At 32.2% G+C, this 122020-nt stretch overlaps 11 protein-coding genes across 24 annotated transcripts; 7 read left to right on the top strand and 4 right to left on the bottom strand.

Annotated features, from left to right (window-relative positions):
* Positions 1–540: 540 nt before the first annotated feature.
* LOC123706967 (parafibromin) lies at positions 541–9408 on the bottom strand. The gene is made up of 12 exons (XM_045656654.1): positions 9073–9408; positions 8891–8996; positions 8703–8822; positions 8491–8630; positions 8185–8410; positions 7865–8036; positions 7394–7525; positions 6439–6613; positions 5969–6086; positions 5527–5668; positions 4486–4627; positions 541–2767 (listed from the first exon to the last, which is right to left on the bottom strand). The coding sequence occupies exons 1-12, from the start codon at positions 9201–9203 to the stop codon at positions 2731–2733; spliced, it is 1641 nt and encodes a 546-aa protein (XP_045512610.1). The 5' UTR covers positions 9204–9408; the 3' UTR covers positions 541–2730.
* Positions 9409–11897: 2489 nt separating this feature from the next.
* Positions 11898–47025, top strand: LOC123707800 (guanine nucleotide-releasing factor 2). Of its 8 annotated transcripts, XM_045658144.1 has the most exons (29): positions 18626–18826; positions 19328–20115; positions 21639–21804; positions 24435–24540; positions 25049–25157; positions 25314–25628; positions 26029–26170; positions 27614–27694; positions 28106–28233; positions 28594–28681; positions 29479–29586; positions 30475–30579; positions 32282–32392; positions 32717–32814; positions 33986–34009; positions 35064–35187; positions 36002–36106; positions 36621–36720; positions 37187–37285; positions 37674–37775; positions 38264–38456; positions 38851–38862; positions 39388–39547; positions 39796–39934; positions 40457–40711; positions 41239–41492; positions 41646–41777; positions 42182–42363; positions 43377–47025. In XM_045658144.1, exons 2-28 carry the CDS (start codon positions 19467–19469, stop codon positions 42354–42356), a joined length of 4080 nt encoding a protein of 1359 aa, XP_045514100.1. In that variant the 5' UTR covers positions 18626–18826; positions 19328–19466; the 3' UTR covers positions 42357–42363; positions 43377–47025. The 8 variants fall into 8 exon arrangements, with proteins under 8 accessions (XP_045514104.1, XP_045514100.1, XP_045514099.1 ...); XM_045658148.1 differs by lacking the exons at positions 18626–18826; positions 19328–20115 and adding an exon at positions 11898–12036; XM_045658143.1 differs by lacking the exon at positions 18626–18826 and having other exon boundaries at positions 19011–20115.
* A 494-nt stretch (positions 47026–47519) lies between these two features.
* On the top strand, positions 47520–50697 carry LOC123707761 (seminal metalloprotease 1-like). The gene is made up of 6 exons (XM_045658099.1): positions 47520–47587; positions 47823–47981; positions 48264–48370; positions 49820–50027; positions 50230–50366; positions 50599–50697. The coding sequence occupies exons 1-6, from the start codon at positions 47521–47523 to the stop codon at positions 50695–50697; spliced, it is 777 nt and encodes a 258-aa protein (XP_045514055.1). The 5' UTR covers position 47520.
* Positions 50698–51435: 738 nt separating this feature from the next.
* LOC123707669 (seminal metalloprotease 1-like) lies at positions 51436–57635 on the top strand. Of its 2 annotated transcripts, XM_045657940.1 has the most exons (7): positions 51436–51771; positions 52002–52217; positions 52550–52659; positions 52828–53035; positions 56127–56263; positions 56558–56738; positions 56815–57028. In XM_045657940.1, exons 1-7 carry the CDS (start codon positions 51642–51644, stop codon positions 56877–56879), a joined length of 1047 nt encoding a protein of 348 aa, XP_045513896.1. In that variant the 5' UTR covers positions 51436–51641; the 3' UTR covers positions 56880–57028. The 2 variants fall into 2 exon arrangements, with proteins under 2 accessions (XP_045513896.1, XP_045513895.1); XM_045657939.1 differs by having other exon boundaries at positions 56558–57635.
* A 422-nt stretch (positions 57636–58057) lies between these two features.
* LOC123707100 (E3 ubiquitin-protein ligase LRSAM1-like) lies at positions 58058–62278 on the top strand. Its single transcript, XM_045656893.1, has one exon. It carries the CDS (start codon positions 58415–58417, stop codon positions 60509–60511), a length of 2097 nt encoding a protein of 698 aa, XP_045512849.1. The 5' UTR covers positions 58058–58414; the 3' UTR covers positions 60512–62278.
* A 476-nt stretch (positions 62279–62754) lies between these two features.
* Positions 62755–69823, top strand: LOC123706873 (U4/U6.U5 tri-snRNP-associated protein 2). Of its 4 annotated transcripts, none has more exons than XR_006753444.1 (13): positions 62755–62836; positions 63107–63281; positions 63499–63653; positions 63931–64045; positions 64265–64440; positions 64547–64772; positions 65052–65175; positions 65357–65516; positions 65878–66068; positions 67809–67961; positions 68603–68717; positions 69162–69276; positions 69721–69823. XR_006753444.1 is itself a non-coding variant. In XM_045656445.1 (10 exons), the coding sequence occupies exons 1-10, from the start codon at positions 63221–63223 to the stop codon at positions 68697–68699; spliced, it is 1458 nt and encodes a 485-aa protein (XP_045512401.1). In that variant the 5' UTR covers positions 62988–63220; the 3' UTR covers positions 68700–68727. The 4 variants fall into 4 exon arrangements, 1 of the variants encoding a protein (XP_045512401.1); XR_006753445.1 differs by lacking the exon at positions 62755–62836 and adding an exon at positions 62903–62980; XR_006753443.1 differs by lacking the exon at positions 62755–62836 and having other exon boundaries at positions 62988–63281.
* Positions 69824–69831: 8 nt separating this feature from the next.
* On the bottom strand, positions 69832–71938 carry LOC123706875 (thioredoxin-like protein 1). Its single transcript, XM_045656446.1, has 6 exons — positions 71746–71938; positions 71509–71665; positions 71301–71411; positions 71046–71195; positions 70771–70904; positions 69832–70513 (listed from the first exon to the last, which is right to left on the bottom strand). Exons 1-6 carry the CDS (start codon positions 71841–71843, stop codon positions 70303–70305), a joined length of 861 nt encoding a protein of 286 aa, XP_045512402.1. The 5' UTR covers positions 71844–71938; the 3' UTR covers positions 69832–70302.
* A 1259-nt stretch (positions 71939–73197) lies between these two features.
* On the top strand, positions 73198–78440 carry LOC123707157. 2 transcript variants are annotated; one of them, XR_006753462.1, is made up of 7 exons: positions 73198–73534; positions 73821–73970; positions 74561–74734; positions 75436–75556; positions 77315–77481; positions 77823–78150; positions 78258–78440. XR_006753462.1 is itself a non-coding variant. In XM_045656987.1 (6 exons), the coding sequence occupies exons 1-6, from the start codon at positions 73309–73311 to the stop codon at positions 78086–78088; spliced, it is 1104 nt and encodes a 367-aa protein (XP_045512943.1). In that variant the 5' UTR covers positions 73198–73308; the 3' UTR covers positions 78089–78440. The 2 variants fall into 2 exon arrangements, 1 of the variants encoding a protein (XP_045512943.1); XM_045656987.1 differs by having other exon boundaries at positions 77823–78440.
* Positions 78441–92314: 13874 nt separating this feature from the next.
* On the bottom strand, positions 92315–93556 carry LOC123707760 (lipase 3-like). The gene has a single exon (XM_045658098.1). It carries the CDS (start codon positions 93554–93556, stop codon positions 92315–92317), a length of 1242 nt encoding a protein of 413 aa, XP_045514054.1.
* An 11769-nt stretch (positions 93557–105325) lies between these two features.
* On the top strand, positions 105326–113587 carry LOC123707284 (protein obstructor-E). 2 transcript variants are annotated; one of them, XM_045657192.1, is made up of 6 exons: positions 105327–105443; positions 110090–110299; positions 110885–111073; positions 111165–111375; positions 112062–112901; positions 113117–113587. In XM_045657192.1, the coding sequence occupies exons 1-5, from the start codon at positions 105398–105400 to the stop codon at positions 112192–112194; spliced, it is 789 nt and encodes a 262-aa protein (XP_045513148.1). In that variant the 5' UTR covers positions 105327–105397; the 3' UTR covers positions 112195–112901; positions 113117–113587. The 2 variants fall into 2 exon arrangements, with proteins under 2 accessions (XP_045513149.1, XP_045513148.1); XM_045657193.1 differs by lacking the exon at positions 112062–112901 and having other exon boundaries at positions 105326–105443.
* Positions 113588–113830: 243 nt separating this feature from the next.
* Positions 113831–118203, bottom strand: LOC123707759. Its single transcript, XM_045658097.1, has 6 exons — positions 118104–118203; positions 117195–117322; positions 116262–116571; positions 115314–115444; positions 114648–114804; positions 113831–114356 (listed from the first exon to the last, which is right to left on the bottom strand). The coding sequence occupies exons 1-6, from the start codon at positions 118201–118203 to the stop codon at positions 114271–114273; spliced, it is 912 nt and encodes a 303-aa protein (XP_045514053.1). The 3' UTR covers positions 113831–114270.
* Between the last annotated feature and the right edge of the window lie 3817 nt (positions 118204–122020).

The raw sequence follows: 122020 nt of genomic DNA, 5'->3' as shown, positions 1-122020 counted from the left end.
TTTAATGTGTGAAGTAGGTAGGAGATTAAAATTTCGCTACATTGCGTTAATAGTTGCCAATCATTGCCAATCAATTTGCATCAAATGTGGCTTACAAATCTGCTAGTTTTGCATAGCAAAGTATAAAACTATGAAATATTTTCGAAGGGCACATTCAAGTACACACCTAACGATGTGATATTGTTATGGGTAAAACGGAATGGTTTTATTTTGTGTACAGAAATATCATTATATACTTCTATACCTAAAAAATCAGATTTATTTATTGTTATGTAATATACTGTCATTTGATTAAATGAAATTTTAAAATAAAGACATTTAAAAATAGCATCGCGCATTTTATTTAACCCTAAACATATTCATTTTTATCATCTAGTAAATTCTTAAAAGATTATTCAACAAGGGTCTGAGACAGTCTATGGTTAGTATAAGGCATAGTTAAACACAGGTCCAATTCACATTTTGGAATGTGGGGTCGTGTCCCATAACATGTTTTGATTTCCTAATAAAGGTTAAAGGGTTTAATTCAAACACAAAACATAATTTCAACAATTTATTGTTTTCATTTGACAAAGATCACAGATCTTTTGAGTATTCATACCATTTAATAAGCGACCATCAGCAAGTATATTTCGGTACACTTCAATTTATCATATCGAATTGAGATTGAGAGTAATTCATGCAATTTAAACTTGTTGGGACGACTTATTAACGTTGGCACGTCTATTAAAAGAATGTCGTAAAGGCAGTCGGGATACGAGGTCATGACTGTTGCTAGGCAACGCAAATTAACTAACGCAACTCGGCATACCGCCAACTACTTATACAAGTAAATTATATTGGACGACGAATAAGATATATTCGTTAATTTTACGCTTATTATGAATCAAGGAAAAAAAGATGACTTACACAATACAGAGCTAGGATAAAACATATTCGTTAGGAACACAAAACTAAAATTAAACTTACAATATTTTGCGGTATATCTTTAATAGACCACGGTTAGAGTGCGCGATCACTCTCAAAGTAAATCTTAGACTACATATTTTTTATTGATACCTAACATTATCAGTGTAATTGCACAAACATAAAACGGTTAAAAGCAGCTATTTCAATTGCTGATTCGCAGAAACACAATATAATCTTTCGACTTGGTGAAGTAAAATGATAGAGATATGTGGTTGAAACGATTTTCTTTTAATTAATATTTATAATTGTTTCACCAATTGCGGGGCGTATGGTTTGTAACATCTTGACGTTAAGTGACTTTAACCAAACCCCCTTGTCATATCAGAATCACTTTAAAATTACACTCGACAATACTTAAATTTGTGTTACATAATTGCTGTGCGTTTTTCTTATAACCAATTGTTGTTGATTGTTGTGAGATGTTTTACTTTTATTAAAAGAAACTGTTACGTTAAAGAGTTAATGACATTTCTACGCACGTGACAATACTGGTATATTGCCATAAAACATTTTACTAAACAATAATCCAGAAGCATGTATGAATGAATCTATCCCATCTTTAGGCAAGGGCGGAACCAAAGGAGGGTCAGGACTGGTGCCTGAATAAGGCCTTGAGTTATCAAATTTTAATTGAATCATAAAAAAAAGTATTGGCGTACAAACCAGCCGTTGGATTTTATACAAAAAATTCTGATCGGAGTTATTTAGATTTTTAAGTTTATTGTGACCTGACGCGAATGCTATATCCGCACCTAGAAAATATGATCTATTCCAAATATTTAAACCTCTGTTTGAATTGAATTCTAGTGATAGCGGTGTGCGCCTATCGGAATTCATTTATCAAGGACCATGTATATACAGCGATCTCGGCGGGGTGTTCAGTCCATAGAACGCCGTGTCGTCCAGGGGAAGTTGGAAGGTACTAGACCGCGCGGAAGGTCACCTACGCTTTGCGCTGCCGTAGGTTCACTCAATGAGTGTAGCAGAATGACCTGTTTTAGGCAACTATGGCGAAACGTCGTGAAGCGCATCACATCTGCCCCTTTTAATACCGCTCTGTCAAAAGCGTACCGGATAAGAAGAAAAATAAGCGAACCATAAATAGGCTATTTGTCACTTGTTTAAAACATTCTAAATTAAGATTTGATGTGTTCACTACGTTAATGAAAACGACGCAAAACAAGATTTATAAATACGATTTATTTTACATGCACAGCCAGACCACTTACGCAGTAATCATAATGTACTAATAGTTATAATTTTGTTAACCTATATGAAAGGTATAAATAACCAGAGATTGTTTCCTTTAGCCGCGTCTTTATTCATTTATTAGTATAACACTGTCATACATAAAATATATTGTATTATTTACACTTACACTTTGGGTAGAAACTACAATCCACACTCACTAGTTTGGTCTTGTTACACTGTTCTAATCCTAGCATTTTCTTAGCTTTATTACCAATTAATAAATCGTCATGAAATAATTAAGCATGCTTAATACATACATATTGGAGATATTCTGTCTTTATTCACCTCAGTGTAAACACAATTTGAGAGAAAGAGACGAATAGTACTATACATACTCTAATTCGTTAGTACTATAGTATAAGGGTATATTATAAACTTTCAGTCGACACGAAATTTATGTTATACGTTAATGTCTGTGTTTATTAAATGGTATGAATTGACTTAGATTCGCTTGGTATAAGGTGTCCAAACTTACAAGATATATTGTCTATAGAAATAACGCTAATAAAATTAGAACCTAAGATGCGGTTTATTCTTCATCATGTGCCTGGAACAATTATTTATTTTAATACATAATATTGGTATAAATGGAACATTTTATATATAAAAATCTTCAGAGCGTGTGTAAGTAAAGGGCTTGATCGGGGGATTTTGAGGTATGTTCGAACATGGTTTAGATGTTTTTGTATAAGTTTTTGTATTAAGGACAAATGTAGAGGAAAACATCCATCGGGTCCACTAGTATAAAAATGTAAATGTATACAGTCAAAACCGTTTACGACGACATCGTTTAGAACAACATACCGGTAATATTGACCAAAATCAAAGGTCTCAGCTAAATTCTGTGTATTAGGTAATAACAACGTCATCGGCTGTTACGACCATCGGTTTTTATGTCAAATATGAGTAGTCCCTTTGATGTCGTTTTAACAGATTTTGACTGTATCTGTAGACTGTCAGCTCTTTTACATTTGATTTTTTTCCCGGGATGTCGAGTTAGCTCATTTCAATTACCTAATTCGATAAAATTTATTTTGATACGTCACTGATGACATCTTATATACTGACTCATGAGCCAAAAGTACTGATGAAAGACTACTCCTTTGTCTTTTGTTAAAATCTTTACACATTAAGAAAAACACTTTTTGAACGGATTAAAGCTATGTATTTTTATATATACAACAATTATACAATTGATACAATTTTCAAGCCGCACAAGAAGTTTCAGCAATTCCTAAGACCAATCAAAAGTAACACCCCGTTGCAAGATGCAGGTATATACAAACTGGATTACGACTGTGGCCTCTCTTAAACAGGGCAAACTAAACGCAATATGTCCAGCAGACTCAAAGAGCACATTGCAGACATAAGACATAGACGACACACAAAATCAGCAGTCTGTGAACACACACTAGATAGGCCTAATCATAACATACGCTTTGACCAACCGAAAGTACTTGGGAAAGAAAAAAGATTCTTCCCAAGATTGGTACGCGAAGCCATTGAAATAAAAAAAACACCCCAATTTCAATAGAGAAGACGGCCTAAAATTTACAAACACCTGGAATCCAATAATATACAAATTGAAACCCCAAGACAAACAATCCGCGAAAACAAAGGACACCGTGAGTCATTTTTGCAAAAACCCGTCATCTTTTAGGCGATACCAACTTCGGGGCAATAAATACAGATAAAACAACTTTCTCTGCAGCTGTGATACTTTTGACATTCAACACCTTTTGTCTGCAGTCACCGTGACCACGCACGCTGAAAAGCACGCGAAAAGTCGGAAAAAATAAAATTTAGAATTATGTAAATAGTTATAAGTTTTTAATAATAATTCATAGCTTTGATCCGTTCAAAAAGTGTTTATTTTTTCTTAATGACTTTCCTTTATTAGGCGGTACAAGTAAAAACAGTTCGACTTTAACAAGCTTATGAGAGTCCATAAATTCTAAATTCAAACTAAATTTAAACAAAGATGGCGTACGTTTAAACAAGGTATGGAAGTGATGTACAATCCTAAATTAAGGAATGAATAAAATGAGTTGTTTGCAAAGTTTAACAATAATTTTAATTCTAGATTCATTTGTCGTGGTGGTTTACCAATATGAAAAATAAACAGCAGAGAATAGACAGCTAAAAATACTAACATAGGTGTTAAGCAAAATTAAGGGGAAATAATTTCGCTACGACGCAAAGCCAAATTATGTACAAAAGAATACGTTAATGACGCCACAGATAAAAATGAGTAATAATACATACTTGTCAAGTGTTTCCCAGAAACCGAGTAGTACGGCTCGATCAAGATGCCTCTTGGTGCGGCTGAGATTAAGCACTGTGACGGCCCACCGGGCAACATTACTGTCCAATTTCATTTCATCATACTTCAGGTGAAAGGCGCATACTGAAATTCAAAAACGTATAGCTATAGGCTGAAAAGTGAAACGATAGACATGGCGTAACATTGCATTCGATCGTAATTGGTCAAACGGACATAATTTGACGCGTGTTAGACTAGAGACGCTGTTGGCCAATCAGAAGCGAACGTACTCGTTTTGTTTCTCGTTACGAGGTGCACGCACGCACGACGAGTATATTTCCAATATACATGTAGCAGATATGTTCACAGACTGTATTTAGTCAACACTTTTATAGGCAAGTAGAACAGCAAACACAACGACCGTCTTAAACTTTTTAAACGCTAATAATGAAATAATCTCTCGTGTAAATTTGCAAATTGGGAGTGTTCAGAAGAGTTGTTCGGTCTGAGCTGAGTTTCATTATCGGACGTCAAGGCAAAATACAAAATACCATCCGTATCACCTCGACGTCCGTCGTTCCACAACTGAGCGTTTTCTAAGGCAGTTTTTGCCGCGCACCACCACTATGTGGAACCAGCTGCCCACTGAAGTATTTCCGAACCAATTCGACTTAGGGTCCTTCAAGAAAAGAGCGTACCAATTCTTGAAAGGCCGGCAACGCACTTGCGAGCCTTCTGGCAATGTGAGTGTCCATGGGCGGCGGTATCGCTTCACATCAGGTGAGCCTCTTGCCCGTTTCCTGCTATTACATAAAAAATTAAAAAAAAGACGTTATACAGGTGATGCTTTTAGTGTGTTTATTATAAACAACTTTGAATTGTTTTAGATAATTGTCATATTCTAATAACATAAATCTGTAGTTTGAAGAATAAAAATTCATGAGTTGTAGGCGCTTTTTGATATGCTACATTAAATCTTTAATCTATCACTGTGAAAATACATATTCCTTTATACATGGAAGCGTAAGGTAATAAAAACTTACTATTAGCGAAAATTTGAACAGGATTTCCGTCCCACGGCCACCCCTTGAATTGCCAAGCGGGCCCTTGAACGAATACTCCAACCACACGGTCCCATTCGGCCGCTGATAATCTGCTTGGGTTATCCACTACGCGATATGGTACCTGGAAATATGATAAATAAAAACCGATATTTAGAAGAAATACGAATGTTGTAGTTTCTAGTTGTCAGTAGTACTAGTGTTCAATAAAAAGTGATAATCAGTATAACGCAAGCGCAACGCAACTTTTAAGGTTTATACAGTTTCTATATCTTCTTAACCCAACGAAAACAAACGAGGTATGTTTTAAAAAACAAAAGATAATGGATTGCTTTTTTATTATTATATCAGAAGTCTGGCATACCGCATTATTTATTGAATACCTCTTGTATAATAGAACACAATACATTAAATATATACATACTGTAATTGTAGTCGCATTGTTAGGAATATTATCTCCGGTAGGACCCTTCCGTCTTTGTAAAAGTACTTCATTTTCACGTGAAGCACCTTCCGCTTTCTTTTGCTCCACTGGTACGAATCTAAACAAATAATGTTTTTACATTCTTTAATTTCATTTCAGTACTTAATGCAGACATCATTTCTATGTATTAATTATTAAAGTCAAATATGGAACAATATTTGGTGATAGAAACATTTATTAACAACATATTCCAAATTTCTTTTATTACGATGTGTTGATATATAATTTAATAATATTTATTTATTGAATTACACTTTATTTTTCCCATACGTTATGAGGCATTTCATAACTTCTGATTCCATTCTTAAAGCATTATAATTTATATCATAGTGCTTTGTATCCTATGAACATGGATTTAAACATTTTCTAACACTACCAAAGCTTGTCGACTAATTAATCAAAATACCTACTTCAGATCTTGCAGCATATCCTTAACATTAAACATAGATATGAGAGCGGTGGCAGCGGCTGGTATGATGATGATGGGTGTCCGAGAAGGTCTCTTGCCTCCGCCGATTGGCGCACGCGCAGCCGTTACTGGAAGCAATTCTTTGCGACCAGGTGTGCTTGTTACGGGGCCGTTTTCTGCAATAATGTTTATTAATGTTATAAATACTTAATACTTACCGAAATCCTATAATAATGGAACATGAACAAAAACATTTCTGCAAATTGTTAATATATATAATAATAATCAATGGCGCCACAATCTTAGGTCTCAGATTTCTGTATCTGCTTCACGATGATTTCTTAATCTAATAGGCAAGTAGGGGATCAGCCTTCTGTGCCTGACGCACGCCGTCGACTTTTAAGGTCTAAGTCAAGTCGGTTTCCTCACGATGTTTTTCTTCACCGTTCGAACGAATGTCTAATGCGCACATAGAAAGAAAGTTCATTGGTGCACAGCCGGGAATCGAACCTACGACCTCAGCGATGAGAGTCGCACGCTGAAGCCACTAGGCCAACACGTGCGTGCGTTATTTTATTTTCAGACGTAGTTTTTTCTAAAGCTAAAATTCGTAATCTTCTTGATCCCTAGTAAAATTGTGTACCGCGGCGACGATTGCGTTATCATCTTCAAATTGATTGACCCTTTAGCGGGGGTAATCGTTCATGGAAGTTTTTCCATACTTGAACTCAGCACCTCAACGCGCAACCATAGAATATGGCGGAGCATGAACCCCTAATGTATATATATATATACATAATTGAATAATGAAAACTTTACTCAAGTGGCGAAGATCTTACAAAAAACTAATATTGATGCCAACTTTGAATAAAAAAAAGTTTAAACAAATACAAAAACCAGCTTACATCACCTCATATTAAAATACATACTTAATATAAAGCAATGTGGATACTTACGTGGCATTTGTCTCGGGTGATTTGGTGTGGGAGGGGCGCGGGCTGCCACAGGTACACTAGGCCCTTCTGTCACTGACTTCAATGTCATACCATGATATGTTCCCATAGTATCAATTTTGAAACCCTCAGTTTCTGCAAATTACAGATTTTTTAAAACCAAAATTAATGTCAAGTTCATAAAGTTAAGTTCCGATAGGTCAGACTGATATTTATAATTAAAAAAGTAAAGACAAGAATACACTCATTTCCTACCACAGGCATTTTGTGATATTATATTATATCCAGAAACATTGTCCTAATTCTCACCATATTCTTTACAAGTATGGATACTTTACTAAATATACTAAACTTTACTAAAGACTAATTCAACTTAGTATTTTGTAAATGAACCGAAAAGAGATAATTACATAGGACAATATGATTACAAAAAGTTTGCTCCTCAAGTACATAGATAGATAACTACTAAATTACCTTCTTTCTGTCTAATAAATCTTTCCTGATCATATCTGTTATATTGGGTTTGCTGAGCTGGTAAGGTATTAGGCTGTGGCATTACCACAGGCTGAGGTCTTGGAACACCTGATCTGCCCTCCTCCCGAGCCTTAATACTTCCAAGAAGAGCATTGATGCTTTTTAAAAATATCTAAAAACATGTTCTCTTTAGTAAAAAAAATACATACATTTCAAGTATTTTATTCATATTGCATGGTGAACAGATTTTATTTAATAAAAACTAAATTAGTATTTAAAACAACAAAAACTATAAATAATGTAGAGAAATGTATTCTTACTTTTCCGTTACTCTGTAATACTGTTGTCCTTGTTCTCCACTGTCTTTCCCGACTTATTATATCCTTAGTTAGATCTACATCATAATCCAATATGGCTCTTAGGTCTGAACCCACAACACCAAGGGAATCAGTATAGTCGTTACTTTTAATTGTTGTTCTCTTTTTAGCCAATCTCTTAGCTTTGATTGCTGCAATCTTCTCAACTGACATAGCTTCTGATAGAGATCTAAATAAAAATTAATTATGTATCACTTGTCAACAAAATGTTGACATACCAATACTAAATGTTGACATGATAATACATACTTGATATTATCAACTGTGACTGAAGCTTCTTTAGGTGCATCAAGACGTGCTGCAAGCTGTTCCCGCACTTTTTGAACATGAATTTCCTCAATACGAGGCTTTTTTGCTGCTGATTCACCATGTTCATGCGTTCTCTTTACCTAAATTACATAAGCAAATTGTAATTAATTTGTATTTAACATAACAGTTAGTTCACCAATTTAAAAAAATACCTGTGTTGGGATTTCTAATGGTGCACTCTTATCTATAGATGAACAAGTTGCAGTCTCTCCTTTCAAGTAAGCAAGTAGTTCTTTACGATCAGGACGACATACTGGTGGTATGTTAGCAGCCTGCCAATATAATTCAATGTCAGATTTGGAGAAGTAACACAATTTTACAATGTTGTATTTCTACTTACAGCTGCTTTTTTAATATAAATAGGATGGGTTAATGTAATATTCTTTAAGATGAAAAGCAAGCATTCTAGAGTGTAGTATTCTTTTTCCCCGCCTTCTTTGCCAGATCTAAAAAAAATACTGATGTTGATGACACTGTTAGGTAATAGGTTAGTTTTGTCAGAAGTAAATTAAAAATACTTACCCCCACATGAAGTAATTTGTCTTTACATTTTTTGGCCAGGAAAACTCGCCAAATATTATCTGATTATCCCTTTCTATAATTTCCTTTTTATTTACATTAAATTGTCGAAGTAAACTTAGTGGATCCGCCATGATTTCTTCGTCTAGGTGGCGTTTACAAACAAACCAATGCGAGCTGCAATAGTTTAAACACAACCTTCACACTAAGCTAATAAATTAACATAATCCCTAATAATCACCAAGAACTTTCACATATCTAATAAACAAACTTAAAACAGTACGAATAGTAAAACAAATTTCTAGAAAACGCAATTTACAAATTACAGTTTCCACTACTATTGTCAAATTCAAGTCTAACGTCAAAAAAGAAATTTGACTGTAGTGTTTCTATTGTTGATGTCTAAATTACCATAGGTCACGTATTTATGTAATATATATCGTAAGTACGATATTGGTGTTCTTTATACTATATACTTGATAAACAATGGTTTAAAGATTACTATGTACCATAGAAATGTAAAAGTTATACAAAACATTTTTATTAAATTATGTCAATAAATTATTTTAAAAAAAGTGCGTGCGTCAATGTACACATGTCGGAAGTAAAACTTTGTAAATTAATTATTACTAAGGTAATGTCCCCAATGTATGTCATCCATGTATTTGTACATCTATATTCACACTGTTTACACACTTTATACGTACTGATGATAATATAAATAAATAAAAAATGTGCGTTTACTGCTTATGCGACAGAATTGCCATTTAAACGTACATCAACCAATAGCGTGTATTTTTTCTCATTCCCCCTTATCTTTCTCTCCTACTTACTCCCTACTCTCGCTCCATGGCTATTTGCTTCATGTTAAGTTCGCTTTTTCTCACTCTCTCTCAATCGGTCTCAATTGCTCTCTCCCTTTCCTTCGACGCTGCACATCTTCGTGACTGACTTCGCTAATACTGATGAAACGCAATAAGCGTTTCATCCGTAAACAATTACTTTCCTTTATTTCACTAGAGAAGTTTCACTTCAAAAAGTAGAGCGTAGTTCAATAACTTTTTTTTTCACAGCAAGTGAATAAAGTAATCCCAGTCCGCATTGCAATGAATGTTACTAAGTTGCAACGTGATTGATATGCAGGCAAAACAGATTGGCCCGATTGTGAGACACAGCCCCAGCGATCACGGGTTTTAGGTCGGAACACGCTTCATCGATGACGACCTTGATGCTCCGATCGGCCAGGAAGCTGGAGATCCATAATTTCTCGTGGAGCCCACACGCTTGGCTTATGCTATATATATTTAGCTTCGAGAGACGCGCTTTATGCCATTTCCGATCTTATGCCTTTACTATATCCAAACTAACCGCTAGCGGCTCCCCCTTGGACTCAATTGCCTCTGCCCATCTATGTGTAAGGTATACAAGAAGGTCACTAGCTGATTACCACAAAGAAGTAAAAAGAAGCCGTACTCATAGTCGCTAATCAGCTGTTAGCCCTCTAGATACCTCGGGAGCTCGCCGTTAATAAATAATATTCATTATGTTGGAGAATAAGGAGGTTTTAGATATTGGGCTATAGTTGGACGGATCAGACGGATTGCCTTTTTTAAAGGATGATATGTATTGAAGCGGAGTTTGGGACAGTGACAACCGAGAACAGGTACTGGAAAAGGCATGTTAGGACCGGAACCAACTTAGGACAATGCCTTCAGGCCCGCTCGACTTATGAATGTCCAAAGAACATACAGCATTGCGGATAGCACGTTACCAGAATAAGCTTTCTCTTGGTCATCTAGTAAGTCGAGTGGGAGACGAGGCGACAGCCCAAAATGTCGTCTGCTTCGCGGTGTAAGCTAGCGAGTCATACTCCCTGTGCAGTGGCGAATCTCTCGCCAAATCTGGCAATGTGCCAGAGCACAATGTCTAAACTTTGTCAAGCGATTTCTAGTTTGAAGGAGGCTGGAGGCTGAGTTTATATGTTTTTACGTTCGCCGGCAGTATCATTATAGGATGTCGCCGCTTCTACCCAGGCTTTAAAGCATTCTCGCTTACGACGGAAGGCTGCCTTGTAAGAGCATTTAAACCAAGACTGGAGCTTGCAACCGATTGGTACCGCAGAAAACAGAATAAAGAGCTCCATGCTCCGCAAAACCACTTCGGCGACAGCGTCAGTGACGGATAAAAAGATATAGGACGCAAAGAAAGACCGAATCCCGTCCCATCAGCAGGTCAGCCAACCTGTAGTGCCAAAAACAGGTCCGTGGAAGGCGAGTGGTAGCTGACTGAGATGTTTTCTGGAAAACTCATTTCGCGCCGAGGTGACATCCATGGCCACATAGGAGTCCGGATTTAACTCCACTAGACTTTTTCCTGTGTGGATAAATGAGTAGAGTCGTCGAGTAGTAGAGTCTACAGCAATAATCCGACGATAAGGTACCAGTTGAATGCCAACATCCACGGAGAAATGGCCGCTATTCCGCGCGCCATGTGCGAACGAGTTTTCGGTAATTTTAAGTCAAGATTCGAAGAGTGTTTGCAGCGCGATGGTGCACATCTAGATCATGTTATTTTTAAAAAGTGAATTTCCCAAATGTTAACTTTAATTTAATAATAAATTTTTGTTTAAGCATTGCTTTGGTTCTTTTTTAGAATTTTTTCAAATTCGCAAAACTCCCAGGCTAACTTTAACGATAGTATTTGTTACGAAGAGTACGTTACTCTTTCTAATTTTTATCTATGGCGAAAAAATTGTTTGATAGATGACATTGACATTGATATTTGACAATCAACATTAAAAATAGGTATATTGTTTTAAAATATGGCTGCCGGTCGATTCGTAATTTAATAAAGACTGTTTAAAGTTTTATTTCAAGTGTAAAAGCCTATTTAATATATTAATATGGTAGTGAACTGACTAATAAAGAATAATGACTTCAACTCCTAAATCTGAGAAATGTGTGCAAGGTAAGAATAATCGCAGTATTTTTTTAATATTCCACTTGAGGCTAAGACTAATTTATTGGTATTCTACATTTGAACATCATAAAAATACTTTGGCTTTTGCATTTTATTACCAGACAATTCAAAGCTGCACTTATTTTTTACGTTACTGATTATAAGGCTTTCTCTTATTTATATTCGAGTTTTTTAAGTATTTAAATTACTATATGAATATACAAAATTAAATGAAGATAATCGTAGTGTAATTATAATTGTAATGCAACAGACAAATTAGTTTTCTAGTTATTTTCTATTACTTTAACGAAACGTAGTAAATTACACCTTACTATGATGGTATATCGAGTGATAAAAAAATACCGCAATAATTGAACTCATTAATATAAAGTACCAACCTCATACCAATCATAATATTACAGTAACATCCCAAAGCTATTTGAATTGTTAATTAATTTATGAATTACAAATCAAACATTTATTACAGTTTAACATTGAATGCAAAGTGCATGCAAACTATAAACACCATATAAGTATTTTTGGTGGATTAAAATTATTGAGTATTATTTAAATTATGTTTGTTACCTATGAAAATTATTTAAAGAGAAATTTTGTTCCCTATGTTAATTATCAATGCTCGGTACAGTTTGCAGTGTCTTTATAGTAGAATAGCTTAGATTTCTTTCAATTAATTTATTCAAATTCTGTCACATTATGGTCTGTTATTTTATTTAAATATATCATTACTAATGGATATTAATTTTAAATCAAAGACATGTGAACAAGTGAATGGATTTATGTGTTTAATACAAAGTAATTCTCTTAAACCACAGAAGACAGCAAACGCTGATTATTTTCTAACATTGAGTCAACTTCAAAATTGAGGCCAATTTAAGAAAATTTGTGTTTATGTGTAATTACCATTAAAAACTGTCACACCTTTAGATGAAAGATTAAGTTTTACAAAAAAAAAATATTGTAAGCCTTTAAATTTTGTGTGTCAAATTTTCATGGAATGAAACACACATTACATAGATTTTTTAAATACTATTATGAACTATTCTTACTATTTTATGCAATAAGATTTCTGAAAAATTTATACAATATTTGTTTTATAATATTACATCAAAAGTTATAATATAGAACTAAACTTAACAAAAAAACAAATGACATTTCAAAGGTTAGAAATTTATGTGAAAATACATAAAGATGTGTGAAAAACAAGAGTTTAAATTGAATAAATTACACTATTTATACACGTCGACCTAATAAAATTGCGTAGTTAAAAAAACTTCAGTATGCTCAAAATTTTGTTAAGTCATTAATCTGATTTTAATTCATTCCTACATTAATTCCCATTTCATAGTCAAATGGAATGCGAAGATCGACCCAGAGTAGCATCCGGCGAACGCGGCCTTGTTCCGTAGTTGCATGAGAGCTAGACGCCCTATCGCTAGGTCATTCGTTAGTGCTTATTTAGCATTTGCATTTAAGGTTCGCTTGAACTAAATAGTACCTAATGGATCTCTGTATTTGGTTCCAAAGCTACATTTTGAATACCTAATATCGTGGTATTACACAAGCCTCCAATTGTATAAACATTAGTAAACTCATTTAAACATACGAACGTTTATTTGCATTATTGAAACAAGGCGTACATAAGAATAAATATGTATTAAGTTAATAATTTAAAAAATATTTTAGTTTATTATCTTATTGTATTAATATTTATTTAACAAAACGAGACATATTAAAGGTATCCTCTGTTACGTGGTCCTTAACTTCGTACTTAATATACATATTTATTTTTTAACATATTTTCTATTACATACGTGTAAAACGGTTTAGTTTGTTTTAGTTTCTAGTAATTTGTGAAAGTTCTTCGTTTCCCTTGTCATTTAAATTGGCCGTAAAGTGAAAATTCAAACGAGGCATTGTCATACTCGTACAAAATGTATAATTTAAATTAACCACTGTCTAAAATTAGTCGGCGATTGACAAAACCATGAAAATAATATATGAAATCCGTTCAATAACTAAATATTAACAGCAAAGACGAAGAAAAATCGTTTACAAAATTGGCGTAGACTATTATATTATTGATAAATTAATGCTGATTATATATGTTACTCCTAATTAGAAAAGCGTAACTTTTAATAATTATACATGTATTAAAATTCTCTACACAATATTGTTTTCACTTTACATTAAGTCACACAAAAAACACATAGTTTTTTCGTTATTAATCAGATTTCTACAATATGTAGGTACTTTCGCAAAAATGCCTCTAGGTATTTAACCATTACCCGAGATTTGCAACAAGCGGTCATGAAAAGTAGTACGGCTTAAGTGCGACTATACATTATTAAAGTCCATATAATCTTCAAAAGTGCCGCCAATCGGACATCACTGTAAGATAAAACCTATTCTGTTGTCGATCGTTATCGTATCGTTGCAATAAATGTGGTTTGCAATAAACGTCATGGATCATTGATTCCGGATGCGCGTGATTGCGGTTTTAACTACATCAGAATCTACATTTTCGTTAAATTGGCTATCACCTAGCTTAGATAGCATTGCAAATAGTAGGTTTATAAACCTACTTTGCGTATGTTGCTGGCAGCCTAGTATACGATTAGGTAACAATATCTCTTATTTATATTGTATTGCTATGATAGTATAACTCTTCTAATCTGTGGCTTATTTATAATTGGAAAAAAATAAGGGAATTTGAGTTGCGATTTTTAAACTTTCATCGTTTCGGGATCACCGATTTTTCAACATAATATACTTTAGGAAGATGCCTCGTGTATCTACAAAACTACTAAGACTTTAGTAATATTTCTACAGATTGTATTGTGTGTAAAGCTCAAGTGAAAACAGTTATAATATTATAATGACTATACGTGGTTTGGCCTATCTACTGAAGCTCTATAACGGGATCTCGACAGAGACTTGTAACTTCGCCAAGTTTCCATTTCCTACATTAAGATAAATACTTCGCTCAAGTGTTAGATGAATTAAAAACTTTAGTGGTATTATTTTCCCATTAAGTAATTTTAAACTGACAGATCAAGGTGGCGTCTTGACCCTCATACGTGAATTTTAATATTGGAAGGTCACAGCTATCCGTACTTTGTTAATGGTGACTCGGTTTCTATGATTACTAAACATGTACTAAAGTTATGTGCAAAACAGTTTCTATTTTATCAAGTTTTGATTTATTTCATTAACGCCCTGCAATTAATTTGGCATCTCTTTTCAAAGGCAAAACTCTTGTTTCTCACAAATTGAAACAACAACAACAATTTTTAGAATCTCCTAACGTGGTCTGTAACGCTACACGTATATTTTATTAAATGATGGGTTCATATGGTCAACTTCATGGTTATATTGCTTTAAGCCGTTTTTGAATGCTAAGATCCGTTACGGGGAACCCATTTGCACAGCGCAAGTCATTATTTCCTCTATTACTTCAGCTATTCGCATAGTTTTGTTTGCGCAAATGTTTTTTTGAATGTCGAAAGTACGGAGCGAATCTCTATAGTTGATGTTATTACGACAGGTTTGAATGTTCCGACTTGGCAATATTTGAATTTGTCGATGTTATCGACCCTTTGAAAGTAAAAGTTGTGTTCCAATGGGCAGTCCTAATTTAACTATTGCGCTGGGCTGATATTTGAATGAATGACATTTCAGTTACATCAAGCGATTATCTAAAAATCAGTTACTTTACTATTATTTCCTCCTATATATCTTCTGGAGATTACTCCTAATTTATGTAATATTCTTTTATTTTTACATAAAAATTGTTAAAACGTAGACCTCAGGTTTAAAAACGTATCAGACATGCAGCTACATTCGGACGTATATTAGGCTAAATGTATGACATTTGAAAAACATCAAGGAACAGCCGCTCCCAACGATTTAATGTTATTACGGCTTATGCGTAACCATAAGTCGGTAATGTATAATGCATTTACGGCGTGTTCTAAGATTTTGTAACGTACATTAAATAAAAATTAGCCATGATCAATTTGTCAGTTGCGGAATAGCGACTGTCTGAAAATAACAGTATATTCCCACTGATTGGATACAGAATTTTAATTTGTTAGTTAATGTTTATGTTAATAGTTATGTTCGTTGAACAAATTGATTAGACACTACATTTACTGCTAAAATCCCTGTTTCATAGTTGCTTGTATAACCGTTTTACAAAGTTTACGGTATTGAAGGTATAAAGGCTTTTTTTTAATATAATAGAACCTCCAAATAAGTAGCTGATTATGTATAATATAGTTATTTCATTTAAAAGAATATATATAGATAGGCACCAATACCAAAAACTTTGCCTATATTATCCGTTCGGCCAAGTATTAAACCCAAATACTTTGTCCAACTGTCTAAGAACTATTGTAACCTTTATTTGTAGAGGTAAATTAAAGTAAGTATTTATATCGATTTCAAATATTTTTATAAATATTTACTGAAGTGCGATTGACCTTAGAGTAGTCTTCATATATCAAGGTTTTATCGGTCATATTAAAAAAACTTCCGTGTATTGATACGTCTCATAGTTTCTATTGTTACAAATGTGAACGTGTGGGATGAACTTTGTTATAATCTGCCATTACAACATTGTGTGTCAACGCTCTTATCATTTTCATTTTCTATGTCAAACGCATTTGTCGTCCTTGGTTTATTTTTAACCAAGCTACGGATTATTGTATATTTATTTACGACTAATAATTTTATACAAATAAATATAAATCAATGGCGCTACAACCTTTTTAGGTCTGGGCCTCAGATTTCTGTATCTGTTTCAAGATCATTTGTTAATCGAATAGGTAAGTAGATGATCAGCCTTCTGTGCCTGATGCACGCCGTTGACTTTTTTTGGGTCTAACGGTAATCCGGTTTCCTTACGATGTTTTCCTTCACCGTTCGAGCTATTGTTAAATGCGCACATAGAAAAAATCCATTGGTGCACAGCCGGGGATCGAACCTACGACCTCAGGGATGAGAGTCGCACGTTGAAGCCACTAGGCCAACACTGCTCTGCTCTGCTCTAATAATTTTATATCTTTTTGAAAATTGTTGTGCCATTCAAATCATTATTGTTGTTAATTGCTGTTTGTAGTTTAATGTCTGTCATTTATAATTAGTATATATGTATCTATTTATTTTGTTTATGATACTTTTATAACATTTTATTACCTGTGACTGTGATGTTTAAGGACACATCTCTAATTATAACTTGTTTTTATGTTTCGTTTGTGATGTGTCTGTGGTTTCCTTATTGGAAAATATATAGATAATGTATGCGTTTTATTTCGTTGCTGCAATAGGCTTCATTATTTTTTTATGCTTAAAGAAGTTCTACGCCATCATTTAAATCATATAATTATGAATATTAGCGCGCTTAAATTATTAACTGTTGTGTTCCTTGTAGTTAAATCGTTTTAAACTCATGTTAGGTACCTATAAGTAATTCAATCCCGTTAGTCTAGGTATCACGTTCAGGCTAGTTTATTGGAAAGCGAGTTGCTTGGACCGTGGCCGGTGGTCGGTTAAATCGTAAAAACCTTAAACGCTCAGCGTTCATTAATAAGTAATTTTCTAATGTATGTTATACTGTATGGTATGGTATGTGTAACTATTTGCTTAAACAATTTACCCAATTTTAGGCACGTGAGCCTTTTAAGGAGCTCCTGATTACGGTCATTAACTCATTAAATCGTACGTAGTCACATTAATTTACTAAGTGTTAGCATAATGAAGCATGTTGGTGATTTAATGAACGAGAACATCGTTAGCGATGACGACTATTTATAGTGAATATTTAAAAAATAATTGCTGAATTAGAAGATATAATCATTTAGTAATAGATAGGTGATTATAGCACTAGGCGATGGTTATAATTTCCGCAATACGACGCTGTAACAGAAGTTCATATCGTGACTTGCGCTCCTTTATTTGTTTTGTCTGTGGTACCGTTCAAATCGTTACCTACTTTTTCTAAGACAAGTCTTATAAAAGTTATGTCTGCTTATTTTTAAAATAATCATGTTGCATGCTCAATACAGTTAACAGTAATTTACAAATGCCTTCGCGTGTAACCCTGGCGCTGTTAATGGTAAAGTGACACAGATCTTTCAGCTTATTTCTAGTTCTTGTTCACTTAAATGATTGTAGATACTAATCGGATTAACTAGAAAACGAGAATGATGTAAAAGTAGTTTAATATAATTGACTTAAACCCTTTATGAAATAATCCAATTAAATATATTACGAAGGAAGGAAATTATTTAATTTCCTTCAAAGTACTGGGAATTGTCACAGAGGAAGTATACAGAAGTAAAATATTGTTTTAACTTTCGAAAGCACCGGACGATACATTGTTACGTAGCTTTAGCAGATTGGATTTTGTCTATATTTGCGAAACGACATGGGGACAGGTGTTTGTAGGTAGAACTAGCAGAGGTGCATGGAACCGGCACTTTCACTATTGATTGTGCGACAGTGGAGACTGCCCTCGCCGGCTACGAAGTCGCAGTGCAACCGCGCCTGCGCGGCTGTCCGCACCGCTTTGCTCTCGCGCAGATATCAATCGATCGATAATTCGAAACCCTGTGCCGATAGTATGCTCCGCTGGTCTTAGCCGTTCATTGCTCTGCTGAATATTGAGATCGTGTTGTGAAAAATCTTTCGTCTATTTTAAGTAGACATTTCATAAGTGATGTCTCGCGACCTTGAAGGTTTTCAGCGGTGATGTGACTGTGCCAATAATGGACTTTATGTGCTTATCTTTTAATATATGTATTTATATATAGTTAAATATAACCAATTTATATTAAATAAAATAATTATCTAAAAGAGCCGTTAAAGCCGTACTTTCTGTACATATTTTAGTATTACGCCATAGGTTTCACTTTGTAAATGTTTGTCAAGTAGATTTCCACATAAAGTTTTATATATTCGTGTCATATCTTTCGCGAATTCTCAAGTAATTGCGAGTTCTCTTGCATATTTCCTTATTTCATTTGAAACTATAAGTACAGGCGTATTATAAAAAGGAAGTTAAATTGCTACCAACATCATGTATGTAGTGACCGTTAAATTTGTGAAAAGTTTGAATATATGATAAGCAAATCCGCACATGACGCAAAGTACGACGCTCACTGTAAATAAATAATGACCTAATTGTACCTTACGTCTTAGCTATTTTCGTTACTCCTTGGTACACGACGGTCTTCAGATTTCTGAATCAGTCTTTGATCAGAAGGCTTATGCTACACAGGATTTCAAAAGATAGTGAGGGCAACTTTCGAAAAGGGCTTGCCGGTGAAGTGATTTCTAGTTGTAATTGATGAAGTGCGCAGTTACTGTGGTTTATTGCATTTGAACATCGTTATGTTCCGTGCGAAGATGACATTAGAATGAGTGCAATGTTTTGTACTAAAATGCCTCATTACGACGAGAGTTTTATTCATGATGATAATTTAAATCAAAGGCGTAATAAACGCAGTTATCGAGTATACAAAAACGGTGCAAATCCTATCATCTTAAATGAATCAAATGCTGTAAGAGCTTTTGAAGTTAAAGGCGATTTAAAGCATATAAGAAATCGAAAAAATCGCGGTAATCGTTATAAGTTTGAGAAATCTCCTATACAGGAAGGTAATTATATTCAATATAAAACACCAGATATACTAATACATTGTCCAAGCATAAGTGTCTTCGATCCAAGTAAGTTAAATGATATAAGAAATAATAATATCGTGACGTTGACGCCTTGTAAAAGCTTCGACAATTTGACATTGAAACAGACAAAAAAGGACAAATCGTTTAATGAAACTTTACGAAACGGAATAAGCTTACAAAATTTATCGCGCGATGATAGCCTGAAGCATTATACATCACCATTAGAAGAGAGATATCCTCCGAGAAAAGGTGACGTCAGAAATTCTTATTCAATTGAAGAAGCTCGTCGAAGACCTGCTCATAGAAAGTATTCAAGGGGTACAGCTGCACCTGGAGTTGGTGTTTATCGAAAAATCAACGGTGACGTTGACAGGAGTGCTAAAGGTTTGAAGTTTTCTCAATAAAAATCAATATTAATAAATAATGTATGTGAAACGTGTTATAAGGAAATATTGGCTATAATTAATTAGTAAATGGTTATTGGTTTCGTGACCAGTAAAGTATCAAATTTAGCATTCCGCCAATAGACGAAAGGTCACGCTTAGAAACTTGGCTTCGAAAAACGGAAGTAATGAAACGAATCGTTTTCTTCCTTGTAAAAGTTGCACCGTGGAAATGCACATAATAGGCTCGATGTTGTATAATAAGATGTAAGAGACGCGGGAACCAACTATTGTACCCATTGTTACAATAATGTTAAGGCCGTTAGCGAAATCATTTTGTTGCTAGTTATTGTTTATAGTAAATTAATTAAACAATACATGACCTAGTCATGTGATCCGGTAAAACTTATGTTTGTTCATTGTAACCAATTAAAATTAGGTGCTACATAATAAATTGGTAGTATCGATTTGGTGTTTTATACTAGGCAAAAAATAGGTTAAGTTTGTGCTGTGTTCTTACATCGGAGCACTTGCTCTCACTAACCAATTGAGTAAATAGATAATTGTGCTAGTAAAATAGGTAAGGTTTTATATTTGGTTGTACTTCAATATACGTCTTTTAATATGGGTTATTGCGTTATTCTGTTGTTGTCTCATTTAATCAAGGAGCATCGATGTTTATGTTGTGTGACGCACTCGAGGCCAGGAAGCGGGCATGACCTGGCGTCCGTCCGCCGCGCCGAGTCCTCAGTCCTCGGTAGCCTGTCTCCGTTTGTTGTCGTGCCCTTAAATAAACTCGCGCGTCATTAGTGATTAACTTGTGTCTGTTGTGTTCACCTAAGATGTGTATATATGAATGTACAAGGACTGTTTGGAATCCCTAAATTGTCACCAAGTATTTGACAGGTGGGTTGGGAGTGTTAAGGAAGATTTATTGTTACTGTCATAAACCTGTAATTATAACGTTACATTTTATGTTGTAAATGGACTTTAATAGAAAGTTCTTTAACTTTAGTGGGCATTTCGTTACCTAAGTGTGATTACATCATTCATTGACAACGAATACGGTGTTGGTGTGATGTGTTGACTATACTTACGTCATAGTTATTTCTTCTAAATGCCAGAGTTCTTATCTGTTATGGTGTTATTAGTTTTGCCTTATTGGTATTAGTTGCTATACCTATAGTGAGTACTTTTGTATTTGTTATAAGAACAAATATTGTATAAACATAATGCAGCTGTGCTTTGTGATTCGCTGTAGCTGTTTTTTAAATCAGCAAGCCAAGGCTATTAACCTTTATTTAACATGTTTTGGGTTTTGCATTATATGCAAATTAAGGATACAAAAATGACACCTACGGTTCTATATCCTTATAAGGAGTTTGTTGAACTAATTAATTATACTTTATTGTATGATTTGTATGCCGTACGTACGTCTATTTTAATACTTTGTATCGAATGTTTAGATGAATTCGTGTAGTGATCTAATCTGGCCGTATTACTTTGACAATAAATTTGTTGCAGAAAACGAAGCGTGTGCTGAAGGCGGTTCAGGTCATCGAGGGTCCTTGCGTGGCGCCAATAAGTTAGCACGGCGCGCGCGCTCTTTCAAGGACGACCTATTAGAGCGTATATCCAATATGCGTTCGCCCGCGCAGGCGCCGCATCCGCCACATCTCTCGAATATCAGGTCAGCTATCGCGTCCGTTGATAATGAGTACTATATAATAGGTTGAAGAGTATAGAATGTCGAAGATGCATATTTGTCTCTAAATAAATTCTATAGACCAGGATTGTAAAGGCGTTTAAGGTTTCGACTATGTAATCAGTTAAAATTAGAATTATTTTATTTGAAAAAACTAACTAGCACGCTTCGTGCTATGAAATGACGATTGGTTAGACGACATGCATGATTGAGATAAATAATTTTCTACTTGAATTTTTTACACATTGTAGATTCTGTTTTGGGCTATTTTGTAAATTTCTGTTACTTTCTAAACTTTCCGAGAAAAAGCAATCAATTCGTTATTTTTTAATAATACAGAAAGTGGACCAAACTTGTGATTTTTCACGGTCGAATGAGTTATCGTGTACATTCGCTGTTGACGTTTAAGACAAAATTAATGTTGCCAATACAATTATTTTCACACTTCTAATAAAGTCTTAGTCCAAGGGCAGGGAAGTGTAAATCATTTCCGAATTGCTTAGCTAAACTTTATTGTTATGTACATCGTAATTTGTTTAATCCAAATATCTTCGTTCTAAAACATGTTTGTGATAACAAAAATCATAAGCTCACGAGGCTTCCACACCTAATCAGAAATGGCAGTCAGCTATTTGTAATAGTAACACGTAAACAAATTACTAGTATCAATTACTCATTATCATTGTTAATAATGTTATATATTTAATTAATTTAAAATCTTAAAACAGTTCAAATTAAATTTAAAATGTTCTGCTCCATGATTTTTATGCTATTAGTCACGAAGCGTTACTCATCTATTTATATAATTTCTTATACTTTCATGCCTTTTACAGTTGTTTTTTTTATATATTTCTGTGTAAATAGCATAGGCTGCCCATACTTTGTTTTTTTCAGACTGATTCGTGAGTTGAATTACTATCAATATATAGATTACGCTGTGATAATATATTTCGGCATACTATTTATTGCGACGTCTTATCATTGTATACATAGAAATTTACAAGTCTCTTTGTCTTATCTAAATTGATATACTTGCATAAATAACTTTATCTCACTGGCAGCAACTCAAGAAAGTGTCAGTGCGTTTAGCAGTTTTATCTTGGTCACACGAAAATGATAGTCTTATATAATAGTGTAAATAATGCAATAAGTGTATAAATCGCGTATATTGTCGCGTAATGACTCACGGGCTACGCGCGTCTGTCAAATCATTAGTGAGCTGCGTGCTGTGAACATATTAAAATACGTTTGTGGTTAGTGTGAAGTGTTAAAGTTAGTGTATTTACGGTATTTGTAAATGTCGAACAGAGTGAAGTCACCCGTCGGTGACTGGATAAGTAAACGAACAAACAGACTACAACGTTTCGCGTACAATGGAAAACGGTAAATCTAAATTTTCAATTGCCTGTTTTTTTACCTACTCGATTCATTGTCCTTCGTGATAATAAAAAGATTGTAGTTTACGTTTTATTGTACGTTTTCCTTATCTAGTATATAGAACAGTAATTTCTTGCTAGTTATTAATACTATATAGTAAGGGTTATTTGACAAAGATTAGAACAATACAAGGAAGGATTTATGATAAAGGTTGCTTCAGCTATGCAACGCCTATGTCACATAAGATTCAAATTTAGTCGTTAATCAAAGCTACCTCCTTGCTTTAATTAAAACTATCTTCGCATAACCTGTGGTGTATAGATTCTCTACCACATATAGAAATACAGTCATAGAGATGATACTTTTTTCCTTTGTCCTTCTAACGGTCAGTGTGGGAATCACCCAAGGCATATTGTTTAACCGTTTTTACCGTCTCTAATTGACCAAGTTAGAATTACGTACGTTAGGCCAGAACTTTAGAAACAAATAGACGGCATAGAGCAGTTGCTTTAGCCAATGCCATGATAGAAAGAAATTCCTAATACCTCATTGACGGAAAAAAATGTAATATGCGCTGGTCTTTAAATATAAAAGAAATTATTTTATTACATTGTGCGTTGAACCGGGACTGAATATCATATATAGCTCAGCTTTGTTATTGGTGCGACGTTGGTGTGCATACAAAGTGCCTTTCGCAATACTAAGCATTCCATTGAGCGGCGCATTTGAGTGATAATTTTATGTAATAGCTACTTAATTATTTTTTTATTGAATTGCTCAATCCTTAATTATGGTTGTCGCGTACGTTAATGTTGTGAAAGTACTTAGTCACGTTCGCTAACTGTTATTTTCTTTCTGTATTTAAGTGTAATAATTTTGGTTAAATTCATGTATAGCGTCTATTTCTGAATATAAATTTGTAGCCCAATATTTGTTATGGATGCTACGTATGATGCTTACTTTGCTATACATTTTTGGTCAAGTAAGAAATTTCGTTTCACGGAGGTGATATTTCATGGGCACACTTATCCTGGTTTCTGAAGAGCTGGAGTATTTGTGTCGCTTACTGATGAAAAACTTGTTTTTCTTTTAGAATTTTTATTCTATAACGTAAACTGAATTCTATGATTGTTATAAAATTCACCTAAATTTACTCAAGCATTTCTTGACCTGTGGTCAATTACTATTTAGACCATTAAGTATCGCAAATGGGGACATTATGATAAGGTTGATTTCAGATCACATTCTCCGCTCAGTCCAAAACTTCGAAATATGGGAAAGGCGAATACGCCGCAAGACAATGAAACAACTCCCGCCAAAGAACTCGAACGGCTAGTCAAAGAGGTACGATTTTGTTATTGGTATGGATTCTGTAATGTTTTTCAGTGTATTAACTGTTATGGCATGATTTGAAGAGTTCTTAAAATTAATTTTTTTATGCCTGAGACACATGTTGTTAATGTTACACCCTCTCTCGCGAGGGGGGTGTTTTTCCCTGTTCGGGGCGTATGCCCCCTTCAGGTGGTGTGTTGGTTCGCGCCCTGCTGATACAGAGCGGTACGGGGGCGGTCATATAGCCCTTGATGAGGGCTGCGGCGCGCGGGGAGACGCGGTCTCTACCCGCTGCGCGCAGCCGATGGGGCTTGGATTAGGCATTAGTTTTAAGTGTTATATATGCAGACATGTATGTGCTCACGTGCTCGCTTAGACAGTTTGTTTAAAATTTTTTAAATGTTTTAGTTAGTTTCACAATGTAACACAGATTGTTTATTATTTATTATATGAAGAAAAATAAAAATCAAATAATTATTTTTAAATATTTGCTAACTTATAACAAGCAATTGGTCCATAGGTCAGATTCGGCTTGAAGCACTTCTCCGATGTCATCACTAAGAGGAAATTGGAAATGTTGCCGGATAACGGCACGATCGTGTTTGAATCGATCGCAAACATACATAAGGGTATGTATTCTACCGTCTTGAAGTTTACATAATTCAAGTTCATATATATATTTATATATTGTTTTTTAATTCTCATTGAGACTTCAAAAGAATTAAAACCGCAGGCGTTTAGTACTCAAAAGCTTCACACAAAAGCTATATTATAATTTTTTTTAGCAATAAAACCGTACTGCGGTAGATCGCCGTCCCTCATGAGTGCTGTGAAGCGATTATGCACAGCATTGGCCATGCTAATTCGACTATGTGATGAAGTCGCGGTCGCCAGTCTTCGATCTAACGCCGACGACTCAGAAACCGAGATTTCCACCGCAGCCTTGTCTCCGGAGAATGTTAATTCTGTGGTAAAAGGACTGAAGTTGGCGGTAGAAGAAGTGGCGAGTCTTGCGCAACAGTATATGGCAAGGCCGGCATTGTCGCCTCGTCCGGCGGTTGTTTCTCCGCGGGCATCGACCCAGAGGAATTCTTTGCCTGGTAGGTTGTATACATTGGTTTGTAATGAAGCTATTGTTTATACCTATTGTAATAGTGTTCATTTGTGAATATTTGTTTTAACGTTGAAATTATTTTTTTATCATTGGATATTTTTGTTTCTCAAACATTTTTTCTTTATCTTAAACATCAATTGTAACTTTTGTTTGATATTTTTGTCTCCTTTCTTTGTACCAATATTTAATGTGTTTTTACACTTTGACACTCTGTCTTTCTTTATCTGCGATTTTTTTCGTAGAAATCTTTTAGTCGCGATAAAATTAAATAATTCTTAATTAATTTGTAGTACAGGTACCTACCGTAAATTATTTCGGTATGAAATTTTTTAAACATACGAAAGTAGGGATATTGTAAGATGTTTTATGTATATTTTCACTTACAGATATACCGTTAACGCCCAAAGAGAGATCTCTACTCACGGGAGAGCCAGGGACGGAAAATAGCGGCGTACGCGCATCACATTCATCAGAGTCGATACTGGATGCTCCAGACACGCCCCCACCCAAACCGGCAAGGCCTAACCGGTAAATATTTAAATAAAAATATAGTAGTGTCCCAAGTATGTATTGCGTGTATGTTTAAAACTTAGTACAGCAATTTAAAATAACCTGACATAGTAATACTACTTTGCCCTGACACTTTAATACAGCTTAATAGGATGCAAATGCTACTAAATTATACTTATTTCAAAATATATACGGATAAATGAAATTGCTTGCGGTGTCAAAACATACTAGCTGTCATATTGACTATAAATAATCGTAACAAAAGGTCCTGTCCAGTAGAATACATTAATAAAACATATCTTTTTCAATTTTAAACTTTGGTATTTGGAAGCGTTGATTTTAAATTTAATGATCTATGCTCAATATTCATTATAAGAACTGATATGGTAAGTGCGGCAACGTCGCATTTGTCAATATCCGGACGAGCTTGTTATTAAAATAATTGAATGATTTTTTTAACTATGTTTTTACGGCAATTTCAATTGACTAGTTTAAAAATATATAATTAAAAATTGTAAACTAATTAGGCACTTTCGGATGACTGGGCAAAGTAATTTTAAATATTATATAATCGTTATTCGTTATGCATAGAAATTTGACCTCACTATCATAATTTATTAAATTTCGCATAACACCGGAAGTGACATTAAAAACCTTGCACCTCGTATTGCCTACTGATTTTTTATTTTAAAATAGACCAAAGCGATCGGACCTCATACTACATCTATGAAACACAACTATATACTATATACTACAGTTATCAAACACAAATTTCAGAAGGCATCTACAAATATATGAACCAAGTGACAATTTTTTATTTCTAAAAAGATGAGTAATCAAATATTAGTATCAGTATACAGTTTTCATTGGAAAATTCCATTGTCGTATTTAGTATTTTCTTTGCTTATTATTTATGTTTCCCATCGTTAAACCGGCATCGCACTTAGGGTATAACTTCGAAATGGTATACTAAATTAATGAGCATTAATTATATTTTACATAGAAATTGGATCTCGGGTAATAATTTAATAAACATTGCATAACTTCAGAGGTGTAAACTATCGCTTACGTTAGATCATGTTAATTTATATTTATATGTGCATATTGGCGTAGTAACTTCAGCGTGCGACTCTCATTTCTAAGGTCGTAGGTTCGATGCGTAGTTGTCCACCTATGGAATTATTATACTATTGCGGTGTGTGACAGGCACAAAAGTCATCACCCAATTGCTTATTAAGGTCTTAACCAAAGGCCTATGAGGGTGTAGCGGCACTGGTGTTAAATTTAAATGCATAATCGATTTAAAAAAAAAATATTTTTAAATATTGCATAGCCGACAGTGCCTTTTGACCTTATATTTCATCAAAGATATCTAATTATAAGATATCACAACACCGGAAGTAACTATAAATTATAGACCATATTGGTTTTGCGTCAGGTTTATAAGTGAAAGTTTTGCAGGAAAATCGAGTTGGCCCCACCGTTGCCGCCTAAGCGCAAGTCGGCTAACGACAACTCGCTGTTAGGAGTCTCGATTGACAGGTAATATAAAATTAACTTTTTATACAAATTATACCCTGATAAGTCTAATTATAATTCCAATGTTAGCTTTCCTCTTAAATAAGGAAAGTTACTACTAATTGATAGCCATAAGCTTCTAAGCCCGTTATAACGAATTTTGATCGTTTTTATTCAAAAAGATATTTCGATTTTTAAACTACGATAATATTTTTAACAACATTAATAGCTAATTTAGTTTGGATTGAATGTTGTGCCGTGTTTTGAAGCAACATTTAGATATCATTTTATGATATTTTACTGTGAATAAATATTAAATTATTTTACTGTAAAAAAGTAATTCGTGAACTGTACATATCTGTAATTTTTAATAGTTTATAAAAAAAAACCAGTTTCTCTACCTTTTAAGACTGAGCCTCATAATTTTTTTTGCAGTTTATCAATGCAATCACATAGTAGCGGCTCTCAAGACTCGATGTTGAACGTCTCAAATGACGAAGAGAGGAATACTCATGATTCAATGAATCATGTTTTTATAACTCAACCCAGTACAGATTTAGTCAGTACGTATTTAAACAATTAGTTATGTATAACAGTGAATTAACAACTGAAAGGAAATATTTTTTTCTGATTGGATGGTACAAAATCCTAAAGTTTTGTAAATTAATAATTAAGTAAATTTTTTTTTATTTATTTAAAAAAAATAGTTCACAACAAGAGAATGTCTTTCCCTTAATAGAGTCTGTAAGTAGTGTCACTGAACACTTTATGATAAATATATTTTTTAGTAAATTAGGTTATACTTTAATTCCTTATTAGTCTTAAGTTAGCCTAGATCGTAATGTTAAATGTAGTCTTAGTGCAGACAATGTATAATAAAAATGAACTCGATTTTTTTTGCTACATCATATAAACATTTGCAGGTATATGTAATTGTAACAATTTAAATGAAATGAGGACCTCGGTGGAGTCACACGAATCCCATATGAGTAACGCTCACTCTCATAATCGGTAAGTGATATTTTTTTAATTATTTATTTGAATGCATGAAGTCCTGTAAATCCCCAAAGGCAAAGGGGCAGGTAAATTGGTGTATTAGTGTCTTTAGAACTTTTTAGGAGAAGATAATACCAGTTTCTTCTCGATATTTTCTACGTCCGAATGTTAATATAGCGAGATACTTCCATTATTGTACAGCCGAGGTTGTAACGCACAACTGCGAGGTTCACGATTAGCAAAGCATTTGTTAATATATATGTCACCGAAATATAACGAAATGCGCAACTTTATAAATTTCCTAGGAATTTTTTTTTCGCTAATTGATAAACTTACCAAACGGTATGTGCACTCTGATTAGTTCCATAAGCCACTAACCTAACCTTACCGTTTAAAATCTTACGAATGAATATCCGTTAGTTTATAAATTTATCACGAGACGATAAATTGGCGAAAATGTGGGCGTAAAATAAAACAAGTTATCTCTCGTTTAGAATTCTACGAAATTCATAGGAAATTTATAAAATGATATTGTTATATTATGTAATAATATAAAATTATTTATTTTTATTACACTAAGCGCATTGTTAAATAATATAATTCGGTTATAAATTCATAAAATAATTAAACGAATATTTTGTTTTGTCAATAGATTCTGTATGTATTCTATATGTGTCGACACATGAGTCGGGAGTTTTTCCCGGCTAAAAGTATATAGGAACGCGACGCCATCATGGCCAAGTTACGTGCCAGGACTAATGATTATTAATTCCATACTAGTATAGAACAATTATAAAATCTTTTAATCACAGATTCTCGAACGAGTCCGGCTTTGTGTCTGTGGGCCACTCAGAGATGTCAACAGAACACAGCTTCACGTCCACCTTTTCGTCACATCACTATTCTAGTCACACGGACAGGTGATTTCTTTTTTATTAGTTGATGTTTCACGGTTCTCTATATCCCTTTGTCTCTGTTTGAATGATTTGTCTATGCGATCAAGTTGTTTGTGAAAGTCGTATTGATATGTGCTTTTTGGAAATATTTGTACGCGATATTTTTGGTGGAAAATTTTATATTTAATTATTCGACATGTTTTTAAAATATGACTTTCGTTTCACAAAGGAAATGGTCGTAATCTTTTTTAATTGTGATTTTCACTAAAATTATGGAGGTCGCTACAAACGCAATAACGGAGTAATTGTAATGCCGCTACGCCTCAAAGAACGTACTGAGTAAGCTCATTTATTTATCTATATATTTAAAAAATCTAATTTAAGTAGACTTTAATGGCGCAATTGCACAGTTTGCGTTTTTAAACTTCTAAATCATTTTGGTATTGCTCTTATTCATAAATTGAATACTAGCAATAATATATACAAGTTGGTATTTATTTAATTAAATATGCGTTGTACTCAAAATATTGAATTACCCTCTCGAACTGTTAATTTTATACATAAATGTACTTTATTCATACAAAGAAAATATCTCATTGTAATACTTATTCGGCGGAGAAAGTAATTGCACTGACTGAATTTAACTAAGTACACATTTGTCTCTTTTCGTCACAGATTAAAAACAATTGAATTTTAGGAATGTTAGGAATAGTATAAAGCTGGATTTCGTCGTGAGTAACTTCGTAATTAAATGACGTATGTAGCGGCCTCTTAAAACACTAATTATTCAGTAATTTGAGAATACGCAACAATTTCGATTAAGATTGCGCACCTAAATAAGAAATCAAAATTGTTTCCAAATTTTTTCACAGTCTTAGTTCGTCCTTCATGCTTGTTTGTTATTGTTTGCAGTACTTTTGAAAGTACAGAGTATGTGAGCGGAATGAAGTGCACAGTGCAAAATGAGACCCGCATGAATATAATCAGTATGAACAGTGTAACATCACATAATACAAAGTGAGTGTTCTGCTCTGTGTTTATTGCATGCTTTCACAGCCACAGCAAGCGTAGTATTTTTGTTCGTGTTTTTCAACAAATTTTTGTGGTGTTGGGTTTTGGTTAAGTTAATTAGTAGATAATTAATAATATTATTTAATAACATTATTGGTGTAAGACAGCTATGATATAGTTTTCCTATCCTTTAATTATTTGGTTGTATGGGCTACAATGAGCTTCAGAGTAGGCCGAGAATTCGTGCTTGCGATGTATTTAATAAAATTGTTACTTGGTAAGGACAGCAATTCGGCAGTACTATGGTGCCTTAGCCTGTGTGACTGAGGGGGGGGGGGGGGGACGTTAGGATACGACACGGTCAGCTGTAACTACATGCGTCCAGAGTTAGAACCTAACCTAGCCTTTAAAAAGGGAACAATTACATAGGACCTGACAAAAGTTCAGTTACTATTTGTTAGTGGGTATAATAATGTGTTTTTTCTTCCTTATTCATTTGTTGATTTAGTGTACTGTTAAAACAAGGTTTTTTGAATTGAAATAAAAATTTGTTTCAAAATTTTACACAATCTTGTAAAGTCATAAAGCGTTAAACACTTTTTGAAATTATGGTGAGCTCATAAAGCTAATTCACGCAAACATTAACCCGCTTAAAATATTGTATAATGTTTTGTTCCACTTCGAATATTCACGGGTGATTGTAAAATGCATCATTGTTTATAAACAGAGATTACGATGTACAAATATCTATAGAGCATTAATATGTTTTCTTCCTTAGGCATCCTTAAGAACAATTTAACCGAATTTTATGCTTAAACGCGCCTATTATTTTTAAATTTTCTGAGCTAAACAAGAGGAAATAATTATTATCAAAACCAGAATCTCCGTGTTATATGCTCCATGAACTATGCCACGGCGTAAGCCTTTGTATTATTATGTTATTACAATTATATTTCATACGTTAAAACACTGTTTCCGATGAGACGTGATCTTGGCACCGAAACCTGGTTTGAGTTGCATAAAGCCGCTGAATAATTATATGTTTTTCGTTTCTTTAATTAATTATTTTGTTTACACTTGCTATATTCTTGTAAGCAAATCCCTTTTAAACCAAAAAGTTGTATAGGAATATACTTCTGGAGTACCTACATTTTTTGTTAGTATATAAATATATATGCTATTTCCCATTTACTTTTGCTAGCATTTCGCTTAAAACAGTTGAGGTATAAATTTTATTACATAAAAACGAAAAAGAAAACGTAAACGCAATTGCCCTCAAATATTACTTTTAAATAATATAATTAAGACTGATTTACTTTTTACAAATAAGTTGATATGAAACTTGTTAGTATTTTAAAGCAATTGCTAATTATAGTGTACACAAATTGACAGCGAGAGAAATGGGTACTGTAAAACATTTATGCTGATTTACTTTATGAATTAAGAATCTTTTAAATATAGTCCCTAAAAATGTTATGTTTTTATAAAAGAAATAACATTAAATTACATAACTTCGGGTATGATTTGTAATAATAATTGTTATTACGCCTCTTTAATATTGTCCAAATCGAGTTGTGTTTACGTTGTGGTATTATAAATCTGATTTTGTATAAAGGGCTTAATCTTTTAAAGCTTTTTTAATAAGCTTTTTTTACGCAAGTAGCGTAAAGAAATATATGTTAGTAATTCGGTTTGTTGTTACGGTTAGGTTGGAGAGCATAACGTCAGACGAGGGCGAGACGCCGCCAGAGTTGCCGGTGAAGACTCGTCGTAACATTCGCGCTGATGTGCAACAACATTTCCCCAATGTTGAAATCAGGTTAGCTCATTATATCTTGCTTAGTTTTTGAAGACAAAAACATTAATATACATTCGAAATTGAAATATTTTCTTTTCTATTCTGATCAGTGTGAAGGTATTGGTAGGTTTTGAAACCGATTTGGGTACCAATTTTCAGCCCGGGAAAGTTAATACATTTTTTATGTTTGTTAAGGACATTTAATAAATGTATTAATTTAGAACCTTTTATTTATACTACAAAGAAACCTGTCGCTGTAAAAGGTCAACATGTTTTAACTTCGTCATATTAACTTTCCGACTACACATATTTACACAAAAACGAATAATAAAATGTTTATTACAGAAAAAGTCCGCCATTTTCACTACATGACGCAAGACCGCACACGTTAGCCGAACATAACCACCAGCGACCGCCACCATTACCGCTCAAGAAGAAACACAGTCAGTATTACCATATAAACATATTTTTATAAAATAGTTTAGATGTACCAAAGATATTGTGTGATGTGATATTTCTTCTGTTTCATTTTTTTAAAATGGGAAAGGACTACTGTGAGATATGTCAATGAGTACAATATTAAAAACAGCGACGCTACAACCTTTAAAGTCTGCGACTAAGATGTCTGTATTTGTTTTAAGATCATTCCTTTTTTCTAATAGACAAGTAGTTGGTTAGTCCTTCTGACACACGACGTCGATTTTTGGGGTCTTAGGCATGAAGGTTTTCTCACGATGTTTTCGTACTAGCGAGTGTTAAATGCGCACATAGGCAGAAAGTGCATTGGTGCTCAGCCGGGGATCGAAACTACAATCTCACGGAGCCGCACACTGCAGCTACTAGGCCAATTTGAATGAAAATATAACCGAATGATATTTTAATATATATTTTTATATCACAGTAAATACTTTTCAATAAAAAAGTAAATCAGTAAGTCTATTAATAAAACTCTTCTGTCTCTTTTCATAATGTGATAGAAAAAGACGCTATATTTAAAAATAATATGCTTAATTAAATCATCTATTAAGCATATACTAGGGTTTAGGAAAGGTTTAATTTTTAGTAATATTGTACATATACGCTTTTTAACGGAGAGCGGCTACTAATTACTGGTCAAATCTCTCTAACCTTATATAGCTGACCCTGCTGATATCACAATATACTACTATAGCCGTAACTTTCGATAACTGATTTCTGATTTGATATACATTGTCATAATATACGATATAAATCAGTTTTATAAAGTTATGGTAACCCTTTATTAATGGATTGTTAGGTGCCCTTGTTGTGTATGAAATACACACATTGTATCTTGTCTAAAATCTGTATTATACAGTTTATTTCTGAAAAATACAACTTAATATTCTTAATTTTTTCGCATCCTAATTGCGATATCTTGGATAACTATTTGACAGTTTGAAGAGCTTTTTTTGAGCCGTAACACATTTGAAAACCATAAACGTCAACTGTTTATTTAAGCGTTCATAAACAAAAGACGAACAGATATAAAACTTTAAGAAATAAACTGTATAGAGCTGTGGAATTTTACCGTCCAAATCCTGAATGTATTGGGGTATTAAATGGCATGTTTGTTTATGTCGGTGCGGCGAGCAGTGTTTCAAAGCGTCGCCTACAGTGGTGAGTGGATCTATGCATGCATACTTTGCTAACCATGCTACGGACCTCCGTGGACATTACTAATATCTAAAGACACTACGAAAGTCCCCCGTATCACCTCGACGTCTGTAGTTCTACAGCTGAGCGGTTAAGGCACTTTTGCTACCCATTGAAGTAGTTTCGAACTAATTCTAATTAAATTCCTTCAAGAAAGCGTGCGAGACTTCTGCCCGTTTTCCCTATTAAAAAACGAAAGGGAATAACTTTATTCTAAAGTCATTGCTTAATAGAACATTATATATCTTGCAGTAATTATGACTCTAAAAAAACTTACCTTTCTCAAAACAAAAGACAATTGAATCACGGGCCTATATTGTAATCATTTATCTGTTATTATATATAACGTAAAAATAAGTCTAGCCAGACTTAACGGCGTCTTGCGCGCCTCTTGCGCAGTATATAATGATGATGTCTGCGGCGGTCCTACAGCGGTCTAAACACTATCAGATCCACTCCATAGTACCGACTTATTGGAGATTCATGTGCTTTTAGCTTTTTCATCACATAGCTTGCTCATTGTAGTTTAAGCTTCATGTGTGTAACACGATTGCGTTTTTTTACTACGTATTGGAACCTCTATGAAATATTAAAGATGAGCGTTAAGAAGAGCAATGGTTTAAAAATTTACAAGATATATTTGTAATATTAATATAAATGCATGAAAAAGATAAAGGGTAAAGTTGTATTATCTCTCTATCTTTTACACATTAAGAAAAACACTTTTTGAACGGATTAAAGCTATGTATTATTATTAAAAATTTATAGTTATTTACATAATTCTAAATTTTAAACGTGACTACGCATGCTGAAAAGCACGCGAAACGTCGGAAATTTTTAGAATTTAAAATTTAGAATTATGTAAATAACTATAAGTTTTTAATAATAATACATAGCTTTAATCCGTTCAAAAAGTGTTTTTCTTAAGTGTAAAGTTATAGAGTTTCCAATGTAGCGCGTTACGATTGCTATAAGATGTTGTTTCTAAATGTGAATCTAATTAAAATAATTGGTTTAGTTATGGCGTATATGGAGATGTTTGGTAACTGCAGTCACACGATGAATGCCCATCCCCAGATAAATCCGGAGGCTCCACCTGATATGGCATTCAGGCATTCTATACACACATATAATTTGTCCAGGTAAGATTAACTATGGGTGTATAATAAGTAGTGGGTGGTATTTGGGGCAGACTGAAACGAACCTAGAATCTCAGTTTTTTGCGTCACAGACAGAGGGGGTTGTTACAGACTCTACTCATTCTTTAAGCATTTTTTTATTTGTTATTTAGCGATATATAAGTCGATCTGAATTTCGTAAAATAATAATTCTTAAAAATAATAATTCACATTTAATAATAAGATACATAATTGTAGGATTAATACTAGTTTAATATTGAATTAAATTTAATAAACTGTTCGAACGTTTCGCGTAATTTTACATTAAACCTAAAATGTACCTAAGCAAAATGTTACTACTAAAGACTTCCATAAATAATAAAAAAGTAGGATCAAGAAATATTAGTAACATTATATCTGCAAAATAGTTAAGATAATATTGATTATCCATAGAGACTAATGTGTTTATTAATTAGCGTCAATTAACCCAATACTTTGAAAAGATAATGTTTATTAGTTATTTTTCCTATTGGAATATTTCCTGCCCTATTATTACCGGCTAAAATAATTTTTAGTATCCCTATCCCTAATACATTTTTTTATAATAAAATTATAAGTTTAAACATTATCTCTAGTTCAGTTCATCTATTTTTGTATAGGAGAAAAATATCTCGGACCGAGCTTCTAGGTTTAATGTAACGTAAAATTTAAAAAACAATAACGTTGAATTGTACCTTTGCGATTTAGCAGTAGGTTTACAAAGCATTCTCTATATATCTGTACATTAAAGGATCTGTAAATACATAAATGATGATTCAATTATAAAAATTATTTTCAGCGCTCAACACAGCAGTACGGGCAGTCTGAGCATAGGTCACCATCAAGTTCAACGATCTTTGGCCTCATCAATAACGGTTCAGCATTTGAGTACACCGCCACTCAGGTGCGTAGTTAAACGATCCGATTATACATTGATTTACATAGTTCTAATCAATTACAATAACCAAAAGTTTAAACCAAATACAGCGATCAATATGTTTTATCCAAATATGGGAATATTTTTAAAATAATAACAAAATAATTTATTCCATGAAATAACACTAATACAAAACTAACTATATATCAAAGACCTCTTAAAGACTTAAGGCCTCCTGCAACCGACTCCATCTCTCTCTATCTTGAGCATTATTCTGACAATCTCGCCAACACATATTATATGTTAGAGATACGTTCATAGACGACTGAGTACTAACTGTACCGCTCGCTGATAATATTATTTTAATTTTGTGTTGCTATTGTTTATCATTGTCATATTTTATCTTTGTAATAAACTGTTATTATAGTTAAGATTAAGCGATACCTGAGATCTGAGATAGAGCAATATAACTATACTTTTTTGTCAACGTTAGAGAAGGACGGACATATTATTATCACTTATATTTTTTATTACTTGACAGTGGGTCTGAAGACAGCGTTAGTATGATAACATCGAATAGAACAAGTCCATTACCGATTGAGCCGCCGGCGCTACCTCCAAAGATGAACAAAAACAAACAGGTAGTTCATTTAATACAAATAAAATTCCTTCATATTCATGGCCCATTAAATTTCGAGGTTAATTATCATACATTCGATTTTGTTTGAAATCATAATTCTCAGTCACTATATGCGAATAAAGATATAAAATTTATGAAGATTTTTTTTGAAAGGTTGTTGTCATTTTTCAATTAAAATTATACGTGCGTAATTCGTGGGTTGGTATGCCTCGTCTAACGCAACGACTCCAAAATTTATAAACGTAAATCTAATTTATTAAATACAGTCTTGTACTATAATAGTATTGTAGATAACATTGACCAAGTCCTTGTTGAAATTGTCACCCTATACCTTAAAGGTATGATGACAGTCATAAGGACAATACCTATTCCGTTTATAGTACGTAACTATTATAGTTTTCGATTAATCTGCCATTTCCCGTCTTATAAATTATCCCAAAAATAATAGATTGAACTTTTTGTTACAGGTTTCGATTACCTCAAGCAACGAATTGTTACCTCCGCCATCGCCGCGACCTTCCTCACACAACAGTAGTTCTGCAGATGAATCAATGCTCAATAATGTGGTGTGTAATATTTTATTGTTAGTCATTTTTATAGATTTACTTCATCAGAATCAATTCCGAATATAAGAAAAATACTGGAAAAGTTTGGCTCAATTATCGTCATTTAATTAATGCTATTAATGATTATTTTTTCTATACAATGCAATTATATTTCGTCCGAAATAACAATATAGCATACGGCAATTAAATTATTTCAACTTTGTCAGGGTTTTTTTTAATTCTCTTAAAAATGTGGGCTGTGTTTAGGAAGTAACGTAGAATGATGTTACAATGAGCACTTCAGTTAAGTGAGTAAGCAATAAAGCCCTAAGTACCGTAATTTTTCTGTTTAGAATATAATTTTTATTAATGAAAATCTATATATTCATGTCATCTATAAACATTCCAGAGTACTGAAGAGATGTATGTGTCTTCGCCAGGCAAGTTTCCACTTGATGAGGATGAGATTGATCGACTCGCGTCGCGAGCACCTTCGCCTGTACCCTCACAGGTAATTGTCAAAACCTTAACTAAATTTCGTGTTTCATCTACAATAGCCATTTGTTTATTTTAAATAAACAAATGGCTATTGTAGATTGAAATTGTAAGGAAAATCGATGCGTCAATCAAGCTTTCAAATTGTATCATGCTTGACGAAACGTTATGCCAGTGTTTAAATAGAAACGTTGTAATCACATTTATTTATTTATTTTATTAATAGAGGGTAGTTGACAAAATTTTGGTCAAATCAAAATAAATGCTTACTTTTTAATAAATAATATGGTTCGTGGTTGAGGAACATCCGTGAATTTATTTTTATTGGACGCAGACTTTAATGATGTCTGCAACCGAACATTAAAAACTATTTTAATTTCACTAATTTCGGTTTGTTCGAAAGAATTACAAAGATATGAAATATAGTATGTAGTCCCAATCGTATACCTCATTTTAATTTAATCACTATTTCCTGATATCATTAATAATTTAACTTAATTACAGAGAAGTGAAAGCAGTACAGAGCCGACTCAAACTGAAACTGAAAAATCTGCAGTCGTACCAGATTCGGAAGATATAGTCCTTCAAACGGATGTCAGTACATGGCTCTTACTCAAAGGCCCGACGAAAGAGGGCGTTGATGTAAGGGGTGGACACCCAGATGCCCTTATAGTGCTCGCCACTAAGGCTACCAAAGGTACGTTGTTCTTTTTATTGGTCATTCGGATGAGACATGCACACTGATAGGCGTTTTTACATAACCAATCTAGTAAAGTTTGTATAGAAATTATTATAATTTTCAATTAGGACATAATTATATTAATAAATCTTGATTCAGGTTTTCTATACACAATTATATTTGTTCTACCTTACACCACGTTTTTATAATATTGTTTGTAACATTTGTGGTCGTCATTTTGAATCCAAAGTAGGTTTGGTCAGGCCAAAAATCCTATCAGTGTGTATGTAGATTAAATTCAATTATGTGTTTAATGTACTGTTTTAAATTTAAGCATGTCTTATATCATTTTCGTCCTAGGATAAGGGTTTATAATACATCATTATAACCACTTAACTTTCATGCTTTACAGAATCGGATGAGTGTAAGTCGATCATAGTATGGGCCTGAGACACGCTGGTTCACTAATTTATTATTAGCTTACTTGCTCATATTGCAAATAATCACACGCTTTTCGCTGAGTTTGATTCACCTTCCAAATATTGGGTTTAATTTGGGGCCGGGTTCTAGTTTCGTTGATCCTGGAATGTGTTATATTAAAATAAAAGGCATTTACGCACAAAACCCTTTGAATATTCTTTCAAATTTGTAAAGAATTTAATGCACCTACCACCTTAATGTCATGGCATGATATAAATATGGCCGTTAACATGCGCTAAAGCATGCTGGCATGGAGTATAATATCTTGTGATGTTTGCATTTAAACAACGTCGCAAAATTGTTTAGCTAATGAATCGGTGTGTGCCCAGAGATTTGATTGAATTTGAATTGACAAATTAAATCTATAAAGAATTTTCGCGTTTAAATTTGTATTTTGTTTTAATAACTTTGGGCTCACCGATTCGTATTAGTCGTAACCCATTAAGAGCTTTAGCTTATTGTTACGCAGACTTCGCGTACCAGGAAGCGTTCCTGGCAACGTACCGTACGTTCCTGGCACCGCACGAGCTCGTCTCGCGATTGGTGCGGCGGGCACATCACTTCAGACCGCGTCCGCACGAACTAAGATCCACACTCGGTCTGCTTACCAGAGTTATTGCTGACCTCACGTAAGTTTTAAGTACTAATTGTGTTCGCATTACATGCAGACCTACCTATCTACAGGAATTACCACGTGTGCCCACTTTTATTTATCTTTTATTATAACTTCTCAAAGCCCTGTACGAGATCGCGTTATCATTTTAAGGGAATCTAGATGATCCCGGCGTCTTTAATCTGCTATAAATATTACAATAACATCGAAAAACTTATAATGACATACAATAGAAATTGATTTGAAATTGTTATAATTTTTCAGAATGTCGGATCTGGACAGGGAATTGATGCAACAAATTATGGAATTTATATATTGGCTTGTTGAAGCTGAAGAATTGCCTATTTCTAAAGCGTTACGACAGATTCTGGTTGATAAACAAAAACAACTGCACTTCCAAAATGTAAGTATTACTTGACTTTTCAAGTTAGTTGAATATCAAACCTTATTTGTCTTTTGTACCATTTTTTTTATCCTAGTCGTCATATATGATCAAATATTCAACTTAATTAGAAAAGATATTACACAAATGCCGTACAATAATAAATGATCTACATTACGTCTGCAATTATCGTCGAATTAAAAATTTGCACTGACTTCCGGCACCACCACTTTAGTACGGCACTAGGTTTTACGACATTTATTTTTGATCATCTATACACTATAAAAAAGCCGTACATTAATAATTGGTCGTAATTATTCAATTGTACCTGAGAAATTCCATACACTCACGTACTCACCTGTACCGCTCAGAAATGACGGCATAGTGCTCAGAGTTATTTTCTGATATAGTACCAGCCTTCTAAGCGTAATTCACGTTGGTTAATTTTGCAGGTAAATTTTTTTCCATGGGCTTGTAGTCTATATAGTCCATATATATTTATTTAATATCATATTTTTTGACAAATCAACCTGTATATTTCAGACGAACAACAGATTCGAATATGATCCATGCTATGGAACAGTTTCCCTCCGACGGGACACCTTACTGGACTTTAAGGCATCTGAATTGGCCGAACAAATGACAGTACTAGACGCGGCTTTATTCGTTCGAATAACGACTGCGGAACTTCTCTCATGGCCAAGAGATCAGTCGGAAGAGAAGTCACCAAACCTTACGCGTTTCACGGAGCACTTCAATAAGATGAGTTTCTGGGCGCGATCGAGGATTTTAGAGCAGGTATGGAGATCAAAAGAGCAGACTTCAATTGAAGCTTTGAAAAATATTTTCAACTAACATTTCAGTTTGATATTTAATAGTTTTCCAGCAAATCTCAGTCATTGAAATGAAAAAAATATATATATTCCTTTAGACATTTATTTATATTTTAGTATTTCGACCACAGCTTTAAAAACCCACAGCCCTATAATGAAACATACATTAAAGGTATTAAATAGTTTTTTGGACCATGTGTTTTGAACCAACACGGTATTATTATTAGACCACGTTGCCGCCGAAGATATAATAATTGGTTAGAATATATAGGGATTCTACTATATTCTGATTCACATGTTCCGGTTTCTATTAAATTCCAGTTGTAATTTTACTACTAGACATGGAAATTGAATGAAAATAATAAAATATGCAAAATATATGTCATGGCTGAGATTTTAAACAACCGGATTTTGCATAAAATTATTAGACATTCGTCATATAAAATTTTTTGTATATTAAAAAGAATTAAATAAATTCATTAAATTTTCTAGGATGAAGCACGCGAACGCGAGAAGTACGCGAGCAAATTTCTCAAAGTTATGAAGGCATTACGTAAAATGAACAACTTTAACTCCTACTTGGCTCTCGTATCGGCGTTAGACTGCCCTCCGGTTAGAAGATTGGGGTGGGCCAGAGCTATAGAAGACACATTGACCGATCACTGTGCTTTGATTGATTCATCCATGTCCTTCCGCGCGTATAGACAGGCGCTAAACGAGACGCAGCCTCCCTGTATACCTTACATGTAAGTTGAGATTAATTTTTTCTGGTCTTTTCTGGAATGGGTTTTAGCTGGTCTGATTTGTCACCCAGTGTATATGTAGGATAGAGCCAAAACAATTATTTTTTACGCATATAATTTTGTAGGTATTTATTAACACATTACTGTAATTTTCAGAGGCCTCTTCCTGCAAGACCTAACATTTGTACATGTGGGAAATCAAGATTTATTACCCGACGGCAGCATCAACTTCACAAAACGATGGCAACAATACCACATAATGGAGAATATGAAGCGATTCCATAAAGAGTAAGTTCCTGGTATATGAAGTAGGAAAACAATTGCAAATCTAATTTTTACACAAATGACGTTTGGAAACTCGTTAAGGACTAGTAATTTGTCTGTTTTTATGATATCTCAATTACAATCACAATTACATATCTCAATTACAATACATACAAAAATTTACACATTTTCTACTGTGAGGTCATGCGTCACCCAGGCGCTGATGATATTTTGCGAAATCTTAGAGACTTAACCGTAGGTATGACTCCTGTATCCTGTATGTCCTGTAAAACGTATTTAGTTTGTAGTTTGTTGATCGTTCAAATGCACAAATCTAAAAACCCATAAATAGTAAGTGTCACGAGCATACGGAGCGAGGGCGAAATGTACGTAATTAACGATTATTAACATTTTTTTTATACTTTTAGACAATACAAAATTAAGAAGAACGATCGCATTCAGGCGATGTTCAACGAGTTCGACGATGTCCTAAGCGAAGAGACGATGTGGCAAATATCTGAAAGCATCAAACCTAGAGGCGGACGCGCTCGTAATGCTTCTGCGCCGTCGCCGCCTGCGCATGCAGCTACTGCCGCCACATAATTGTTAGGTAATGATTTTCAAGATTTTACAATGTCAAAAGTATTGTTCAAATTTTAATCTATAGTATTCATAGGTCTAAGCCATAACAGCGAAAAAAAAACAACGTAAAATGATTTATAATCTGTATCACGTTATGGAATCATGTGTGTGTATCGATGTCGATATAACGATGTAACTGTCAAATTAGATAAGACTGTTGTCAAGTATACCTTTACTTGTACCTCGGCTTCCTGTGACTACTAAAATGTTCCCAGAGATTTTCTTTCAATTTACCTTTTACTGCAATCATATAATTCACAAGCAATTGAAGAAAACTAAATAAACACTGAAGTTTTTTTTCTATTTGATGAAATATCGTATTCTTATTAAACTAGATTTACCAAAATTTCAAGTTCAACAAACCATTCAATAAGAGAAAACACAGAAACAGAAATTGCCATTTCATTTTGATACTTTTTTATTTCAAGTACAGACGGACCCGACAGACTTTGTCCCGTCTTACTATGACTATTGATTTCGAATTGGTATAATTAACTAAAAATGCTTTAGGATATACAAAATTCGTTTGATTTTCTGGCGCGTATATAAATAGTTTTGTTGGTATTCCTACATTGGAACAGGCAACATGAGAAAAACATGGAAAATTCAAGATTAATGCCACAAACAATGAGCGACTGTAATTATTTTATATGTATTGTATTAATATAATAACTTCGACCTTTAATGATCACTTAATATTATTCTTAAATTTTCTAATTTCCGTGCAATTTTCTTATTTTTTTCTTTCATAAGAACCTTCTTCTGACAATAAAAAAGACGACAAACAAAGAATTAGCGTGACCAAGGGAAATAGGGATTCATTTTTATATATATACAGATATGTGAGCCGACAATGATGAAGAAATTGTCGGAACTTATATAACAGAATTACTTTAATTAACTTATTGATTTTATTTAACTATCACATTACTAGTTCTTATTATTTTAATTGATATTAAAATTATTTTTATTACTTTACAGGTGTACTTTATAAACCCAAAGAAATTTAAGTGGACTGACTCGGGATTGCACGAGGATTTGTTATAACGGAAAGGCCTAATTTAGTATATAGTTTTGTGATTGGCGATTACGACTTTATTACACCTACTTTTCAACCCAACTATACAATTTTCTACTAGAAGTATACTATTTCTATATTGGATTATATGAAGACATTTTTTGTTATACATTAATGTACATTTTTTTTCTTGCGAAGCTAAGGTCTCTACTAAAGTGCATAGTGGATGATCATTAATCATCAAATTTTTTGTAAATTTAACATTGGATTTCGGCATGAAGTTTGGTTTTTCGCAAGTAAATTTAACACTAATAATATTGGTAATGACAAGCGATGCAATGTTCTAATGTTTAGTTTTGTTAGATTATTAATAAACACTATTTTTCGACCACTGTAAGAATGATTGACATTCTTACAGTGGTCGAACAATTTTGACTTGACACTTTCAAATCATGCCTCCAGACGTGCATTACAAAATGTAATACATCTATTACAAATTTTTAATTACGCCTAAAATAGCATTTGTTTTTTTTAAATAATCCAATATTATCCAGCAAACAAAGAAATAGTATAGTTATTTTTGTATCTTACACAGTATTTGAAATCTATCAGTATTGAAAACCCTATTTTCTTACTATCTCAACATATCAGTGACGTAAAGTGCGTTCTCAAATAGATGAGAAGTATATGCTTAACATCTTACATCGAATTAGAGGACTTTAATAGGCTTATTGCTAGACTTTAGATAAGTAGGCTTAAAATTTTAACTATCATCGAAACTTGTTTGGACTTTGGGACTGTCTGGATAACAAATATAACAACGCTTCATCGGGTTAAAACGCGTTTAAATTTTACATTTATTTTGGAGCTGGCAAGTTTCGAAAATAATCGTAAAATTGTAATTAATGATTTTTAATCTGGCAGTGAAATGTGATATTCGCGTTAATGAGATTTTTTCAGTCTGGAAGTCTGTTAACACACGTGTGTGACTTTACCACAGACCTCACAACAATATCATTGTCTTGCTTCTGTTAAAGTTGCAATATAGTTCTCATTGCTTTATATTAAGGTTGCGTTTGGTATAGCATCTTTAAAGATGTCAAAATTAAAAAAAAATATCTACAATAGTATTATTGTGATGTTTGTGTCTCGTGACTAAAATTGAACTAATTCATCGTGTTAGCTTAGAATAGTGTGAAGTTGTTTCTATTATGATAATGCTAAACGTGCCTAAGTTATGTGCATCTTACCACTATTGGTGACAGAAAAATTTAAGATTAATTTTTTTTTTCTGTGCATAAAATCTAGTTAACGAAAATAAAAGCCTATTTTTAAAGGGCGGAGGCAGAAATATGCGTTTTAACAGAACTTCTATGGAGAAATTCTTAATGATTCGCATTTAGAAAAACTATTTCGACCAAAAAATAATAATTTTTACAGTCAAATAATAGTTTTTCTGTCTCTATCGGGTAAGTAGTGTATAGTAGCTTCTCTTAAGACTCTAATAATGTTAACTTTGTGTATCGAATGTTTGTCGTCCGTCATAAAATGTGCCAAAATCAACGAAAAACTATATCTTCTCCTTGAATTTATGGGTTCTTGTTGGGCATTTCATTGTTTGAAATCAGTGTTATACGCGGTTGTCTATATACCTGTCTCTTTTTAGCACAGCGTTAACACAATGTTATAGTAAGAGACGGGTCTATTTCTGAAACGGCTTAAAGGTTTCATTTTTATGAACATGCAAGTACTTTGAAATACTTTGACATTTATAAGAGTTATTTCGCAATATAGAAATCGGATCTTTACTCGTCTTATACGCTAAATGCCTCATAATCTAGACTCTGATTTTATTATATTTTTATAGTTACTGATACTTTGCGAATTATTTCTTGCATCACATTAGCTTAAATCAATCTTATGAATATCATTCTATTCGTTATTACAATAGATAAATATTTTCGTTAGTATAATATATATTTGGAATTTCAATTTTACTATATGAATTTTTATGTATTTATTGTAATATAATTAGCGCAATGTTTTACGCGTCTTAATAAAATTTAGTTTATTTTTGATATTCAGAAATTCTATTTTTCCTATAATGTTTCCTCAAAGGAAACTGAATTTTCATAACGATACAATGTAAAAATTCTTCGTCACGTGTTGTGTCATTTTATTAAATAGCTTAGAATCGGAACTTCATAAAGATAGACAAGTAGTTCTAAAGTTTCTTGCAATTTTTCGATTATATAATACTCTGATAAAGGTTTTTCAACACGATTTTTTTAACCTTTAGGGTGCCAACCCTGACGGGCTTGCTTGGCGCTTACGGATCTGATAGTAAGAATATTTACAGCCAAGTTCATGATTTTATTCCGTCTTACTAAGCGTGTTATCTAGGACAAGTGAAAAGCCAGCCCGTCAGTAAAGACATAGCCTTAGACAGTGTCTAATATAGCAATAATTTATTCGAGCACTTCATGTGATAATCACTCGTACGAGTGTTGCTTACAACTCATTTGACGTCCTCTATACGTAGAAAAATATTATTAGACAAATATTTAATGTAAGCGTAAATAAACCCCATTTTATCGAAGTGTAGTTGTCTCAATATAGTCAATAAAGCTGTCGCATACATGTTTTTAGAGTAATTTTTACATTGCAATGTGGCACACCGCAAACGTTTTACACTGTGTTAATCAGACGATAAACACACGAATCTTAATGGTCGCTCAGAAGATGATAGCTATGAAGCTTCATATGATATAATTTATTTATAAACAATATCCATCCTTACAGACTAATTTCGTAATCGGGTCTAAACGTGGCAATCGCATCGGTCTAAGGGCAGCTTTTAGCAGCAATAAAAACGATTGCAGATCAACCCAATTACTTGAATATAACGCAACAAAGATACAATCTAAACGAAATATTTTTCAATCACTTTCAAAGTCACACGAAAAAAGGGACCATTAAGCCTAAATATCCCTACAAACCGCACAAAAACGGTGTGTCATATTACGATGAATATATAAACATTTGAATAATGAGGGCAGTAAGTAAGTATATAATCGCAGTGTTAGTGTTTTGCATGTTATGAGGCGTCTCAGCAATAATTACTAGACCAATATTTAGATCGTTTTACATCGCTTTACAAATGTTTGTCTTAATATTGTATAAATAATTTGTATGTTTTGGTAGGTTACCATTTTGTTGGGTGTTATTGTGAAGTTCAGTAATATTGGTGTTAAGAAGACTGCCTAATTTACTCAATAGTGGTAATAATTATTGCATTGCTTATTAAGCGATGAATTTTCTGTGGCAAACACGATTATTTATTTTAAATGCATGGTACATTTAAGTGAAGCGTACATCGTATGTTGTATTAGCACAGTATTATGTTATGAATGCCATAATGTATCAATGGATTATCACCGTTTATTTATTGAACGGTTTCTGTTTTTATTTTACTATTATAATTTGTACATTAGCTATCGATTTGTTTGTCGATAAATTATTAATCATTATATTTGATTTGCATGCGTGTACAGTACATTATGTGTGTCGAGATTTTTTTTATAATTATTTGTAATATAAATATAGCACGTTATTTACAATACCATAATTTGTTTTATTTTTATACCTTATTACATCTTAAAACTTAATAAAAAGAAAACTAATAAATTATTTTTTATCTCTATTTTATATCTACTTTATAACTTTTTAAATCATTTAGACGCATACAATATCAATTACATAGTTAGACATTTAAATTTAAAATACAATAAATAATTAGGTTCTTCTGTATTTTCTTACAATTTTGAAGAATGCTTAAACTACCCGAGTTCTTATTTGTGTCCTTGAGATTTTGATATGTCTACATAGTCCTTAAATGTCTATATTACCTTATCATATAATGCTAAGTGTAACGGAAGCCTTCATTTATGGTTACTTAATATTCTAGACGTAGAGTCCTGATAAGACTACATCGTCATATCTTAAACTACAGGTCGTCCGAATATTAGCAGCAGGATGCTTTTGACAGGCGTATTTATAGGAAATTTAAAGAAAAAAACCGCAGTGTCGCAAACGTTTTCAATGGACATGTTTTTATTATTTTTCGCTTTACTTGCTACGTGCAAAGCCGCCCCGCTCACAGAAGATGACAATGGTAAGACACTGCATTATTTCAGAGTTGAATATTTTCCTAATAATTTACCCTACATTCTTAAATCCACTAAACATAAGATATTTTTACGATTTTGATCACACGTTAGACTTTTATACATAATTATGCTAGAGTAACTATTTGCTAGTAATAACGCAAAAGCTAACTTGATTTTATTTAATTCCCTTTAACAAACAAAACATGCTACAAAATATTCCAATATATTTTTTTAATGCAGAAACGGAATTCGGTAACCATTTTGAAGGTGATATGGTACTCAGTGCGTCTCAAATGAGGGCAATAAACACCGCGCAAGATCAACGAAACGGCTTATTCGATGGCGCCAAGCGTTGGCCCAATCAAACAGTTATTTATTATATTGATAAAGACGATTTTGGTTTGTATATATTTTTTATAATTCGAATATATAGAATATTACAATTATAACAAGCAAATTTATAGCAATTTGTATAACACTGAGTAGCTGTGTATTCGTACATATAGGTTTTCAAAGAGTTATGAGCGTAAAAGTTTCTTTTAAGGCAAGTTAAGTTGATCGACCTTCCTAGGATGCACTAAAGTGGAGTCCTTAGAGTTGCTGCAGATTTAAAAAATCAAATCATTCATTCATGTTAACTGAAAATATGAATGTCGACAAAAACCGCTTTTATTTTCGTAGATGAAAATCAAATAAAAATGATCGAGGAGGGCATGGCCGATATAGCTAATAAGAGTTGCATAAAATTCAGACCACGTGCATCTGAAGAACATGCATTGAGAATTCAGGTATTTACCTAAATATATAATATACAATAAAGGATACGTCGTTTAATAAAATATATAATATTACTCTAGCCTTATAACCTTCCATCTAAGGCCTCACTCGTAAGAATTCTACAGTCAGTGTATACATGTCTATGTATTAATAGATTTCGGAAAACAAAAGTAATATTATTTATTTTACGATATTTGGGTGCGCACATGAAATTAATAGAGTTGCTTGATTATCAAATAGCTTGTTTTGTTGCTATAAAGCCATGAAGTTAACGTGATTCATATGAAAAACATGACTAGCGAATATTACAAATCAAAACAGGCTTTTTATTCAAAATCCTGCCAACGAAAGTAACCAAACTACTTGTGATCGTAAAGTTTTAGTTTCACTTTTTGGATATGTACAGACTTTTCTTTAATATATCGTCACTAGGTAACTGCTGGTAGTGTGAAAACAGACCAAAAATTATCGTTGATTTTCATTGTAGGTTGCAAATTAAAATAGCAAGCATATTCAGGATTCTGCACTAACGCGATTTTATAATATAATTCCTTGTAGTTAAAGATATAATGGTAAGGGGTGTCCGATTACTACTGAAACTTTATTATTAAACAATTGGTAGACAATGAATAGAATAAGTAGAGAACAAAAATTAATTTTTCAACTTTAATTCTGATGACTTTTTTACTGAATAATTCTATCAAAACCGACAAGAATAATGCTTTCATCGTATTTTAACCATAGAAGTGAAAAAAAAAATGATTTTCTGTATGTACTTAATAACTTTTTAGCGTGTTGGTTTGACGACTTTGATTAAATGATCATATAAAGCGGCGAGACTTTTTCCTAAAAATGATTGTCCCTTTTGAAAAGTCGGCAGCTTTTTATACGAATAAGTACAAAAGAAAGTAATTGCAATGATTATATGTTAAAGTAATACAGTCCTTTATGATAAGTGCTAAGTTGTTGTAAATTTAGACACCTGTAAAATACTTTTAGATTTTTTGACAGCGTTTTCATCTATAAACACGTATATTATATGCGGATATATTCAGTAGTAATTGACAATTCTTCAGACTACGTACAAAAGCAGTGTCGCTTATATGCGCAAGGCTACCTAACAATGGCTGTGCGTTGGTATGAAATGTTTACCTATACTGTAGCTTACGAGCGATGAGTTTGTACTTATAACGTTAAAGACATTTCTTTACACCAATCTCGTAGAGAAAGACGCCTTTGTAATGTGTCTGCATCAGTGGCTCTAATTATTTTTTACGAGATATTTTTTACATCATAATAACAATAACCTTAATAAGCTCAAAGAAGTAAGTTAATACAACCTCGTAAAGTTATATAGGTTACTGAGATCGTTAATGACTCGATCTTCTAACCCCATCCCATTCTCTTCTCTGTCAAATCGTGTTTACGCGCGATTTTGATATATGTTTAAATTATTTTAGGGTTCAGCAAAAGGGTGCTATTCTAATGTAGGTTTCAATACGGAAGATGACGACGATGAACCGAATCAGGTCTTGAATCTGTCTAAAAGATGCTTCAAGCACGGCACTGTGGTGCATGAAATGTTACACACACTTGGTTTCTATCACATGCAGAGTACATATGATAGGGACAATTACGTGGAAATTGTGTGGGAAAATATTAAGTCAGGTTAGTAACTACTAATTACTTTCGTCGGGTCACGAACTTATGGTACTTACATTGAAAAGTCACTTGTAAGTAGAAAGATATACGATACCATTTGGATCAAAACTTATTTTATTGTTTTTAATCTGCGAGAGTTAATAAAGAGTAATCTAAAAATGTCCTTAAATCAAGAAAAAAGTATTTTTCTAATTTTTAATTATTCCAGGACACGAGCACAATTTTGCCAAATACAACAATGACACTGTAACAGATTTCGGCGTTTCATACGACTATAATAGCGTCATGCATTATCCAGAAGTGGCATTTTCCAAGAATGGAAATAAAACTATTATCCCATTGCAGGTAAAATGATTCTCATTTTTATCAAGAGATTATTAAGAATAACCTGGCTGTGCACTCAATTTGTTAACCACTAAGCCACGGAGATGGTTATATGCAATATTCCTATAACTTAATCTAATTTGATGCACTCAACGTTATCGTCTTATTCGTGTGATATAAAATACTTTACCGTTACCTAAAGTGTCAATTTTATGCATTGCATTTTTCAAGCTTTAATCTTGTGATATTTTAGGAAAATGTACAGATCGGACAAAGGCAGGGCATGTCGGAAAGTGATATAGTGAAGCTCAATAAAATGTACTGCGATAATGATGAAGGATATGCTACGTAAATAATTAATGTAAATTTGAATATTTATGATTTTGAAAAACGTGTTTAATTTACAAAATAAAGTTCTTTGACAGCTGTAGCTGTAGTTTCAAATAAGATGCGATTGATTTCAGGACTCACTATCTTACTAGAAGATAGAAAAGGAGTTGTGTTACATTATATACCTTATTAATTACTTGGCCTATTGATTCTTTCGAAATTACAAATATCTCTTTCCTCACACAACAATACACCTTAGTTTTGCAACATTCGTTGCATTAGTGTAAGCTTACATTTTTTATACTCTTATACAAATCACTCGTTTAATTTGCCAATTTAGGGTGAAAGCGTGACCACTGCCGATAAATATTGCTACAACTTGCTCTTATTGCTCGCTAATAATGATACACTACACTAAGTGTGTTCCTTAAGTACTGACTAAATTCTAGATATCTTTTCAATCTTCAAAATATATGTAAAGCATATCAGGTAATATTATATAATGAGGTATCTCCTGGTTAACAAAACCTTAAATCTTCTAGAACTTTAGCCCCTGATTACTCATCTGTACAAGTATTATGATAAATATAGAAATTTTAATGTTGGCTATTTGTTACTGTTGTATACATACATTAAAAAATAAAACAAGATAAATAAAAATAGATTTTTATCAAGGTCGTATCTGGCGTAAGTGGTGCAAATAATTTGGCAATTAATTCTTGCATGGAGCGTATTCCGTTTCTGTGACGGCACGAGTACTGTCGCAAGTCAGTAGCGCGCTTACACCTTGTGAAATGGTTGTCTATAAAGCTATATTAATCCCAGACCCGCCTCGATGGGTTTTGTTGGCAAAAAGTTCTTCGTACTGTGCATTTTTTGCCAAATATTCACGTGTACCGTTAATATGACACAATTTAATGAAACAATCTAAAATACTTTACATCAGTTATCTAACTTTATAAGACAATGAAGTTGATATATTTTGTGAGTTTCTTGTGTTTTTTTATTGTGAAGTGTGGATCTATGTCACAAAGTGAAATAGAAGATTTTGCGAATTTCATACAGGAAACATCTCACTTGGATCAAAATCTAAAAAGTAAGTTTGTTACTTATCGTATTTAAAGATATGCACACATTTCAAAACTTTCTCTTTGTTGTAAAACCTGTCCTTATATGGTGAATATCTATTTTAAAAAATACAATCGAAATATATCGAACCTTTTTAGTTACGCATTGAATTTGTTGTAATTCATAGAATTATCTTAAAAACATTATTATTAATAATTTTATATGAAAACACAAAAACACTTAAATTATGTTTTCAAGGTAAGGATCCCGAAGCAGACTATGATGAAGATGAACCAATTGACAATGCTTGGGAAGAAAGTGGGAAATTCGAAGGAGATTTAATTTTAAACGATCGGCAGCGTCGTATGATCGTCACCAATGTTGTAGAGGGACTTGCTCGTAATGGACTAACTGATAGCACAAAACGGTGGCCAAACAATGAAGTTGTTTATTTCATACAGCGAGAACACTTTAGTAAGTATTTCTCTCTCTTTATCTTATACCAATATAGAATTACAGTTAGATTAGTAAATATTAACATACGTAGTACTTCAAGTTTCGCCTGCCAAGCCAAACCTGCTTAAATATATATATATATATGTATCTGCTGTTGTATAATTTTTTGAACTCTTAAATGAGGTAATAAAAAATGCGTTATTAACAAGCCTACTGGTAATTTTTATTAAAGTAATATACATTCGCTAATTATATACTTGCTATTAATGTAATCCATACTGTCATACTTACCTACAAATTATTTAACCTAGTTTAGTATTTATATATATATACCTTTTTTTTAATTTCAGATCTTGATCAAGTCCAAGCCATTCAAGATGGCTTAGACGACTTGGCTCGCGCTTCCTGCGTAAAATTCATTCCATTCAAAAAAGGCGATCGTGATGCGGTGGTTATACAGGTAAACAATACTATAATTTTATAGTCTGATAAATTTATGTTATTATCATATCAAAGCGTAATTTTTTTAGCAAACGAAAATATATTAAATGTTAACACGAAGATTTTCTAGTGTTTTTGAAGTAATAGTTGAATGAGTTGGTTGATTTTACCCATTGTAACTTTACAGGGTAGTAGGCGCGGGTGCTTCTCTCAAGTGGGTTACCAGGGCGGCTTCCAAGTACTTAACTTATCTGGCCGTCACCCAGTTGGGCGTGGCTGTTTCCGCCACGGAACTGTTGTTCATGAACTTCTACATACTCTCGGATTTTACCACATGCAGAGTAGTCCCGATCGAGACGACTATATCAATGTGCATTGGGAAAATATAATACAAGGTAAAAACTATTGTCATGTCACAATAGCTCTGTTCTAAGATTATACAGGTGTTATAATGGATCAAATGTAAATGTTACTTGCTTGATGCAGGTTACCGTGTCATTGACATGCTATGTATATCTAAATTAATGTGTAGAATATTAATTCGCTCCTAGTTCCTGTTTAGGTCGATTAGGCTAGGCATTTATTTACATTTTGTGTACGCGTCTATATTAATTTTTATTTTATTATTGTTCTTTAGAGATATTAATACTTAGTGTGGCCATAAATACTGTTACAAATAAAAATAAATTACATTTGACTTTAGAATCTGTCATTTTTATATTAATGTTCATTGTGTTTTCTCATTTTGGCGCTAATTCATTATAAAATATTTTGCGATATTAAAATGGATGGGGTGATAAAGGGAACCGAATCGCTGTCATTGCATTAGACAAAGTCATTTTTAAAACTCTCTATACGCTTTGTATTAGTCCAATATTTGTGTACCGGGCTATTAAAAGGTACGAGACCTCTTCTATTTGTGACAGAAAAAGATCTGGCCGTCCACGTAGTGTTCGTACGAAAAGGGTGGTCAAAGCATTAAGGGAAAGAATTCAAAGAAATCCTGTCCGAAAGCAAAAGAATTTATATCGAGAGATAAAGATAGCACCTAGAACCATGTCGCGTATATTAAAAGATCTATTAGGACTTGTAGCCTACCTAGGTAACACTGAAAATGTTTAGAAAATGGAAAACCACTCAATGTTGAAAGTTGCCATACTTTTGTTATTTTTCGAAGTCTTCGTTCTCTATACACATCGTCGCATTCGATGGAACCACTGAGAAAAGCATGGGTACTAACATGGTGTACGAAAATGCCATCCGCCGCATCTTCAGGGCTCGAATTTCGCGGTACAAGTGAACACCTCGAATGTTATCTTTAATTCTTGGGAATAAATGAAAGTCGCAGGGCGCCTGCTTAAGACTGTATGGCGGATGACTCATTATCTCGACACCTGCCATTGTCACATATTCAACAGTCCGTTTTGCGGAGTGCGCTGAAGCAATGTCGTGGTGAAAAAGGATCCTGCTTCGAGGGCGCTGCTGTCGAATTTTTTCCAAGACAACAGGCAAACAGCGATTGACATACCAGTCTGCAGTAACTGTGCTTCCATCTTCTAGCACAACTGTCGCGAAATGACCTTTCCGACCAAAGAATGAGGCAATCATATTTTTTCCTTGACTTCTTCCTTTCTTTAGTTGGGCGATCCTCAAAAGGAAACAACCACTGAGGTGATTGTCTTTTGGTGTCGGGTTCATAGCAATATATCCAGCAAATTTCCTACGAATTGGTTCGGAAATACTTCAGTGGGCTGCTGGTTCCACATACCGGTGGTGCGCGGCAAAAATTGCCTTGAAAAAAGATCAGTCGTGGAACGGCGGACGTCAAGGTGATACGAATGGAATTTTGTATTCTGCCTCGACGTCCGATGATGAAACTCAGCTGCAGGTATTAATCCGAACAACTCCTTTGAACACTCTCCATGGTAAATTCGATAGAAGATGCAGAGTGACCCCACATCTCTACGCAACGCCAAAGGATCAAGCCGCTCGGAGAGAGATTGCTCGACGATTCGAACCGCTCTTCGCTGAGCACACCAAGTCTTTTGGAGGCTAATTTAACCTTTCCCTCCAAATAACCGCGAAACTTAACGTCGTTCGATACGTCAACGCCAACTTATCTAACATTTGGCGACACCAGTCCATGCGAAGGTGTTTCTGTTCGTTGGTTAAAGTATGGGGACTCTATCTGTTACAAAGCTTTCTGACGCCTAAATGTTTGTGTAATATTTTTTGAATTCGGCTCATACCGATGCCTAGGTTTGCCCATATCTACTGATAGGTCACTCTCTTATCTTCCTCTATCATGCGTCGCACAGCACTGATGTTATCTTCGTTAGTAGTCGCTATTAAAGGACGTCCCACACGCGGATCATCATTGAGATTGCTACGTCCACGCTTGAACTCGTTAAACCAATTGTGAATAGTGGCACGAGATGGGGCTTTATTAAAAATGCTAATCGCAGCCTATAATAGATGTGTTGTTGAGTAAGCCCACAACGAAAGTCGTAATAAATCATTGACCAGAAATTTTCTCGCGTTAGGTTCATTTTCATGTGTACCAAGAGTTTTTTTAATATAATTATGGCAATAGTTTTCACTTTATGCCAGTTTCAAGTAAAATTGTATCTTTTTTTTTAAATATAATGACAATAGTTTAACAGGTTAAAATCGAAAAAAGTTAAAATGGTAAAATCCAAACAACTACTAAAGCGGTACGCAAAGGATGATCACAGAAAAATTTTGTTTACGGATGATATTTTTTTTACAATTGAGCAATATTTTAACAAACAAAATGACCGTATTTATACTCAAAGCTCTAAGAAAGCTTGCCAATTATACAGAGTGCAACGTGGGCACTATCCGTCTTCAGTGATGGTTTGGTGGGATATTAGCTATGAAGGAGCGACTGAGCCATACTTTTGTGATACCATACTTGAGAATGTAGTGAAGCCCCTTAACATCACCATGTTTAATAACAAAGAACGGTCCTTCCAGCAAGACTCGGCGCCGAGTCATAAAGCTCGGTCTACAGTCTTGGTTGTAAACGGACGTTTAAATTGTTTTATATTTATGTATTAAACTAACACGCTGTAAAAGTTAAAAAAAATATATTTGCAATAGATTTTTTTTTCTTTGTTTCAATATTTATGGCAAGACTAGGTATACTTACGCTAGAGTAGTATTCTACGTAAAATACTAAAAAACTCGTGGTTTATTTATAATGACTTATGTGTAATTGCGGTTTATTGTATATATTATTGTATATGATATTAGCTAGTCAGGCTGAGTGATCTCGGTTCGATTGAAGGGTTATAGGTTATGAAGGGTATATTGTCTTCATTTGGAATGTGCAAAAGGATTATTAAACTTCCTGGCTAATAGACTCGTAGGAAAGTAAAGTATTTTTTCATAACAGGATAGACGACAATTTCACTTGATGGTTATTTCCCGTGAGTAATATTTTTATTTTTATGTGTGTTTCAGCTGCTCGACACAATTTCCGCAAATACAACACTTTTTCCGTGTCCGATTTTGGAGTCGGCTACGACTACGAGAGTGTACTGCATTACGGTCAAAAAGCGTTTTCTGTCAATGGACAGGACACTCTAGTGCCAAAACAGGTAAAGATGATTAACAGTCTTAAAAAATACTTAGAACATTAGAGTATTCCACTGATTCTTTTGTAGTGTTAAGTTAAAAAAATTGGTAAATAAGTAATTTTTTTGATAAAATGAAAGGTAATCTCCTAGTACGGGTATGTGATTTTAATGTATTTGGCCCCGCGAACCTCGTACAACGGCATTAAAACTAAACTTCTATTCTATTCGAATAAAAACGTTAAAATTACCACACAAACCTCACTCTTATACCATATATATTTTGAAATTAAAATTTCAATCGACTTTTTATTTCAGCTGGGGGCGAGTATCGGCCAAAGAGTTGGTTTATCACAAAAAGATGTTCAAAAATTGAACAAAATGTATTGTGACGCAGACTCCGACCTGCTTTTAGACGACTCATCCAAGACACCTGTGCTTAAAAAGAAAACTAGCAAAAATAAACCCTTTCAGGGTCGTGGAATAGGGTATCATCAAGGTAAAACCGTGGTGATAAATCTAGCTGATGCACAAACATATAAATTGAATGATAATGATAAGCTTAATGATTTTAGCGGAGCGAAAAAAACCAGTATGCCTTCAATGTCTGTTCAAGGATTTGGAGTTACTCAAGAGATAAATGATTTTCCTATAACCAAAACTATGCTATATAAAATGAAAGATGAAAGTAACGATTTGCAAGGAATATTACATAGATTTTCGAATGTAGTCAATAGTAAGATAAACCCGTCAGATGCCAGAAAGTTTGACTATGAACATTCCAATGAATATAACACTCCAATGCGAGATCTTATGCAACCTAATCCATACTTAAATCAGATTCAGAAAAGTGAGTGGTACAGAGAACCTGTTGATAAACCCCAAGATGATGAAGAAATATTAGCAATAAGGAACAAAGGAAATATGTATGACCATTCAGACAGTGTCCGTTATCACACTGATGATAACGAACGAGAAATCGGATACAATAAAAACATTGCGTATCAAACTAATAATCAAGATTATTCACCAATCAAGGAAAACAGAATAAATAACTATAGTGGATTACGCACTTATAAGGAAGATGCACCATATAATCATGACCATTTATATGACGCTCCTTCTTTAATTTATCAAGAATCTGGAAAGTTTTTAAGTACAAAATCATTTTTAAACGCACCAGAATATCATAAAACTACATCAAATGAAAGTCAGCGGCAAATGCAACAATTTCAGGACATTTATTTAAATAATAGATAGTTATTTTAGAAATAATGTGCTAAGCACAATTTAAAATATTTAATATAATAATGATAGTAATTATAACACAATAATTCTGTACAAAATAACATATTTTTAACATTGTTTTTTTCTGTATTCCTTTTTTTGCTTAAATTACTCCGTGTATATCTATTAACGGGATTTGGCAACATGGTGAGAATATAGATAAAACTAACCAATGACAGATTGGCTTAACTGGTTTTATGACAAATTGATTTTATTCCCTATCATAGTGATAAATAATTAAGGTATAATTATAATATTAATAGGTTGACAAAGGTGATACTATCTCGGATGCCAACCACTTTCAACCTACGCAAAATTTAGCCATGCAAACATAAGTCTCCTTTTTAGGATTTATTTTATATTTCTTTTATTTTTTTAAGCATAAGGAGGACTAGAAAATAATGGTCTTAAATATTTTTTACTATTAACGCGATTTCTATGCTTTTTCTTATTCTAGAACACAATCTATAACCGTTACTAAGTACATACACAGCCTAAATAAAGACAATGCTCAAGTCATGTGTTTAGTGCTGGGGCTTTCTGCAGAGTAGAGCTATTTATTACGTGGAGTTGGCCCTGTCTGTCCTTCCCACGAATACAATGACACTTTACAGATTCATCTCTACTTGATCTGTGCTTTTGTGATCCATCTGTCAGTTCATTGATTTACTCTTACTCAGTACTAATTTCTATCAACGCTGTAGTGATATATTTTCATTTCTCTTTGTGAAAATAATATTTGTAAGTTAATTAAATAATTACCGCCATCCATTTTAGGATTAGAATTTAGGCAACAACTTAGTAACGTCGCTAATGAACGATGAAACTATACAATGTTAAATATTATATGACGCAGTTTGTACATTGTATCCTCTTTAATTTACTTTAATGGGTTGTGCTGCGTCGGGTGTAAACCGAACAATAATGATGTTTAATAGACACGCTCATAATTCGTCGGAATGTCGTGCAATACTGGACCGAAAGCTCTATATGGCAAAAGAATCACCGGAACCGGAGTTTGACCTATCAGGTTGCGATTTGAGAGAATTGCCTTCTGGAATATTTTCAATATGTAAGGTTTTTCGTAAAGATTACTTATATTTACAAAATAACAAGCTAAAAACATTAGAAGAAGGTGGTCAATTAGCAGATCTTCAGTTGGTCAAAACATTAAACATCAGTAAAAATAATTTCACACAAATACCTAAGAATATTAGGTTTCTTCTTAGTCTCACAGAACTATACATACAAGAAAACCAAATTACCTACTTGCCAGATGAAATAAAATGTTTGCAAACGCTCAAAATACTAGATGTCTCAAGAAACAATTTAAAAAAATTAAATCCAGTTTTGGGGCAACTACAAAGCTTACGTAAACTTATTATTATAGGTAACAAAGACTTGAATGAAATCTGTATAGAACTCTGTCTTGCTTCAAATTTATGCTCAATTGAATTGGATTATGAACAATTTCACATACCACCCCCTGAAGTTGCTATTAGGGGTACTGAAGCAATAATGAAATTTCTTTGTTTTCAAGCAAATATTACTTATACACCACCTGTGCCAGATAGTGATAATATATTTCCAGCTTATGTTGGAAATCCGTCTGTGGACCTCTTCACTAAACCCAGAATTACATGGGAAGAAGCAGAACAAGCTGTTCAGCAAAAGGAAGACCAAATATATAAAGCAAATCAAGTACAGAGAGAAAAAATGTTGTCAAATGTTTTAAAAGAACAACTTAGCTTAGATATAGAAATATCTAAAATACATGAAGGTAGAGAACTAGAAAGGCAGAAATTAATAAATACTATACAAAAGGAAGAACAAAATATTGAATGTTTAATTAATAGCTTCATAGGATATGATAAACTAAAGCCTGAAATCATTCAACAACAACTAGCACATGAGCAGTTAGAACATGACCATTTGTTAGAAATTACTAGGCAAAACTATGATAACATTAAAAGAAGTGACATATTAAAAACAATGCAACAAGTATTAGAAGAAAACTGCTCAGTAGGAAAGTATATGAAATATTATAAAGATAATTTAAATGATGTTAAAAAGAACTTGTTAATTCAAGAGACTATAGTGGATGGAAAATTGGAACAATTACTAAATGAAAAAGATCATCTTAGAGAAGGTCAAGTTCAACTACTTTTAGAGGATCAAGATGTACAGAAAGCCATGGTATCTTCATTATTGGACCAAGTTGATGCCAGAAGCTGGAGTTTAAATCAAGAGATATCTTTAGTCTCTTCACATTTAGCTAAATTAAGTGTTATTGAACAGGAAAAGAAAAAAATTAACATAGTTGATAATTATAATCAACTGCTTCAACAGCGAATACATTTAGTTACTTTACTGGATGACCTTTTTATTCAGAAAAATAAAAGGAGGAAGCAATTAATTGATACTTTGCATGAGGCAGAAAATGAATGTAATAATAAGACAGATTTTTGGTTGCAGAGCTATAAAAAGTTGTTAGATTGTGCACCTCCATCTCTACTAAGAATTGGAAAATCCTTGGATCCAGTTCTTGTAAATTATCTATTACAAGAGGGTGTCATACACTGTTTACCATTTTTGGTTAATATTTTGTTTTCTGATACATCCTTATTAAATATCACAGCCCAAGACTTAAAACTATCAGGAGTATCCTTGAAAATAGACCAAGAAAATATTATAAAGGCTATTAATAAATATGTTCTGAGTAAAAATGGAAATGAGTTTACGTCTTTGAGTACAAGTGCACCACCATTACCTTCTGAAGATTCCCAAAAAGGAGTCTTAAGTCAGGTAGAGAATAATATGTCTCCGGATGGCGAGTGTGTAATATGTATGGAATGTAAGTCTCAGGTGGTGTTTGTGCCTTGCGGTCACATGTGTTGTTGTCAAAGTTGTTCACAGAAAGATATCAGCAGTTGTCCAATGTGTAGATCAAGTATAGAAAGAATTATAAAAGTATTGATAGCATAGTTTTAAATCACTAATTTGGTTGTGAAGTTTATAACAACAAGACATGTTAAGGGTTGATAATTGCATAAAGGACCTTATATTATACAACATACAGTAAGGTTACATGATGTCATATAGTAGAATATACATTACAGTGATACTGTTATGGCTGTGAACAAGATTTAGTCACTTAGTTTTGATTTTTGGGCAAGGAGTATTCATGTACAAAACTTGCTTTAAATTCCCATTCTTTACTAAGTGTAAAAAACCATTCAAGATTATTTTATATGTATTAATAATTAGTTTACCAACAGTTCTACCTTCAAAAGGTACCTCTATAACACAGCACATTGGACTTGATCATATCCATTATTGATCATTTGTGTAAACAAACATGTAAATGAGAAATTTCTTGCCTTGTGATCTAATCTAGTAAATTAACTATATTGTTACAATACAGGTATTGTTTGGTGTGTTTACAGTCTACACATTTTGCTATATTTCTTCTCACTAAAAACAATCTTTGTCTATAGAAATATTTATAAGGACCACTTATAATATTGGAAACTGTACCTTAGTAATAGACTATTTATATTAAAATAATTTTAGGTTGAAGCTGGGGAAATTGCTTAAGAGGAATAATAAATAGAAAAAGTAATTATGAATAATTTATTGCTCTTTATTATTACAATGATGTTGATTGCAATGGAAAAATACTCAATATAATTATGATTTAATTAATTTTTCAGATTTCTATTGAAGATGTGTGTAATATGAGATATTTTTTAATATAAACCACTGTGATTTATTTATTTGAATTTTAGGTTTATTTTGTTGTTTAAATAAGAAATTCTTAAACTAACATTGTTCGCTTTATTGTATGATGGACTAGCAATAAGCAGGCAATATGTAATATTATAATATGTATTTCACACTATAGGTAACTAAAATAATTATATTTCATGACTAACAACTATCAAAACACCACACTGCCTTTGTGACGTAATCAATTATTGTATTGTATTGTTGATGTTTTGCTTTATGCACCATTAAATACACAATAAACTGTTATTACAAATAAATAGTACTACTTATTACTTTAGGATTTTAATTTTAAACAGAAATAATTATTAAATCTCAAAACATTTGTTTCCTTATTTGACATTTAATGCTTACTCAGTGCTATTACTAGTATTTAGTCTGAGCCCCAGATTTCTGTATGTTTCGTGATAATTGTTCGTAGTAATTGCTACACCCTCCCTAGCGAGGGGGGTGTTTTTCCCTGTTCGGGGCGTGTGCCCCCTTCAGGTGGTGTGGCGGTACGGGGGCGGGCATATAGCCCTTGATGGGGGCTGCGGCGCGCGGGGAGACGCGGTCTCTACCCGCTGCGCGCAGCCGATGGGGTCATATCTGGGGTGTCAATCCGGTGGTGAGCGGGCCAAGGAGTAATCTCGACTTGGCCCTGATGTCGTGATCGGTGGTGGTATCGGGCAGCTTGCGCGGCTCGCGGTCAAGCTCCGCCGGGTGAGACCTCCGGTAGATTAATCTTATGTGACCGACACACGCCGACGATTATTTCTTGATATGATCGATGTTTCTCTTCATCGTACGAGCGAGAGTTAAATGCGCATATAAACCTTTCCTTTATATAACCGGTGTTCGAACCTTCGACCTCAGGGATGAGAGTCGCACGCTCCAGCCAGGGCTAGGCCGACACTGTTTATTTTTTAAGAGAAGTTAAAATCCTCTGATTCCTGCATTATAAAAACTGTTTACCTAAGAAGATTCCAGAATCCTAAACATATTACCGGTTACTAATGTGTGGTTCTTACTCGCCGCATTATTTATACTAATAACAGATTGGCGCCAAACTGAGAAATACGGAAATTTTAAATTATCTAGCGCTCATGGGCTCATATCTAGCCAGTCGATACTCAAAATAAGATGAATATAGCAGTTTTGGAAAAAGTTCGAATCGATTCGTCAATGCATTATATTGTCTATGACGCGAGAGCTAAATATTTAACAGATATAAACGTGAATTAATTACATTATATATAAACTTGATCTTCAAGTACTTCTCAGGAATCGTATTTTTTTTTTAATTTTATGGCCTGGTAACGAGACCTTTAAGCCAAGTCTTATTTCAGGAATCGTATTTACCAATACAAAGTGTATTTAGTATTTCAACCCGCTTTTGTAATCGGAAGTTGGCAGCACTGTATTTGACATATGACATTTTTTGTTTTACTGGTCAATCTGAAGTAAATTTGTTTTATTCAATAGGGATGGGATTTTTAGAAAAACTATGTCTATTGTATTTATATTGAAGTAAATAAGAACTAGGTATTTAATATCTAAAACGCAACAATTAAGAATTAAAATAAATAAAAATACTAATTTTCGCTTCATTTAAAAGAGGACCAAACTTAATTAAGAAATATATATTTAAAAAAAATCTTAAGTTATAACCCATTGGCATTGTGGCATGTATTACCATGTCGTACATCCCTAATTTCTGAACACAATTAAATGATTTAATGTGATTGCAATTTTCAGTTATAATTTAGCTATCATACTAATTTTATCATAGTTTTCTGTTTAATAATGTTACAGATGCTTTACACGTTTTTATACGAGAACCCGTTTACATTTGGATACATTTTATAAGTTCACATAACTTGTTGTATTTTGTATTAACTAGTATAGAATCTAACCTAATAGGTGAAAATGAGTGAAGGTCCACAGAAAAAGCGCAAAAACGATGAAGAAAATTCGACAGAATTATCAGGTAAATTGAATAGAAAGTCCCGGATACCTGATTATTAGAATTGCTTTATTTTATAGAAGAATATACTTTCAAAACACAACTATAAATATTTACAAATAGCTTGGTTCTATCAGATGACTAAAGAATGTGTGTGTTCTGCATTTTGTTTTCTTTATGAAAAAAACTATTTATTAAAGAAAGGCATTAAAATGTAAATGTAAACTAATTTATGTTCCAGAACCTCCATCTAAAAACACAAAAATGCAGATTCAGTGTCCATACTTGGATACAATTAACCGGCATGTTTTGGATTTTGATTTTGAAAAGCTTTGCTCTGTCTCGCTGACAAGAATTAATGTTTATGCTTGTCTTGTTTGTGGAAAGTATTTTCAGGTAAATATTTTTGTAATGTTTATCCTTTTTTCTTTATACCACTTTAACAATATGACAATGTTCAATTCTCAATTTCTTAGAAACTAAATCATATTTAGGACTCTTAAGTCTTGGTTAAAATAGCAGCACATAAATGAAACAGCTAGATAATCTTAGGCTTATATATTTTCTTTTAACAATCAATTTATACTCTGTTGTATCTATCAGTTAGTTGACAACAAAGATTTAAAAAATAAGTCAAAGAACCCTTTTTAAATGTTTAATTGTATTTTTTCAGGGTAGAGGTACGAACACTCATGCATACACACACTCAGTTGCAGATGGGCATCATGTGTTCCTAAATTTAAATACTTTGAAATTTTATTGCTTGCCTGATAATTATGAAGTCATAGGTATGTAAATATATTATTTTGAGAAATATATTGAGATGAAGTAAAATAGTTTGTGTAAATATAATATAATTTTATCAACGTAAAAGTTTTAAATACCTAAAATATTTACATATTAAAGGGTTCTCAAGTAAACAGAAATCAGTAGTTTCTTTTTTATAATTGGAAATTCCTTAAGATATGATAAAGAAATTTTCTTTTAATAAGTTTAAACTTTTTCAGATTCATCACTTAATGACATAAAATATGTGCTCAATCCCATATTTACAATGGAGCAAATAAAACAACTTGATTATAATACTAAGATGTCTCGAGCAATTGACGGCTCTATGTCCATGCCTGGAATTGTTGGTCTTAATAATATTAAGGCCAATGATTATTGTAATGTTATATTACAGGTTTGAATATATTTAAAAATACGTTTACTTATAATATATAAACAAAGTGCCAGTTTCAAATATATCTGGTGAAAAACAAATTCTAAATTTAAAATGTTCATTTTAGTGTCTAGCTCAAGTTCGGCCATTAAGAAATTACTTTCTACGTGAGGAGAACTATGCTAATGTCAAACGGCCACCAGGAGACTCCTCATTTTTACTTGTGCAGCGATTTGGAGAGTTATTAAGAAAATTATGGAACCCCCGAGCATTCAAAGCCCATGTGTCACCTCATGAAATGTTGCAAGCTGTAGTATTATGGTCAAAGAAGCGGTTTCAGTTTATTAAACAAAGTAAGATTTTGCTATATGTATTGATTGCATAAATGGTGCATGTTTTAAAAAATGCTATTTACAGATTTAAACCAAAACCAAATTCAATTTCTAAGCTAATCTGCTACTATTTTGTTATTCCATACATATCAGATAGTGTTTGGTTAAAGTAAATAAATTTTTTAGTATCCACAGAATTCTATCATATCATATCCTGAAAGATCCTCAAAAAAGGTAGTATATTGAGTACCTTTTTGTTCACATTTCTTATTTAATAAGTATTATTATTTTTGTTTATAGGTGATCCAATTGATTTCATGTCGTGGTTTTTGAATTCATTACACATGGCGCTGAATGGTACTAAGAAACCAGACAGTTCAATTATTTATAAGTCATTTTTGGGCCACATGAGAATTTATACAAGGTATGAATTTTTTATTTTGTATTGCAAATCTTTTAGTGAATTAACAAAAAGCTCTAAAAAAATTATTGTTTTTGGGAGGTTTATTATATAGATCAGTAGAAACAATACATTATTAACTAACATTAGATTAATTATAAAATTTAAATAATTGAACATTGTGAATAGATACTTCATTTTCCAGAAAACTTCCACCACCAGATGCAGATGATGCTGCTAAGGTAGATTTAAACAGTGAAGAATATAATGAGATGATAACAGAGTCTCCTTTCCTTTATCTCACTTGTGACTTACCGCCAACGCCACTATTCACTGATGAATTTAGGGAAAATATTATACCACAGGTATAAATAGTAGTAACATTATTTTATTGTATTAGTATCACATGTATTAATCAGTAACAGCTGCTTATCTGTAATAAATTTATGCAAAATTATAGGAATAGTAAGATTTTTTTACTACATTTAATTCTGGTAAATTGTCATTTTAACCTCCAGGTCATTTACTTTCTTTGAAATATAAATTATTCCCATAGAACTCAGTGGGGCAACACTTGGCTGGCTATTAGGTCTGCTTTTTCATGCGAAGTGTGTTTTGTTTTGCTAAAAATTAACCTTGACTTTCAGGTTTTATGCACTTTTGTAAACAACAAGAAACAAATCAAGAAGAAATGTTAACAATAACTTTATTATTCTCACATTACAGGTTAACCTTTACCAACTGTTATCAAAATTCAATGGGCAAACATCGAAAGAGTACAAAACATATAAAGAAAATTTCCTGAAAAGATTTGAGATTACTCAGCTGCCACCTTACCTCATACTTTATATTAAAAGGTTTACAAAAAATACCTTTTTTGTGGAGAAAAATCCTACTGTTGTTAATTTTCCTGTCAAGTAAGTGTCATCTGATTACGTTTTATATCTTATAATATACACACAATATATATATTGTGTGTATCTATGTTACATGTCTATACATTTATATTTTATTCAAACATATAGCTTGCCCCGGGTAAGAAAGGCGTAAAAGCTACATCTATTTTATTCAGGAAAAATAAAAGACGATAATGCAATTTTTAGGTACTAGGATACTAACTACATTACATAGGTATAGAATTATACATATCAAATGAAAGCTTTTTTTCCTATTATACGATTTAAATATGTATTTAGTGTAAATAGTCAAATATTTAGTATACATATTTACTAAGATGTCTCGAGCAATTGACGGCTTAATATCCATGCCTGGAATTGTTGGTCTTAATAATATTAAGGCTAATGATTATTGAAATGTTACTTTATTAAACATGGTTATGTATTTAGTGTAAATAGTTAAAAAATAACTATATGTATATTACAGTAATTCATCTAATTAGATTTAAGAGCAACAGCGTTTACGATTGTTTCATTAAACATAATTACGGACGACACAGTAACCGCACATTACAATATCACTATTTCAGGGGATGTAACATTAGGTTAATGAATATTACTAAAGGGGCTCCTAGACGGGCCATTTTTTCGCCAAAAAGTATAGCTGCAAGAGTGTGGCCAGCATTTACGGCTAGACTATGCAATACTCGGATTTTTTTTTAGTATGGAAGGGATACATAACCAAATATTTTTTGTATGTACGATGAATGTTTAGTATGACCGGAAAGATCGCTTTGCAATCGAAAATACTGCAATGTTTGTCAGATATTAGTATTTCTGTCTCGCTTTATGGCCTAAGTGCGTCCCTTTTTCATGTTACGTGAAGTTTGCCACGATTCGTTCGAGTAGCGCTATGTTCGTTTGTGTTTGTTTCTGATTATTTTGGATATAAGTACTAGAATAGCGCAGCCACGTATGAAGACCATGCAAAGACAAAATAATGAGCCATATGCTGATTTTCAGCCATGTTTTAAAATGTTTTTTTTTTGTATTTTCGGAATATAGTCGGCACTGATGTAGCCACATATTTTATTAAAAGTGTAGTCCATGGAGAGGCCTCTTAACATTGTGCACAAAATAATTTAGGATAAAGACATCCTCGTGATTTTATAATAAAATGTTTTGCAAACATTCTGAAGAAAAATACAGTAAGTTAAATCACCCAAGTAGGTCAAAAATTAGAAAATATTAAAACAGTCGTAATAGTGCTTTACGATATTGTTTTCCGGGGAAAGCGATTTACACTAAGGATTGTAAAGTATAATAATGTTTTGTCTTGTTCATGCTAAAATGACACTGGAATCATAAATACAATAGTTAGACCCTTATAAAATTTTCATGAATAGAACCAATAGGATCTGTAAGTATAGTCTAGTTGGATGGTTGTTATACAAGTTTAATTAAAAATAAAACTTAAAAAAAAATTAAACAAAAATAAAAATTTATTCCTCATGTAAATCAGCTGTTAAAAGAACTGTTTTTTATTTTTAAAAAAATATTTAGTATTCAGTAGCAGTTTTTTACTTAAGGGTTTAATGAGAGTTTTAAAATCTCATTTAAAATTTAGACGAAATAAAGAAATGTTTTAATTTTTCTGGAGATGTTCTGGAACTTTCTTTGTTTTGTTTAATTACTGGTATTCTAAATTATAAAGAATTTGGAAACATTCAGATATTATTTATTATATCCGATTTGTTACAGAAATGTAGATTTTGGTGATATCCTGACACCAGAAGTTAAAGCAAAATACAAAGGGAAGACAACTTATGAGCTGGTAGGTAATATACTTCACGATGGTACACCAGAAAAGGGCACCTACCGAGCACATGTATTGCACAAACCAACACAACAGTGGTGAGTCTGGGAAACATCTGTAAATAGCATAACATAGGAAACAAATTTTATAATTAAACTAAAAGATTTTTTGATTAAACACAATAATGCGACGTGATCGGTCATAGTTTTTTCGAAAGTTCATTAATTAATAAACTTATTTTATAGGTACTTTAAAATATACTCTTTATTACGTTTTGCATTTTATATATGTATTTCCCAACTAATCTCAACAAGTACAGAACCAAATTTATTAGACAATATTACAGCTGATACAAGATATATATTGTAAGATAAGAGAAAATTGGCTGTATGTTTTAGTGAAATGTCCAATTAACAAACAAACAAGTTAAACAACAAATAGCAAGTTAAATTTTCCATATATTTATTCACGTACGTCATTTACACAAAATTGAATTGAAATTGGTTGGGTTTTGATGTAAGAACCCAATTTCTTTAAAATTAATTGTACTAATTTTCTGTGAAAACCACACTATGAAACTATATAGTCCGTCAAACCTGTTAACTCATGGCTAATTTTTTACATCTAAGTTTAAATTCAATTTCAGATAAAATTGTGTAAAATAAATTGAAACAATCTATACTATATGGGATCTATTAAATCATTGTGTTAATTTAATTTATTGTTTGTATTTTTCCAGGTATGAAATGCAAGATCTTCATGTTACAAGTATATTACCACAAATGATAACCTTAACTGAAGCATATATCCAAATATATGAGTTAAAAGATGACTAAAATAAAATGATATAAAAAGTTAGCAATGTTTTTATTTATTGAATATACAAATACCAGCTACCTGACTGATTACATACAGTGAAATTCTTAGATTAATACAGAAATATACAATTTTACTGTCCTTTGACACAATCAGATTCTTAGGATATTTGCAACTTTAAATACTTAAAATGCACCTTAAGTTTAGTTCATTAGTTTGCAATTACACAAAATTGAATTGAAATTCGTTGGGTTTTGATGTAAGAAACCAATTTCTTTAAAATTAATTATACTAATTTTCTGTTAGAACCACACTATGAAACTTTATAGTCCGTCAAACCTGTTAACTCATGGCCAATTTTTTACATCTGAGTTTAAATTCAATTTCAGATAAAATTGTGTAAGATAAATTGAAACAATCTATACTATATGGGATCTATTAAATCATTGTGTTAATTTAATTTATTGTTTGTATTTTTCCAGGTATGAAATGCAAGATCTTCATGTTACAAGTATATTACCACAAATGATAACCTTAACTGAAGCATATATCCAAATATATGAGTTAAAAGATGACTAAAATAAAATGATATAAAAAGTTAGCAATGTTTTTATTTATTGAATATACAAATACCAGCTACCTGACTGATTACATACAGTGAAATTCTTAGATTAATACAGAAATATACAATTTTACTGTCCTTTGACACAATCAGATTCTTAGGATATTTGCAACTTTAAATACTTAAAATGCACCTTAAGTTTAGTTCATTAGTTTGCAATTACACAAAATTGAATTGAAATTCGTTGGGTTTTGATGTAAGAAACCAATTTCTTTAAAATTAATTGTACTAATTTTCTGTGAAAACCACACTATGAAACTATATAGTCCGTCAAACCTGTTAACTCATGGCCAATTTTTTACATCTGAGTTTAAATTCAATTTCAGATAAAATTGTGTAAGATAAATTGAAACAATCTATACTATATGGGATCTATTAAATCATTGTGTTAATTTAATTTATTGTTTGTATTTTTCCAGGTATGAAATGCAAGATCTTCATGTTACAAGTATATTACCACAAATGATAACCTTAACTGAAGCATATATCCAAATATATGAGTTAAAAGACGACTAAAATAAAATGACATAAAAAGTTAGCAATGTTTTTATTTATTGAATATACAAATACCAGCTACCTGACTGATTACATACAGTGAAATTCTTAGATTAATACAGAAATATACAATTTTACTGTCCTTTGACACAATCAGATTCTTAGGATATTTGCAACTTTAAATACTTAAAATGCATCTTAAGTTTAGTTCATTAGTTTGCAATTTAATGTCGTATTTTAAAAGTCAATCCATGCTGTTGCTTGCAATGTGCAAGAAATAACAGATGTTAGAAGCCAACAACAATAACTTCACCAAACAATGGTAATAGAGAAGAGGCAATATAGGAGTGAGGAAGCATTGTTTCTATATAATTAAGTGCCACTTAAACTGGGATACTAAGAAGCAAGTACACGTTACCAGGTTAATTTCTAACATGTGATGTTATTCATAGTTGACTCCTTTTTAATGCTTTTAAAATTTAACGACATAATTGCAAAAGTCTGGGCTAGTGGCTTTCTCCCTTTTTACCAGCAACCCGTTTGAATTCTCCCATGTTTGTTGTTGATATTGGTGACCCATAAAAGGCTAAGTGATCAATTTGTGTTACTTCATCCCCGGCCTGATTGTCTTTTATGAATAACTGAATGTTTTGAACACTCTGGAACTTGACAAATTTCAAGGGTACAGGGTTACCCTCCAAGTCATTTGGTGTCATCCTAAAAGTAATATTTTTTATCAGATTTAACATTTTATTTTATTTGAAAGCGGTGTTGAAGTCTCCAAGAGAAATATAGACAGACATGTATGTATGCATTTCTATGATAATCTGTTCATGCACTAACCAATTAATTTTTCAGTTACATATTTTTTTAACTTCAAATTTGTGTTGAAATTGCAATTGAAATTTAGCATGGCAAATACTTGATATTCAAAGAAAGAAATGTTTCAAAATCTTAAATTTAACAATGCTTACTCCAACTCCTGAATTGATGCATTCCCAGAGGCCTGGTCAAAATCAAGAGTTCGTGGTTGGTTGATAAACAGTTTTATAAACTTAGGTCCTTTGTCAGCTGGTGCTTTGATCTTAAGGGAATGTAGTTTAACCAACTAAAATATGAAAATATTGCTTGTAAATTATTTCATTTAACAATCTTTAAAGCTGTTATAGACTCTATAAGGATTAATATAATGCAGATAGTATAAGTTGGTTCTTATTTTATATGTAAATAATAGTTAGCTAATTTATACCTGATTAAATGATATATTGATAATTAGCTGTTCATCACAGTCACTGGCCAAGTATCCACCTCCACTAGTTAAAGCATGGGTGAGTGGATGGTTGTCTGCTTCATTCAAACATTCACATTCACTCTTGGTTATAAAAGTCACTAAGTCCATCTGTAAGTTAAATTAGGTGGTTGAAAGGAAATTTATACAATTACATACAACTTATGAACCAGAATGAACAAGTAGATTGTTGTTTTACAATTTTGGTATACATACATGTCCAGCAACAGAATTATCCTCATCCCCAGCATCTTCTGTTCCGTAATGTTGCCTTACTTTATTTTCTAGAGTAGAAATATCTGCACCTTGAAGACGGTCAACTCTTGTCTAAAATTTTAATGATGAAGGTATAATTTTGTTACATTCTCAAAACATATTTTTCTGGCTTCATTCACCTAATTTAATACTTCATGTTAATACTCACTATATTGCGATAAAATATGAATGTCGGCATAGCAGTGACGCCCTGAGTACTGGCAGTTTCTGCACATCTATCGACATCCACTTTTAAGAAAACTGCCCTTGGGAATTTCGCAGGTAATTGCTCAAAAAAGGGAGCGATTCGCTGGCATGGTGGGCACCTTTAATGAGAAATATTAAGTTTAAACATGATTCAATACTGACGATGACTAGGAGATTTTGAAGCAAAGGTTAGATTTACCAAGTAGCTGTAAAATCTACAACAACCAGTTTAGTCCCTGCATTGGCCATTTCTGATTGAAAATGTGCTTCATTTTCTATTACTGTAGCTAAACCCATTTTAGTGAATATATCCAAAAATCATCCAAAATACCAACTTGAACCCAAAAAACAAAAGTTCACTTCGTAATTCGTATTCCGTAATTGGCTATTTTCTAATGACAATTCACTTTCAAGGATCGACAATTGACTTATGTCAATTTTTAGATAACAGGATATAGCTGGACTTGGATTCGCTATGGCTTTACTTAAAAAGAAGGCGTTCGTACGGACAACAGCTGATCCAATTACTGTAGCAAACAATAAATTAAATGCCGCCCGCGCGGCCAATAATAAAAATAGAAATTCACAGACTAGGGTAAAAAACCGCCTTCACCGGGGAAGGCGAGGACCTTTACTTCGCACTTCGCTCACTACAGTGAGCTTCCGTCCTGCCCTTCAGGCGATTGACCACCCCGCGACGGCCCAAGCCGAGGTTCGAGTGTCACAGACGCCCTTGCGCTAGCCGCGGGAAAACAAGCCATTCTGGCCGAGCTACGCTCGCCAAAACAGCCCGAGCTGAGCTGTAAAGGCCCTTAAGGCCAACAGCGAGATTCCATTCAAAAAAAAAAAAAAGGACAACAGCTATTGTTTCTATTTATTACCCGCAAACTGATGAACGCAATTTTATTATTTTTATTGCACTATAATATCACATTATTAAAAAATTGAAGTTTATTATATATATATAATAGATACTTACTAACGTTCTTGGGTACGATAATGTTAGGTATATTTGTCTGGTAGGAATAATTATGAGCTTACTGCTACTTACTTCTAATTATATATGTTTTTTTCTGGATTCTCAATTATTTGCTACAAAATTTAGTTTCACAATATATATAATTAGAATATAATACTGTAAGGAAAATATAAACTTTAACTAGAAAGTGATAGCCTGGAGCGATTTTCGTAATTTCAATTAAGGTTGGACATCGAGATAACGTTACCTACGTTTCTCCTTCAATTTAAAATAAAATTGGATAAAAGAGTAAAAACTATTGAATAATTATCAACTAGGTATACTAAAATTACCCATAATTATTTTTTCTCTAATTTCATTAGACATTAGATTTCATATGACCGCCGACGATAAGCTAAACGCGCCCAGTTATCCATTTACTTGAAACTTAATATCTGAATTTGCAGGGAATTTTTAGTGTAAAAACTAAAAAATAAGCTTAATTAAAACAATGGAGTAGAAATCGTATAAATATTCTTTAGTAACTTATTAAAATAAACGACAACACTCTGTATCTGTTTAGCTTACACCGCAAACGGCTATTTTTATTCATCTCGGAGATTTGAGAAAATTGAAAACAAATCCTGATTAATTCACGGAGTTTCATCTTCTCTACAAACCGTAGGATATATAAACATTTGACTTACGAAGAATAATTCAGTCGTCACACTTGTAGATAAAGATAAACTTTTCAGTGGTGTCCAGTGCAATAAGAAATTCGTGATTTTTTATTACTTCGTCATTATGCTAACTTGGTGTAGAGTGTACCTTCTGTTGTATTTATTTTTTTTAAATTGTGGATTTAAGAGCTGTTTGCCAAATATTAATACAAATTTAAAATTGTCAAATGTTCCAATTAGGTCAGATTTGGATACATTATTGAATGTACTTACAAAAGTGAGCAAATATTACCGTAAGAATATAAATGTAATTGATTTAAGCGCATATTTCGGAATTTTCTTGGCAAATGGTGTGTATTTCATAAATCTAAAGCATATAGGTATATATTTTATATAGGAAACTAACAGGCCGGAGGGCTATGTGATGCTAAGTGACACTGCCGCCTAGACATTGCCAGAGCCGTTGCGTTGTCGCGTTGTTTTTAAGAATTCATACGCTCTTTTTTGACGAACCACAAGTATTATTTTAGAAAGATTGAGTTCTGCGTTTCGTGTTTAATACAAATCTGATATCGTAAGTTATAATAGAACTACAAAACAATTAGTGAATAACCGAGTTACATTTTATTTTTGCAGTAAATTTAAAACATGCGTTAGACAATAGGCGGCGCCGATTAAAAGGTGAATCGCAATTACACGAAATAATTGATTTGAACGCTGATATAATAAGACATTTTCAAGTTAAAGATAGAGAAAATAATAAATTAAACAATGAGGAGAAAATGAGTAAGTAGCTTTTGATTTAAATTATAAATATATATTATAAATTATTAGTGTTTAGCAATAATAGAAAAACTTTTATTTTTTATTATTATTATTTTCGGGTCGTGAGAAAATTTGTGTTAGTGTGTATACAATTAAGACCCAATTGCCAATTTGTATCTTCATATGATACATCTTTTCACAGCTTGAAACTGGATAAAAGTTTATACTTTTAAAGTATGTATTTTTTTTCTTAACATTACAGTTAATAAACCTAGTGCAGTGAATATAAGTGCAAGTGCGGTATCTCGGACACACGAACATAGTGTCAAAACATGACAGAACACTAAGACTGTTAATGAACATTACCTTAGTTTAATTCATTAGTATTGTAGAAAATTAAGTCAACATAATATTACTTATTAGCCATAATTATTGTATAGGCTACTTTATTGCAATAAAAAGATACTATATAGTTAACATACTACCCGACCGAAAAAATAATCAAGTCATACATACATTTTTGTTATAATTAATCGATTTTGTTTAGTTTATAAAAAAATATTTTAACTGTATCATTTCTATTTTCATTAAATTAATTAATTTTATTACAGTATTAAAACTCTTTTCCAACGAGTCGGAATGGATTAAAAATATTGACAACTTTACCTCGCCTAAAATACAAGACCGCACTACTGAGGCAACTCGATATATTTTGAGCGATTTGAAGAGCTACTCAGATAAAATACAAGCGGTTGACGATGGAGTTCCGAACCCTAAAAAATCTGGTAAAAAGTTTGAATCACATTACTTTACTCCGTTGTTTACTTAAATCTGCTATATGCTTTAGATAGAGTAGATTGAGTTGGGGTTTGCGTAAAGCGACAAACAAACACGAAACCATTATAACCGTGCGTTTAATTCTTATTGAACAAACGAACGTATAATTTGTAATTTGTATCATATCACGTGTTAATGTTGCTGTTGACCACAATTAAACAGAACGCGCTGTTGTTTAGTCTTTCGTTTATTTTAAAAGAAAGAGGAAAAAGTGGATGTAATGACAAGGATACGAAAGGGAATGCTTGTTAATCCATGTAGAACGAATGAATGAGAAGCGGTTGCCTAGTATATCCTGCTTGTTAACAGTGGAGGCAACCGTGGATTATAAAATCATAGGAGAGAAAATCATAGATATAAGAACATACCTGGACCAAATTCTGGACGAGAGAAGGGAAAAGGTAAAAGTACCCATTACCGGCACGGGTCCATTTTGAATGTCAAGAAAGTGGATGAAGTAAGAGGAGCGGACCGTCGCAAGTAGAGACATGTGTTCTTTATCCTTCGGGGAAAGCCAAGATCATATAAATAGAATAATAATAAAAAAATATATTTCCCCACAGAATTCCAAATTACGTGCAAAACATAGCGATGCGATTCAGACACACAAATGTGCTATAATTTTAAAATTGGTATTTATGTTTTGCAGATAAATGCCTAGCATCGCTTGCTATTGGGCAACTAAATTCACATGATATTTGTACGATCGACAAATCTTGTTACGGGATATTAAAAAATGGTACGAACTATGGTTACGCTTTGACACATAGGTGAGTGGGTATCTTCCTTCTTTCTTTATTTCTTGATAGCCATAACATAAGTTTGACAATAGTATTCATATGAAAAATTATCAGCGTCTGTGGTGGTTCATAGTTTGATAAACAACTTTTAAAAGCAAACATGGCATTCTCTTTTTGCATTCTGTTGTAGGTTTGTGATAAACTAAGAATTTGATTTAAAGATACTTTTCGCATATTTTATCGTTTAATGCTTAGTCAAAATCCATAATAAAGGTACTTGGTATCGTTTAATATTTCATCCAGGAGATGGAATAAATTACTATTCGCGATCAATTGTATGGAAATAATATTAGCTCACGCTTTGTCACGTGACCATTTCCATAACAACTCGTTTACCGTTAATGGGTCTCGCCTGTCGAAAACAGCCACAGGAGTTGTTAAACGCGGAATAGAAACTTTGCTCATATACTTTAAACGCATTTAATTATTGTCATTAAAAATCTTCTTACTTTCATTATGATTAGTGAAGTCTTGTTTCCTTTTTTATTTGGCCTACTTCGCATTTTTTTGTAAAGTTCTGTCTAGAAGGGATTCTTTATGTGGTAGTAAATGGTAGTGATTCTTTAAGTGGTAAAACGCCTGTTGAAAACAAACAGCAATGTAGTATTTTGTGTGAGTAACATTCCATAGTTAAAATCGATTATTATCGTCAAGTTAAGAAATGGCATGTTTAAGCACATTGTATAAAGACATATAGGAGACACGAAGACGTTATCCTGATTGATTTTTTGAAGGCGTATCTTAAATCGGTTCCGTGTAGAACAAACCAAGAAGAACTCCCAAAGCTCTTTTAGTTTGCACATAAAAAAATGATTCAAGTCCTTTAATTCATTCACGGGTAGAATGCTCATCTGATGTTAAGTGATATAGACACTTACATTGCAATAATTCTTGCGAGCCGCAAGTGCGTTGCCGGCCTTTTAAGACTTGGTACGCTCTTTTCTTGAAGGACCCTAAGTCGAATTGGTTCGGAAATACTTCAGTGGGCAGCTGGTTCCACATAGTGGAGGTACGTCGAGGTGATACGGATGGTATTTTGTATTCTGCCTTGATGTCCCGTGATGAAACTCAGCTACAGGTATTAGTCCGAACAACTCCTTTAAATACTGTCAATGGTAATTGTGGTAGAAGATGCCTAGAGACCCCACATCCCTACGCAACGCCAAGGGATCAAGCCGCACTGTATAGAGCCAAATTTGCGCTGTATAGAGTTGCAAGCGGTCTCCCGGAGTGAAGTACCGCCTCGCCCTGCTGAGCACACCAAGCTTCTTAGAGGCTAATTTAGCCACCCCTTCCAATTGATCGCGAAACTAAACGTCATTCGATATGTCAATGCCCAGTATTCCTAGGCTTTATGGAGACTGTCTACAAAGAGAGGAGTAGCGACAAAGGGAGTTTCAGTCCCAGTTCAGTTAAAGTAAAATACTTTAAGGACTGAATATAGCGAAATAACATTGCTGCTTAAATAACTTTAATCACATAGTATTGTCTTTTGTTAAAATAGCTTTTACACATTAAGAAAAACACTTTTTGAACGGATTAAAGCTATATTATTATTAAAACTTATAGTCATTTACATAATTATAAATTTTAATTTTTTCCGACGTTTCGCGAACTTTTTTAGTGTGCGTGGTCACGGTGACTGACAGTCAAAAAGTGTTTTTCTTAACTTTAATCACATTAAAATTTTGAATATTTTTTTAATGAAACCTCAATTCTCCTTCTCAGACTGCTTCTCCTTCAAATGGCCCACTACAGCCTTCATTGTAGCATTTTCTCAAAATCAGAAGATCGCTACTTTTCTAACAGGTTCTGTTCAATGTTGTACGTAGAGGCTGAGTTTATTGCAATTCAGGATTTTGAAGCTGGCCTTGTTGATTTAATGTTGGAGATACGTAAGTATTGCCGTTGTTTGTCTAGTATTGAAAAGTTCAAGTATTTTCTGTAATTATTAAATCTAAAAGGTACTTGACCGATTGTTGCTGTATTTTTTTCTTAGTATTTAAAAATGAATTAAAATTTGTATAGTTGTTCTGTTTGGTATAGTTTCGTCTTGTGTATGTTTATAATAAAAATATTGAGCTGTGGAAAAATGAAATTAACTTGCGTGAAATAAGCAATGCATACGCAATGCAAGAGAACAGGCTGTTGTCAATTATTGTTTTGTTTTACATCGATAATTGTTTTGTTTTTGTACAATCGAAAAATATTGTTCAAGGTTGTTTTAATATTTTAGTGTGTCTATGCGGTCTTCACGGCCACGCGCAATTCCTAAACAGAACTTGGCTTGAGCGGATCAAACGGTTTCAAACGCCATACGGTTGCTTTGGTTTGGATGTGAAAAAGATGGAATATACTATCAGACAAGAGGCTCTCAGGTGGAAACTATACCGAACTAGGGATTATCGTACTCTAGAGGGTCTTTGTAATGAACATGTAACGTCTCTTGCTATGGCTAGTTATGCTGAGGCAGTAAGGTTTATTCTAGAGATCTACTATTAGACATATTTGACAATTGATCGAAATATGCCGTCGTTGTTACAAATACCGATAATGTGGTGTAGGTAAGTTATTTTGACATAAAGACAATATCTTAAAAACATAATCTGTCCCACAGGTTATAATGAAAGCACGCCACGATATATTTATTTCGTAATCTTACTTATTATAGATGTTAGATATGTCCACCTTACCAAAGAGGGTGTCAAGAAAATATTTTAGGAAGCGGGAAGACTTTATTTAGCTATAGTAAAAAATTATTTATTAAAATATTAAGTTGTAGTTTGTTGAATGTTTAATTTTGGTTTTCTTTTTTTTTAACTATTAATGTACTTATGTTTTCCGTTTCATATATTTCGTTTAGTAATGTAATTTGTTTTAGCTTTGTATATTGTCTAAATGTTTTCTTTTATAATGTGTATAATTGTATATGTGTAGATAAGATTATTTATAATCTTACATTGAATGAACCTTACACGTCTACTATTATAGTACATATATTATTGATAGTTTAAATTATAGAAAACGTTTTCGTAACTTGTAATAAAATTAAGGTTCTCGTGGGACCTCAAGCGTGCTGGTTGATTTTGCATTGCCTTTTAACTTTTTGTTGTTAATGGATAATTTTGAGTAATCTGATTTATAGTTACTGCTTTAAAAAACCATAAAAATCTGTTTACTTGAACTCTCAATAAATTATAGTCATAATGCTTTGACATACGTTAGATGGAGCGGATGCATTAAGTTCTCATTAAAGGTCTACTTGGTGATTGTGGAAAGTGACAACATGTCGGCCTCGATATACATAAATAAGTACAAAATCAATGTCGGCCAGAATTATTGCATCATTTCCGTGCTCTAGGGGGAGTCAAAATACTATAATTTGATACGAACATTAATTAATACAGTTTATTAAAGTTTACGTTAAAATATATTTTCGACATGTTTTAATTTAGATCAAGAATTGCTCTTTCAAGAGTCATATACAGCTGTATTGCTGGATTGAGCTGTCTTAGCATTGTAGTGCATTATCAGTGGTACAGATAAAATTTTACTTATCGATCATAATTTCTTACTTATAAACTCGTTACTACGTTGGTATAACTATTCCACCGTTATATGTTTCCGCATAATAAAGCCGAGTGTTTCGAGGAAACATCGCAGTCAGTATCCTGAGAAGGTGTCTTATAACTTTACCATTGTTATTCAGAAACTTATATACGCACATATTTAGTATAATATATTTGATTTTCTATTGTGTATGTATCACATGTATCCATTAACGCTAATGTTAGAATTTTTATTTTATTCTAACTAGATATTTCCCGTAATTAGTATTTTGTTAGTATGTAATTAAGTATAATGAATGATGTGTTTGACTCTTAAAGGATGTCCAATTTATTTTTTATTCAGTTTTCCTTTGTTCGTTTATAGGTGTAAGATATTGTGTTTTTGATTTTGTTTAGCAGATCCTTTTTTAAATAAAAAATGTTTGCGTGTCTAGTGTTCACACGTAAGAAGTGAAACTTCTTTATGACCTTATTTTTCAAGAAAATGACAACTATGTAACTTTACAGAAACTGGTTAAATAAAGTTAAATAAGATAAAGTTAACAAAAGGCTTTTATTATCATAGACATGAATACAAATAATACAATTATTTCATTTTACCTTTTTACTGCTAAGAATATTACAGAATTTCATTAATTGTAATAGAATTATTACTATCATTGTTATCGTTATTATATATTTTTGTTATTAATAGCTTCGAATCTTTTCGTATCAACTGTGGTAGGGACAATAAAAGATGGCGCGTATCCGAAAAATGTGACGCTAATTTTTTTTACAGTGCCGATAAAGAAGTTTCATTTAAATAACATTGTTAAAATTATTTGTAGGTATATGTAATAATAGTAACAATATGTAATAGTAATAAATGAATATGTAATCTGCTTGTCGCCATAGAGATGGTTTACATTAATTTATTTACAGACTATAGCCAAATTAAAATGCAGTCCAAGTCCCGTTGGGTCCTGGGTTCATTTCTTTCATTGTCAGCGTACCGTTAGTTAGTGGTACGTTCGTGCATTTTAATATTCTCATTACAAAATCCATACATCAGTGACCTCACCGCCCAATTGTTTGGAACTCTAAATTAACTTTAGTTATGAATCTTAATACACAACCTATTAATATAATTTAAATGACATTATTAGTATCTTGACCGACTTTAATAAGCCCGAGTAGGATTGCGAATAGATATAAATAGATAGATAGATAAATTCACAGTTTAAAATATTTTCGTTCAGATAAAGACTCAGATATAGTAATCTATTAATAGTAATAGTAACTAATACTAATCGACTTAAAATTTCTCGATAAAACTATTTTATAGTTATTAGATATATTTCGAAGCATGGAGTTTATACTTAGTATTTCAACTTAAGTAATTAACAAACTTTTTTAGTAAATAAAACCCTGAAGCGTTATATTACAAGTTCGTGTTACAGTTTTGCGTGTTTTCGTGCACTGACCTTTCAAAAATCGACATTAAAACAATTATTAGGAAGCCCTTTAAAAGAACATTTTATAGTTAATTATTTAATAAGAGAATATTTTAGTTTAAAATTAGTTTTTGCCATGGTTTAATTTTATTTATTTATATTATCTATACGTTACTTACATAGGCCTTGAGTTCGATTTGCCCGAAACAAAAATTGTTTCAGGTAAGGCACAGCAAGTTGACCAGTTACTTATAAGGAAAAAATATGTTTATAGAACAGAAGTATAGAGGAAATAAATGTGTTGTAGTGGCAGTGAAGCGGTGGATTAGTATTTGTAATTGGTATAAGGTAGACTTAGAAAAGCCCCATTCTATGCATAGAATAATATATATACAAAAATATAAGTAACTTACATTTATCAAATTTAAAATATATCCGAATATATCCGAATATAAACATAAACACTAGAAAATATTAGATATATAATATATATTTGCGCTCTTTTTAATGACCATGCTATTTTTACAACTAAAGGCATTAGGAAGTACTTTTTCTAAAACGACCTTGTCCATTTCCACCTATATCTTTTTTCATTAATATGTTTTTAAATGGAACGTTATTGACGTCACAGCTGCCAACAAAAGGATAGTAATAACTTTTTGCTATAGATTTTTTGTCATGTCAGACAGTTGTCTATGTGTAGACTTTTCAACGCGATACGAGTGAATTCTGGGTTAGAATCTTGTCCAGTATATGTAGGAACACGCTTTTGGAAATTCAACTTTCATTATCTATTAACCCGTAGAAGATCATGTTGAATTGGTTTCTATTTTTATTTAATAATAGCAAGAAAAATCTATATAATACTATAGCAACTCCAAATTGTATATTAATCTTAATGTTTCCTTATTACGTTTAAACGTGTTGTTTAACGACACGTTGAAGTTATTTTATAATAAAATTATAAAAACATAATTTAAAATTATTATGAACTAAGTAAACAAAAATATTGTTAACTGTGTAATCAGAAGATTTCAGGTTCGAATCCTGGTAATCTCAAGCTGGTCTTTATTAGGACTGTTATACCATATAATGGAAAATATTAATTAAAAATAAAATATTCCAAGCGCGTAATAAACTTTAGAAGACGATAATTCAGAACTTTTGAAGGTTTGTTCACTTACCCGTAAAAGCCCATATGCAAATAAGAGAGTGTTTAACATATTCCCATTTATTAACATATTATATTAGCACTATAAACCAGTCTACAAAACAATATAATAATTTAACTAAAAGTTTGTAATTTTTCTGTATATATTTTAAACGTGATAAACTCAAACTCAAAATATCTTTATTTATATACGTAAACAAGTATACTTATGAACGTCAAAAAGAAGTTAAATTAATTGTAAATTTACATTTACTACCAGTTCGCAAGTCAAGGGCGTAGAGCGAGTAAGAAGAACTGGCAAGAAACTTTCCGCCACTCTTTTTAATCGCCAATTATTGAGTCATACAAATTGTTTGTACTGGAGCAAATCAATCCCAAGGATTAGGTACATTTAAGTATTCGTCAAATTTATAAAAAGCTTTATTGATTAATTTACGTTTAACGAGGGCTTTGAATTTATTTAGTGATAATTCTCTAATTTCGAACGAATACAATTTCCATATAAGGAGTGGTTTTTCTTCTGGAGCTTGGTTGGTCGTACACTCAAATTAGTTCTATTTCGCGTATTATACTGGTGAAAGTCACCATTTGTTTTAAAACCGTTTATATTTTTTTATACATACAACAAGGCTTCAAGGATATATTGACCAGATAGTGTCATAATATTTAATTCCTAAAACTTATTACGCACCGACTCCCTCGGATAACACAACAAATAGCTAGCCTTCATATCGAGCGTTGGCGCCACAATAGGTGCCAAAGGTACCTTCGTATGCCGCTGAGGTGTGGGGCCAACGACTGCTTGACATACATCGTGGGGACGTCTAGACATTATACGACAGATCTATATCAGTTAGGGCATGAAACGTCAGGTGAAAATACTTGAAACTTGTGAAATTAAAAAATACTAAGACTTTATAAAATGTAGTTTCAAATTGTAATTTTCCGTGAATTTGTTATGAAAACAAGTGTATTTAACATCAGATCTAAGATAATGTTATATTCACTTGCTCCGGGGAACAAATTCGTATAGCACTATGTCGACTAAAATGATTTGTCATTTTTAACTTCCTTTGGGGGATGTAGTTGTAATTTTTTTTCAGAAATTTTGCAAAACTGTTTATTTAAAAAAAACAAGTTACTAATACGCGTTTACCTAATTTTACTTTCCTCAAATAGAAAACAACACCCATAAAGACAGAATTTGTTTAGATTGTAAATCTACCAAATATGTAATCATAAAAGTTAATGCGATAATTTAAAACCACTATCGAGTGGTAATAATATATATCTGTTTCATCAACGCCGTCGTAAAGTACGGTTACTGTGTCGTACGTATATTTAAACAGTGAAACAATTGTAATACGCTTTTGCTCGTCTTCAGTCTCATTAGATAATTACTGAAATATTATCAGATCTACTGCAATTTCATTCCCCACCCCCCACCCTCGCTCTTGTCAGAAAATGTAAGCAAAGCTCTCAAAAATAATAGTTCATAAACTTAGTATTTTTATGTACGAATCCTCGAGAATGCATTTTGTTTACAAGCATATACAATGTGTCGGGAATATAAGTACAAAAGTAAAAAAAATACTGTTGATGTTGTTGATTACTTAAAAAAATAAAATCAAAGACCCTCTCCCTATTAAACGGCCCCCCTAACAACAATATTTAAGTAGGAAAAATAGCTATCATTTGATACATATATTTGTATATGGTAAATATACTTAGCTATCCTAGTAATAATAGCATAACCTTTTATTTTTCCGGCTTTCTTTCTCGGGGCAAGTGATTATGCTACGAAGTCTTCTTGTTTGTCAGGTTGTCAAGAAGCAATAGAGCCTAGTATATTATAAAACATAAAAAAATATTAACCATGAATATTTAATAAATGGGGTAATAATGGTTACAAGTGTGTTCTTCACGCATGATGAATACATTAGTCACAATTCGAGGTCCACAAGGGCACAATCACTTAACTCGCAGAAAGTGTCTGTGGGTGTCCAAATGCATTGTTCTATACAACAATGGCGGTATCTATAGCGAAAGAAATCGTGAACGATAATGAACTTCAAAAATACGCAACTTCTGGTATTATTACGGGGCGATAGAGATGATATTTGCTTGCTTACTTTTGTTGATCAGTTGCAAAGTGGTGTGTAATGTATGCAGAGTTGCATCTGATTCAAGGATCATTTTGTCATCGGATGAGGCGGATACTGCATAGCGATTGCTCTAACTCGATATGGATATTATGGGTGTTATTCGCTAATCAGCAGTTATTTAACATTATTAGCAACAAATGATACTTACAATTATAGTTAAAATACTCATATATATTTTCAAAAGACAAAAAGATCAATTTTTAAATATCACCAACCCTCCATCGTGCATCCAGCAGTGTTGGCCTAGTGGTTTCAGCGTGCAACGCTCATTCCTGAGGTTGTAGGTTCGATCCCCGGCTGTTCACCAATGAATTTTCTTTCTATGTGCGTATTTAACATTAGCTCGAACGGTGAAGGAAAACATCGTGAGGAAACCGACTTGTCTTAGACCCAAAAAGTCGACGGCGTGTGTCAGGCACAGAAGGCTGATCACCTACTTGCCTATATTCGATTTACAAATGATCATGAAACATATACAAAACTCTGAGGCCCAGACCTAAAAAGGTTGTAGCGCCATTGATTTATTTTAAAATTTTCTACTAGATTACTAGAAAATTAATTAAATATAATATTTTCATATTTATTTAATATACAATTATTGATTTACCGTAAATCGGTATATAAATGATTTTAAAATGTAAAAATGTTGCCACACCACATAAATACATTAATAGAATTTAAGATCAGATTAAATAATTCCAAAGTATTATGTAATAACGTATAATAAAAAGTTCTCAACGATGCGCAAATAAAATAATTGTACATATTATTCCGTGTATACTTACTTACTTGGTACTAAATATTCTACGTAAACTTGTGCAATAAAAGTTATAAAATTTGGTGTTGAAATGAAATTGTGTAGGCGTCAGGTGAGATGGGTAACGTTAATAATAGATTGTGACCACTTCATTACTTGAAGTCATGATGCGCCTACATACCAGCGAGACCGCTTGAGACTTAGCTGGCGCAACAAAGTGGTAACACTTTTAAAACCTTATTTATTTATTCGTAATATTACAGTAACACGTATACATATTAAAAAAGAAAACGCTTAGACGATACACAAAGCCAAAACAGATTACATACATTGTTTAACAAAATATACAGAACTTAAGTCAAATAAATACATTAATAGATAAAAAAAATCTGAAATTAAACATTAACCAAACTATATCTTAATATTTATAAAAAAAAGCGATTGCTACTACTTCTAAATAAAGTAAAAGAAATTGTTAATATCTTGTCACATACGGGGAATGGATTCTTAAAGATTCTTAGAATCTATTGATAACGGAATCTTAAATAACATTTAACTTATTGCATTTGTTAAATGTAATTTTAGCAGTGCCTGCCAAAATATGGTGATAAAATAACAAAACAAATATATATTTAGTTCAGTTTCCATGCAATTTTTAATTGAGGAAAAGTACTATTGCGTACGAGTGCTCACAATTCTTCCATAAAAATTTCGATGAAAATCTGAGAATCACTGTATTATCCGTGTCACTCCAATGACGCAACGTTAAGACGCGTTACGTAAAAGGCTTTTTAGCATGCCGCTAGTGCCGAAGCACCCGGTTTTTGAATATACTGTGCCGTGAAATCGAACGTTTGACAAGATCATTGTGTACAGCGATGACGAATCGCAACCGAAGTAACCGAGTCCTGATACCGTTTATTTTGAAAACGGGATTCTATTTAATAATTTTCTTTGTTCAAGTAACGGAAGCTAATACATTTTACAAATCAGTACATCGCGACATTGCGATATAATTTAGTGCGGAACTAACTTTGCTACATGAGGTCATATTACACCAGGCAGCTTACACCGATTAAACACATATATAATATCTGAGGTCGATTTTATATATTCAAGCTAAATATATATAATACCTTAGAAGTCACTAAAAGGTAAAATGATGTATCACTTTGAAATTGGTCTAGTATTATTAAAGTTTATTTTGTAACTAATATATACTCCTATGAGGTAAATTTGGAAGTGCATGTATATGTAATTAATATATATGTCTAACCAGGGGCTTATAAACCGTTTTTTTTGGAAAATTTAGCTGAGCTGAATCATTGACAACTCTTAAGATCAAGCCACACGATTGAGTTAAAGCACAGTTGAATAAATATAATTTTTATGGTTAAAAAATAAGTAAACTATCCTAGGAATATATCGCAGGGAAAAGGAAACCTAACTATTCATTAATCTAAACTAAATTAATCACGGGTATTTGACAGGCACCATTGCAAAGGCCGTGTAGCATCTTCACAGCTGCAAGTTATATAAGTGAACGTTACGACGACACATTCGGCCCGGTGTCGGTCGCCGACCCCTGCCATTTTGGCAATAGAAGTACGAGTTTTTAGACGTTACGACTTTTCCTTCATAAAATGCGGAAATCTTGGTAAACATTTATGATCGCGGATGTATGCCATCGACTGGCGGATGCGTTGCCAATGCTAGATTTAAGTACATGTCTTCTATTATTCGATTATCTCAACTGAAGTCACAAAAATAAAAAAAATTAAGTTCCATTTCACTAAGTTATAAATATCTTTAATCTTTTATAAAAATATAACGAGATACCCGAAACCTTTATTTAGCTAATTATACTTTCTTTATGCCCGGTTTGGCTCCAAAAAGTCAGGCCGCAGTCGTAAATGCTATGAGTCCTAGATTTCTTTAAACAGAGCGAATGACGTATCAATCCTCTCGAATAAAATTACTTGGCAAAACGAGTGACGTGATGGTTCTGTAATTTTTAAATTATCGTTTTATAGTCGTCTCGTTTAAGAGCCTTATTTAACTTTCTTAATGTTTCCGTGGGTGAGATATAATCAGCACATTTATGTATTCAATAGGTACATATATTTGGCGTCTATTCAGAATCACAATAGGATGGCTCATCTTATTGCGTAAGTGCGTTTGAGATCGTGCAAGAATTTGATGTTGTTTGCAATGTATTTAATACTTCACAGATTTGAATTAGGATGGGTATCGACTAGATTACGTAATGTTGACATGAAGCTAGTATTAATTCTTTTCACTTGCCGTTATTTAAGCCTGAAACTTATTCCTTATTAAAGATACACATATACATCAACATAATTATATGTATTTTTATAGATAACTAGCGGTCCCGACAGTCGTTGTACTGTCTTAACTATGAATATTGATTTCGAATTGGTCTAATTAACGAAAATAATATTTCAGACACAAAGTGTTTGTTATTCTAATGCTTTATAATATACAACATCCTTTGTTTTTTTTCTGGCGCGTATATAAATAGTTTTGTTGGTATTCCGACACGGGAACAGGCGACATATAACTGGCTATGTGAAAAACATGGAATTTCATGATTAATGCCACAAAAAATGAGTGACTGCTTTTGAGATTTATTTATCGACATTGCAAATACTAAGTGCACTGGAAATTCTAACCGTTTAAAGTCGAATAGCATGTCGTTCTGAATCAAAGCAATCCGCGGAATCAAAACGTCTTCGCCCATATACTTAAAAAAATTCTATCGTATCAAAAGTCAGTATTACTTAATAAGGTAGTAATTTTAATTCTTAAATTGTTTTAATTATCCACGCAATTTTTTTTAAATGTTTTTATTATCATAAGATCCTTCTTGACAATAACAAGCGCAACAAAAAAAGAATAAGCAAAATCGGTCCAGCCGTTCACGCGTGATGCCGTAACCAAGGGAAATAGCTGATAGGCATTTAACATTATACATACCACACAAATTTTTTCTCAATATTGTTGATATACTAACGTATTTTTTTGACTTATTTAATGATCAAATAACTAAAATCGGGATTTTACATAATAATTCAACGGCATATATACATAATTCACTTTCACGTTTCTCTTAAATTTGAATAAAAAGCTCATAATAATTCTGAACGTATCTCTTACGTGCTCAGTACATTTACGAGATTTTGCCAAGTAGTACACAATAAAGTATTTTTTCGCACATTGGTGTATAGCATGCTGAAAAGGAAGTATATTAACGCTAATCTTTGTTAAATCAACACAACAGGCTTTGATACTAAATAAATATTTCTAGAAATAAACAAATTATTATTAGTTAATAATGTAGGACAATCTTAACACAGAAGTTTTCTCATCATTGCTACAACATTAAAACCCTTAAAAGTTGCTTTTTAGCAATACTGATTACCGGAAAATATAAAGGTCATACAAAACAGACGTTTATATATTGTAACCTATTTTATTGATTTTTTGAATATTATTTATTTGAGTCATAAAAGTCGACGAGATTTTAGACAACAAAGGATTCGAAGTGACTGTTAAACACCGTTAGACGGTCAAGTGTTATGGTGTCGATGTTGTCAGTCTGCGCACACGCCGACTTCCGTTACACTAATCTGATATAACTATGACAGTTTTACCAAAGCGACGTGCAAGTAGCCATAACAATAACCCACTTATAAAAATGGCCTACAAAACTGTTGTGTCAAAACTGACACAAGCCATGAAGGTTTGACTCACTTCTAAGAATAGGAGTTTAGAAAAGAAAAAAATTCCGTTTATAAAACAATTATCTATTCAACAAGATAATTTTTACATTATAATCAGACTACTTTCTTATTCCTGTTGTCATAGACACCAAGGACTGCGGGATTAATATCCTGTGAATACATTAAATCATCTTGACGATATAACGATAAACAATAAGCACAGAGATCCCGAGAGACTTGTAATTTAAGTACCTTCTAAGATTTCGTGTAGTAGAGTTTTTATGACCAATATAGTGAGTGTTTTTTAAATTATGATCATGCCTGTTATAAACGCAAGAAACGTTAAGACATCATAATTCTAAAATAGATGTATGTAAAGAAAATGTGTGGTACTCGCGTGAATAAAATACAGTTATAAAGTAAAAGTAATAAATTTTCCAGTGTTTAAGTGAAAGCAAATACATAAATAACCAGTGTTTATTTATGATATCTGTAATTGTTGAATAAAAAAATATATTTAACAAAATATATATCATTAAAGTACTGACATTTCCGCTTCATTTTCCTTAATCATTTGAAGGCAATAAGGTGATAAGTATCTACAAATCCGAAATCCTGGTTATTTCGCCAGGAATAGAACCCAGCAGCGAGCACGCAATAAATACCTAACCCACCAAGTCAGTATATATAATGCATAGTACCACGTAATTCGAATGCCAGTGATCATTTAAAGTAGTCTACGACTAAATGTGGAATAACATAAAAGCTTCATCTATAGAATAAATAAATAATAATGCTCATTTAGAATTTTATGGTTGTGCGATATTAAATTTAATTCAATAAGTGTTGTCATGTGCCGTTACTTAAACTTATTCTGATTGCATTAGATAAGTTCAAAATCTATGGATATTCAAATAACTTTATGTAACTTACGATCTTCCTTTAAATTTCTTCTGTACAAACATTACCTGTCCACATCGTATCCCTAACTTTCTTACTAACTACTAACTGACGTGAGACTTATCTTCCTGTTTAGTTTTGTCTTAATAAATGTGTATAACATGTATTCGACTATCTTATGTAATTTAATACATTATTTTTTTTACTCACAGTGGTTTCCTGGAAGAGATCGTTCGAAAGCGATAAGGCCGCCAGTTGATTTAATAATGTTCGATTTTTTTTATATTGTAATGTAACGAAGTGTTAATAAATATATAAAAATACCTGATAATTATTATAGGTATAAGGATATTTTTTATAAAGTTATAACAACCGAATACGTTAGTAAAACAAGTCGCGCAAACTATTGGGCTTTTTAATTAAAACTACTGGAAGGGAATCCGTGCCAACTAGGCCACGAAGGAGGAAACGTATACCTATTGCTAGTTATCTATTGAAGTTTGAAACTGAGTAACTGTATACCAGATTTGATAATTGTCAACAAAATATAAAAAAATACCATTTAATTTTCTAACAAACTGATTATTTTCGATAAAGAAATCAATCGTATATATGGAAGGATTTACGTTCAGATGATGATTAATTATAAAAATCCTCAAAACTTATGATCTAAAAACTTTCCCATGTTATAAATGCAGATTGCCTATGAAAATCTAATCACTTTCCCTGGAAAGGTTCTGGGAAGGTAATTAAATACTTTCATAGCCATGGCGTAACAAATTTTAAAATGTTCATGTTACACGCTGGCACTCACAGCCGTGTAGGATCCCTCGGTAGATACAAGCATGTTTCTTTAAATGTTTTGAATACTTTTTTTCAGTTATAACTGCTTCTAGGTTATATAAATTTGGTACTTTCAGAATGCCGAGTTCGTTACCCTAAAACATTTTATCTGAGTAATACAAACTTTATTCACATCTACCGAATTTCCCCATAATAGGATACTATAGCGGAGAACTGAGACAACAGACTAGTAGCTGTGATGTGACTTTGCGATTCTATCAATTTATAATATAAAAAATTTAATTAAATGGTAATACCATTATTAGTCACAACTGTGCCTGCAGTAGCAATTTGTTTTATTCAGGATTACGTCATGTTTTTGGAATTCACTAAGTGACAGTGTAATGTAAAGATCTAGTTACTGACTCATTTAATACGTAGATATGTAATTAATTTGTTTTGTAATTTTTGGGCTCGGAAAACTGTATTGATTGCAATAGTAGTGATTCAGTTTTAGTTCTTTAATTTTCTGTTGTTAAAATCCTATTTTAATAGAAAAAATTATGACATGCTGGAGTACCTTCATAAAATCTTTTTAAAATCTCTTAATTTGTAAAGTTTTACATCGCGCTATAAATAAATTAAATTGAGTAAATAATTATTATATTTATTTGTGGACTTTGAAAGTACCTTAAGAAAAGATGAAAAACTACGAATGAACATTTTTGGGAAGCTACTTGTGTGGACACGTTAGCCTGTCTGACCTACCTCGGACGAGCAAAAAGGCTGGGGCGGCCACAGAGCAGGCGGAAAAAATAAACCGCTTAAATATTAAAGAGTCTTTCCTCCAACTTCGATTTTGTTCCCTTTGGAGTGACTCTTGTGCCGTGGGTTTTCAAGTGCCCAGGTGCTAATAAAATATTTATTTTGGCGCCTGGTAGATAGTAACGGTGACCCCAGAGCTGGTGATTTCCTCGCTCAACGAATAAGTATCGCAATACAGCGACTAAATGCTGCCAGCGTAAAGGGTACACTGAAACAGGGAGCAAACTTTTTAAATTTGTTTTAATTTTCTTTTTATTATTTTTTAATTATTTTTATTATAACAATGTAAGTAATAATAAAAGTATAAGTATAAGTATAATATATTTGATTGTTATGATTATAATATTGTATATTGAATACAGATGAAATCCAGATCTAGAGGCATTGCGTTTAATCCCTGGATGTTTTTGCTATTAATACTTGATCGTACAGTGAAAGACAAATATCAAACGGTAAACCAAATATTTACGCCCTGAGACATCCGAAAATCTGCGCTAGTAGTAGTTATACTGGAATAATCAAAATGGTCTGAATGAGGACGCAGAAATCTGTTTGCGCTATGCCACATTTGGGGCTTTCAGACCTTCATATGTGACTGAATATTGAAATTATATACCATTATCACAACGGATCCCTGAACTCTGTAACTTCCAATAGCCTTATAGACATTAATACTGATAATGGCATTGCTAATAATATCAGGAGCCGCGGTTACAAACACGTCGGGGTAAATATAAATATTTAAAACTGACTTCTGCAAACTATGAATGCACGCCAATCGATACAGTTACTAGGAATCTGGAATACCAGTAGAATATTAAAAAGATATTTGCTAAATGGAACAATTACAATAATATAAACTAGTAAATAAATAGTCTAATTTAAATATAAACTATACAATTTTGCGTGTTTAATTAATGATCACAAATGATTGATGTTGCCATGATAGATTGCGTTGAGTCAACTATACGTCATTGATAAAAAGCACTAATAAATAGCACTCATACCAAAATATAAGGACGATAAAATAGTAGGTCTTGTATTTAATTAAACATGTCATGTGACACGTCATACAGAATGCTTTCCTATTTTTCTAGTGGAAGAAGTGTTTTATTGTGAATAATTCTCTAGGCAAATAAAGTATTACGACAAAATCATGTTTTAATAGTCTGTTTAAAACTATAGTTTTTCCGCTAGGACACTTTTAATTGTTTTTCCACCTTGAATAAGAAAAACAATAATCAAATTAGCATTTTGTTCATGATCTTTGGCGTTCTCACATAATAACTTAAGGTTAAGTATACGACATTGAGGTAGATCACATATTCACCTAAAATATCTTAAAGTTGTGTATTGTATAACCTCAATAGGATTTAATATTCTTATTTAACGTCGTACACTCTAAAGTAACTTAGTATCTTATTGAAAACATATTTGGGAGCATTTATACCCCACAAATGATTGTTGTGACTCCATGTTGGATCCGGTACAACATATTCTTCAACCATGTTCGGTAGTTTAGAACTAAGCTCGTTAACATCTTCTAAAGATGAAACCCAATCATTTGTACCGCAGATCAGAAGTATTGGCGACGTGATGAGGGTAATATTGTAATCCGGGGGACGTTCTGTTCCATATCTTTGAAAATTTCCTTCTTTGCCCTCATCATATCGTTGGAACTTCTTGGAGACAATTAGTTGTCCGAAATGTGAGAATGTTTTACTTGAAATGCCAACCAGTAAGTGCCCAAATGCGATGGACAACGTTCTTTCTGATATACTATCACGCTTATAACCCGTTGTTAGAGCTAATCCCGTTCCACATATCAGTTCTGGGGCTAATTGACAAAACTTTTCAACTAGGTGATGTAGGATTTGTTGCTTAGCAAAAATTTCTCCAAAGCCTAATTCGTCTAGAAATTTTTTGAAAATTTCGGTTTGTTGTGCTAGCATTTTGGGTATGGGGCTTTTAATATATTTCATAAAAGCTACAGGTGCCAAATTTACAGATAGCTGAATTTTTGTATTGTACTCGGGTCTTAACGAAGCCATTATAAAATAATCTGTGGTACCTTGAGAGTGGCCCACGTAGTAAACCTTAGGCTTCTCAGTTGTTTGTATAACGTAATCAATTATTGCTGGAAGATCATAGTTTCCAGTTTCATCGAAAGAAAAATTCCAGTATTCAGGATCTTTATTGGGGTCAAGTGATCTATGGTTTCTTGAATATGTGTTACCTCTACCGTTTGCAGCCCATACATCGTAGCAGTTATCAGAAAGAATATACGCTAAACCAACTTTGGGCCCTGCTAGTACCCAAGCATCCGAGCTGTCAATAAGACCGTGCATTAAAATGACAGGATACCCTTTGGTGTTATCACATTTTGAGGGTATCCGAAATACATTTAATATATAATCATCTTCAGTTGTAATTACGTGATCCTCTGTTGAATATCCGTATTTTGACGTCAGCTCAGTAAAGTTAAAGTAGACATCTTCATCATATCCAAGAGCCTTTTTTAACGGGCGGTTATCTGATAGTGAATATGTTAAAAGTTTTTTTGGACCTGAAGCACCGACCGAACATACACCAACAAACACACTGCAAAGCACACTTAATAACATTATTTCATATTTATTTCTTATTTCATTCTTATCACAGTTAAATTTAACTTGGTTGTGTTTTTGTTGTAAAGAGCTGCACAGTTTTATAATATCCAAATGACCTTAGAGTTAAGGTCTCAAGAATTAACAAAGTCCTAATAAAGTCGTGATAATCGGTAATATTTTTTTTAAATTATAACATTAGCACATTTGAAAAAACTATTTCCTACATTTCAATATGACAAAGTAGCCAAAATTATTAATTTAATCTTTGTTATTGAAATAAATTCGTTATTTAAGTAATTTAATTAGTTAATTAATTAAAAAACTCATTAGAGACATAATTAATTCACTTTAATGAAGTGTTGTATTTATTCAAACATGTTGCCCGGACTGTTTTTTTAAATATAATGCGGTGGAATCCTTTGAAAGGGCAACATTTGAAGGTTAATTAAACCTCAGCCTTTATTGGAAGCCGTTTATCAAGGTTACCAAGAAATAGATGACAACGGCTTGTAAAATTGTGGTTCTGATATTTATTAATATTATTTGAAAATGTGATACAGAAAGACTATGGAAAGACGACATTTCTTCGTTTAGTTCAGACCTCGTTTGTTAAAGGCAGGTAACTGAAATTATCGTTTCGTCGGAAACTCTAAGGCATGCAGACTAAAGCCAACAAAACATAAGCACAAATTTTCATTAATTAGAATACAATGGAATTGAGACTCCTGTAAAACGCAATATAATCTCTTATTAATTAATAAAATAAGCAAAACATTAGTCAAACTATATGTGATATAAAATATATAACATTAATTATTTGGGGAAAATTTGATTGATAAAAAATACTGTTCTTCTACGGTGTCAGTATGAATGGTATTGGGTATATTTATATATGGCTATTAATAAATATTAAGTCATATTTTATTAATTACATGGATTATTTACACCTCGTACCTCGTCTCATATTGCTTGTTTATGGCTAAGGTAAGTGAGCTATACAATTTATATTGATCTGGACCACCTTCGGGAGGCAAAGACCGCTTATCTTACATGTAGCAATATTGACACAACCGGAAGTACCTTGCATATTTCCATATATGGAATTAATAACCAGTTATTCATGCATTTATAAAACTTTTTAGCGTTTCAAGGTAATACCGTTTTAAATGAATGCTCGTCTAAAAATATTAAAGTTGTAGAAAAATGTGAATCAAGTGATTGTTTTTTAATTGTTTTTATCAAAATCAAAGTAAATCTCCTTGATAAGCTTATTATAATATAAGGTATTAAATGTACTTAGCGTAAAGTGTATGGCGCTAGCTTATTTATGATTATCATGTTTGGAAAAAGATAAACCCGTCTAAGTTGTTCTTTTTAGACTAGAGCACTTTCCTGAATATACCATTTATTTTTGTTGATTAACAATTAACCAGGCTTTGTTTTATTACCTTTTGTATTTTAAAATTATAAAAATATCGAATTAATAGTGAATAATACGCATACATATTACATTTACATTACATATTACATTATACAATATTAGGGGAGGGTAGTGCGGGTTGCGTGTGTCAACACAAGTCCCGTATTTATATTTCATTTAAAAATATTATTTCTGGAAAATAAAGTTCAAATATATGTTTAAAAGTCATATATTAACACAAAGTGATGAGTACATATATAGTTCAGAGCAAAATACCTCAAAAATTGACGTAACATAAACTGTGAACAGAACACTAATTTATAAATTTACTAACTAACTTTGTTCAAAATTACTATATGTTCTATATATATGTGATTCGGAAGTGTATTATAGTGACTTGTTATACTATTGTGTTGTGGATTTCTGTAGGTAGTGTAAACCTACATTTACGTGACTAACAGAGTATGTATTAGTTATTCGCAACAAATGTCACTAGAAATTGGCAACTATATCAAAATTTCAACGTTAAACATATATAAACAGTTAGCCGATTGCGTAAACCGTTGCCTCATCCAAATGATCACCAGTTCAAATTAATTTTTGTCTTGATCCTTTTTTTTCTTTTTCTTTATTTAATTAAATACTGATAAAATACAAAGCTAAGTATTTAGAAAAAATAAATAATAATAATAACAAATAAAATATGGAGGAAATAAAAAGTATTTTAGAGGAAATGCAAAAAGCAATCAATCAGCAAAAAACTGATATACAGGAAATGAAAGAGGATATAAAAGAAACTATCAACCGTAATATAAATGAAAAAATTAAACAGCTAGAAACCAAACATGAACTTTTAGAAGAAAAATTGGAAGTACAACAAATAAAAATTAACCAGTTTGAGAGAACCATTAGGAGGAAAAATCTCCTCTTTTTTGGAGTGGAAGAAAATGAAAAAACTTATAGCGACTTACAAAACAGAGTTCTTGACTTAATAAAGAATATTTTAAAAGTTAAATGTGATTACAACGACATTGAATGCGTTAGGAGGCTTGGTAAAAGAGCAGAAAAAATCAGACCAATAATCCTAACTAAATTAATTTACCTATCTAAATTCTACAGTTGGACTCAAAGTTGATATCCAAAAAAATAAGAAAAAATTAGATTCTACTGCATACTACATAAAGGAAGACTTCCCTCCAGATGATCTGAATAAACGAAAACAATTACAAATTGAAGTTAGCAAAGAAAGAGAACAAGGGAGATTCGCGATCCTTAAATATGACAAAATATATGATTGAACAACCAAAATCAACAATTTTTAAAACCAAGAACGGATAAAAATAAGAGAACTCCATCAGAATCTCCCGAATCGTCGAGAACCAAGCATAAAATAAATAAGACTGTTAACCAGCACGCGAAAAAGTTACAGCAAAAAAAATATTCCTAGAAAAGCAAGTACTCCACATAGCTATCCAAATGCCACCGCAACTCAATCCCATTTGTCACAAACAATACAATAACAATTACCAGCGCCCTCTCACCCTCTCCCACAACGGCCGGTCCCCGCGGGAGAGCCAGACCACAACCCTCCACTCCACTCTCTATTTATCTGCACGTACAACGCAAGATCACTTCTTTCAAATTAGAGACTTAATGAGTTTAAAGAAGCTATTTCAAAAATAAAGTATGATATCATCGGGCTTTCTGAGATTCGAAGAATGGGATTTAATATATTGGAAGACCAAGAGCATATTTTTTGTCACTACGGCTAAACTAAAGGATTATATGGCGTTGATTTTCTAATAAGGAAAAACCTAAAACCATATTTTGATAGTTTTATAGCAATTTCAGAACGAGTATGTGTCCTAAATTTAGTCTTTGTAGACGAATATATTTCAATTATCCAAGCATATTCTTACTCCTACTAGCGATGCCAATGATACAGAGATGTCGTTGTTTTACGACCAACTCCAACACGCTACTGATCAAAGCAACAAAATCGTTATTGTTATGGGAGAATTCAACGCTTGTATCGGTCAACAGCAAAAAAATGAAGAACGCATTATAGCTCAATATAATTATGGTACAAGGAATAAAAGAGGAGAAAGTATTGTTCACTTTGCCCAACAAAATAACTTCACCTTTATTAATAGTATTTTTTAAAAAGATACAAAAAAAATATGGACATGGCTTTCCTCCAAAAAGACTAAGACCCAGATAGACTACATACTGTCAAATAGAAAAAAATAATTTACTAATATTGAAGTGATATCTAATCTTAATTTAAAAAAAAATTAAAAAGAAAAATACTCAAAACAGAGAGAGATGGAGCCAATTGGAGGAGGCCTATATTCAATAAGAGGTCTTTGAAAAAAAATGGAAAATATATATACATATATATTTTATGTGTGTGTTTATTTTGTAAATTTTCAAGGAATAAATGAGGCTTAATTATTATTATTATTATTATTAATACGCATACATATCCGTTTTTCTTAATGTGTAACGTAAGTAAAGTTATTTAAGAAGTGTATTTATAGTGTCAATTATAATGCGTATAAAAGTATGCGTAAGCTGATAAAGTCATGGTATGGCGGTCGACAGCCTTACATCCCTATTCGTCTTCAACCTTTCTCTCAAGAGCGTCTAAATGTCAAATGATTGAGTAACTAGTGTTACAAAATTTTACATAGATGTAACAATACCTTTTATAGTAGAAATATAAAGAATAGAAAAGCCCATTGTGATAATTAATACATTTAGTTTTAAACAAAGCTGTAAGTTACGGTTAGTCTGTCTGAAAATAAATTGTTAGTCAAATCGTTAAAAAATTAGAATGCTGCGGTTGTACGTGCAAAATTAAATTTAAATAGTAAAATTCTTGACGTATATATTGAAAGCTGTACTGATCGTCATAAAATAAATAAATCAATGGCGCTACAACCTTTTTAGGTCTGGGCCTCAGAGTTTTGTATATGTTTCATGATCATTTGTAAATCGAATATAGGCAAGAAGGTGATCAGCCTTCTGTGCCTGACGCACGCCGTCGACTTTTTGGGTCTAAGGCAAGCCGGTTTCCTCACGATGTTTTCCTTCACAGTTCGAGCTAATGTTTAATGCGCACATTGAAAGAAAATCCATTGGTGCCGGGATCGAACCTATGACCTCAGGGATGAGAGTCGCACGCTGAAGCCACTAGGCCAACACTACTCGGGAAAGTCTGTGTCAATTTTATTAACAGATATCTATAGGCAAGTTAACAACGAGCCTCTAGTCTCTTAAGTAATGGTTAAAAATAGTTTTATAGGATATTTGGTGATATTCTGTCGTCTTTTTGACTCCAATCACTTTATTTATATTAGGGGATCGAACCTACGACTCAGGGATGAGAGTCGCACGCTGAAGCCAATACAGCTCTACTCATATAAATCACAGGGTTTAGACATATTCGGTCTTATTTTAAAATCTTATAGTCTTAAATAATTGAAGTACCTGCTAGATTTCACAGTGACCCGAGTGATTGATAGTTATTTAAAGGGTGAAAATTTTGTGTACTAAGAAATAATATTATTTTACTAATAACAGTATTGTGGGTGACAAGTATATTATAAGCCTAACAAATGTAATTCGAATGCACGACCTCTGTAATGATGATTACACGTTGAAGCCACTAGCCAACTGCTGTATCAGTTTATTATTTTATAAGTAATTATTATAACGAAAACAATATAATTTTAAGTACATTCAAAGTAGGTATAACATAAATAAATACCAATAAGATCACGTCCATTAAAATCGTGCCGTTTTATGGAAACAATGAATTTGTATTGTTTTGAACTGGATTGTATGCAAAGTATCTTACTGGGCTTTAAAATGTAAGATATCCTTTTTTATATATTTTATGAACAGTTCGAGAATGAGTGAGAAACATTTAAAAGATCGGTTGGTGATTCCAAAAAATCTCTTGAAATCGGAATATTTCATTCCGCAATCGGAATATTTCAAATAGGTATACTAAACAATAAATTCATTTAATATTTACAAAACAATTAAGTTTCAAATTTTGTTTATTTGTTTGTTGGTCATAAATGAAATCCATAACTATTGAAAGAACTATTTGAAGATTTTATATACCTTAAAATTAATTAGATGTAAGTATTATGTCGAATTTGAAGAAAAAACCGTCAGCTCCAGAAACGTACACAAACATAAACGTATTACGATTATACTGCAAGAAACATATGCACAATATATGCTAAGTAAGAGTCTAGGATGTTTTTAGGTGGCGAAAGTTAAAAAGCTTTATTTCTAGATAGTACTGTACGGCCATGACATTATCTTCTTAAATATGTATTTTAATAAAGATCTGGTGTACATGCATGTATAACCACAAAATAGTTTTAATTATAAATATATGGTTAGTTCATCAAGAACAAGCGCAGAATATAGATTTAAGGATGTATTGTGGTTGTATAGTGAATATTAAGTATGTTATCGTTTCATTAATAATTTATTTCGTTCAGTGATAGCTTCCTTTTAACATAAATTATTAATTTATTGGGTTATTAGTTACTAAACTAGCTGTACTTGGCATACGCAATACTGCGTAAATAAATTCAAAACAAGATCAATTTTTTTATTAACAAACATAATGTTTGAAACATACAAACATTATTTATTTCTAATTTTGTTAATTTTAGTTTCATCTATTCTCCAAAAAAGGTTTTTACTACACTTTATCAACATGGTTTGCGATAGATATTTATTTGCGCACTTTTTGCATTCGTAAAACTAAATGGTATTATTTCACTTACATATAAAATAATAGAACGACATTAAATGGTAACTTATCTAGTAATTGAAAGTTTCTTTAGATGTTACGTTGGTATGAATAAGATGGCTTGACATTTAAATCGTGATACAAAGTACAGACAAAGTATCGTATATTATAATACTATTAAACAACGTGGCTAGTAATCTCAATGAGGACCTTATATGTTATGCAAATCATTAAAGCCTTAGGTTAAGGCTATATCTCATCAAGCACTTATTAGGTGATTGGGCAAGGCGATCTAATTATGTAATACCTTTTTACGTAATTGTCATTAAAATCATTTTCTAGAGCACCATTTAGATATGATAAATTATATAGTTATTTATTGTATTAGTGGTGTAACGGTCAATAAAAGTTATACATTTGATCTGACACACATAAAGGTCCAACACATTTCTATCTTTCATCGCGCTAATATTACAAAGACAAAAATCACAGTACGGTAAAATATTTACTATTAAACGTATTTTGGTTGGTGGTGCGCAGGAATTTGCATTTTGCTTATTGATTTGAATATATAAATTAGATAGATTAGATATTTTTTTATTAAGATAGTAAAAACTTAAAGTACATAGATGTGGTAACTTTAGTATACACTTACTACATACATAATAAGAAATTTTAGTTAAAGTATTTTAATATGTATACTTGATTGTCACATATTTTTCGTTACATTGAAGATCATATTAATTAAATAAAACACCTAAAATATAATTGAATAGTAGCTAAGGTACATAGCAAATAGAAATTACGACACAAATCATAAAACCATTTATTATGGCATCACAGTAGTAACCAATAGATAAACATACATAACAGTGTAAATGCTCAAAAACCTGTCGCACTTCCTCACTGATTATCTCATCCGGGTCAGGAGGCCAAGCTATCAGACAGCTAATTATGTTAATGTTGTAATCAACGAAGAAACCTCATAACCGCATAACCATTGTTTTGGGTAGAATTATATTTTGTATATTATTGTCTTTTGTTAAAATAGCTTTTACACATTAAGAAAAACACTTTTTGAACGAATTAAAGCTATGTATTATTATTAAAAACTTATAGTTATTTACATAATTCTAAATTTTAAATAACTATAAGTTTTTAGCTACACATGGCTTTAATCCGTTCAAAAAGTGTTTTTCTTAATATATTTTGTATGTTTGTTAATTAATTACGATAAAATTTAAAGAAAATAAGGCGAGATACAACAATATAATTGTATTCCTAGACTTTTCCTATCCATAACCACTTAAAGACAAAACATTAATTCATAAAGTCTAAAAGCACTCTTTTAACAAAACTACTGTTTCTTTCTATCAAATTATGTTTACGCTGTGGAGATTAATAATTTTAATTATTACAACACTTAGAACCTAACAACAAAAATAAAAATCGTATAAGAGTTATTTCCCACTAAAAGTTATATGATTTATGTGTATGGATGAACAAGACACCTAATACGTGCTTTTTGCTTGCTGGTCGTCACCTCATTATAAAATTTGGATGCTGGCTGCTTTTTCTACCTATAAGTATATACTATTCGGCCGAATACAGAAGGAACATGTTTTTTTTGTAGTGATATACTAATAAAAGCGGTGAATTGAGGAGATACATAAATTTGATAAAGTACTATTTGGTTACAATCTTACGTCATTTCTCGCGCTAGCGGAAATGTTTTTCCAAACATTTAGCTAAATGTCCTCAAACCTCATCTAATATGTTTAATCCTGATATATGTTTTAGCGATTACGCTGAACAAAGTTAAAATTAAGCTGTATCAACTATATTAGTATGCCATTCGAACAACAATTAATGCAGATTAATACAATTTATTTTGCATAGCTTGTGAAAAAGCATTGAAAAGTTGAAAATACCGCTTTACAATCATAATTGCCACGAGTCATATTTTTCTGTATATATATGAAACATGGTGTGAAAACATCTGGTATTCGCAGGCTTTTGGAAACATCTCTTACGTTATAGCTCTAGGAAACGATTTCATTTAAAGATAATAATGGTGCTACTAGAATATTGCCTAGAGGTTGGAGGCTGCCTTCCGCATAACGAGAATATTTCGCGGCGCCGCATTGGAACCAAAGTTAATAGTAAACTGCACATTGTCAAAGATTAAATACTAGATATGTTTTAATGATGTCGTCATTTGTCTCTCTCCTAAACGTATAAATTTATAAAAAAAAATTACTAGAAAACACTATAAAATAGCAGCTACTATTACAGCTATTGCGATTATAGAGTTGTTTACGTTTTATACTGAAATTAAGATTGAAAGTATTGATTATGTCATATCACGCAATAAAATTATATTACGTAAAAATAATTACGTTTCGCTAGAGCATAGTTTTGAAAATCGTTTGCACATACATAAAATAAATTAATAAATAGTCGCCAATTAAAGATATGCATCCTATAAGAGCTCACAGCGGAACATTTTCATCTGTACATTATGTTCATAGTTTACTGAATATCTAATCTATGACCGTGTCGTAAAACTTGCAGACCTTCGAGACGGGCGTGGACGGTTGACGACACCACTCATTCGGACCCTGCCCCAAATACCTACTGTAATTTTATTCAACTATCTGTACCATTGATTGTACGGAATTACACTATTATTACTGTTTTTGCATAATGGCATCGATACCGTTTAATTAAATTATTTTTGCTAGTACATATACGTAGGCGTAATTTTTTACTACAAGACTACCACACCACTATTGGGATAATTTACAAATAGAATACGGTTTTTACTCGTTGAGTTGTAAGCCGGTATTAAATTGTATTTAATGCTACAAGAATGAAGCATGTACACTATGACACATACTATAATTACTTTAGAGTCTCCTTTATTCTATAAAACTATCTAAAACGAAGCTTTCAGTGCTAAAATTAAAGAATATTAAAATCATACAAAATGCATATTCATCCTTATAAAATTATAATAGCAAATTCTGCTTTAGACAGTTGATCAATATTAATAATCGTTTACGAATCCCACAACATTAAAATATATGTGAACTGTATATGAGTTATATTTATATGTGTCATATAACAAAATCATTTATTTACGCTCGCAGTTCAAGATGTGTGAACCCTTAATGCTGTATGCCTATTGGAATATTGTAATTTTGATGTTCATATTTTAAAGGCGGAATGCTTACTATGACTAGGAAAGAAAATGTTTATATTTGTATTTTCGTAACTGAGATTTAAGCAACGCAAGGAAAGTCGGCGATTCATATTGTAGTTGTTATCTTGGGTGACTTGATGGAGAATTCTAGATGTGATCAGTAATTACTAATAACATCAAATAATAGAATATACGAAATAATTACTGCAGTGCATGACAAATATGAAAAGATAATAACATCAAAAATAGTGTTTTTATAAAGTTCCACAGCGTTATTATTTTGTGAATGAACACGAAAGCAAATCAGAATTTACTTGCGTGTCGCGTCGTGTTAACTCGGATCGAGACAAAATTATCGCATTACCTGCACGTCTTAATATTTGTTTTTAATTATCTCAATATTTATGTAATGTCTTCTTAGTTTCACAAAGCTTTAACACGATACAAAAATGAATGTGTAAATTATTCGTATCAAATATTTAGTAATGGCCGTTTAAGATAATGAAATCGACCTAATAAGACTAAAAAGCTTATTTATTAATGGTTTAATTTATTCATGTTTGCCAATGGTTTACTTAGAAATTTCATCAAAATTCATTTGCATTTAAACTAAAAGGTTTGTTAAAGTATTCCGATTAAAAATGGTAGTAGCAAAGGAAAATCAACAGATTTGCAAGAAGATGTTTGTTAAGTAAACCATTTTAGCTTAAAGCGTAGACGATGTGATATCCATTGAAAGATAGAAAAGAAGAGATGTTTCAATGAAGATTAATATTATGAATCTCCGTGCGTTGTGTTGATGTTTTATAGTTTTGCAGTGTTAGATATAGCGTGACCTTTAATTTCAACTTTTACTAATTTAGATTTAAATGATCATTTTATGTAACAGAGTTGAATCGGTAAATTATGCGAGGTCTTGAACTTTGTCTAAAATGTATGTTAATTATAGGATTTCATATTCGCTTGTGACATTTGCAATTTATGAATCTTGACGTGATTTAGACTTAAATCAGATTTTGTAAATATTTTGTACACATTGTATTGTGTATTATTTATACTTAGTTGCATAAATACAGTTATTCCCGTCCCGTTGAATTATAGTTATATAAAATCTGGGTTTTCAGTGAAATGATTCAATAAATTTATAAGTTTTCTTGCATAAATATTACTTAACCAAACAAAAATTAACCACTGACTAAATTTATTCAAGTTCTAAAGTAAATATAAAATCATCATCAGCCTCCTGCCCGTTTGCCCCCTATTTAATAATAAAAAAAAAAAAAAATCACATTTTTATTTAACTTTACTCATTTTTCTTTTAAATTATTACCAATAGCTAAAATAATTGTTCCATTTACTTAAATCGTAGACGATAGATAAAATCTTGTTTTATTACGAAGAATCATGAAAAATTATAATAAAAACTTTTTCTTACTACCTTTTTTCACTACCTGTCAGACCTTCGTCGATTATTAATTATTTAAAGAGGTTGGTCATACATGGCAAACTAAGGTCAATGATTTATTCCATATCGGTCGAGTTGATTTAAGAAAATAAGTACTTCTTTTTTCCTTTTCGGAAGAAGTCATGTCTGACTTATTTATCACCTTTTGAAGGGTTGAAAATTAATTATAGGCCCCTAATTATTTATAGGTACCTGGTGCTGAAATTAAAGATAGTATTTCGTGTTCATTCATTCATTTTTGTGTTTTACTTAATTTAAATTGTTACAGGAATTACTAAATTGTTACAGTAGGCCATCTCAAACAGGAACCGCCGTTACTGTTTGAGATGGCCATATAATAATAAGACTACTAGCTAATACAATTGAGACTTGTAAAAAATAATAGCTACAAAACCAACAGAACAACACAAATTAAAATAACGACATACATTTAACCTTAGTTTGATTAGCTATATATATTTTCCTATATGTGATTAATGTTAGCAAAACCGAGGCAAATTAAATTTGATACCTAACCTTTGAATTCTTAATTGATTTTCAAATAAATTAAGGCTAAACATATAAACAATTTCGTTCTTGTTTTTTCTCTATATTAGATACTTTAACATTATTAAGTTTCATTAGTACCTAGTCTTCAAAGAAATTCGGAAATTCAACCGATCTTCGGTATTAGATCAATTTTCTTACTATAAATATTTTTGTGTCTGCACATAGGAACAAAACATCTAAATAGTTACCCAGCCTTAAATGTCAAAGACATGTAATAAATAACTACTGTACATATTCTGTCAAGAATTCGGTTCTAAAGGACGGTTCAACAATGAACGTGGTGCTGCGTCGGCGACGATGCCACTTTTCACCGTCAGAACGTCGCATGCGCAGCGAACACCTTCCCGATATAAAAGCATCAACCGCCCGTTCACCCGCTCGCAGTCTGTGCTCAAACGTTATAGTGTCTACAACCACTGTGCCAGGACTTTGTAATTATGAATACACAGTGTTTTATAGTGTTAGCGCTCGCTTTTGGCGTCGGTACGTACATATTTTAATTATTTAGGGTGTGGTTAGTGGCGAAGTGAAATAATTGTTACACTGAGTAATAATCAATCGCGCATTAATTTAGGGGCAAAATTTGTGGTATTTCCGATATTTTTTTCTTAAACAACGCTAAGACGTAAACTATTTAAAATTTTATGGGCTTTACGAATCTAGTATTGCAACGTTAGCCTCATCAAGCCGTTATACCGTTTTGAATATTTTACAAACTATTATGAGATGAGGGTACTTAAACGTAACCGGTATAAAGGAATCGAGAATGTTCGAGTCATTTTTGAAGTTAAAGGAAGTAGTAGTATGATATTTTTGCGATAATAAAACTAAAAGCGTAAAAATCTAAAAATTCTGTGAAGGTGTTTCTATAAATTTATGAATCATTTATAAGTCTTAAAAGTTAGTTGTTTGTTTCCGTTTGCACTTTAACGTGATTCGTGTTTCGTTATTTTATTAAAATAAACCATATTATCCAGCAATTTGTTAACAATCTATAATTCGTTAATTATAATTAATTTGTTAATAATCTTGATTATAAATTCTAATCAAAAGACGGCGGTTAAAACAAAAGTGCCTTTCACTTTTAATAATAATTATATAGAACCTTTGCTTTACGAATTCATAGTCGCCCCACTACCTTCGTGAAGTCGTCCTTCGATTTTGTCTTCTTTTATCGTTATGTAGGCAAAATAATGGTAATTTAATCTACTATTAATATATATTATTTAGTTATGACTTAACGATCATATCCACATTTTTGTCATTGTTCATTTTCTACTGTATGGTTGCGTTTTATTTTAACGTATTGTTGTACACGTAACAGCCAGATGAATGAGGCAATTATGGCCCACGCCCTCATTAAACTTTCTAACCTTATGCTTTACATGTTGCATAACGTGTAAATTGCCCCAGAAAAAAATTACGTGGTCCTCGATTGCATGTCATTTAGAGGAAATTTTCTAGTTACTACGACTTTATTATCATCAATTTTAAGTTTTAAAACAAAAATTATTGGTGTAAAATATGTTTGAATTATTTGCGTCTTATACGTTTATGTATATTGAAATTATATATTATACGTATATGAAATTTCTACTTTATAATAAATGCTTGTATAAAATAAAATCTTATAATTATAAATAGGCTAGCCTGAAGAGTTTCAAAGCAGTTACTTCCTTTTAAATAAGTCAGAATTTTCTCCTCTACCTGATACTCCGCTCCCGCTCCCGGCCCCGTTTATCGATTTTCTCGGGGAATACTAAAATATTCTTTAATTTTGTTTATTGCTTTAGTTTTTCTGTATCAGTACAGAATATTATTTAATCCGTGTACGCATTTTGTTGAATAAAGTCATATTATTAACATTTGTTATAACTTTAAATTATTTTTATAATAAAGTACGAAGTAGTAAAAATAAATTTTCATTGGAAATAAAAATATTTAGCTCTAATATTTTTCTAATATGTAGAAAAAGCAAAGACAGATAAAAAGTACAATAAATAAATAAGTAATCACATTGGTTTGAAATCGCGTGAAGGCATTCAATTATCCAACGTCGTGGCGCGTACGAATTTCACGAGAAGAAAATCTTGTGAAAATTATAACTGCTTCACTGCGTAGTTATCACTTTTATTAAGTATTAAAAAAACACATATTTATAAAGTAATGCTATAAAAGATATAAAAAAGTATTGTGCCAATTGTAATACTATTTTTGAGGTAAAGTACCGACTAGAATTTGATATATTAGGTTTTGGTACTAAATTTTTGACGGCCTTATAATAAAATACCCCATTTCTGGAATTGAAAACGTTAAACACATATATTTATTCTACGAAATATTAATTTACGTATGATAAAAGAGGCTTATTTTACAATTTAACTTATGTTGCTATAGTAACGCCGTCTAGATTGGCATTAGTAACGGAAACGAACCGTAATTAGCATTATTCAAAAACAATAAAACGGAAGCTTCATTTATGAGCAACTTTGCAGTCACGTCCCATGACCAGACTTAGTACTTCTTCCTGCGTATGTGGAAAACCTTCTAATTTGAAGGTTTATAGACTCAAAAAGGAATAATATATTATATATTTTCTAATTAATAAAGCTTTTGGTAACCCTGGTTTTAACCTTGGATTAATAAAATAAAATAGATAAATTTTAGTCAAATATAATTCAAACACTCTTATTTCATAAATTAGTATATGTCCGCATTCGAATTTCAATTCAAATCACAAATATAGCATTATATTATTTTTTAACTTTTTCATACATATACAGGAAAATATTAAACTGATGAAAACCTAACACGAAAGTGTGGTTTCATCCTTACAAAACGATGTTTAAGTTACACGCCGATCAGTTACATTTAAATAAAAGGTTAAATTCGTGGTACTTAAGAGACATGGCATAAATATAATTGGTGTGCTACATAATAGGTTAACAGTTTTACAGTTTATTTTAAATTTTTAATATTTTTATTATAAATTCATATAAAAGTTCCAAAAATACTTTAATCTCACTCTTACATGTATAGTTGATGAGCTCCTTTAAAAAAAGGCATAAGTGTGAATATAAAATTAACGGCAAGTTATGTATTTCGGGTTTTTAGATGTATATAAATGTTGGGTCTATTTTCTTGTATCAAGCTAGTGTTAGTGACATTATGTGATGCAGAGATTGTCTGTCCTTCACAAGACATAAATAACTCCACGGCTCTCTGTATTGTCTCATTTTTATATATATGCGTCTGATGTTACAACACGCATGCTGAGAGGACAATGAATACAATTTATTATCTTACAATGAGCCTTGCTCAAGAACTTTCCACGATAAATTATTAACGAAATAAAAATTTATTTCTTAGCATTTTATCATTTGTAAAAAGCATATGTCAAAACTACCATAAATTATTTAAATAACGTAAACGTAACGTAATAAAAAGTTATCTAACTCAATGTTAATATATTTGATATCCCTTTAAAGTTAAGTTACTTTCGTTACGAAAAATAAACTTTGTATAATTTGTATGACATAATGTGTAGTCGTTATTTAAGATTGGCTGAATTGGAAGACGTATAAAATCGAAAGTGGCACTCAGTGGGTCAGACTGTGCTTTCGTCTACATAACCCCTGTGTTTGACCTTTATCTTAAATAATATTTATGTAATGACCCATGATGTTATATCATAACGACATTCGATTTTTTATACCTACAGTGCTGTGATAAATGATCATACGTTATTTATTATGACTATGAGATATCTTGATTACTATCTCTCAATGATAACTATTAGCAATCTGTTAAACGTTATTAAACTGTTTTCACAATTTTGTTATTTGTTAAAAAGTGTTGAAACATGTAGTAACCTTACGTTTTCTATTGCATTTCGATTGATTGACTGCGTAAGAACAAATCACTATAAGAGTTTTTTTCGTTATCCATGTTGTCAAAAGCGGTTAACCTCGACTTAAATGAAAGGGTGTATCGATATGTAGATCAGTTCAAAATATGAATTATTAATGACAATTCATGTGTTCGCAGAAACGTTTTGTAAAATAAGTCATTAATTAGGACATAAATAGTGTAAATTAATGTCGATAATCGTGAATACATTTTATAGTATCAGAAAATTATATGAAACGATTTTCTCTGAATTATATGAATAAAACTTTCCACGCAGTCCGGCTGAGAAAGTTGACCACTCTCCAAGTAAACACTAGATTTAGTGTTATAGAATAACTGGACATTTCGTTACCCGTTGCGGATAAATTCGAAGATGAGAATATTGCAAAACCAGGATGCTGTCCGACTGGTTGGAAAATGTCAACCGGTGCGGTACATGACATAACCCAATGACGTGGAAGTATGCGTACGAAAGACCGACATTTTTACGAAATAACCTATTGACATTATCGTTTTATGATCGTCTTGTATTTCAATAAGGGATGTCACAATATTATTTAACTTGACCAAGTTATTATATGTTATATACGTATATGTTAGGCACGAAAGGGTTATCACTAACTGGCCTATTAAGAAAAAAATATATGATTGCAAGTCTGAGTAGTTGTAGACCCTGGTGTTTTTTTGAGGATTAGTGGTTATCGCAGTCGTACCTAATTAGATAAATATCATACACCGTAATATATTATATAATAATCTTAAAATACCTAGACTATGTTATTTTAGTTTAGTTTAAACGTATATAATATTTTATGCCTTGTGGATTCGGTTAAATTAATTGAGCATATATGCCGTTTATAAAAGCTTTGTTGATAAGAGAGATTTAGAAACGTGTTCCTAGTTATTGCTAAACAAGTTTCTTGCATTCCGTGGAGAAAGAGCCCTGCCCGTGTATTGCAAAATCTGTTGCGTGTTACCGCTTGACAAACCCTGTAGGCCGTAGGGTGATGAAATTATAACCTTATATTTTGCATATTTAAAAGCAATAAATATTTGAAATTATGGTTATAACTAGTGTCGAAATTTTATGTTTTGACTCATATAATGCATAACTTTTAAAAGTGATCTCAATTTATTTTTGACCTCAATTTGGAACACATTATATCCCCGACATATTATCATAAATTAAAAAAAAAACTTATGGCTATTTTATATTTCAGCGGTCGCCCAAGAATCCTTCAAATGCCCAGATGACTTCGGCTTCTACCCTCACCACAACTCATGTGACAAATACTGGAAATGTGACAATGGTGTTGCTGAGCTCAAGACCTGTGGAAACGGACTCGCCTTCGACAACACAGACTCCAAATACTTGACCGAAAACTGTGACTACCTACACAACGTTGACTGTGGAGACAGAACACAACTAGGTAAACTAATTAAATTTGTGGAAAGTATGCTGTTCATGCTTTAAAGCTCTATCAGGTTGTCTTTGTAGGTTTCACTCTACGGATGTCTTTAATTCCTTATCATGTTTCTAAGGTGCCAATATAAATGTAATATTTGCTATAATAGCATAAAATATTTGTTAAAATTTTAGAATACTAAGACATCGATCATGACAAAAGGTCAGATATGAATATTTATGACATTTTTTGATCATTAAAGAAGGAAGTAAACGCAAACATATGCGAATTTAACGTCATATATTTAAATATGTAGAGGTTTTGTGGTCAAGGTTGAAGGATCTCGGGCCTCTCTCTTGAGCAGGATGTTGTCGAAGGTCATCTAGCTGTTTGGTTTCATGTTTATTGCCACAAATTCTTGAGACATTCCTATTTATTGGAGAGTAAAAATAATTTCCTTAGGGTATGTATGTTCTATGCAGGACAATTGGTGATGTTGGTAACGCATATATCTAACAACCTGGAGATCCTGGACTAGATTAATAATTGACTTCAGTCCTATGGCACCTTGGAACTTTGCATACAATATATATTAAATATTTTTCACAGAACCTCCAATCTCTACTCCTCACTGCGCAAGACTGTACGGTATCTTCGCTGACGAGGCCAAATGTGACGTTTTCTGGAACTGCTGGAATGGAGAGGCATCTCGCTACCAGTGCAGCCCTGGACTCGCTTACGACAGAGAAGCTCGCGTGTGTATGTGGGCTGACCAGGTTCCAGAATGCAGAAACGAAGGTATATAATAGCTTTCATACGTAATAAATCTATAATACCTACCATTATGTATTTAGAAGTACTAAAATTAATTACAACAATAATTCTACAGAGGTAGCAAACGGTTTCTCTTGCGCCAACCCTGGTGAAGTTGCCAATGCTGGATCATTCAGTCGCCACGCCCACCCCGAAGATTGCCGTAAATACTACATCTGTCTCGAAGGTGTTGCCCGTGAATACGGGTGCCCAATTGGAACCGTCTTCAAGATCGGAGACTCAGACGGTACAGGCAACTGTGAAGACCCAGAAGACGTTCCCGGATGGTAAGATATTTATATTTATAATTTAATGCCTTCAAGTTCAAGCAAAACCACTTAGACAGTGTCACTTGAACTTCTGATTTTAATTAATAACATTCTTCTCGTAACAAATGTCTTATCCTGTGACTAACCCGCACTATAAAACATGACGTCAGTTAGCAACGGCTAGAAGCTCGCTCAACTAAATACTAGCATTTGTTAAATATTTAGGTCTAATTATCATGACTAAAGTCCAACGGATCGTCTATGACTGACACATTGTCTCCTCAATGTTCTTCTAAAAGTATTACTTTATCACCTAGATAATAGTTACCGTTAAATTAGTTAAGTTAACAGTTTCTTTGACTCAGTGAATGTAATGAGATATAAGGAATGTTAACTGTAAATATAAAATTGTATATCTTATTATGACATAAATCGTTCATGTTGTAAAAACGGTATAAAATGTAGCTATGATTTAGAAAAGCGAGCGTATACTATTATGTTTAATATTATCATAGTTGATTCAAGGCAGTTCACTCGATATCTAATGTTTGAGCGAGCTCTTGTTACACAATTTTCAATTCTCAGTCAACTAGTGAGTAAAAGTTGCTAGGTATTATAACAGCCTTTTACGTCTACGAGAGAACGCATAGAGTTAAGAATGTCTAGAGTAGACTTCAGGGAGTAAGGTTCGCGTCCATTTTCAGCGAAGACTACTACGGTGATTTGGACCTGAAGTCTATCCGCAAGAGTGAGCTCCTCGCCGGCCTCAAGAGCGACGGCCAGTCCCGCCCAGACCAGCCCAAGCACCTCAAACCCCGTCCACAAAAAGAGAACTAAACTGAACTAAACCCACTCTATACAGTCTAATACTCACGTAAAATAAGTTCGTTCACATCGCGAGTGATCTGTATTCACATTGAATGAATTAAATCGCCTTTTTATTTAAATTGCTCGCGGTGATGTAGTTAATACGAGTTTCGAATTGTTATGTAAGTGAGTGATACTAAATTGTTTTGTATTCATGTCCAGTTGCCAAATACTCGATGTAACAAACAGTTCAGATAGGACCTAGAAAATCATTCCGTTTAGAAATATTTATTATACTGTTACTATGTTATTTGATAGATCGGTTCTTCCTGTGTATATATCGGAATAAAATTAGTCTACAGATTATATAATGTTTTGCATTTATGGTATTAGGTTTCGAAAGAACATTCAATAAATTCAATTGACCGTTGTAAATATATTAACTGAAACGTTACGACTGAGTGTTGTTGTTTGATAGACACTGTACTACTTAAGTTTTATTTTTAGTGATAAAATAAACAAAATATATAAAAATCAAGAATGTTGTTTTTAGTTCTGACGTTGCACTTGCACTTTTCTCGTAACCACCTTTCACAAAACACTATTTCAATTGCATTTACTTTCTAATAACCTTTTAATAACTTCTCTTACAGTCTATCTGTTTCTTAATCTGTAAACAAACTTATGTTACAACTAGCTGGTTCCTTTCTACGGATTGCTGACCTCGTTGTTATCAGGTGAGTTATATTTATATTTAGCGGTTTCGAGATATTTGTAAAACTCAATTAATTTTTTGTAAGAATCTAATGCTTTTGAATAGATTTTTTTATTTATGTTATTTTTTAGGCGCCGCCAAAGCAGAGATTTTATATAATAATCAAAAATTATATAAATATGGATATTGTAAGCATATTTGATTGTTAAACTCACTTGTTGCATTTAATTTTCACAGTGAGGATTACTACGGTGATGTAGACCTCAAAGCGTTGAAGAAGCTGGGATTCTGAATGTCAAGGAGCGACTCGAAGCACAGACTGAAGTTCAATCTTTTTGATTTAATTTAATTTCGCCTCTTCAGAATACGCAAACAAGAGCGAATTAATCTAGCTATGTATTTACATAATACATTTATAAATTAAGTAATTTTATGTTTGAATTGTCATAAAATGGAAATCAAGGTTAAGTTTCAAATGTGTAAAAATATTGAATTCTATCTGTCTGAAGAGGCGCACAAGAATAAAGGCAACATGTCTCCAAAAAGCAGAGATTTTTTGACAGTAAACGTTATTTTAATTATTGCCAAAAAAACTCTTTGACATAGTACCAACTGGTACTGTGTTGAAACAAATTTAGTCATACTTAGTAATAAGTTTAGTGTTAAATTTTGATTATATTTTGTAAATAAATATACTAATCCATATTATTTTTCCTTTTACTTATCCCAGTCATACATGCTCTTTTGTGGCGTATTCTTTTCCCGCTAATACAAGTTAATATAACAATAACGGTCACTCCCGTCACAAAAACTTTTCTTTAAAGGGTATACGACGATCGATCGGACGGACGATCTTAAAATGGGCTATTAAAAAATAAGATTATAGGATAAGTTATTTTATTAATACGAATAGCTCATTATAATCATTAAATCTTAATAATATATACGTTTCAATGCATGTGATGGTGAAATGGATAGTTAATGACTAACTTTAACATTAAAATGCTTAGCTCTAAATTCAAAGATCTTAGTTTTATGGATCTAAAGTTTTGCACTTTACATCATTATGCAAAGAAGATTTAAAACTATTTTTTAGATAAATAGATTTTTTATATTATAATTACCTGATATTCTGATCTTCTAGTGAGATAAATCGTATAAAGCCGATCGATATTATTTCTTATTTGAATTTTAATTATTATTTTTTAATAATTTTGGATAACAATATTTAAGAATTCCCTCATTGATTAAAATCAAACGGAAGATAAAATAGCATTTGCATTTTCTGCATACTAGGTCTGTTACTAAAAGAGAAAGATCCAGGTTACACATATAAGGTGTGATATGTACTTCCTAGTAAATAAGACCTAGTAAGGCGATATCATTACTATCTAGTAACCGGTATGTATGTGAGCTAGCTGACCTAGTTGCTTGATAGCGTCCTGTCGAGACGTCGCCACTTGAATAGATTTCCAGCCTGAAAATATTAAAACTGAGTCCGGGACATGGGTTGATTTTGCGCGGTGGAGGTATCGCACTTATAATTTTCTATTTATGTACGATAGCGACTAACTTATTTGTAAAGCATCATCTAATGATGATGGCAATCTATGTTCAGTTAATGCAAATGCAAACTGCTGAAGGGCATATTTATTCAAAAAAGTTACAAAAACGAAATGAAAAGTAGCTTAAATGTCAACTCTGCCGTTGGTTCCTTAATTTCTGATACACTTCCTAAATTTATGAACTCAAGTATTAAATAGCTTACTTTGACTATTCAACATAGGCTTATCCGGTGTGGATGTTGAACTACTTGGGTCATTTGATGCAGTAGTCGAAACCTCTATAGGTTGAGGAGCTGGAGTGGTGATACTTAGTGTCATATTGCAGTGCACGTTAGCTGGATAGTCACATACCCCTAATTCCTTAAAAAATATTAATATAATTATTAAATATTGTTTTAAATAACTAGACATAAAAAAATTTTAGATGGAGTATAAATAAATAAGCTTTCTACACATAAAATATCCCTAATCAAAATAAGTACTTCTAGGATTAAAGGTACAAATAATCTTTAAACAATGACAAAGTTTTATCGTTATTTTGTAATATGGTATTATTACGACCATATGGTTTTACTATTTTTGGAAAAAAGTTAAACTACTTCATAGCGTACGTACGTACCTTAAAATGAAAATAATAATTATAGCCTAAATCTTATACTAATTTAACATCAATATTCAACACGAAGCAACAGAACTTTTTCAAGTTAAGATAAACGCAAATTCTTTAACAATACATCGATAAAATATTGCAACTGAAATGAATATTTGATATACCCAGAAAGAAAACCTTCGAACAAAAATGTACTTATTTTTTCTTGAACGCGCAGGTTGTTTATCTTAAGTACCAGGATAAAGTTAATGTTAATTACCTCATTATAAGCTAGATCCTCTGGGCACTGAAACTTCATAGGTAGTTTATGGACACATATGAAGAACTCCTTACAGTTATCACTATTCTTAAAAGCCTCAAACTCTTTATTGCAAAGCGGCTTCGGTTCTTCTAGAAAAGACAAATAGTAACATCGTATATAATGGGGTTTATCAATTTATCTCCTGTATTGCAATATTTAAAAAAAAATGTATTTCAATTAAAAACAGTTTACTGGAATATCCTAAACATGTGAATGTGTGTGTTGCGAATTTAATGAGGTTCATTTAATTGAAATAAAGACGCGAAGCAAAGAAACGAACTGATAAGGGATTACTTTCTCATCACGTCACTTGTGCAGATGTTCGAGTAGGAATTTAGTAAGATTTTCTCAACGATAGACATTTTAAACGACCTACGTCATAGCCTTGCAAGGCACCTTATATGAACCGCAATAAATATGCTGCTTTTAATAAAATAACCATAAAACGTAAATGGCAGTAATGACTACAGTATCAATGACCCGAGCTTTTTACCATATACTTGAATGCTTAGGTCAGGATGTGTTTTTAGTTTTTTAGTAGTAGTCATGGCTTTCTGAGCCAGAAAATCCTAAAGAAAACTGCTGCGTATTTATTGAATTTAGAATTCAATGCCGGGAAAGTAATATATTTGGGAGGGAAGAAGTTGTGCTGGTCCTCGGACCTAAAGAATCCTTGACTAATCGAACCACTGGTCGAGCTGAATATGATCATCGTTCTGTTTTGTAGATTTCATTTGATTTTAATATCTAGAAGGCGACGCAAATATTAAAATCAAATGAGTTTACCGTATATTTGATGAGTTTATTAGTCTCGAAAATTGAAGTGATATGTGGTTCTGAACTTAACCGAAACGCATCTAGCAATGGAAAATTTTAAAACTCTTTTTTTCTGATATAAATTGTTACCTTTAACATATCGTTGGTTGCAATTTACATTATATGGATAGTCACAATATCCTTCATTTGAAAATAATAGGCCCGCTGGACACTCCTGTTCCCAGGCCCAGCCGTCCCAGCAGTTGAGAAAGTTGCTGCAGAGGTTTGGAGATGGTATCTGCGTTCGTCTTCCGGAGCAGAGACGGCTCGCTTCTACTACTGGCTTTCGGGTTGGCAATACTATAAGCTGATTGTGGTATAATGGGTCCATGTAGAGTTGCTTTAATACTGCGTCTGACACTGGTATAGTATATAATATAGATGATCCAAAAGTGTTAGGCTATAAAATAAAGTTTACCAATAGAATTCTATATAAATATTAATAAAAATAATATATGTACACTTATTATATTTTAGATGTTTATTTTAATTGGCTCATAAAAAATCTAACCTTTAAAAATATGTTCAGTGATCCTAAAGCGGCTTCCAATTAAAAAATGGTATCTTTTCTAAAGCATAGACATAGTTATTCTGCGTGATCCACAACCATTTATTATCATATATTCACGCATTAATAATATTTTTTAAATAAATTATTTATGCTTTATAATAACATTATATAGTTTTGGAAAATATTTACGTAATCCTCATTTATAATAACCGATCTCTTCTAAATTTGTATTACCAACAAAGCTTATTTATTTATGAACACTTCGTTATGAAACGGAGGACAACTGGCGGCCTTATCGCTTTCGAGCGATCTCTTCCAGGCAACCGATGATTTACAATTTCAAGTTATACAATCATTCGAAAAGTTATCAAGACGAGTTATAGGAACAAATTAGATATTTTATTATTATTAATTTTTTAAAGGTTAAATAATCATGAATTGAAATCCTTTGTTAATATTGTTTGGCGCATTATGTTTTATTTATAAAGAAACAAAATAAGAAAAGAACTTACTCGTAGGAGGCTATAAAATGGATTCAAATAATTAAAGAAAAGCGGATTCTTGTCTTTCTCATAATATCCAAGGTTGTATTGATGTGGGTTGGCATAGGTCTTAACAAGGCTTCCTTGTTCATCGAAAACTGAAAATAAATATTTTAACATCAAACAAATAACTCGACGAAATTTGCCAAAACTTCATAAATTGCTTTCAAATTGATTTATTTATTATTGGCCTAAAATTATACTATACGGCCACAAAATTTATACGAGAAATAATTTTATTGGCTAAATCACTGGTTTCAAGTCTGCTCGTCTTAACTAGAGTTCTATAGAAAAGCACTGAGCTAAACCGCAAGGATGCCTTGGGCTTTTTTATTTTCCACATTAATGTATTGACATATTAAAAGGATACACGATAATTATTGTAGTAGGTACTATCGTGTAGGAGGAGCATTAATATTACAAGTACCTATTATATTTATGGCTTAACAGTTTATTATAATAAATATAAAATAACAGTTCTTGATAATTTCCGTTTTCTATATTGTCAATGCTTAGTTATTGGTAAGTACATATAAATATGTATTATGGATAAAATATAAATATATAAAAAAGTATTACATTATAAAATGAAATTACAGGATATTTTTTTATAAACTTGTGACTTTAAAAAAAACGATTCCAGTTATATATTTTATATAATTTACTCAAGTATTAACGTTTAAAGAAATTAACTTGATCAAAACTTGTTTTATCTGAAGTCGCTATGATATAAATTGCCTCTAAAATTAATTAATTCTAAATATATGATTTTTTTACAATTAATCCAAATTAATTTAAAATTATTAAATTTACTGGCTGGTTAGAATTACAAAAAGATGAGTTATTTTATAAAAATATTTTTGATATTCTAAAACTTACATAATAGCCTCTTTTGTCTATTGCTGTCTTGTTCCAGTGGGGGACTGGAATCACAATTCACGGCCTGCACGGCCGCAAGTATAGCTAGTACCTTCCACATCCTTGATACCAATGTCAGGGTTACATTTTAGTCCTAGCTTTTATACTCGCACTTGAAAACTAGATGTACCTAGGTATATATTTTACAGTATGGACATGCTGAGATTCCTTTTATGTTGATTTGCGTCAAACGATGTAAGATAGCGTGAAAGCCTTATTTGTATTTTTACAGTATGTTTTGTAGGGTATTTAATAAAAAAAGAAGATTTGAGAACTAGTAACTCAGGAAGGGAATTACCGTGAACTTTTTCTTGTCAAAAAACCTAGAAAAAAACATCCCGGAAGCGTATTTGTATGTTTGTGGTTTCCCTATTAGTTGATTAAATACCTAAAATATTTTCAAACAGATAAGTAAAAAATTCTTTTAATTTTTTCTTCTACCAAATATATTAATAATAATAATTATTATATTGGGAACGTTAAAATATATTTATTTTTAATTTATTAAATTGTAATAAACACAGTCAGATTCAACTATGTAATTAAGTTTCTTGGTTTAAAATCGTCGTTTAAATGTTGGCTTCAGTGGTCCTTCATCATATAATATATTTGATTTTATGTAATCGACAAAATTTGTCTATGACTTTAACGCTTATGCAGATATTTTTCTATTTTGCGGATAATTAGTTTAGCTTTTATTCCTCAAAATTAAATTCAAATTCAAATTATTACTAGCTGTGCAGTTTCCTCCGTGTTTATCCGGTCGAAGCATGATTTTTTCATGTTAAATAAATTCTCTAAGTACTAACAATTTATTTATCATGCTCTACCAAATAGAACTTGGTCTATAATATTATTTAGTTAAAATTATTTATTAATTCTCATGTTTTATTTACCCAACCCTTTATTCCTTATAATATTCAACTATTCGAAACAAATATATAATCTACAAACCACTATTCTCTCTCTGACATAAAATGTATCGAGATGTAATCATACACGTTATGTGAACATGAATGCACTTCCTTGCGATATTGCATGTCACTCACATCGGTAAAATAAGACGAAATAAGTCAATCTAAACGCACGTTCGTATATAAGAATCCATTTGATGATGCCGATTCATGCATGAGATAAAATGATTGGACAGAATACGTTTTTAATAATTTATTTCTGATCTAAAAACAATAAACGGTTTTACTAATAATATATGAAGTTATATGAAAAGAGTCAAGTTTCGGTCTCAGGAACCTCATGGCAAAAACATACATAAAAACTATACTCGAAAAAAAATCGGCAAACAATACTAGAAATTCTTGAGGAAATTAATTTATATTTTTTTGCTTTCATGTGCAATATAATGTATATGAATGACTTATCTTCATTTCATATAATATGTTCAACGTTCGATATGAATATTTTTTCTACGTTTTGTTGTGAAAGTTTTTTGTTTACTTCATACGGAGTAAATATGTCGTTATTTAATAGCAAATGTTTTTAAATGATAAATATTGAAGTGTCGATGAGTACTTGCTAAATCTGTTGAATAAGACATAATATTACAAGTATAAACAAAGTTTTAAAACAGTTCTATATGAATTTCTAAGTGGTATGTTTCGTGCAAATTGATTTAAAACCTTTTTGTTCAGTCTCTAGTTAATTACGTAGCAAGTAACGCCAACGCATATCGTTAGTCTACTTAAATATCTTATACACGTAACCATTTGCATACTGCAGAGCTAAATTGTGTAATTTTTGTATACTTATTTTACCTGCGCCTACGCATCGCCTTACCTGTAACTTGTAACCAAAGGCGTTCGAATTGTAATGTGTTAGTAAATTCTTCTCTACGACCCATAGATATTAGTTGGTAGTTGATTAACTTTGTACTGATTTTAAATACAATTAAATAATCTAAAAATAATTCTTCCTGATTAACATTTGTTTCAAATAGTTGAAGTATAAAAAGCCAAATGTTGGATTGGTTGGATATCAATTTAAAATTAAATTCACTTAAATAGGTTTTATGATTTAAATGTGAAAGCAATATAAAAGTATACAATGAATACATCTCAATGAATAATTATTATTTAAAATAATTAATATAATAAAAAAAATCCTCTTCTAATTCCTTGTTAACACTATTTTCTTAACTTTAACTATATTATATAGTATTATTATGATGTAATCTAATTTTATTAATTTTAAACATTAGGTTTCTTAAAGTATAGTTAAAATAATTAAGATAGACGCACAGTTAGATCCCCTTTATATATGTTCCTGGTTTTTCACACTGTACTAAGTTTGTAAATATTTTCTACGTTTTTATAATTGTCGTTTGATAAAACAGAAAACTAATTTACCTATATGTACTTCGTAATTCCAGCCTGGGACGGCGTAAAAAGGATTATAAAATCTTCAAAGTTATGAGTCAATGCTAAATGCATTAATATTGGTTAACAGTGAAAATATTACATAATAAGCGAGAGTTAACAGCGATCTGTGGATGAAATAAATCTTAGTACTCGTCATTGTCGCTGCTTTCTAGAGCACACGCGTAAAGAAAGCCATATTTGCATGATTGACACATTAATCTTTTAGGGTTATGTTCCTTTAAGTGGGAGATATTGGTTTGGGTTTTATTAAGCTTGAATTATGAAAATCGATTTTCATAATTATGAGTTTGAAAATAAAATTTACGTTTTTGTTTCTTTAAAAGGCACGATGTTTAAATTTTGAATGCAATATTTCTCGAAGCTAAACACTTTGTTACATGATATGATTTATCATATGATTTATCATACATCAATAACTTTTAATAAGTTATCTTTTATCGAGATAAAAAGGAGAATTGGAAAGGCGAAAGATGGTATATCATGTTTAGGCAACATATGGAAGAAGAGAGAGAGCGAGATTTGGTATTAGTATTGTCACACAACGAGAGAAGCTGATCGTGATGGGCAACACCGAAAACCCGATCGCGTGGACGTTCGAGAACGAGATGGACTCGTCAAGGTAACTGTTACCACGATACTTAGATGTGAGGTAACGACCCAGAGGGAAAAGTTATCTTTTAAAAATATTATTAAAAAAAAATCGAACTGAATCGATCTTATGCGACTATATTATTGGAATCTGAGTAGAACACAGTCTTTACAATGTGGACAAGCTTTCGTTGTTTGATTGATGATTATGAGAACCATTAATTGCTACCGATTCTATTTATAGTAACTGTTAGCTATTTCTATTTTCAGTAAGTAGGGAAAATTGCGTACCCATAATACATATAAAAACTGAAAAGTTACGCTTCGTGCTGGCAGCATTCCATTTCTTTCTGAATTGCAGTGCTTATATGTCGTATTGGAAGATATTAAGACATAGTAAATTGTTAAAGTTAAAAATTTCGTATCAGGGGGTTCTTTTTCAATATAAATTATTATAAATGTTGTTATCAAAAAATGTATTCATAATATATATAAATGTAAGTTTATTTTTTCTTACAAAGTGTACAGCTTGATATGAATAGTTCTCTAGTTAAATGCTCTTTAACCACAATTGCGACCTATTAATTGTCGTTACATAGTAGTCGATTAATATCCTAAACACCTAAATATTCTCTAAGAATCTAACTATCTTTAGGTGAAAACCGTACAACTCTGTTCGGATTACAAAGTTCATACATCTTTCTGTATGAACTTTGTAATTGTAAAATGCGATCGGGGACTACATTTTACAATATTTAATTGACGTAATATAGATCTAAAAACGAAACTCAATATAGATAACAAACAAATTAGACCGAAGGCTTTTGGTAAACAGGTGATAATCCAAAAACTAAGTATAGATATGAAGTTTTGTTACTTTTATACTTTGTCGAT

This window comes from Pieris brassicae, chromosome 3 (genome assembly GCF_905147105.1).
Source record: "Pieris brassicae chromosome 3, ilPieBrab1.1, whole genome shotgun sequence".
NCBI lineage: Eukaryota > Metazoa > Arthropoda > Insecta > Lepidoptera > Pieridae > Pieris > Pieris brassicae.
Note: the sequence above shows the minus strand (reverse complement) of the source record. Positions and strands in the feature narration are given on the sequence as shown.

What these genes read in the sequence shown, in the direction of transcription:
- LOC123706967 (XM_045656654.1), bottom strand. Translation starts at nt 9,203, where the DNA reads ATGGCGGATCCACTAAGTTTACTTCGACAATTTAATGTAAATAAAAAG. An exon ending in TTTATATTAAAAAAGCAGCT is followed by an intron (nt 8,823 to 8,890) that starts GTAAGTAGAAAT and finishes TTATATTGGCAG; the next exon opens with GCTGCTAACATACCACCAGT. An exon ending in ACAATGCGACTACAATTACA is followed by an intron (nt 5,669 to 5,968) that starts GTATGTATATAT and finishes TCATATTTCCAG; the next exon opens with GTACCATATCGCGTAGTGGA.
- LOC123707800 (XM_045658144.1), top strand. Translation starts at nt 19,467, where the DNA reads ATGAGTGCAATGTTTTGTACTAAAATGCCTCATTACGACGAGAGTTTT. An exon ending in ACCCAGTACAGATTTAGTCA is followed by an intron (nt 28,234 to 28,593) that starts GTACGTATTTAA and finishes AAACATTTGCAG; the next exon opens with GTATATGTAATTGTAACAAT. An exon ending in TTGAGTACACCGCCACTCAG is followed by an intron (nt 36,107 to 36,620) that starts GTGCGTAGTTAA and finishes ATTACTTGACAG; the next exon opens with TGGGTCTGAAGACAGCGTTA.
- LOC123707761 (XM_045658099.1), top strand. Translation starts at nt 47,521, where the DNA reads ATGTTTTTATTATTTTTCGCTTTACTTGCTACGTGCAAAGCCGCCCCG. An exon ending in TATTGATAAAGACGATTTTG is followed by an intron (nt 47,982 to 48,263) that starts GTTTGTATATAT and finishes TTATTTTCGTAG; the next exon opens with ATGAAAATCAAATAAAAATG. An exon ending in AACATGCATTGAGAATTCAG is followed by an intron (nt 48,371 to 49,819) that starts GTATTTACCTAA and finishes AAATTATTTTAG; the next exon opens with GGTTCAGCAAAAGGGTGCTA.
- LOC123707669 (XM_045657939.1), top strand. Translation starts at nt 51,642, where the DNA reads ATGAAGTTGATATATTTTGTGAGTTTCTTGTGTTTTTTTATTGTGAAG. An exon ending in CTTGGATCAAAATCTAAAAA is followed by an intron (nt 51,772 to 52,001) that starts GTAAGTTTGTTA and finishes TATGTTTTCAAG; the next exon opens with GTAAGGATCCCGAAGCAGAC. An exon ending in TTGGGAAAATATAATACAAG is followed by an intron (nt 53,036 to 56,126) that starts GTAAAAACTATT and finishes TGTGTGTTTCAG; the next exon opens with CTGCTCGACACAATTTCCGC.
- LOC123707100 (XM_045656893.1), top strand. Translation starts at nt 58,415, where the DNA reads ATGGGTTGTGCTGCGTCGGGTGTAAACCGAACAATAATGATGTTTAAT.
- LOC123706873 (XM_045656445.1), top strand. Translation starts at nt 63,221, where the DNA reads ATGAGTGAAGGTCCACAGAAAAAGCGCAAAAACGATGAAGAAAATTCG. An exon ending in TGATAATTATGAAGTCATAG is followed by an intron (nt 64,046 to 64,264) that starts GTATGTAAATAT and finishes AAACTTTTTCAG; the next exon opens with ATTCATCACTTAATGACATA. An exon ending in GGGAAAATATTATACCACAG is followed by an intron (nt 65,517 to 65,877) that starts GTATAAATAGTA and finishes CTCACATTACAG; the next exon opens with GTTAACCTTTACCAACTGTT.
- LOC123706875 (XM_045656446.1), bottom strand. Translation starts at nt 71,843, where the DNA reads ATGGGTTTAGCTACAGTAATAGAAAATGAAGCACATTTTCAATCAGAA. An exon ending in GTAGATTTTACAGCTACTTG is followed by an intron (nt 71,666 to 71,745) that starts GTAAATCTAACC and finishes TTCTCATTAAAG; the next exon opens with GTGCCCACCATGCCAGCGAA. An exon ending in TCAATATATCATTTAATCAG is followed by an intron (nt 70,905 to 71,045) that starts GTATAAATTAGC and finishes TTCATATTTTAG; the next exon opens with TTGGTTAAACTACATTCCCT.
- LOC123707157 (XM_045656987.1), top strand. Translation starts at nt 73,309, where the DNA reads ATGCTAACTTGGTGTAGAGTGTACCTTCTGTTGTATTTATTTTTTTTA. An exon ending in TCCGAACCCTAAAAAATCTG is followed by an intron (nt 74,735 to 75,435) that starts GTAAAAAGTTTG and finishes TATGTTTTGCAG; the next exon opens with ATAAATGCCTAGCATCGCTT. An exon ending in GGTTACGCTTTGACACATAG is followed by an intron (nt 75,557 to 77,314) that starts GTGAGTGGGTAT and finishes TCTCCTTCTCAG; the next exon opens with ACTGCTTCTCCTTCAAATGG.
- LOC123707760 (XM_045658098.1), bottom strand. Translation starts at nt 93,556, where the DNA reads ATGTTATTAAGTGTGCTTTGCAGTGTGTTTGTTGGTGTATGTTCGGTC.
- LOC123707284 (XM_045657192.1), top strand. Translation starts at nt 105,398, where the DNA reads ATGAATACACAGTGTTTTATAGTGTTAGCGCTCGCTTTTGGCGTCG. An exon ending in TCCAGAATGCAGAAACGAAG is followed by an intron (nt 111,074 to 111,164) that starts GTATATAATAGC and finishes ATAATTCTACAG; the next exon opens with AGGTAGCAAACGGTTTCTCT. An exon ending in CCAGAAGACGTTCCCGGATG is followed by an intron (nt 111,376 to 112,061) that starts GTAAGATATTTA and finishes GTCCATTTTCAG; the next exon opens with CGAAGACTACTACGGTGATT.
- LOC123707759 (XM_045658097.1), bottom strand. Translation starts at nt 118,203, where the DNA reads ATGTGGAAGGTACTAGCTATACTTGCGGCCGTGCAGGCCGTGAATTGT. An exon ending in AGGATCTAGCTTATAATGAG is followed by an intron (nt 114,805 to 115,313) that starts GTAATTAACATT and finishes ATATTTTTTAAG; the next exon opens with GAATTAGGGGTATGTGACTA. An exon ending in GCCTATGTTGAATAGTCAAA is followed by an intron (nt 114,357 to 114,647) that starts GTAAGCTATTTA and finishes TAATATTTTCAG; the next exon opens with GCTGGAAATCTATTCAAGTG.